This window comes from Lissotriton helveticus, chromosome 9, assembly GCF_964261635.1.
Source record: "Lissotriton helveticus chromosome 9, aLisHel1.1, whole genome shotgun sequence".
Classification (NCBI taxonomy): Eukaryota; Metazoa; Chordata; class Amphibia; order Caudata; family Salamandridae; genus Lissotriton; species Lissotriton helveticus.
Genome location: NC_136070.1, coordinates 774,806,319 through 774,948,497, shown reverse-complemented (window position 1 = coordinate 774,948,497; position 142,179 = coordinate 774,806,319).

Below are 142,179 nucleotides of genomic sequence, written 5' to 3'. Positions count from 1 at the left end.
CCTATCAGCGTGTTGCCTCAAAGCATTGCGGTCCATGAAGTAAGCATCAGCCGGTGTGCCTCTGCCAGGGTCTTGAGCAAAAAATCACTGTCGCGTTGGCCATCCCTGGACACGTGTTTCGAGGTTGTTACCTCTCGTCAGCAGGGAATAGGCATATATGTAGGGGTGCTGCGTAGGCTGCCAAAAAATATCCTCAGGTCTGGTAGTACTCGTGGCACGCAGCTGCGTAACCCGGGCTCGTCAGCCCCACCAGTTCAAGGGAGCTTGAATATAAAAAAAAGTCCAATTGGTCGCACACTGCTTGTCCTATCAGCGTGTTGCCCCAAACCATTGTGGTCCATGAAGTAAGCATCAGTGGGTGTGCCTCTGCCAGGGTCTTGAGCAAAAAATCACTGTCGCGTTGGCCATCCCTGGACACGTGTTTCAAGGTTGTTACCTCACGTCAGCAGGGAATAGGCATATATGAAGGGGTGCTGCGTAGGCTGCCAAAAAATATCCTCAGGTCCGGTACCACTCGTGGCACGCTGGTGCGTAACCCGGGCTCGTCAGCCCCACCAGCTCAAGGGAGCTTGAATATAAAAGAAAGTCCAATTGGTCGCACACTGCTTGTACTATCAGCGTGTTTCCCCAAAGCATTATGGTCCATGAAGTAAGCATCAGCGGATGTGCCTCTGCCAGGGTCTTGAGCAAAAAATCACTGCTACGTTGGCCATCCCTGGACACGTGTTTCGAGGTTGTTACCTCTCGTCAGCAGGGAATAGGCATATATGTAGGGGTGCTGCGTAGGCTGCCAAAAAATATCCTCAGGTCCGGACCACTCGTGGCACGCAGGTGCGTAACCCGGGCTTATCAGCCCCACCAGCTCAAGGGAGCTTGAATATAAAAGAAAGTCCATTTGGTCGCACACTGCTTGTCTTATCAGCGTGTTGCCCCAAAGCATTGTGGTCCATGAAGTAAGCATCAGCGGGTGTGCCTCTGCCAGGGTCTTGAGCAAAAAATCACTGTCGCGTTGGCCATCCCTGGACACGTGTTTCGAGGTTTTACCTCTCGTCAGCAGGGAATAGGCATATATGTAGGGGTGCTGCGTAGGCTGCCAAAAAATATCCTCAAGTCCGCTACCCATCGTGGCACGCAGGTGCGTAACCCGGGCTCGTCAGCCCCACCAGCTCAAGGGAGCTTGAATATAAAAGAAAGTCCAATTGGTCGCACACTGCTTGTCCTATCAGCGTGTTGCCCCAAAGCATTGTGGTCCATGAAGTAAGTATCAGCGGGTGTGCCTCTGCCAGGGTCTTTAGCAAAATATCACTGTCGCGTTGGCTATCCCTGGACACGTGTTTCGAGGTTGTTACCTCTCGTCAGCAGGGAATAGGCATATATGTAGGGGTGCTGCGTAGGCTGCCAAAAAATATCCTCAGGTCCGGTACCACTCGTGGCAAGCAGGTGCGTAACCCGGGCTCGTCAGCCCCACCAGCTCAAGGGAGCCTGAATATAAAAGAAAGTCCAATTGGTCGCACACTGCTTGTCCTATCAGCGTGTTGCCCCAAAGCATTGTGGTCCATGAAGTAAGCATCAGCGGGTGTGCCTCTGCCAGGGTTTTGAGCAAAAAATCACTGTCGCGTTGGCCATCCCTGGACATGTGTTTCGAGGTTGTTACCTCTCGTCAGCAGGGAATAGGCATATATGTAGTGGTGCTCCGTAGGCTGCCAAAAAATATCCTCAGGTCCGGTACCACTCGTGGCACGCAGGAGCGTAACCCGGGCTCATCAGCCCCACCAGCTCAAGGGAGCTTGAATATAAAAGAAAGTCCAATTGGTCGCACACTGCTTGTCCTATCAGCGTGTTGCCTCAAAGCATTGTGGTCCATGAAGTAAGCATCAGCGGGTGTGCCTCTGCCAGGGTCTTGAGCAAAAAATCACTGTCGCGTTGGCCATCCATGGACACGTGTTTCGAGGTTGTTACCTTTCGTCAGCAGGGAATAGGCATATATGTAGGGGTGCTGCGTAGGCTGCCAAAAAATATCCTCAGGTCTGGTACCACTCGTGGCACGCAGGTTCGTAACCCGGGCTCGTCAGCCCCACCAGCTCAAGGGAGCTTGAATATAAAAGAAAGTCCAATTGGTCGCACACTGCTTGTCCTATCAGCGTGTTGCCCCAAACCATTGTGGTCCATGAAGTAAGCATCAGCGGGTTTGCCTCTGCCAGGGTCTTGAGCAAAAAATCACTGTCGCGTTGGCCATCCCTGGACACGTGTTTCGAGGTTGTTACCTCTCGTCAGCAGGGAATAGGCATATATGTAGGGGCGCTGCGTAGGCTGCCAAAAAATATCCTCAGGTCCGGTACCACTCGTGGCACGCAGGTGCGTAACCCGGGCTCGTCAGCCCCACCAGCTCATGGGAGCTTGAATATAAAAGAAAGTCCAATTGGTCGCACACTGCTTGTACTATCAGCGTGTTGCCCCAAAGCATTGTGGTCCATGAAGTAAGCATCAGCGGATGTGCCTCTGCCAGGGTCTTGAGCTAAAAATCACTGTCGCGTTGGCCATCCCTGGAACGTGTTTCGAGGTTGTTACCTCTCGTCAGCAGGGAATAGGCATATATGTAGGGGTGCTGCGTAGGCTGCCAAAAAATATCCTCAGGTCCGGTACCACTCGTGGCACGCAGGTGCGTAACCCGGGCTCGTCAGCCCCACCAGCTCAAGGGAGCTTGAATATAAAAGAAAGTCCAATTGGTTGCACACTGCTTGTCCTATCAGCGTGTTGCCCCAAAGCATTGTTGTCCATGAAGTAAGCATCAGCGGGTGTGCCTCTGCCAGGGTCTTGAGCAAAAAATCACTGTCGCGTTGGCCATCCCTGGACACGTGTTTCGAGGTTGTTACCTCTCGTCAGCAGGGAATAGGCATATATGTAGTGGTGCTGCGTAGGCTGCCAAAAAATATCCTCAGGTCCGGTACCACTCGTGGCACGCAGGTGCGTAACCCAGGCTCATCAGCCCCACCAGCTCAAGGGAGCTTGAATATAAAAGAAAGTCCAATTGGTCGCACACTGCTTGTCCTATCAGCGTGTTGCCTCAAAACATTGTGGTCCATGAAGTAAGCATCAGCCGGTGTGCCTCTGTCAGGGTCTTGAGCAAAAAATCACTGTCGCGTTGGCCATCCCTGGACACGTTTTTCGAGGTTGTTACCTCTCGTCAGCAGGGAATAGGCATATATGTAGGGGTGCTGCGTAGGCTGCCAAAAAATATCCTCAGGTCCGGTACCACTCGTGGCACGCAGGTGCGTAACCCGGGCTTGTCAGCCCCACCAGCTCAAGGGAGCTTGAATATAAAAGAAAGTCCAATTGGTCGCACACTGCTTGTCCTATCAGCGTGTTGCCCCAAAGCATTGTGGTCCATGAAGTAAGCATCAGCGGGTGTGCCTCTGCCAGGGTTTTGAGCAAAAAATCACTGTCGCGTTGGCCATCCCTGAACATGTGTTTCGAGGTTGTTACCTCTCGTCAGCAGGGAATAGGCATATATGTAGTGGTGCTGCGTAGGCTGCCAAAAAATATCTTCAGGTCCGGTACCACACGTGGCACGCAGGTGCGTAACCCGGGCTCATCAGCCCCACCAGCTCAAGGGAGCTTGAATATAAAAGAAAGTTCAATTGGTCGCACACTGCTTGTCCTATCAGCGTGTTGCCTCAAAGCATTGCGGTCCATGAAGTAAGCATCAGCCGGTGTGCCTCTGCCAGGGTCTTGAGCAAAAAATCACTGTCGCGTTGGCCATCCCTGGACACGTGTTTCGAGGTTGTTACCTCTCGTCAGCAGGGAATAGGCATATATGTAGGGGTGCTGCGTAGGCTGCCAAAAAATATCCTCAGGTCTGGTACTACTCGTGGCACGCAGGTGCGTAACCCGGGCTCGTCAGCCCCACCAGTTCAAGGGAGCTTGAATATAAAAAAAAGTCCAATTGGTCGCACACTGCTTGTCCTATCAGCGTGTTGCCCCAAACCATTGTGGTCCATGAAGTAAGCATCAGTGGGTGTGCCTCTGCCAGGGTCTTGAGCAAAAAATCACTGTCGCGTTGGCCATCCCTGGACACGTGTTTCAAGGTTGTTACCTCACGTCAGCAGGGAATAGGCATATATGAAGGGGTGCTGCGTAGGCTGCCAAAAAATATCCTCAGGTCCGGTACCACTCGTGGCACGCTGGTGCGTAACCCGGGCTCGTCAGCCCCACCAGCTCAAGGGAGCTTGAATATAAAAGAAAGTCCAATTGGTCGCACACTGCTTGTACTATCAGCGTGTTTCCCCAAAGCATTATGGTCCATGAAGTAAGCATCAGCGGATGTGCCTCTGCCAGGGTCTTGAGCAAAAAATCACTGCTACGTTGGCCATCCCTGGACACGTGTTTCGAGGTTGTTACCTCTCGTCAGCAGGGAATAGGCATATATGTAGGGGTGCTGCGTAGGCTGCCAAAAAATATCCTCAGGTCCGGACCACTCGTGGCACGCAGGTGCGTAACCCGGGCTTATCAGCCCCACCAGCTCAAGGGAGCTTGAATATAAAAGAAAGTCCATTTGGTCGCACACTGCTTGTCTTATCAGCGTGTTGCCCCAAAGCATTGTGGTCCATGAAGTAAGCATCAGCGGGTGTGCCTCTGCCAGGGTCTTGAGCAAAAAATCACTGTCGCGTTGGCCATCCCTGGACACGTGTTTCGAGGTTTTACCTCTCGTCAGCAGGGAATAGGCATATATGTAGGGGTGCTGCGTAGGCTGCCAAAAAATATCCTCAAGTCCGCTACCCATCGTGGCACGCAGGTGCGTAACCCGGGCTCGTCAGCCCCACCAGCTCAAGGGAGCATGAATATAAAAGAAAGTCCAATTGGTCGCACACTGCTTGTCCTATCAGCGTGTTGCCCCAAAGCATTGTGGTCCATGAAGTAAGTATCAGCGGGTGTGCCTCTGCCAGGGTCTTTAGCAAAATATCACTGTCGCGTTGGCTATCCCTGGACACGTGTTTCGAGGTTGTTACCTCTCGTCAGCAGGGAATAGGCATATATGTAGGGGTGCTGCGTAGGCTGCCAAAAAATATCCTCAGGTCCGGTACCACTCGTGGCACGCAGGTGCGTAACCCGGGCTCGTCAGCCCCACCAGCTCAAGGGAGCTTGAATATAAAAGAAAGTCCATTTGGTCGCACACTGCTTGTCCTATCAGCGTGTTGCCCCAAACCATTGTGGTCCATGAAGCAAGCATCAGCGGGTGTGCCTCTGCCAGGGTCTTGAGCAAAAAATCACTGTCACGTTGGCCATCCCTGGACACGTGTTTCGAGGTTGTTACCTCTCGTCAGCAGGGAATAGGCATATATGTAGGGGTGCTGAGTAGGCTGCCAAAAAATATCCTCAGGTCAGGTACCACTCATGGCACGCAGGTGCGTAACCCGGGCTCGTCAGCCCCACCAGCTCAAGGGAGCTTGAATATAAAAGAAAGTCCAATTGGTTGCACACTGCTTGTCCTATCAGCGTGTTGCCCCAAAGCATTGTGGTCTATGAAGTAAGCATCAGCGGGTGTGCCTCTGCCAGGGTCTTGAGCAAAAAATCACTGTCGCGTTGGCCATCCCTGGACACGTGTTTCGAGGTTTTTACCTCTCGTCAGCAGGGAATAGGCATATATGTAGGGGTGCTGTGTAGGCTGCCAAAAAATATCCTCAGGTCCGGTACCACTCGTGGCTGGCAGGTGCGTAACCCGGGCTCGTCAGCCCCACCAGCTCAAGGGAGCTTGAATATAAAAGAAAGTCCAATTGGTCGCACACTGCTTGTCCTATCAGCGTGTTGCCCCAAAGCATTGTGGTCCATGAAGTAAGCATCAGCGGGTGTGCCTCTGCCAGGGTCTTGAGCAAAAAATCACTGTCGCGTTGGCCATCCCTGGACACGTGTTTCGAAGTTGTTACCTCTCGTCAGCAGGGAATAGGCATATATGTAGGGGTGCTGCGTAGGCTGGCTAAAAATATCCTCAGGTCCGGTACCACTCGTGGCACGCAGGTGCGTAACCCGGGCTCGTCAGCCCCACTAGCTCAAGGGAGCTTGAATATAAAAGAAAGTCCAATTGGTCGCACACTGCTTGTCCTATCAGCGTGTTGCCCCAAAGCATTGTGGTCCATGAAGTAAGCATCAGCGGGTGTGCCTCTGCCAGGGTTTTGAGCAAAAAATCACTGTCGCGTTGGCCATCCCTGAACATGTGTTTCGAGGTTGTTACCTCTCGTCAGCAGGGAATAGGCATATATGTATTGGTGCTGCGTAGGCTGCCAAAAAATATCCTCAGGTCCGGTACCACACGTGGCACGCAGGTGCGTAACCCGGGCTCATCAGCCCCACCAGCTCAAGGGAGCTTGAATATAAAAGAAAGTTCAATTGGTCGCACACTGCTTGTCCTATCAGCGTGTTGCCTCAAAGCATTGCGGTCCATGAAGTAAGCATCAGCCGGTGTGCCTCTGCCAGGGTCTTGAGCAAAAAATCACTGTCGCGTTGGCCATCCCTGGACACGTGTTTCGAGGTTGTTACCTCTCGTCAGCAGGGAATAGGCATATATGTAGGGGTGCTGCGTAGGCTGCCAAAAAATATCCTCAGGTCTGGTACTACTCGTGGCACGCAGGTGCGTAACCCGGGCTCGTCAGCCCCACCAGTTCAAGGGAGCTTGAATATAAAAAAAAGTCCAATTGGTCGCACACTGCTTGTCCTATCAGCGTGTTGCCCCAAACCATTGTGGTCCATGAAGTAAGCATCAGTGGGTGTGCCTCTGCCAGGGTCTTGAGCAAAAAATCACTGTCGCGTTGGCCATCCCTGGACACGTGTTTCAAGGTTGTTACCTCTCGTCAGCAGGGAATAGGCATATATGTAGGGGTGCTGCGTAGGCTGCCAAAAAATATCCTCAGGTCCGGTACCACTCGTGGCACGCTGGTGCGTAACCCGGGCTCGTCAGCCCCACCAGCTCAAGGGAGCTTGAATATAAAAGAAAGTCCAATTGGTCGCACACTGCTTGTACTATCAGCGTGTTTCCCCAAAGCATTGTGGTCCATGAAGTAAGCATCAGCGGATGTGCCTCTGCCAGGGTCTTGAGCAAAAAATCACTGCTACGTTGGCCATCCCTGGACACGTGTTTCGAGGTTGTTACCTCTCGTCAGCAGGGAATAGGCATATATGTAGGGGTGCTGCGTAGGCTGCCAAAAAATATCCTCAGGTCCGGACCACTCGTGGCACGCAGGTGCGTAACCCGGGCTTGTCAGCCCCACCAGCTCAAGGGAGCTTGAATATAAAAGAAAGTCCATTTGGTCGCACACTGCTTGTCTTATCAGCGTGTTGCCCCAAAGCATTGTGGTCCATGAAGTAAGCATCAGCGGGTGTGCCTCTGCCAGGGTCTTGAGCAAAAAATCACTGTCGCGTTGGCCATCCCTGGACACGTGTTTCGAGGTTGTTACCTCTCATCAGCAGGGAATAGGCATATATGTAGGGGTGCTGCGTAGGCTGCCAAAAAATATCCTCAAGTCCGGTACCCATCGTGGCACGCAGGTGCGTAACCCGGGCTCGTCAGCCCCACCAGCTCAAGGGAGCTTGAATATAAAAGAAAGTCCAATTGGTCGCACACTGCTTGTCCTATCAGCGTGTTGCCCCAAAGCATTGTGGTCCATGAAGTAAGTATCAGCGGGTGTGCCTCTGCCAGGGTCTTTAGCAAAATATCACTGTCGCGTTGGCTATCCCTGGACACGTGTTTCGAGGTTGTTACCTCTCGTCAGCAGGGAATAGGCATATATGTAGGGGTGCTGCGTAGGCTGCCAAAAAATATCCTCAGGTCCGGTACCACTCGTGGCACGCAGGTGCGTAACCCGGGCTCGTCAGCCCCACCAGCTCAAGGGAGCTTGAATATAAAAGAAAGTCCATTTGGTCGCACACTGCTTGTCCTATCAGCGTGTTGCCCCAAAGCATTGTGGTCCATGAAGCAAGCATCAGCGGGTGTGCCTCTGCCAGGGTCTTGAGCAAAAAATCACTGTCACGTTGGCCATCCCTGGACACGTGTTTCGAGGTTGTTACCTCTCGTCAGCAGGGAATAGGCATATATGTAGGGGTGCTGAGTAGGCTGCCAAAAAATATCCTCAGGTCAGGTACCACTCATGGCACGCAGGTGCGTAACCCGGGCTCGTCAGCCCCACCAGCTCAAGGGAGCTTGAATATAAAAGAAAGTCCAATTGGTTGCACACTGCTTGTCCTATCAGCGTGTTGCCCCAAAGCATTGTGGTCTATGAAGTAAGCATCAGCGGGTGTGCCTCTGCCAGGGTCTTGAGCAAAAAATCACTGTCGCGTTGGCCATCCCTGGACACGTGTTTCGAGGTTTTTACCTCTCGTCAGCAGGGAATAGGCATATATGTAGGGGTGCTGTGTAGGCTGCCAAAAAATATCCTCAGGTCCGGTACCACTCGTGGCTGGCAGGTGCGTAACCCGGGCTCGTCAGCCCCACCAGCTCAAGGGAGCTTGAATATAAAAGAAAGTCCAATTGGTCGCACACTGCTTGTCCTATCAGCGTGTTGCCCCAAAGCATTGTGGTCCATGAAGTAAGCATCAGCGGGTGTGCCTCTGCCAGGGTCTTGAGCAAAAAATCACTGTCGCGTTGGCCATCCCTGGACACGTGTTTCGAAGTTGTTACCTCTCGTCAGCAGGGAATAGGCATATATGTAGGGGTGCTGCGTAGGCTGGCCAAAAATATCCTCAGGTCCGGTACCACTCGTGGCACACAGGTGCGTAACCTGGGCTCGTCAGCCCCACCAGCTCAAGGGAGCTTGAATATAAAAGAAAGTCCAATTGGTCGCACACTGCTTGTCCTATCAGCTATTGCCCCAAAGCATTGTGGTCTATAAAGTAAGCATCAGCAGGTGTGCCTCTGCCAGGGTCTTGAGCAAAAAATCACTGTTGCGTTGGCCATCCCTGGACACTTGTTTCGAGGTTGTTACCTCTCGTCAGCAGGGAATAGGCATATATTTAGGGGTGATGCGTAGGCTGCCAAAAAATATCCTCAGGTCCGGTACCACTCGTGGCACGCAGGTGCGTAACCCGGGCTTGTTAGCCCCACCAGCTCAAGGGAGCTTGAATATAAAAGAAAGTCCAATTGGTCGCACACTGCTTGTCCTATCAGCGTGTTGCCCCAAAGCATTGTGGTCCATGAAGTAAGCATCAGCGGATGTGCCTCTGCCAGGGTCTTGAGCAAAAAATCACTGTCGCGTTGGCCATCCCTGGACACGTGTTTCGAGGTTGTTACCTCTCGTCATCAGGGAATAGGCATATATGTAGGGGTGCTGCGTAGGCTGCCAAAAAATATCCTCAGGTCCGGTACATCTCATGGCACGCAGTTGCGTAACCCGGGCTCGTCAGCCCCACTAGCTCAAGGAAGCTTGAATATAAAAGAAAGTCCAATTGGTTGCACACTGCTTGTCATATCAACGTGTTGCCCCAAAGCATTGTGGTCCGTGAAGTAAGCATCAGCGTGTGTGCCTCTGCCAGGGTCTTGAGCAAAAAATCATTGTCGCGTTGGAAATCCCTGGACACATGTTTCGAGGTTGTTACCTCTCGTCAGCAGGGAATAGGCATATACGTAGGGGTGCTGAGTAGGCTGCCAAAAAATATCCTCAGGTCCGGTACCACTCGTGGCACGCAGGTGCGTAACCCGGGTCCGTCAGCCCCACCAGCTCAAGGGAGCTTGAATATAAAAGAAAGTCCAATTGGTCACACACTGCTTGTCCTATCAGCGTGTTGCCCCAAAGCATTGTGGTCCATGAAGTAAGCATCAGCGGGTATGCCTCTGCCAGGGTCTTGAGCAAAAAATCACTGTCGCGTTGGCCATCCCTGGACACGTGTTTCGAGGTTGTTACCTCTCGTCAGCAAGGAATAGGCATATATGTAGGGGTGCTGTGTAGGCTGCCAAAAAATATCCTCAGGTCCGGTACCACTAGTGGCACGCAGGTGCGTAACCCGGGCTCGTCAGCCCCACCAGCTCAAGGGAGCTTGAATATAAAAGAAAGTCCAATTGGTCGCACACTGCTTGTCCTATCAGCGTGTTGCCCCAAAGCATTGTGGTCCATGAAGTAAGCATCAGCGGGTGTGCCTCTGCCAGGGTCTTGAGCAAAAAATCACTGTCACGTTGGCCATCCCTGGACACGTGTTTCGAAGTTGTTACCTCTCGTCAGCAGGGAATAGGCATATATGTAGGGGTGCTGCGTAGGCTGGCCAAAAATATCCTCAGGTCCGGTACCACTCGTGGCACGCAGGTGCGTAACCTGGGCTCGTCAGCCCCACCAGCTCAAGGGAGCTTGAATATAAAAGAAAGTCCAATTGGTCGCACACTGCTTGTCCTATCAGCTATTGCCCCAAAGCATTGTGGTCTATAAAGTAAGCATCAGCAGGTGTGCCTCTGCCAGGGTCTTGAGCAAAAAATCACTGTCGCGTTGGCCATCCCTGGACACGTGTTTCGAGGTTGTTACCTCTCGTCAGCAGGGAATAGGCATATATTTAGGGGTGATGCGTAGGCTGCCAAAAAATATCCTCAGGTCCGGTACCACTCGTGGCACGCAGGTGCGTAACCCGGGCTCGTCAGCCCCACCAGCTCAAGGGAGCTTGAATATAAAAGAAAGTCCAATTGGTCGCACACTGCTTGTCCTATCAGCGTGTTGCCTCAAAGCATTGTGGTCCATGAAGTAAGCATCAGCGGGTGTGCCTCTGCCAGGGTCTTGAGCAAAAAATCACTGTCGCGTTGGCCATCCCTGGACACGTGTTTCGAGGTTGTTACCTTTCGTCAGCAGGGAATAGGCATATATGTAGGGGTGCTGCGTAGGCTGCCAAAAAATATCCTCAGGTCTGGTACCACTCGTGGCACGCAGGTTCGTAACCCGGGCTCGTCAGCCCCACCAGCTCAAGGGAGCTTGAATATAAAAGAAAGTCCAATTGGTCGCACACTGCTTGTCCTATCAGCGTGTTGCCCCAAACCATTGTGGTCCATGAAGTAAGCATCAGCGGGTTTGCCTCTGCCAGGGTCTTGAGCAAAAAATCACTGTCGCGTTGGCCATCCCTGGACACGTGTTTCGAGGTTGTTACCTCTCGTCAGCAGGGAATAGGCATATATGTAGGGGTGCTGCGTAGGCTGCCAAAAAATATCCTCAGGTCCGGTACCACTCGTGGCACGCAGGTGCGTAACCCGGGCTCGTCAGCCCCACCAGCTCAAGGGAGCTTGAATATAAAAGAAAGTCCAATTGGTCGCACACTGCTTGTACTATCAGCGTGTTGCCCCAAAGCATTGTGGTCCATGAAGTAAGCATCAGCGGATGTGCCTCTGCCAGGGTCTTGAGCTAAAAATCACTGTCGCGTTGGCCATCCCTGGAACGTGTTTCGAGGTTGTTACCTCTCGTCAGCAGGGAATAGGCATATATGTAGGGGTGCTGCGTAGGCTGCCAAAAAATATCCTCAGGTCCGGTACCACTCGTGGCACGCAGGTGCGTAACCCGGGCTCGTCAGCCCCACCAGCTCAAGGGAGCTTGAATATAAAAGAAAGTCCAATTGGTCGCACACTGCTTGTCCTATCAGCGTGTTGCCCCAAAGCATTGTGGTCCATGAAGTAAGCATCAGCGGGTGTGCCTCTGCCAGGGTCTTGAGCAAAAAATCACTGTCGCGTTGGCCATCCCTGGACACGTGTTTCGAGGTTGTTACCTCTCGTCAGCAGGGAATAGGCATATATGTAGTGGTGCTGCGTAGGCTGCCAAAAAATATCCTCAGGTCCGGTACCACTCGTGGCACGCAGGTGCGTAACCCAGGCTCATCAGCCCCACCAGCTCAAGGGAGCTTGAATATAAAAGAAAGTCCAATTGGTCGCACACTGCTTGTCCTATCAGCGTGTTGCCTCAAAGCATTGTGGTCCATGAAGTAAGCATCAGCCGGTGTGCCTCTGTCAGGGTCTTGAGCAAAAAATCACTGTCGCGTTAGCCATCCCTGGACACGTGTTTCGAGGTTGTTACCTCTCGTCAGCAAGGAATAGGCATATATGTAGGGGTGCTGTGTAGGCTGCCAAAAAATATCCTCAGGTCCGGTACCACTAGTGGCACGCAGGTGCGTAACCCGGGCTCGTCAGCCCCACCAGCTCAAGGGAGCTTGAATATAAAAGAAAGTCCAATTGGTCGCACACTGCTTGTCCTATCAGCGTGTTGCCCCAAAGCATTGTGGTCCATGAAGTAAGCATCAGCGGGTGTGCCTCTGCCAGGGTCTTGAGCAAAAAATCACTGTCACGTTGGCCATCCCTGGACACGTGTTTCGAAGTTGTTACCTCTCGTCAGCAGGGAATAGGCATATATGTAGGGGTGCTGCGTAGACTGGCCAAAAATATCCTCAGGTCCGGTACCACTCGTGGCACGCAGGTGCGTAACCTGGGCTCGTCAGCCCCACCAGCTCAAGGGGGCTTGAATATAAAAGAAAGTCCAATTGGTCGCACACTGCTTGTCCTATCAGCTATTGCCCCAAAGCATTGTGGTCTATAAAGTAAGCATCAGCAGGTGTGCCTCTGCCAGGGTCTTGAGCAAAAAATCACTGTCGCGTTGGCCATCCCTGGACACGTGTTTCGAGGTTGTTACCTCTCATCAGCAGGGAATAGGCATATATTTAGGGGTGATGCGTAGGCTGCCAAAAAATATCCTCAGGTCCGGTACCACTCGTGGCACGCAGGTGCGTAACCCGGGCTCGTCAGCCCCACCAGCTCAAGGGAGCTTGAATATAAAAGAAAGTCCAATTGGTCGCACACTGCTTGTCCTATCAGCGTGTTGCCCCAAAGCATTGTGGTCCATGAAGTAAGCATCAGCGGGTGTGCCTCTGCCAGGGTCTTGAGCAAAAAATCACTGTCGCGTTGGCCATCCCTGGACACGTGTTTCGAGGTTGTTACCTCTCGTCATCAGGGAATAGGCATATATGTAGGGGTGCTGCGTAGGCTGCCAAAAAATATCCTCAGGTCCGGTACCACTCGTGGCAAGCAGGTGCGTAACCCGGGCTCGTCAGCCCCACCAGCTCAAGGGAGCCTGAATATAAAAGAAAGTCCAATTGGTCGCACACTGCTTGTCCTATCAGCGTGTTGCCCCAAAGCATTGTGGTCCATGAAGTAAGCATCAGCGGGGGTGCCTCTGCCAGGGTTTTGAGCAAAAAATCACTGTCGCGTTGGCCATCCCTGGACATGTGTTTCGAGGTTGTTAACTCTCGTCAGCAGGGAATAGGCATATATGTAGTGGTGCTCCGTAGGCTGCCAAAAAATATCCTCAGGTCCGGTACCACTCGTGGCACGCAGGAGCGTAACCCGGGCTCATCAGCCCCACCAGCTCAAGGGAGCTTGAATATAAAAGAAAGTCCAATTGGTCGCACACTGCTTGTCCTATCAGCGTGTTGCCTCAAAGCATTGTGGTCCATGAAGTAAGCATCAGCGGGTGTGCCTCTGCCAGGGTCTTGAGCAAAAAATCACTGTCGCGTTGGCCATCCCTGGACACGTGTTTCGAGGTTGTTACCTTTCGTCAGCAGGGAATAGGCATATATGTAGGGGTGCTGCGTAGGCTGCCAAAAAATATCCTCAGGTCTGGTACCACTCGTGGCACGCAGGTTCGTAACCCGGGCTCGTCAGCCCCACCAGCTCAAGGGAGCTTGAATATAAAAGAAAGTCCAATTGGTCGCACACTGCTTGTCCTATCAGCGTGTTGCCCCAAACCATTGTGGTCCATGAAGTAAGCATCAGCGGGTTTGCCTCTGCCAGGGTCTTGAGCAAAAAATCACTGTCGCGTTGGCCATCCCTGGACACGTGTTTCGAGGTTGTTACCTCTCGTCAGCAGGGAATAGGCATATATGTAGGGGTGCTGCGTAGGCTGCCAAAAAATATCCTCAGGTCCGGTACCACTCGTGGCACGCAGGTGCGTAACCCGGGCTCGTCAGCCCCACCAGCTCAAGGGAGCTTGAATATAAAAGAAAGTCCAATTGGTCGCACACTGCTTGTACTATCAGCGTGTTGCCCCAAAGCATTGTGGTCCATGAAGTAAGCATCAGCGGATGTGCCTCTGCCAGGGTCTTGAGCTAAAAATCACTGTCGCGTTGGCCATCCCTGGAACGTGTTTCGAGGTTGTTACCTCTCGTCAGCAGGGAATAGGCATATATGTAGGGGTGCTGCGTAGGCTGCCAAAAAATATCCTCAGGTCCGGTACCACTCGTGGCACGCAGGTGCGTAACCCGGGCTCCTCAGCCCCACCAGCTCAAGGGAGCTTGAATATAAAAGAAAGTCCAATTGGTCGCACACTGCTTGTCCTATCAGCGTGTTGCCCCAAAGCATTGTGGTCCATGAAGTAAGCATCAGCGGGTGTGCCTCTGCCAGGGTTTTGAGCAAAAAATCACTGTCGCGTTGGCCATCCCTGGACACGTGTTTCGAGGTTGTTACCTCTCGTCAGCAGGGAATAGGCATATATGTAGTGGTGCTGCGTAGGCTGCCAAAAAATATCCTCAGGTCCGGTACCACTCGTGGCACGCAGGTGCGTAACCCAGGCTCATCAGCCCCACCAGCTCAAGGGAGCTTGAATATAAAAGAAAGTCCAATTGGTCGCACACTGCTTGTCCTATCAGCGTGTTGCCTCAAAGCATTGTGGTCCATGAAGTAAGCATCAGCCGGTGTGCCTCTGTCAGGGTCTTGAGCAAAAAATCACTGTCGCGTTAGCCATCCCTGGACACGTGTTTCGAGGTTGTTACCTCTCGTCAGCAGGGAATAGGCATATATGTAGGGGTGCTGCGTAGGCTGCCAAAAAATATCCTCAGGTCCGGTACCACTCGTGGCACGCAGGTGCGTAACCCGGGCTCGTCAGCCCCACCAGCTCAAGGGAGCTTGAATATAAAAGAAAGTCCAATTGGTCGCACACTGCTTGTCCTATCAGCGTGTTGCCCCAAAGCATTGTGGTCCATGAAGTAAGCATCAGCGGGTGTGCCTCTGCCAGGGTTTTGAGCAAAAAATCACTGTCGCGTTGGCCATCCCTGAACATGTGTTTCGAGGTTGTTACCTCTCGTCAGCAGGGAATAGGCATATATGTAGTGGTGCTGCGTAGGCTGCCAAAAAATATCCTCAGGTCCGGTACCACACGTGGCACGCAGGTGCGTAACCCGGGCTCATCAGCCCCACCAGCTCAAGGGAGCTTGAATATAAAAGAAAGTTCAATTGGTCGCACACTGCTTGTCCTATCAGCGTGTTGCCTCAAAGCATTGCGGTCCATGAAGTAAGCATCAGCCGGTGTGCCTCTGCCAGGGTCTTGAGCAAAAAATCACTGTCGCGTTGGCCATCCCTGGACACGTGTTTCGAGGTTGTTACCTCTCGTCAGCAGGGAATAGGCATATATGTAGGGGTGCTGCGTAGGCTGCCAAAAAATATCCTCAGGTCTGGTACTACTCGTGGCACGCAGGTGCGTAACCCGGGCTCGTCAGCCCCACCAGTTCAAGGGAGCTTGAATATAAAAGAAAGTCCATTTGGTCGCACACTGCTTGTCTTATCAGCGTGTTGCCCCAAAGCATTGTGGTCCATGAAGTAAGCATCAGCGGGTGTGCCTCTGCCAGGGTCTTGAGCAAAAAATCACTGTCGCGTTGGCCATCCCTGGACACGTGTTTCGAGGTTGTTACCTCTCGTCAGCAGGGAATAGGCATATATGTAGGGGTGCTGCGTAGGCTGCCAAAAAATATCCTCAAGTCCGGTACCCATCGTGGCACGCAGGTGCGTAACCCGGGCTCGTCAGCCCCACCAGCTCAAGGGAGCTTGAATATAAAAGAAAGTCCAATTGGTCGCACACTGCTTGTCCTATCAGCGTGTTGCCCCAAAGCATTGTGGTCCATGAAGTAAGTATCAGCGGGTGTGCCTCTGCCAGGGTCTTTAGCAAAATATCACTGTCGCGTTGGCTATCCCTGGACACTTGTTTCGAGGTTGTTACCTCTCGTCAGCAGGGAATAGGCATATATGTAGGGGTGCTGCGTAGGCTGCCAAAAAATATCCTCAGGTCCGGTACCACTCGTGGCACGCAGGTGCGTAACCCGGGCTCGTCAGCCCCACCAGCTCAAGGGAGCTTGAATATAAAAGAAAGTCCATTTGGTCGCACACTGCTTGCCCTATCAGCGTGTTGCCCCAAAGCATTGTGGTCCATAAAGTAAGCATCAGCGGGTGTGCCTCTGCCAGGGTCTTGAGCAAAAAATCACTGTCGCGTTGGCCATCCCTGGACACGTGTTTCGAGGTTGTTACCTCTCGTCAGCAGGGAATAGGCATATATGTAGGGGTGCTGCGTAGGCTGCCCAAAAAATATTCTCAGGTCTGGTACCACTCGTGGCACGCAGGTACGTTACCCGGGCTCATCAGCCCCACCAGCTCAAGGGAGCTCTAATATAAAAGAAAGTCCAATTGGTCGCACACTGCTTGTCCTATCAGCGTGTTGCCCCAAAGCATTGTGGTCCATGAAGTAAGCATCAGCGGGTGTGCCTCTGCCAGGGTCTTGAGCAAAAAATCACTGTCGCGTTGGCCATCCCTGTACACGTGTTTCGAGGTTGTTACCTCTCGTAGCAGGGAATAGGCATATATGTAGGGTTGCTGCGTAGGCTGCCAAAAAATATCTTCAGGTCCTGTACCACTCGTGGCACGCAGGTGCGTAACCCGGGCTCGTCAGCCCCACCAGCTCAAGGGAGCTTGAATATAAAAGAAAGTCCAATTGGTCGCACACTGCTTGTCCTATCAGCGTGTTGCCCCAAAGCATTGTGGTCCATGAAGCAAGCATCAGCGGGTGTGCCTCTGCCAGGGTCTTGAGCAAAAAATCACTGTCACGTTGGCCATCCCTGGACACGTGTTTCGAGGTTGTTACCTCTCGTCAGCAGGGAATAGGCATATATGTAGGGGTGCTGAGTAGGCTGCCAAAAAATATCCTCAGGTCAGGTACCATTCATGGCACGCAGGTGCGTAACCCGGGCTCGTCAGCCCCACCAGCTCAAGGGAGCTTGAATATAAAAGAAAGTCCAATTGGTTGCACACTGCTTGTCCTATCAGCGTGTTGCCCCAAAGCATTGTGCTCTATGAAGTAAGCATCAGCGGGTGTGCCTCTGCCAGGGTCTTGAGCAAAAAATCACTGTCGCGTTGGCCATCCCTGGACACGTGTTTCGAGGTTTTTACCTCTCGTCAGCAGGGAATAGGCATATATGTAGGGGTGCTGTGTAGGCTGCCAAAAAATATCCTCAGGTCCGGTACCACTCGTGGCAGGCAGGTGCGTAACCCGGGCTCGTCAGCCCCACCAGCTCAAGGGAGCTTGAATATAAAAGAAAGTCCATTTGGTCGCACACTGCTTGTCTTATCAGCGTGTTGCCCCAAAGCATTGTGGTCCATGAAGTAAGCATCAGCGGGTGTGCCTCTGCCAGGGTCTTGAGCAAAAAATCACTGCTACGTTGGCCATCCCTGGACACGTGTTTCGAGGTTGTTACCTCTCGTCAGCAGGGAATAGGCATATATGTAGGGGTGCTGCGTAGGCTGCCAAAAAATATCCTCAGGTCCGGACCACTCGTGGCACGCAGGTGCGTAACCCGGGCTTGTCAGCCCCACCAGCTCAAGGGAGCTTGAATATAAAAGAAAGTCCATTTGGTCGCACACTGCTTGTCTTATCAGCGTGTTGCCCCAAAGCATTGTGGTCCATGAAGTAAGCATCAGCGGGTGTGCCTCTGCCAGGGTCTTGAGCAAAAAATCACTGTCGCGTTGGCCATCCCTGGACACGTGTTTCGAGGTTGTTACCTCTCGTCAGCAGGGAATAGGCATATATGTAGGGGTGCTGCGTAGGCTGCCAAAAAATATCCTCAAGTCCGGTACCCATCGTGGCACGCAGGTGCGTAACCCGGGCTCGTCAGCCCCACCAGCTCAAGGGAGCTTGAATATAAAAGAAAGTCCAATTGGTCGCACACTGCTTGTCCTATCAGCGTGTTGCCCCAAAGCATTGTGGTCCATGAAGTAAGTATCAGCGGGTGTGCCTCTGCCAGGGTCTTTAGCAAAATATCACTGTCGCGTTGGCTATCCCTGGACACTTGTTTCGAGGTTGTTACCTCTCGTCAGCAGGGAATAGGCATATATGTAGGGGTGCTGCGTAGGCTGCCAAAAAATATCCTCAGGTCCGGTACCACTCGTGGCACGCAGGTGCGTAACCCAGGCTCATCAGCCCCACCAGCTCAAGGGAGCTTGAATATAAAAGAAAGTCCAATTGGTCGCACACTGCTTGTCCTATCAGCGTGTTGCCTCAAAGCATTGTGGTCCATGAAGTAAGCATCAGCCGGTGTGCCTCTGTCAGGGTCTTGAGCAAAAAATCACTGTCGCGTTAGCCATCCCTGGACACGTGTTTCGAGGTTGTTACCTCTCGTCAGCAAGGAATAGGCATATATGTAGGGGTGCTGTGTAGGCTGCCAAAAAATATCCTCAGGTCCGGTACCACTAGTGGCACGCAGGTGCGTAACCCGGGCTCGTCAGCCCCACCAGCTCAAGGGAGCTTGAATATAAAAGAAAGTCCAATTGGTCGCACACTGCTTGTCCTATCAGCGTGTTGCCCCAAAGCATTGTGGTCCATGAAGTAAGCATCAGCGGGTGTGCCTCTGCCAGGGTCTTGAGCAAAAAATCACTGTCACGTTGGCCATCCCTGGACACGTGTTTCGAAGTTGTTACCTCTCGTCAGCAGGGAATAGGCATATATGTAGGGGTGCTGCGTAGACTGGCCAAAAATATCCTCAGGTCCGGTACCACTCGTGGCACGCAGGTGCGTAACCTGGGCTCGTCAGCCCCACCAGCTCAAGGGAGCTTGAATATAAAAGAAAGTCCAATTGGTCGCACACTGCTTGTCCTATCAGCTATTGCCCCAAAGCATTGTGGTCTATAAAGTAAGCATCAGCAGGTGTGCCTCTGCCAGGGTCTTGAGCAAAAAATCACTGTCGCGTTGGCCATCCCTGGACACGTGTTTCGAGGTTGTTACCTCTCGTCAGCAGGGAATAGGCATATATTTAGGGGTGATGCGTAGGCTGCCAAAAAATATCCTCAGGTCCGGTACCACTCGTGGCACGCAGGTGCGTAACCCGGGCTCGTCAGCCCCACCAGCTCAAGGGAGCTTGAATATAAAAGAAAGTCCAATTGGTCGCACACTGCTTGTCCTATCAGCGTGTTGCCCCAAAGCATTGTGGTCCATGAAGTAAGCATCAGCGGGTGTGCCTCTGCCAGGGTCTTGAGCAAAAAATCACTGTCGCGTTGGCCATCCCTGGACACGTGTTTCGAGGTTGTTACCTCTCGTCATCAGGGAATAGGCATATATGTAGGGGTGCTGCGTAGGCTGCCAAAAAATATCCTCAGGTCCGGTACCACTCGTGGCAAGCAGGTGCGTAACCCGGGCTCGTCAGCCCCACCAGCTCAAGGGAGCCTGAATATAAAAGAAAGTCCAATTGGTCGCACACTGCTTGTCCTATCAGCGTGTTGCCCCAAAGCATTGTGGTCCATGAAGTAAGCATCAGCGGGGGTGCCTCTGCCAGGGTTTTGAGCAAAAAATCACTGTCGCGTTGGCCATCCCTGGACATGTGTTTCGAGGTTGTTACCTCTCGTCAGCAGGGAATAGGCATATATGTAGTGGTGCTCCGTAGGCTGCCAAAAAATATCCTCAGGTCCGGTACCACTCGTGGCACGCAGGAGCGTAACCCGGGCTCATCAGCCCCACCAGCTCAAGGGAGCTTGAATATAAAAGAAAGTCCAATTGGTCGCACACTGCTTGTCCTATCAGCGTGTTGCCTCAAAGCATTGTGGTCCATGAAGTAAGCATCAGCGGGTGTGCCTCTGCCAGGGTCTTGAGCAAAAAATCACTGTCGCGTTGGCCATCCCTGGACACGTGTTTCGAGGGTGTTACCTTTCGTCAGCAGGGAATAGGCATATATGTAGGGGTGCTGCGTAGGCTGCCAAAAAATATCCTCAGGTCTGGTACCACTCGTGGCACGCAGGTTCGTAACCCGGGCTCGTCAGCCCCACCAGCTCAAGGGAGCTTGAATATAAAAGAAAGTCCAATTGGTCGCACACTGCTTGTCCTATCAGCGTGTTGCCCCAAACCATTGTGGTCCATGAAGTAAGCATCAGCGGGTTTGCCTCTGCCAGGGTCTTGAGCAAAAAATCACTGTCGCGTTGGCCATCCCTGGACACGTGTTTCGAGGTTGTTACCTCTCGTCAGCAGGGAATAGGCATATATGTAGGGGTGCTGCGTAGGCTGCCAAAAAATATCCTCAGGTCCGGTACCACTCGTGGCACGCAGGTGCGTAACCCGGGCTCGTCAGCCCCACCAGCTCAAGGGAGCTTGAATATATAAGAAAGTCCAATTGGTCGCACACTGCTTGTACTATCAGCGTGTTGCCCCAAAGCATTGTGGTCCATGAAGTAAGCATCAGCGGATGTGCCTCTGCCAGGGTCTTGAGCTAAAAATCACTGTCGCGTTGGCCATCCCTGGAACGTGTTTCGAGGTTGTTACCTCTCGTCAGCAGGGAATAGGCATATATGTAGGGGTGCTACGTAGGCTGCCAAAAAATATCCTCAGGTCCGGTACCACTCGTGGCACACAGGTGCGTAACCCGGGCTCGTCAGCCCCACCAGCTCAAGGGAGCTTGAATATAAAAGAAAGTCCAATTGGTCGCACACTGCTTGTCCTATCAGCGTGTTGCCCCAAAGCATTGTGGTCCATGAAGTAAGCATCAGCGGGTGTGCCTCTGCCAGGGTCTTGAGCAAAAAATCACTGTCGCGTTGGCCATCCCTGGACACGTGTTTCGAGGTTGTTACCTCTCGTCAGCAGGGAATAGGCATATATGTAGTGGTGCTGCGTAGGCTGCCAAAAAATATCCTCAGGTCCGGTACCACTCGTGGCACGCAGGTGCGTAACCCAGGCTCATCAGCCCCACCAGCTCAAGGGAGCTTGAATATAAAAGAAAGTCCAATTGGTCGCACACTGCTTGTCCTATCAGCGTGTTGCCTCAAAGCATTGTGGTCCATGAAGTAAGCATCAGCCGGTGTGCCTCTGTCAGGGTCTTGAGCAAAAAATCACTGTTGCGTTAGCCATCCCTGGACACGTGTTTCGAGGTTGTTACCTCTCGTCAGCAGGGAATAGGCATATATGTAGGGGTGCTGCGTAGGCTGCCAAAAAATATCCTCAGGTCCGGTACCACTCGTGGCACGCAGGTGCGTAACCCGGGCTCATCAGCCCCACCAGCTCAAGGGAGCTTGAATATAAAAGAAAGTTCAATTGGTCGCACACTGCTTGTCCTATCAGCGTGTTGCCTCAAAGCATTGCGGTCCATGAAGTAAGCATCAGCCGGTGTGCCTCTGCCAGGGTCTTGAGCAAAAAATCACTGTCGCGTTGGCCATCCCTGGACACGTGTTTCGAGGTTGTTACCTCTCGTCAGCAGGGAATAGGCATATATGTAGGGGTGCTGCGTAGGCTGCCAAAAAATATCCTCAGGTCTGGTACTACTCGTGGCACGCAGGTGCGTAACCCGGGCTCGTCAGCCCCACCAGTTCAAGGGAGCTTGAATATAAAAAAAAGTCCAATTGGTCGCACACTGCTTGTCCTATCAGCGTGTTGCCCCAAACCATTGTGGTCCATGAAGTAAGCATCAGTGGGTGTGCCTCTGCCAGGGTCTTGAGCAAAAAATCACTGTCGCGTTGGCCATCCCTGGACACGTGTTTCAAGGTTGTTACCTCTCGTCAGCAGGGAATAGGCATATATGAAGGGGTGCTGCGTAGGCTGCCAAAAAATATCCTCAGGTCCGGTACCACTCGTGGCACGCAGGTGCGTAACCCGGGCTCGTCAGCCCCACCAGCTCAAGGGAGCTTGAATATAAAAGAAAGTCCATTTGGTCGCACACTGCTTGCCCTATCAGCGTGTTGCCCCAAAGCATTGTGGTCCATAAAGTAAGCATCAGCGGGTGTGCCTCTGCCAGGGTCTTGAGCAAAAAATCACTGTCGCGTTGGCCATCCCTGGACACGTGTTTCGAGGTTGTTACCTCTCGTCAGCAGGGAATAGGCATATATGTAGTGGTGCTGCGTAGGCTGCCAAAAAATATCCTCAGGTCCGGTACCACTCGTGGCACGCAGGTGCGTAACCCAGGCTCATCAGCCCCACCAGCTCAAGGGAGCTTGAATATAAAAGAAAGTCCAATTGGTCGCACACTGCTTGTCCTATCAGCGTGTTGCCTCAAAGCATTGTGGTCCATGAAGTAAGCATCAGCCGGTGTGCCTCTGTCAGGGTCTTGAGCAAAAAATCACTGTCGCGTTAGCCATCCCTGGACACGTGTTTCGAGGTTGTTACCTCTCGTCAGCAAGGAATAGGCATATATGTAGGGGTGCTGTGTAGGCTGCCAAAAAATATCCTCAGGTCCGGTACCACTAGTGGCACGCAGGTGCGTAACCCGGGCTCGTCAGCCCCACCAGCTCAAGGGAGCTTGAATATAAAAGAAAGTCCAATTGGTCGCACACTGCTTGTCCTATCAGCGTGTTGCCCCAAAGCATTGTGGTCCATGAAGTAAGCATCAGCGGGTGTGCCTCTGCCAGGGTCTTGAGCAAAAAATCACTGTCACATTGGCCATCCCTGGACACGTGTTTCGAAGTTGTTACCTCTCGTCAGCAGGGAATAGGCATATATGTAGGGGTGCTGCGTAGACTGGCCAAAAATATCCTCAGGTCCGGTACCACTCGTGGCACGCAGGTGCGTAACCTGGGCTCGTCAGCCCCACCAGCTCAAGGGAGCTTGAATATAAAAGAAAGTCCAATTGGTCGCACACTGCTTGTCCTATCAGCTATTGCCCCAAAGCATTGTGGTCTATAAAGTAAGCATCAGCAGGTGTGCCTCTGCCAGGGTCTTGAGCAAAAAATCACTGTCGCGTTGGCCATCCCTGGACACGTGTTTCGAGGTTGTTACCTCTCGTCAGCAGGGAATAGGCATATATTTAGGGGTGATGCGTAGGCTGCCAAAAAATATCCTCAGGTCCGGTACCACTCGTGGCACGCAGGTGCGTAACCCGGGCTCGTCAGCCCCACCAGCTCAAGGGAGCTTGAATATAAAAGAAAGTCCAATTGGTCGCACACTGCTTGTCCTATCAGCGTGTTGCCCCAAAGCATTGTGGTCCATGAAGTAAGCATCAGCGGGTGTGCCTCTGCCAGGGTCTTGAGCAAAAAATCACTGTCGCGTTGGCCATCCCTGGACACGTGTTTCGAGGTTGTTACCTCTCGTCATCAGGGAATAGGCATATATGTAGGGGTGCTGCGTAGGCTGCCAAAAAATATCCTCAGGTCCGGTACCACTCGTGGCAAGCAGGTGCGTAACCCGGGCTCGTCAGCCCCACCAGCTCAAGGGAGCCTGAATATAAAAGAAAGTCCAATTGGTCGCACACTGCTTGTCCTATCAGCGTGTTGCCCCAAAGCATTGTGGTCCATGAAGTAAGCATCAGCGGGGGTGCCTCTGCCAGGGTTTTGAGCAAAAAATCACTGTCGCGTTGGCCATCCCTGGACATGTGTTTCGAGGTTGTTACCTCTCGTCAGCAGGGAATAGGCATATATGTAGTGGTGCTCCGTAGGCTGCCAAAAAATATCCTCAGGTCCGGTACCACTCGTGGCACGCAGGAGCGTAACCCGGGCTCATCAGCCCCACCAGCTCAAGGGAGCTTGAATATAAAAGAAAGTCCAATTGGTCGCACACTGCTTGTCCTATCAGCGTGTTGCCTCAAAGCATTGTGGTCCATGAAGTAAGCATCAGCGGGTGTGCCTCTGCCAGGGTCTTGAGCAAAAAATCACTGTCGCGTTGGCCATCCCTGGACACGTGTTTCGAGGGTGTTACCTTTCGTCAGCAGGGAATAGGCATATATGTAGGGGTGCTGCGTAGGCTGCCAAAAAATATCCTCAGGTCTGGTACCACTCGTGGCACGCAGGTTCGTAACCCGGGCTCGTCAGCCCCACCAGCTCAAGGGAGCTTGAATATAAAAGAAAGTCCAATTGGTCGCACACTGCTTGTCCTATCAGCGTGTTGCCCCAAACCATTGTGGTCCATGAAGTAAGCATCAGCGGGTTTGCCTCTGCCAGTGTCTTGAGCAAAAAATCACTGTCGCGTTGGCCATCCCTGGACACGTGTTTCGAGGTTGTTACCTCTCGTCAGCAGGGAATAGGCATATATGTAGGGGTGCTGCGTAGGCTGCCAAAAAATATCCTCAGGTCCGGTACCACTCGTGGCACGCAGGTGCGTAACCCGGGCTCGTCAGCCCCACCAGCTCAAGGGAGCTTGAATATATAAGAAAGTCCAATTGGTCGCACACTGCTTGTACTATCAGCGTGTTGCCCCAAAGCATTGTGGTCCATGAAGTAAGCATCAGCGGATGTGCCTCTGCCAGGGTCTTGAGCTAAAAATCACTGTCGCGTTGGCCATCCCTGGAACGTGTTTCGAGGTTGTTACCTCTCGTCAGCAGGGAATAGGCATATATGTAGGGGTGCTACGTAGGCTGCCAAAAAATATCCTCAGGTCCGGTACCACTCGTGGCACGCAGGTGCGTAACCCGGGCTCGTCAGCCCCACCAGCTCAAGGGAGCTTGAATATAAAAGAAAGTCCAATTGGTCGCACACTGCTTGTCCTATCAGCGTGTTGCCCCAAAGCATTGTGGTCCATGAAGTAAGCATCAGCGGGTGTGCCTCTGCCAGGGTCTTGAGCAAAAAATCACTGTCGCGTTGGCCATCCCTGGACACGTGTTTCGAGGTTGTTACCTCTCGTCAGCAGGGAATAGGCATATATGTAGTGGTGCTGCGTAGGCTGCCAAAAAATATCCTCAGGTCCGGTACCACTCGTGGCACGCAGGTGCGTAACCCAGGCTCATCAGCCCCACCAGCTCAAGGGAGCTTGAATATAAAAGAAAGTCCAATTGGTCGCACACTGCTTGTCCTATCAGCGTGTTGCCTCAAAGCATTGTGGTCCATGAAGTAAGCATCAGCCGGTGTGCCTCTGTCAGGGTCTTGAGCAAAAAATCACTGTCGCGTTAGCCATCCCTGGACACGTGTTTCGAGGTTGTTACCTCTCGTCAGCAGGGAATAGGCATATATGTAGGGGTGCTGCGTAGGCTGCCAAAAAATATCCTCAGGTCCGGTACCACTCGTGGCACGCAGGTGCGTAACCCGGGCTCGTCAGCCCCACCAGCTCAAGGGAGCTTGAATATAAAAGAAAGTCCAATTGGTCGCACACTGCTTGTCCTATCAGCGTGTTGCCCCAAAGCATTGTGGTCCATGAAGTAAGCATCAGCGGGTGTGCCTCTGCCAGGGTTTTGAGCAAAAAATCACTGTCGCGTTGGCCATCCCTGAACATGTGTTTCGAGGTTGTTACCTCTCGTCAGCAGGGAATAGGCATATATGTAGTGGTGCTGCGTAGGCTGCCAAAAAATATCCTCAGGTCCGGTACCACACGTGGCACGCAGGTGCGTAACCCGGGCTCATCAGCCCCACCAGCTCAAGGGAGCTTGAATATAAAAGAAAGTTCAATTGGTCGCACACTGCTTGTCCTATCAGCGTGTTGCCTCAAAGCATTGCGGTCCATGAAGTAAGCATCAGCCGGTGTGCCTCTGCCAGGGTCTTGAGCAAAAAATCACTGTCGCGTTGGCCATCCCTGGACACGTGTTTCGAGGTTGTTACCTCTCGTCAGCAGGGAATAGGCATATATGTAGGGGTGCTGCGTAGGCTGCCAAAAAATATCCTCAGGTCTGGTACTACTCGTGGCACGCAGGTGCGTAACCCGGGCTCGTCAGCCCCACCAGTTCAAGGGAGCTTGAATATAAAAAAAAGTCCAATTGGTCGCACACTGCTTGTCCTATCAGCGTGTTGCCCCAAACCATTGTGGTCCATGAAGTAAGCATCAGTGGGTGTGCCTCTGCCAGGGTCTTGAGCAAAAAATCACTGTCGCGTTGGCCATCCCTGGACACGTGTTTCAAGGTTGTTACCTCTCGTCAGCAGGGAATAGGCATATATGAAGGGGTGCTGCGTAGGCTGCCAAAAAATATCCTCAGGTCCGGTACCACTCGTGGCACGCAGGTGCGTAACCCGGGCTCGTCAGCCCCACCAGCTCAAGGGAGCTTGAATATAAAAGAAAGTCCATTTGGTCGCACACTGCTTGCCCTATCAGCGTGTTGCCCCAAAGCATTGTGGTCCATAAAGTAAGCATCAGCGGGTGTGCCTCTGCCAGGGTCTTGAGCAAAAAATCACTGTCGCGTTGGCCATCCCTGGACACGTGTTTCGAGGTTGTTACCTCTCGTCAGCAGGGAATAGGCATATATGTAGTGGTGCTGCGTAGGCTGCCAAAAAATATCCTCAGGTCCGGTACCACTCGTGGCACGCAGGTGCGTAACCCAGGCTCATCAGCCCCACCAGCTCAAGGGAGCTTGAATATAAAAGAAAGTCCAATTGGTCGCACACTGCTTGTCCTATCAGCGTGTTGCCTCAAAGCATTGTGGTCCATGAAGTAAGCATCAGCCGGTGTGCCTCTGTCAGGGTCTTGAGCAAAAAATCACTGTCGCGTTAGCCATCCCTGGACACGTGTTTCGAGGTTGTTACCTCTCGTCAGCAAGGAATAGGCATATATGTAGGGGTGCTGTGTAGGCTGCCAAAAAATATCCTCAGGTCCGGTACCACTAGTGGCACGCAGGTGCGTAACCCGGGCTCGTCAGCCCCACCAGCTCAAGGGAGCTTGAATATAAAAGAAAGTCCAATTGGTCGCACACTGCTTGTCCTATCAGCGTGTTGCCCCAAAGCATTGTGGTCCATGAAGTAAGCATCAGCGGGTGTGCCTCTGCCAGGGTCTTGAGCAAAAAATCACTGTCACATTGGCCATCCCTGGACACGTGTTTCGAAGTTGTTACCTCTCGTCAGCAGGGAATAGGCATATATGTAGGGGTGCTGCGTAGACTGGCCAAAAATATCCTCAGGTCCGGTACCACTCGTGGCACGCAGGTGCGTAACCTGGGCTCGTCAGCCCCACCAGCTCAAGGGAGCTTGAATATAAAAGAAAGTCCAATTGGTCGCACACTGCTTGTCCTATCAGCTATTGCCCCAAAGCATTGTGGTCTATAAAGTAAGCATCAGCAGGTGTGCCTCTGCCAGGGTCTTGAGCAAAAAATCACTGTCGCGTTGGCCATCCCTGGACACGTGTTTCGAGGTTGTTACCTCTCGTCAGCAGGGAATAGGCATATATTTAGGGGTGATGCGTAGGCTGCCAAAAAATATCCTCAGGTCCGGTACCACTCGTGGCACGCAGGTGCGTAACCCGGGCTCGTCAGCCCCACCAGCTCAAGGGAGCTTGAATATAAAAGAAAGTCCAATTGGTCGCACACTGCTTGTCCTATCAGCGTGTTGCCCCAAAGCATTGTGGTCCATGAAGTAAGCATCAGCGGGTGTGCCTCTGCCAGGGTCTTGAGCAAAAAATCACTGTCGCGTTGGCCATCCCTGGACACGTGTTTCGAGGTTGTTACCTCTCGTCATCAGGGAATAGGCATATATGTAGGGGTGCTGCGTAGGCTGCCAAAAAATATCCTCAGGTCCGGTACCACTCGTGGCAAGCAGGTGCGTAACCCGGGCTCGTCAGCCCCACCAGCTCAAGGGAGCCTGAATATAAAAGAAAGTCCAATTGGTCGCACACTGCTTGTCCTATCAGCGTGTTGCCCCAAAGCATTGTGGTCCATGAAGTAAGCATCAGCGGGGGTGCCTCTGCCAGGGTTTTGAGCAAAAAATCACTGTCGCGTTGGCCATCCCTGGACATGTGTTTCGAGGTTGTTACCTCTCGTCAGCAGGGAATAGGCATATATGTAGTGGTGCTCCGTAGGCTGCCAAAAAATATCCTCAGGTCCGGTACCACTCGTGGCACGCAGGAGCGTAACCCGGGCTCATCAGCCCCACCAGCTCAAGGGAGCTTGAATATAAAAGAAAGTCCAATTGGTCGCACACTGCTTGTCCTATCAGCGTGTTGCCTCAAAGCATTGTGGTCCATGAAGTAAGCATCAGCGGGTGTGCCTCTGCCAGGGTCTTGAGCAAAAAATCACTGTCGCGTTGGCCATCCCTGGACACGTGTTTCGAGGGTGTTACCTTTCGTCAGCAGGGAATAGGCATATATGTAGGGGTGCTGCGTAGGCTGCCAAAAAATATCCTCAGGTCTGGTACCACTCGTGGCACGCAGGTTCGTAACCCGGGCTCGTCAGCCCCACCAGCTCAAGGGAGCTTGAATATAAAAGAAAGTCCAATTGGTCGCACACTGCTTGTCCTATCAGCGTGTTGCCCCAAACCATTGTGGTCCATGAAGTAAGCATCAGCGGGTTTGCCTCTGCCAGTGTCTTGAGCAAAAAATCACTGTCGCGTTGGCCATCCCTGGACACGTGTTTCGAGGTTGTTACCTCTCGTCAGCAGGGAATAGGCATATATGTAGGGGTGCTGCGTAGGCTGCCAAAAAATATCCTCAGGTCCGGTACCACTCGTGGCACGCAGGTGCGTAACCCGGGCTCGTCAGCCCCACCAGCTCAAGGGAGCTTGAATATATAAGAAAGTCCAATTGGTCGCACACTGCTTGTACTATCAGCGTGTTGCCCCAAAGCATTGTGGTCCATTAAGTAAGCATCAGCGGATGTGCCTCTGCCAGGGTCTTGAGCTAAAAATCACTGTCGCGTTGGCCATCCCTGGAACGTGTTTCGAGGTTGTTACCTCTCGTCAGCAGGGAATAGGCATATATGTAGGGGTGCTACGTAGGCTGCCAAAAAATATCCTCAGGTCCGGTACCACTCGTGGCACGCAGGTGCGTAACCCGGGCTCGTCAGCCCCACCAGCTCAAGGGAGCTTGAATATAAAAGAAAGTCCAATTGGTCGCACACTGCTTGTCCTATCAGCGTGTTGCCCCAAAGCATTGTGGTCCATGAAGTAAGCATCAGCGGGTGTGCCTCTGCCAGGGTCTTGAGCAAAAAATCACTGTCGCGTTGGCCATCCCTGGACACGTGTTTCGAGGTTGTTACCTCTCGTCAGCAGGGAATAGGCATATATGTAGTGGTGCTGCGTAGGCTGCCAAAAAATATCCTCAGGTCCGGTACCACTCGTGGCACGCAGGTGCGTAACCCAGGCTCATCAGCCCCACCAGCTCAAGGGAGCTTGAATATAAAAGAAAGTCCAATTGGTCGCACACTGCTTGTCCTATCAGCGTGTTGCCTCAAAGCATTGTGGTCCATGAAGTAAGCATCAGCCGGTGTGCCTCTGTCAGGGTCTTGAGCAAAAAATCACTGTCGCGTTAGCCATCCCTGGACACGTGTTTCGAGGTTGTTACCTCTCGTCAGCAGGGAATAGGCATATATGTAGGGGTGCTGCGTAGGCTGCCAAAAAATATCCTCAGGTCCGGTACCACTCGTGGCACGCAGGTGCGTAACCCGGGCTCGTCAGCCCCACCAGCTCAAGGGAGCTTGAATATAAAAGAAAGTCCAATTGGTCGCACACTGCTTGTCCTATCAGCGTGTTGCCCCAAAGCATTGTGGTCCATGAAGTAAGCATCAGCGGGTGTGCCTCTGCCAGGGTTTTGAGCAAAAAATCACTGTCGCGTTGGCCATCCCTGAACATGTGTTTCGAGGTTGTTACCTCTCGTCAGCAGGGAATAGGCATATATGTAGTGGTGCTGCGTAGGCTGCCAAAAAATATCCTCAGGTCCGGTACCACACGTGGCACGCAGGTGCGTAACCCGGGCTCATCAGCCCCACCAGCTCAAGGGAGCTTGAATATAAAAGAAAGTTCAATTGGTCGCACACTGCTTGTCCTATCAGCGTGTTGCCTCAAAGCATTGCGGTCCATGAAGTAAGCATCAGCCGGTGTGCCTCTGCCAGGGTCTTGAGCAAAAAATCACTGTCGCGTTGGCCATCCCTGGACACGTGTTTCGAGGTTGTTACCTCTCGTCAGCAGGGAATAGGCATATATGTAGGGGTGCTGCGTAGGCTGCCAAAAAATATCCTCAGGTCTGGTACTACTCGTGGCACGCAGGTGCGTAACCCGGGCTCGTCAGCCCCACCAGTTCAAGGGAGCTTGAATATAAAAAAAAGTCCAATTGGTCGCACACTGCTTGTCCTATGAGCGTGTTGCCCCAAACCATTGTGGTCCATGAAGTAAGCATCAGTGGGTGTGCCTCTGCCAGGGTCTTGAGCAAAAAATCACTGTCGCGTTGGCCATCCCTGGACACGTGTTTCAAGGTTGTTACCTCTCGTCAGCAGGGAATAGGCATATATGAAGGGGTGCTGCGTAGGCTGCCAAAAAATATCCTCAGGTCCGGTACCACTCGTGGCACGCTGGTGCGTAACCCGGGCTCGTCAGCCCCACCAGCTCAAGGGAGCTTGAATATAAAAGAAAGTCCAATTGGTCGCACACTGCTTGTACTATCAGCGTGTTTCCCCAAAGCATTGTGGTCCATGAAGTAAGCATCAGCGGATGTGCCTCTGCCAGGGTCTTGAGCAAACAATCACTGCTACGTTGGCCATCCCTGGACACGTGTTTCGAGGTTGTTACCTCTCGTCAGCAGGGAATAGGCATATATGTAGGGGTGCTGCGTAGGCTGCCAAAAAATATCCTCAGGTCCGGACCACTCGTGGCACGCAGGTGCGTAACCCGGGCTTGTCAGCCCCACCAGCTCAAGGGAGCTTGAATATAAAAGAAAGTCCATTTGGTCGCACACTGCTTGTCTTATCAGCGTGTTGCCCCAAAGCATTGTGGTCCATGAAGTAAGCATCAGCGGGTGTGCCTCTGCCAGGGTCTTGAGCAAAAAATCACTGTCGCGTTGGCCATCCCTGGACACGTGTTTCGAGGTTGTTACCTCTCGTCAGCAGGGAATAGGCATATATGTAGGGGTGCTGCGTAGGCTGCCAAAAAATATCCTCAAGTCCGGTACCCATCGTGGCACGCAGGTGCGTAACCCGGGCTCGTCAGCCCCACCAGCTCAAGGGAGCTTGAATATAAAAGAAAGTCCAATTGGTCGCACACTGCTTGTCCTATCAGCGTGTTGCCCCAAAGCATTGTGGTCCATGAAGTAAGTATCAGCGGGTGTGCCTCTGCCAGGGTCTTTAGCAAAATATCACTGTCGCGTTGGCTATCCCTGGACACTTGTTTCGAGGTTGTTACCTCTCGTCAGCAGGGAATAGGCATATATGTAGGGGTGCTGCGTAGGCTGCCAAAAAATATCCTCAGGTCCGGTACCACTCGTGGCACGCAGGTGCGTAACCCGGGCTCGTCAGCCCCACCAGCTCAAGGGAGCTTGAATATAAAAGAAAGTCCATTTGGTCGCACACTGCTTGCCCTATCAGCGTGTTGCCCCAAAGCATTGTGGTCCATAAAGTAAGCATCAGCGGGTGTGCCTCTGCCAGGGTCTTGAGCAAAAAATCACTGTCGCGTTGGCCATCCCTGGACACGTGTTTCGAGGTTGTTACCTCTCGTCAGCAGGGAATAGGCATATATGTAGGGGTGCTGCGTAGGCTGCCCAAAAAATATTCTCAGGTCTGGTACCACTCGTGGCACGCAGGTACGTAACCCGGGCTCATCAGCCCCACCAGCTCAAGGGAGCTCTAATATAAAAGAAAGTCCAATTGGTCGCACACTGCTTGTCCTATCAGCGTGTTGCCCCAAAGCATTGTGGTCCATGAAGTAAGCATCAGCGGGTGTGCCTCTGCCAGGGTCTTGAGCAAAAAATCACTGTCGCGTTGGCCATCCCTGTACACGTGTTTCGAGGTTGTTACCTCTCGTAGCAGGGAATAGGCATATATGTAGGGTTGCTGCGTAGGCTGCCAAAAAATATCTTCAGGTCCTGTACCACTCGTGGCACGCAGGTGCGTAACCCGGGCTCGTCAGCCCCACCAGCTCAAGGGAGCTTGAATATAAAAGAAAGTCCAATTGGTCGCACACTGCTTGTCCTATCAGCGTGTTGACCCAAAGCATTGTGGTCCATGAAGCAAGCATCAGCGGGTGTGCCTCTGCCAGGGTCTTGAGCAAAAAATCACTGTCACGTTGGCCATCCCTGGACACGTGTTTCGAGGTTGTTACCTCTCGTCAGCAGGGAATAGGCATATATGTAGGGGTGCTGAGTAGGCTGCCAAAAAATATCCTCAGGTCAGGTACCATTCATGGCACGCAGGTGCGTAACCCGGGCTCGTCAGCCCCACCAGCTCAAGGGAGCTTGAATATAAAAGAAAGTCCAATTGGTTGCACACTGCTTGTCCTATCAGCGTGTTGCCCCAAAGCATTGTGGTCTATGAAGTAAGCATCAGCGGGTGTGCCTCTGCCAGGGTCTTGAGCAAAAAATCACTGTCGCGTTGGCCATCCCTGGACACGTGTTTCGAGGTTTTTACCTCTCGTCAGCAGGGAATAGGCATATATGTAGGGGTGCTGTGTAGGCTGCCAAAAAATATCCTCAGGTCCGGTACCACTCGTGGCAGGCAGGTGCGTAACCCGGGCTCGTCAGCCCCACCAGCTCAAGGGAGCTTGAATATAAAAGAAAGTCCATTTGGTCGCACACTGCTTGTCTTATCAGCGTGTTGCCCCAAAGCATTGTGGTCCATGAAGTAAGCATCAGCGGGTGTGCCTCTGCCAGGGTCTTGAGCAAAAAATCACTGCTACGTTGGCCATCCCTGGACACGTGTTTCGAGGTTGTTACCTCTCGTCAGCAGGGAATAGGCATATATGTAGGGGTGCTGCGTAGGCTGCCAAAAAATATCCTCAGGTCCGGACCACTCGTGGCACGCAGGTGCGTAACCCGGGCTTGTCAGCCCCACCAGCTCAAGGGAGCTTGAATATAAAAGAAAGTCCATTTGGTCGCACACTGCTTGTCTTATCAGCGTGTTGCCCCAAAGCATTGTGGTCCATGAAGTAAGCATCAGCGGGTGTGCCTCTGCCAGGGTCTTGAGCAAAAAATCACTGTCGCGTTGGCCATCCCTGGACACGTGTTTCGAGGTTGTTACCTCTCGTCAGCAGGGAATAGGCATATATGTAGGGGTGCTGCGTAGGCTGCCAAAAAATATCCTCAAGTCCGGTACCCATCGTGGCACGCAGGTGCGTAACCCGGGCTCGTCAGCCCCACCAGCTCAAGGGAGCTTGAATATCAAAGAAAGTCCAATTGGTCGCACACTGCTTGTCCTATCAGCGTGTTGCCCCAAAGCATTGTGGTCCATGAAGTAAGTATCAGCGGGTGTGCCTCTGCCAGGGTCTTTAGCAAAATATCACTGTCGCGTTGGCTATCCCTGGACACTTGTTTCGAGGTTGTTACCTCTCGTCAGCAGGGAATAGGCATATATGTAGGGGTGCTGCGTAGGCTGCCAAAAAATATCCTCAGGTCCGGTACCACTCGTGGCACGCAGGTGCGTAACCCGGGCTCGTCAGCCCCACCAGCTCAAGGGAGCTTGAATATAAAAGAAAGTCCATTTGGTCGCACACTGCTTGCCCTATCAGCGTGTTGCCCCAAAGCATTGTGGTCCATAAAGTAAGCATCAGCGGGTGTGCCTCTGCCAGGGTCTTGAGCAAAAAATCACTGTCGCGTTGGCCATCCCTGGACACGTGTTTCGAGGTTGTTACCTCTCGTCAGCAGGGAATAGGCATATATGTAGGGGTGCTGCGTAGGCTGCCCAAAAAATATTCTCAGGTCCGGTACCACTCGTGGCACGCAGGTACGTAACCCGGGCTCATCAGCCCCACCAGCTCAAGGGAGCTTGAATATAAAAGAAAGTCCATTTGGTCGCACACTGCTTGCCCTATCAGCGTGTTGCCCCAAAGCATTGTGGTCCATAAAGTAAGCATCAGCGGGTGTGCCTCTGCCAGGGTCTTGAGCAAAAAATCACTGTCGCGTTGGCCATCCCTGTACACATGTTTCGAGGTTGTTACCTCTCGTAGCAGGGAATAGGCATATATGTAGGGTTGCTGCGTAGGCTGCCAAAAAATATCTTCAGGTCCTGTACCACTCGTGGCACGCAGGTGCGTAACCCGGGCTCGTCAGCCCCACCAGCTCAAGGGAGCTTGAATATAAAAGAAAGTCCAATTGGTCGCACACTGCTTGTCCTATCAGCGTGTTGCCCCAAAGCATTGTGGTCCATGAAGCAAGCATCAGCGGGTGTGCCTCTGCCAGGGTCTTGAGCAAAAAATCACTGTCACGTTGGCCATCCCTGGACACGTGTTTCGAGGTTGTTACCTCTCGTCAGCAGGGAATAGGCATATATGTAGGGGTGCTGAGTAGGCTGCCAAAAAATATCCTCAGGTCAGGTACCATTCATGGCACGCAGGTGCGTAACCCGGGCTCGTCAGCCCCACCAGCTCAAGGGAGCTTGAATATAAAAGAAAGTCCAATTGGTTGCACACTGCTTGTCCTATCAGCGTGTTGCCCCAAAGCATTGTGGTCTATGAAGTAAGCATCAGCGGGTGTGCCTCTGCCAGGGTCTTGAGCAAAAAATCACTGTCGCGTTGGCCATCCCTGGACACGTGTTTCGAGGTTTTTACCTCTCGTCAGCAGGGAATAGGCATATATGTAGGGGTGCTGTGTAGGCTGCCAAAAAATATCCTCAGGTCCGGTACCACTCGTGGCAGGCAGGCGCGTAACCCGGGCTCGTCAGCCCCACCAGCTCAAGGGAGCTTGAATATAAAAGAAAGTCCAATTGGTCGCACACTGCTTGTCCTATCAGCGTGTTGCCCCAAAGCATTGTGGTCCATGAAGTAAGCATCAGCGGGTGTGCCTCTGCCAGGGTCTTGAGCAAAAAATCACTGTCGCGTTGGCCATCCCTGGACACGTGTTTCGAAGTTGTTACCTCTCGTCAGCAGGGAATAGGCATATATGTAGGGGTGCTGCGTAGGCTGGCCAAAAATATCCTCAGGTCCGGTACCACTCGTGGCACACAGGTGCGTAACCTGGGCTCGTCAGCCCCACCAGCTCAAGGGAGCTTGAATATAAAAGAAAGTCCAATTGGTCGCACACTGCTTGTCCTATCAGCTATTGCCCCAAAGCATTGTGGTCTATAAAGTAAGCATCAGCAGGTGTGCCTCTGCCAGGGTCTTGAGCAAAAAATCACTGTTGCGTTGGCCATCCCTGGACACGTGTTTCGAGGTTGTTACCTCTCGTCAGCAGGGAATAGGCATATATTTAGGGGTGATGCGTAGGCTGCCAAAAAATATCCTCAGGTCCGGTACCACTCGTGGCACGCAGGTGCGTAACCCGGGCTCGTTAGCCCCACCAGCTCAAGGGAGCTTGAATATAAAAGAAAGTCCAATTGGTCGCACACTGCTTGTCCTATCAGCGTGTTGCCCCAAAGCATTGTGGTCCATGAAGTAAGCATCAGCGGGTGTGCCTCTGCCAGGGTCTTGAGCAAAAAATCACTGTCGCGTTGGCCATCCCTGGACACGTGTTTCGAGGTTGTTACCTCTCGTCATCAGGGAATAGGCATATATGTAGGGGTGCTGCGTAGGCTGCCAAAAAATATCCTCAGGTCCGGTACCACTCGTGGCACGCAGGGGCGTAGCCCGGGCTCGTCAGCCCCACCAGCTCAAGGGAGCTTGAATATAAAAGAAAGTCCATTTGGTCGCACACTGCTTGCCCTATCAGCGTGTTGCCCCAAAGCATTGTGGTCCATAAAGTAAGCATCAGCGGGTGTGCCTCTGCCAGGGTCTTGAGCAAAAAATCACTGTCGCGTTGGCCATCCCTGGACACGTGTTTCGAGGTTGTTACCTCTCGTCAGCAGGGAATAGGCATATATGTAGGGGTGCTGCGTAGGCTGCCCAAAAAATATTCTCAGGTCCGGTACCACTCGTGGCACGCAGGTACGTAACCCGGGCTCATCAGCCCCACCAGCTCAAGGGAGCTTGAATATAAAAGAAAGTCCAATTGGTCGCACACTGCTTGTCCTATCAGCGTGTTGCCCCAAAGCATTGTGGTCCATGAAGTAAGCATCAGCGGGTGTGCCTCTGCCAGGGTCTTGAGCAAAAAATCACTGTCGCGTTGGCCATCCCTGTACACGTGTTTCGAGGTTGTTACCTCTCGTAGCAGGGAATAGGCATATATGTAGGGTTGCTGCGTAGGCTGCCAAAAAATATCTTCAGGTCCTGTACCACTCGTGGCACGCAGGTGCGTAACCCGGGCTCGTCAGCCCCACCAGCTCAAGGGAGCTTGAATATAAAAGAAAGTCCATTTGGTCGCACACTGCTTGCCCTATCAGCGTGTTGCCCCAAAGCATTGTGGTCCATAAAGTAAGCATCAGCGAGTGTGCCTCTGCCAGGGTCTTGAGCAAAAAATCACTGTCGCGTTGGCCATCCCTGGACACGTGTTTCGAGGTTGTTACCTCTCGTCAGCAGGGAATAGGCATATATGTAGGGGTGCTGCGTAGGCTGCCCAAAAAATATTCTCAGGTCCGGTACCACTCGTGGCACGCAGGTACGTAACCCGGGCTCATCAGCCCCACCAGCTCAAGGGAGCTTGAATATAAAAGAAAGTCCAATTGGTCGCACACTGCTTGTCCTATCAGCGTGTTGCCCCAAAGCATTGTGGTCCATGAAGTAAGCATCAGCGGGTGTGCCTCTGCCAGGGTCTTGAGCAAAAAATCACTGTCGCGTTGGCCATCCCTGTACACGTGTTTCGAGGTTGTTACCTCTCGTAGCAGGGAATAGGCATATATGTAGGGTTGCTGCGTAGGCTGCCAAAAAATATCTTCAGGTCCTGTACCACTCGTGGCACGCAGGTGCGTAACCCGGGCTCGTCAGCCCCACCAGCTCAAGGGAGCTTGAATATAAAAGAAAGTCCAATTGGTCGCACACTGCTTGTCCTATCAGCGTGTTGCCCCAAAGCATTGTGGTCCATGAAGCAAGCATCAACGGGTGTGCCTCTGCCAGGGTCTTGAGCAAAAAATCACTGTCACGTTGGCCATCCCTGGACACGTGTTTCGAGGTTGTTACCTCTCGTCAGCAGGGAATAGGCATATATGTAGGGGTGCTGAGTAGGCTGCCAAAAAATATCCTCAGGTCAGGTACCATTCATGGCACGCAGGTGCGTAACCCGGGCTCGTCAGCCCCACCAGCTCAAGGGAGCTTGAATATAAAAGAAAGTCCAATTGGTTGCACACTGCTTGTCCTATCAGCGTGTTGCCCCAAAGCATTGTGGTCTATGAAGTAAGCATCAGCGGGTGTGCCTCTGCCAGGGTCTTGAGCAAAAAATCACTGTCGCGTTGGCCATCCCTGGACACGTGTTTCGAGGTTTTTACCTCTCGTCAGCAGGGAATAGGCATATATGTAGGGGTGCTGTGTAGGCTGCCAAAAAATATCCTCAGGTCCGGTACCACTCGTGGCAGGCAGGTGCGTAACCCGGGCTCGTCAGCCCCACCAGCTCAAGGGAGCTTGAATATAAAAGAAAGTCCAATTGGTCGCACACTGCTTGTCCTATCAGCGTGTTGCGCCAAAGCATTGTGGTCCATGAAGTAAGCATCAGCGGGTATGCCTCTGCCAGGGTCTTGAGCAAAAAATCACTGTCGCGTTGGCCATCCCTGGACACGTGTTTCGAAGTTGTTACCTCTCGTCAGCAGGGAATAGGCATATATGTAGGGGTGCTGCGTAGGCTGGCCAAAAATATCCTCAGGTCCGGTACCACTCGTGGCACGCAGGTGCGTAACCTGGGCTCGTCAGCCCCACCAGCTCAAGGGAGCTTGAATATAAAAGAAAGTCCAATTGGTCGCACACTGCTTGTCCTATCAGCTATTGCCCCAAAGCATTGTGGTCTATAAAGTAAGCATCAGCAGGTGTGCCTCTGCCAGGGTCTTGAGCAAAAAATCACTGTTGCGTTGGCCATCCCTGGACACGTGTTTCGAGGTTGTTACCTCTCGTCAGCAGGGAATAGGCATATATTTAGGGGTGATGCGTAGGCTGCCAAAAAATATCCTCAGGTCCGGTACCACTCGTGGCACGCAGGTGCGTAACCCGGGCTCGTCAGCCCCACCAGCTCAAGGGAGCTTGAATATAAAAGAAAGTCCATTTGGTCGCACACTGCTTGCCCTATCAGCGTGTTGCCCCAAAGCATTGTGGTCCATAAAGTAAGCATCAGCGGGTGTGCCTCTGCCAGGGTCTTGAGCAAAAAATCACTGTCGCGTTGGCCATCCCTGGACACGTGTTTCGAGGTTGTTACCTCTCGTCAGCAGGGAATAGGCATATATGTAGGGGTGCTGCGTAGGCTGCCCAAAAAATATTCTCAGGTCCGGTACCACTCGTGGCACGCAGGTACGTAACCCGGGCTCATCAGCCCCACCAGCTCAAGGGAGCTTGAATATAAAAGAAAGTCCATTTGGTCGCACACTGCTTGCCCTATCAGCGTGTTGCCCCAAAGCATTGTGGTCCATAAAGTAAGCATCAGCGGGTGTGCCTCTGCCAGGGTCTTGAGCAAAAAATCACTGTCGCGTTGGCCATCCCTGTACACATGTTTCGAGGTTGTTACCTCTCGTAGCAGGGAATAGGCATATATGTAGGGTTGCTGCGTAGGCTGCCAAAAAATATCTTCAGGTCCTGTACCACTCGTGGCACGCAGGTGCGTAACCCGGGCTCGTCAGCCCCACCAGCTCAAGGGAGCTTGAATATAAAAGAAAGTCCAATTGGTCGCACACTGCTTGTCCTATCAGCGTGTTGCCCCAAAGCATTGTGGTCCATGAAGCAAGCATCAGCGGGTGTGCCTCTGCCAGGGTCTTGAGCAAAAAATCACTGTCACGTTGGCCATCCCTGGACACGTGTTTCGAGGTTGTTACCTCTCGTCAGCAGGGAATAGGCATATATGTAGGGGTGCTGAGTAGGCTGCCAAAAAATATCCTCAGGTCAGGTACCATTCATGGCACGCAGGTGCGTAACCCGGGCTCGTCAGCCCCACCAGCTCAAGGGAGCTTGAATATAAAAGAAAGTCCAATTGGTTGCACACTGCTTGTCCTATCAGCGTGTTGCCCCAAAGCATTGTGGTCTATGAAGTAAGCATCAGCGGGTGTGCCTCTGCCAGGGTCTTGAGCAAAAAATCACTGTCGCGTTGGCCATCCCTGGACACGTGTTTCGAGGTTTTTACCTCTCGTCAGCAGGGAATAGGCATATATGTAGGGGTGCTGTGTAGGCTGCCAAAAAATATCCTCAGGTCCGGTACCACTCGTGGCAGGCAGGCGCGTAACCCGGGCTCGTCAGCCCCACCAGCTCAAGGGAGCTTGAATATAAAAGAAAGTCCAATTGGTCGCACACTGCTTGTCCTATCAGCGTGTTGCCCCAAAGCATTGTGGTCCATGAAGTAAGCATCAGCGGGTGTGCCTCTGCCAGGGTCTTGAGCAAAAAATCACTGTCGCGTTGGCCATCCCTGGACACGTGTTTCGAAGTTGTTACCTCTCGTCAGCAGGGAATAGGCATATATGTAGGGGTGCTGCGTAGGCTGGCCAAAAATATCCTCAGGTCCGGTACCACTCGTGGCACACAGGTGCGTAACCTGGGCTCGTCAGCCCCACCAGCTCAAGGGAGCTTGAATATAAAAGAAAGTCCAATTGGTCGCACACTGCTTGTCCTATCAGCTATTGCCCCAAAGCATTGTGGTCTATAAAGTAAGCATCAGCAGGTGTGCCTCTGCCAGGGTCTTGAGCAAAAAATCACTGTTGCGTTGGCCATCCCTGGACACGTGTTTCGAGGTTGTTACCTCTCGTCAGCAGGGAATAGGCATATATTTAGGGGTGATGCGTAGGCTGCCAAAAAATATCCTCAGGTCCGGTACCACTCGTGGCACGCAGGTGCGTAACCCGGGCTCGTTAGCCCCACCAGCTCAAGGGAGCTTGAATATAAAAGAAAGTCCAATTGGTCGCACACTGCTTGTCCTATCAGCGTGTTGCCCCAAAGCATTGTGGTCCATGAAGTAAGCATCAGCGGGTGTGCCTCTGCCAGGGTCTTGAGCAAAAAATCACTGTCGCGTTGGCCATCCCTGGACACGTGTTTCGAGGTTGTTACCTCTCGTCATCAGGGAATAGGCATATATGTAGGGGTGCTGCGTAGGCTGCCAAAAAATATCCTCAGGTCCGGTACCACTCGTGGCACGCAGGGGCGTAGCCCGGGCTCGTCAGCCCCACCAGCTCAAGGGAGCTTGAATATAAAAGAAAGTCCATTTGGTCGCACACTGCTTGCCCTATCAGCGTGTTGCCCCAAAGCATTGTGGTCCATAAAGTAAGCATCAGCGGGTGTGCCTCTGCCAGGGTCTTGAGCAAAAAATCACTGTCGCGTTGGCCATCCCTGGACACGTGTTTCGAGGTTGTTACCTCTCGTCAGCAGGGAATAGGCATATATGTAGGGGTGCTGCGTAGGCTGCCCAAAAAATATTCTCAGGTCCGGTACCACTCGTGGCACGCAGGTACGTAACCCGGGCTCATCAGCCCCACCAGCTCAAGGGAGCTTGAATATAAAAGAAAGTCCAATTGGTCGCACACTGCTTGTCCTATCAGCGTGTTGCCCCAAAGCATTGTGGTCCATGAAGTAAGCATCAGCGGGTGTGCCTCTGCCAGGGTCTTGAGCAAAAAATCACTGTCGCGTTGGCCATCCCTGTACACGTGTTTCGAGGTTGTTACCTCTCGTAGCAGGGAATAGGCATATATGTAGGGTTGCTGCGTAGGCTGCCAAAAAATATCTTCAGGTCCTGTACCACTCGTGGCACGCAGGTGCGTAACCCGGGCTCGTCAGCCCCACCAGCTCAAGGGAGCTTGAATATAAAAGAAAGTCCATTTGGTCGCACACTGCTTGCCCTATCAGCGTGTTGCCCCAAAGCATTGTGGTCCATAAAGTAAGCATCAGCGAGTGTGCCTCTGCCAGGGTCTTGAGCAAAAAATCACTGTCGCGTTGGCCATCCCTGGACACGTGTTTCGAGGTTGTTACCTCTCGTCAGCAGGGAATAGGCATATATGTAGGGGTGCTGCGTAGGCTGCCCAAAAAATATTCTCAGGTCCGGTACCACTCGTGGCACGCAGGTACGTAACCCGGGCTCATCAGCCCCACCAGCTCAAGGGAGCTTGAATATAAAAGAAAGTCCAATTGGTCGCACACTGCTTGTCCTATCAGCGTGTTGCCCCAAAGCATTGTGGTCCATGAAGTAAGCATCAGCGGGTGTGCCTCTGCCAGGGTCTTGAGCAAAAAATCACTGTCGCGTTGGCCATCCCTGTACACGTGTTTCGAGGTTGTTACCTCTCGTAGCAGGGAATAGGCATATATGTAGGGTTGCTGCGTAGGCTGCCAAAAAATATCTTCAGGTCCTGTACCACTCGTGGCACGCAGGTGCGTAACCCGGGCTCGTCAGCCCCACCAGCTCAAGGGAGCTTGAATATAAAAGAAAGTCCAATTGGTCGCACACTGCTTGTCCTATCAGCGTGTTGCCCCAAAGCATTGTGGTCCATGAAGCAAGCATCAACGGGTGTGCCTCTGCCAGGGTCTTGAGCAAAAAATCACTGTCACGTTGGCCATCCCTGGACACGTGTTTCGAGGTTGTTACCTCTCGTCAGCAGGGAATAGGCATATATGTAGGGGTGCTGAGTAGGCTGCCAAAAAATATCCTCAGGTCAGGTACCATTCATGGCACGCAGGTGCGTAACCCGGGCTCGTCAGCCCCACCAGCTCAAGGGAGCTTGAATATAAAAGAAAGTCCAATTGGTTGCACACTGCTTGTCCTATCAGCGTGTTGCCCCAAAGCATTGTGGTCTATGAAGTAAGCATCAGCGGGTGTGCCTCTGCCAGGGTCTTGAGCAAAAAATCACTGTCGCGTTGGCCATCCCTGGACACGTGTTTCGAGGTTTTTACCTCTCGTCAGCAGGGAATAGGCATATATGTAGGGGTGCTGTGTAGGCTGCCAAAAAATATCCTCAGGTCCGGTACCACTCGTGGCAGGCAGGTGCGTAACCCGGGCTCGTCAGCCCCACCAGCTCAAGGGAGCTTGAATATAAAAGAAAGTCCAATTGGTCGCACACTGCTTGTCCTATCAGCGTGTTGCGCCAAAGCATTGTGGTCCATGAAGTAAGCATCAGCGGGTATGCCTCTGCCAGGGTCTTGAGCAAAAAATCACTGTCGCGTTGGCCATCCCTGGACACGTGTTTCGAAGTTGTTACCTCTCGTCAGCAGGGAATAGGCATATATGTAGGGGTGCTGCGTAGGCTGGCCAAAAATATCCTCAGGTCCGGTACCACTCGTGGCACGCAGGTGCGTAACCTGGGCTCGTCAGCCCCACCAGCTCAAGGGAGCTTGAATATAAAAGAAAGTCCAATTGGTCGCACACTGCTTGTCCTATCAGCTATTGCCCCAAAGCATTGTGGTCTATAAAGTAAGCATCAGCAGGTGTGCCTCTGCCAGGGTCTTGAGCAAAAAATCACTGTTGCGTTGGCCATCCCTGGACACGTGTTTCGAGGTTGTTACCTCTCGTCAGCAGGGAATAGGCATATATTTAGGGGTGATGCGTAGGCTGCCAAAAAATATCCTCAGGTCCGGTACCACTCGTGGCACGCAGGTGCGTAACCCGGGCTCGTTAGCCCCACCAGCTCAAGGGAGCTTGAATATAAAAGAAAGTCCAATTGGTCGCACACTGCTTGTCCTATCAGCGTGTTGCCCCAAAGCATTGTGGTCCATGAAGTAAGCATCAGCGGGTGTGCCTCTGCCAGGGTCTTGAGCAAAAAATCACTGTCGCGTTGGCCATCCCTGGACACGTGTTTCGAGGTTGTTACCTCTCGTCATCAGGGAATAGGCATATATGTAGGGGTGCTGCGTAGGCTGCCAAAAAATATCCTCAGGTCCGGTACATCTCATGGCACGCAGTTGCGTAACCCGGGCTCGTCAGCCCCACTAGCTCAAGGAAGCTTGAATATAAAAGAAAGTCCAATTGGTTGCACACTGCTTGTCATATCAACGTGTTGCCCCAAAGCATTGTGGTCCGTGAAGTAAGCATCAGCGTGTGTGCCTCTGCCAGGGTCTTGAGCAAAAAATCATTGTCGCGTTGGACATCCCTGGACACATGTTTCGAGGTTGTTACCTCTCGTCAGCAGGGAATAGGCATATACGTAGGGGTGCTGAGTAGGCTGCCAAAAAATATCCTCAGGTCCGGTACCACTCGTGGCACGCAGGTGCGTAACCCGGGTCCGTCAGCCCCACCAGCTCAAGGGAGCTTGAATATAAAAGAAAGTCCAATTGGTCACACACTGCTTGTCCTATCAGCGTGTTGCCCCAAAGCATTGTGGTCCATGAAGTAAGCATCAGCGGGTATGCCTCTGCCAGGGTCTTGAGCAAAAAATCACTGTCGCGTTGGCCATCCCTGGACACGTGTTTCGAGGTTGTTACCTCTCGTCAGCAAGGAATAGGCATATATGTAGGGGTGCTGTGTAGGCTGCCAAAAAATATCCTCAGGTCCGGTACCACTCGTGGCACGCAGGTGCGTAACCCGGGCTCGTCAGCCCCACCAGCTCAAGGGAGCTTGAATATAAAAGAAAGTCCAATTGGTCGCACACTGCTTGTCCTATCAGCGTGTTGCCCCAAAGCATTGTGGTCCATGAAGTAAGCATCAGCGGGTGTGCCTCTGCCAGGGTCTTGAGCAAAAAATCACTGTCGCGTTGGCCATCCCTGGACACGTGTTTCGAAGTTGTTACCTCTCGTCAGCAGGGAATAGGCATATATGTAGGGGTGCTGCGTAGGCTGGCCAAAAATATCCTCAGGTCCGGTACCACTCGTGGCACGCAGGTGCGTAACCTGGGCTCGTCAGCCCCACCAGCTCAAGGGAGCTTGAATATAAAAGAAAGTCCAATTGGTCGCACACTGCTTGTCCTATCAGCTATTGCCCCAAAGCATTGTGGTCTATAAAGTAAGCATCAGCAGGTGTGCCTCTGCCAGGGTCTTGAGCAAAAAATCACTGTCGCGTTGGCCATCCCTGGACACGTGTTTCGAGGTTGTTACCTCTCGTCAGCAGGGAATAGGCATATATTTAGGGGTGATGCGTAGGCTGCCAAAAAATATCCTCAGGTCCGGTACCACTCGTGGCACGCAGGTGCGTAACCCGGGCTCGTCAGCCCCACCAGCTCAAGGGAGCTTGAATATAAAAGAAAGTCCAATTGGTCGCACACTGCTTGTCCTATCAGCGTGTTGCCCCAAAGCATTGTGGTCCATGAAGTAAGCATCAGCGGGTGTGCCTCTGCCAGGGTCTTGAGCAAAAAATCACTGTCGCGTTGGCCATCCCTGGACACGTGTTTCGAGGTTGTTACCTCTCGTCATCAGGGAATAGGCATATATGTAGGGGTGCTGCGTAGGCTGCCAAAAAATATCCTCAGGTCCGGTACATCTCATGGCACGCAGGTGCGTAACCCGGGCTCATCAGCCCCACTAGCTCAAGGAAGCTTGAATATAAAAGAAAGTCCAATTGGTTGCACACTGCTTGTCATATCAACGTGTTGCCCCAAAGCATTGTGGTCCGTGAAGTAAGCATCAGCGTGTGTGCCTCTGCCAGGGTCTTGAGCAAAAAATCATTGTCGCGTTGGACATCCCTGGACACATGTTTCGAGGTTGTTACCTCTCGTCAGCAGGGAATAGGCATATACGTAGGGGTGCTGAGTAGGCTGCCAAAAAATATCCTCAGGTCCGGTACCACTCGTGGCACGCAGGTGCGTAACCCGGGTCCGTCAGCCCCACCAGTTCAAGGGAGCTTGAATATAAAAGAAAGTCCAATTGGTCACACACTGCTTGTCCTATCAGCGTGTTGCCCCAAAGCATTGTGGTCCATGAAGTAAGCATCAGCGGGTGTGCCTCTGCCAGGGTCTTGAGCAAAAAATCACTGTCGCGTTGGCCATCCCTGGACACGTGTTTCGAGGTTGTTACCTCTCGTCAGCAGGGAATAGGCATATACGTAGGGGTGCTGAGTAGGCTGCCAAAAAATATCCTCAGGTCCGGTACCACTCGTGGCACGCAGGTGCGTAACCCGGGCTCGTCAGCCCCACCAGCTCAAGGGAGCTTGAATATAAAAAAAAGTTCAATTGGTCGCACACTGCTTGTCCTATCAGCGTGCTGCCCCAAAGCATTGTGGTCCATGAAGTAAGCATCAGCGGGTGTGCCTCTGCCAGGGTCTTGAGCAAAAAATCTCTGTCGCGTTGGCCATCCCTGGACACGTGTTTCGAGGTTGTTACCTCTCATCAGCAGGGAATAGACATATATGTAGGTGTGCTGCGTAGGCTGACAAAAAATATCCTCAGGTCCGGTACCACTCGTGGCACGCAGGTGCGTAACCCGGGCTCTTCAGCCCCACCAGCTCAAGGGAGCTTGAACATAAAAGAAAGTCCAATTGGTCGCACACTGCTTGTCCTATCAGCGTGTTGCCTTAAAGCATTGTGGTCCATGAAGTAAGCATCAGCGGGTGTGCCTCTGCCAGGGTCTTGAGCAAAAAAGCACTGTCGCGTTGGCCATCCCTGGACACGTGTTTCGAGGTTGTTACCTCTCGTCAGCAGGGAATAGGCATATATGTAGGGGTGCTGAGTAGGCTGCCAAAAAATATCCTCAGGTCAGGTACCACTCATGGCACGCAGGTGCGTAACCCGGGCTCGTCAGCCCCACCAGCTCAAGGGAGCTTGAATATAAAAGAAAGTCCAATTGGTCGCACACTGCTTGTCCTATCAGCGTGTTGCCCCAAAGCATTGTGGTCCATGAAGTAAGCATCAGCGGGTGTGCCTCTGCCAGGGTCTTGAGCAAAAAATCACTGTCGCGTTGACCATCCCTGGGCACGTGTTTCGAAGTTGTTACCTCTCGTCAGCAGGGAATAGGCATATATGTAGGGGTGCTGCGTAGGCTGGCCAAAAATATCCTCAGGTCCGGTACCACTCGTGGCACGCAGGTGCGTAACCTGGGCTCGTCAGCCCCACCAGCTCAAGGGAGCTTGAATATAAAAGAAAGTCCAATTGGTCGCACACTGCTTGTCCTATCAGCTATTGCCCCAAAGCATTGTGGTCTATAAAGTAAGCATCAGCAGGTGTGCCTCTGCCAGGGTCTTGAGCAAAAAATCACTGTCGCGTTGGCCATCCCTGGACACGTGTTTTGAAGTTGTTACCTCTCGTCAGCAGGGAATAGGCATATATTTAGGGGTGATGCGTAGGCTGCCAAAAAATATCCTCAGGTCCGGTACCACTCGTGGCACGCAGGTGCGTAACCCGGGCTCGTCAGCCCCACCAGCTCAAGGGAGCTTGAATATAAAAGAAAGTCCAATTGGTCGCACACTGCTTGTCCTATCAGCGTGTTGCCCCAAATCATTGTGGTCCATGAAGTAAGCATCAGCGGGTGTGCCTCTGCCAGGGTCTTGAGCTAAAAATCACTGTCGCGTTGGCCATCCCTGGACACGTGTTTCGAGGTTGTTACCTCTCGTCATCAGGGAATAGGCATATATGTAGGGGTGCTGCGTAGGCTGCCAAAAAATATCCTCAGGTCCGGTACATCTCATGGCACGCAGGTGCGTAACCCGGGCTCGTCAGCCCCACTAGCTCAAGGAAGCTTGAATATAAAAGAAAGTCCAATTGGTTGCACACTGCTTGTCATATCAACGTGTTGCCCCAAAGCATTGTGGTCCATGAAGTAAGCATCAGCGTGTGTGCCTCTGCCAGGGTCTTGAGCAAAAAATCATTGTCGCGTTGGACATCCCTGGACACATGTTTCGAGGTTGTTACCTCTCGTCAGCAGGGAATAGGCATATATGTAGGGGTGCTGCGTAAGCTGCCAAAAAATATCCTCAGGTCCGGTACCACTCGTGGCACGCAGGTGCGTAACCCGGACTCGTCAGCCCCACCAGCTCAAGGGAGCTTGAATATAAAAGAACGTCCAATTGGTCGCACACTGCTTGTCCTATCAGCGTGTTGCCCCAAAGCATTGTGGTCCATGAAGTAAGCATCAGCGGGTTTGCCTCTGCCAGGGTCTTGAGCAAAAAATCACTGTCGCGTTAGCCATCCCTAGACATGTGTTTCGAGGTTGTTACCTCTCGTCAGCAGGGAATAGGCATATATGTAGGGGTGCTGCGTAAGCTGGCAAAAAATATCCTCAGGTCCGGTATCACTCGTGGCACGCAGGTGCGTAACCCGGACTCGTCAGCCCCACCAGCTCAAGGGAGCTTGAATATAAAAGAAAGTCCAATTGGTCGCACACTGCTTGTCCTATCAGCGTGTTGCCCCAAAGCATTGTGGTCCATGAAGTAAGCATCAGCGGGTTTGCCTCTGCCAGGGTCTTGAGCAAAAAATCACTGTCGCGTTGGCCATCCCTGGACACGTGTTTTAAGGTTGTTACCTCTCATCAGCAAGGAATAGGCATATATGTAGGGGTGCTGCGTAGGCTGCCAAAAAATATCCTCAGGTCCGGTACCACTCGTGGCACGCAGGTGCGTAACCCGGGCTCGTCAGCCCCACCAGCTCAAGGGAGCTTGAATATAAAAGAAAGTCCAATTGGTCGCACACTGCTTGTCCTATCAGCGTGTTGCCCCAAAGCATTGTGGTCCATGAAGTAAGCATCAGCGGGTGTGCCTCTGCCAGGGTCTTGAGCAAAAAATCACTGTCGCGTTAGCCATCCCTGGACACGTGTTTCGAGGTTGTTACCTCTCGTCAGCAGGGAATAGGCATATACGTAGGGGTGCTGAGTAGGCTGCCAAAAAATATCCTCAGGTCCGGTACCACTTGTGGCACGCAGGTGCGTAACCCGGGTCCATCAGCCCCACCAGTTCAAGGGAGCTTGAATATAAAAGAAAGTCCAATTGGTCACACACTGCTTGTCCTATCAGCGTGTTGCCCCAAAGCATTGTGGTCCATGAAGTAAGCATCAGCGGGTGTGCCTCTGCCAGGGTCTTGAGCAAAAAATCACTGTCGCGTTGGCCATCCCTGGACACGTGTTTCGAGGTTGTTACCTCTCGTCAGCAGGGAATATCCATATACGTAGGGGTGCTGAGTAGGCTGCCAAAAAATATCCTCAGGTCCGGTACCACTCGTGGCACGCAGGTGCGTAACCCGGGCTCGTCAGCCCCACCAGCTCAAGGGAGCTTGAATATAAAAAAAAGTTCAATTGGTCGCACAGTGCTTGTCCTATCAGCGTGCTGCCCCAAAGCATTGTGGTCCATGAAGTAAGCATCAGCGGGTGTGCCTCTGCCAGGGTCTTGAGCAAAAAATCACTGTCACGTTGGCCATCCCTGGACACGTGTTTCGAGGTTGTTACCTCTCGTCAGCAGGGAATAGGCATATATGTAGGGGTGCTGCGTAGGCTGCCAAAAGATATCCTCAGGTCCGGTACCACTCGTGGCACGCAGGTGCGTAACCCGGGCTCGTCAGCCCCACCAGCTCAAGGGAGCTTGAATATAAAAGAAACTTCAATTGGTTGCACACTGCTTGTCCTATCAGCGTGTTGCCTTAAAGCATTGTGGTCCATGAAGTAAGCATCAGCGGGTGTGCCTCTGCCAGGGTCTTGAGCAAAAAATCACTGTCGCGTTGGCCATCCCTGGACACGTGTTTCGAGGTTGTTACCTCTCATCAGCAGGGAATAGACATATATGTAGGTGTGCTGCGTAGGCTGCCAAAAAATATCCTCAGGTCCGGTACCACTCGTGGCACGCAGGTGCGTAACCCGGGCTCTTCAGCCCCACCAGCTCAAGGGAGCTTGAACATAAAAGAAAGTCCAATTGGTCGCACACTGCTTGTCCTATCAGCGTGTTGCCTTAAAGCATTGTGGTCCATGAAGTAAGCATCAGCGGGTGTGCCTCTCCCAGGGTCTTGAGCAAAAAAGCACTGTCGCGTTGGCCATCCCTGGACACGTGTTTCGAGGTTGTTACCTCTCGTCAGCAGGGAATAGGCATATATGTAGGGGTGCTGAGTAGGCTGCCAAAAAATATCCTCAGGTCAGGTACCACTCATGGCACGCAGGTGCGTAACCCGGGCTCGTCAGCCCCACCAGCTCAAGGGAGCTTGAATATAAAAGAAAGTCCAATTGGTCGCACACTGCTTGTCCTATCAGTGTGTTGCCCCAAAGCATTGTGGTCCATGACGTAAGCATCAGCGGGTGTGCCTCTGCCAGGGTCTTGAGCAAAAAATCACTGTCGCGTTGACCATCCCTGGGCACGTGTTTCGAAGTTGTTACCTCTCGTCAGCAGGGAATAGGCATATATGTAGGGGTGCTGCGTAGGCTGGCCAAAAATATCCTCAGGTCCGGTACCACTCGTGGCACGCAGGTGCGTAACCTGGGCTCGTCAGCCCCACCAGCTCAAGGGAGCTTGAATATAAAAGAAAGTCCAATTGGTCGCACACTGCTTGTCCTATCAGCTATTGCCCCAAAGCATTGTGGTCTATAAAGTAAGCATCAGCAGGTGTGCCTCTGCCAGGGTCTTGAGCAAAAAATCACTGTCGCGTTGGCCATCCCTGGACACGTGTTTTGAAGTTGTTACCTCTCGTCAGCAGGGAATAGGCATATATTTAGGGGTGATGCGTAGGCTGCCAAAAAATATCCTCAGGTCCGGTACCACTCGTGGCACGCAGGTGCGTAACCCGGGCTCGTCAGCCCCACCAGCTCAAGGGAGCTTGAATATAAAAGAAAGTCCAATTGGTCGCACACTGCTTGTCCTATCAGCGTGTTGCCCCAAATCATTGTGGTCCATGAAGTAAGCATCAGCGGGTGTGCCTCTGCCAGGGTCTTGAGCAAAAAATCACTGTCGCGTTGGCCATCCCTGGACACGTGTTTCGAGGTTGTTACCTCTCGTCATCAGGGAAGAGGCATATATGTAGGGGTGCTGCGTAGGCTGCCAAAAAATATCCTCAGGTCCGGTACATCTCATGGCACGCAGGTGCGTAACCCGGGCTCGTCAGCCCCACTAGCTCAAGGAAGCTTGAATATAAAAGAAAGTCCAATTGGTTGCACACTGCTTGTCATATCAACGTGTTGCCCCAAAGCATTGTGGTCCATGAAGTAAGCATCAGCGTGTGTGCCTCTGCCAGGGTCTTGAGCAAAAAATCATTGTCGCGTTGGACATCCCTGGACACATGTTTCGAGGTTGTTACCTCTCGTCAGCAGGGAATAGGCATATATGTAGGGGTGCTGCGTAAGCTGGCAAAAAATATCCTCAGGTCCGGTACCACTCGTGGCACGCAGGTGCGTAACCCGGACTCGTCAGCCCCACCAGCTCAAGGGAGCTTGAATATAAAAGAACGTCCAATTGGTCGCACACTGCTTGTCCTATCAGCGTGTTGCCCCAAAGCATTGTGGTCCATGAAGTAAGCATCAGCGGGTTTGCCTCTGCCAGGGTCTTGAGCAAAAAATCACTGTCGCGTTGGCCATCCCTGGACACGTGTTTTAAGGTTGTTACCTCTCATCAGCAAGGAATTGGCATATATGTAGGGGTGCTGCGTAGGCTGCCAAAAAATATCCTCAGGTCCGGTACCACTCGTGGCACGCAGGTGCGTAACCCGGGCTCGTCAGCCCCACCAGCTCAAGGGAGCTTGAATATAAAAGAAAGTCCAATTGGTCGCACACTGCTTGTCCTATCAGCGTGTTGCCCCAAAGCATTGTGGTCCATGAAGTAAGCATCAGCGGGTGTGCCTCTGCCAGGGTCTTGAGCAAAAAATCACTGTTGCGTTGGCCATCCCTGGACACGTGTTTCGAGGTTGTTACCTCTCGTCAGCAGGGAATAGGCATATATTTAGGGGTGCTGCGTAGGCTGCCAAAAAATATCCTCAGGTCCGGTACCACTCGTGGCACGCAGGTGCGTAACCCGGGCTCGTCAGCCCCACCAGCTCAAGGGAGCTTGAACATAAAAGAAAGTCCAATTGGTCGCACACTGCTTGTCCTATCAGCGTGTTGCCCCAAAGCATTGTGGTCCATGAAGTAAGCATCAGCGGGTGTGCCTCTGCCAGGGTCTTGAGCAAAAAATCACTGTCGCGTTGGCCATCCCTGGACACGTGTTTCGAGGTTGTTACCTCTCGTCAGCAGGGAATAGACATATATGTAGGGGTGCTGCGTAGGCTGCCAAAAAATATCCTCAGGTCCGGTACCACTCGTGGCACGCAGGTGCGTAACCCGGGCTCGTCAGCCCCACCAGCTCAAGGGAGCTTGAATATAAAAGAAAGTCCAATTGGTTGCACACTGCTTGTCCTATCAGCGTGTTGCCTTAAAGCATTGTGGTCCATGAAGTAAGCATCAGCGGGTGTGCCTCTGCCAGGGTCTTGAGCAAAAATTCACTGTTGCGTTGGCCATCCCTGGACACGTGTTTCGAGGTTGTTACCTCTCGTCAGCAGGGAATAGACATATATGTAGGTGTGCTGCGTAGGCTGCCAAAAAATATCTTCAGGTCCGGTACCACTCGTGGCATGCAGGTGCGTAACCCGGGCTCTTCAGCCCCACCAGCTCAAGGGAGCTTGAACATAAAAGAAATTCCAATTGGTCGCACACTGCTTGTCCTATCAGCGTCTTGCCTTAAAGCATTGTGGTCCATGAAGTAAGCATCAGAGGGTGTGCCTCTGCCAGGGTCTTGAGCAAAAAATCACTGTCGCGTTGGCCATCCCTGGACATGTGTTTCGAGGTTGTTACCTCTCGTCAGCATGGAATAGGCATATATGTAGGGGTGCTGCGTAAGCTGGCAAAAAATATCCTCGGGTCCGGTACCACTCGTGGCACGCAGGTGCGTAACCCGGACTCGTCAGCCCCACCAGCTCAAGGGAGCTTGAATATAAAAGAACGTCCAATTGGTCGCACACTGCTTGTCCTATCAGCGTGTTGCCCCAAAGCATTGTGGTCCATGAAGTAAGCATCAGCGGGTTTGCCTCTGCCAGGGTCTTGAGCAAAAAATCACTGTCGCGTTGGCCATCCCTGGACACGTGTTTCAAGGTTGTTACCTCTCGTCAGCAGGGAATAGGCATATATGTAGGGGTGCTGCGTAGGCTGCCAAAAAATATCCTCAGGTCCGGTACCACTCGTGGCACGCAGGTGCGTAACCCGGGCTCGTCAGCCCCACCAGCTCAAGGGAGCTTGAATATAAAAGAAAGTGCAATTGGTTGCACACTGCTTGTCCTATCAGCGTGTTGCCTTAAAGCATTGTGGTCCATGAAGTAAGCATCAGCGGGTGTGCCTCTGCCAGGGTCTTGAGCAAAAAATCACTGTCGCGTTGGCCATCCCTGGACACGTGTTTCGAGGTTGTTACCTCTCGTCAGCAGGGAATAGACATATATATAGGTGTGCAACGTAGGCTGGCAAAAAATATCCTCAGGTCCGGTACCACTCGTGGCACGCAGGTGCGTAACCTGGACTCGTCAGCCCCACCAGCTCAAGGGAGCTTGAATATAAAAGAACGTCCAATTGGTCGCACACTGCTTGTCCTATCAACGTGTTGCCCCAAACCATTGTGGTCCATGAAGTAAGCATCAGTGGGTGTGCCTCTGCCAGGGTCTTGAGCAAAAAATCACTGTCGCGTTGGCCATCCCTGGACACGTGTTTCAAGGTTGTTACCTCTCGTCAGCAGGGAATAGGCATATATGAAGGGGTGCTGCGTAGGCTGCCAAAAAATATCCTCAGGTCCGGTACCACTCGTGGCACGCTGGTGCGTAACCCGGGCTCGTCAGCCCCACCAGCTCAAGGGAGCTTGAATATAAAAGAAAGTCCAATTGGTCGCACACTGCTTGTACTATCAGCGTGTTTCCCCAAAGCATTGTGGTCCATGAAGTAAGCATCAGCGGATGTGCCTCTGCCAGGGTCTTGAGCAAAAAATCACTGCTACGTTGGCCATCCCTGGACACGTGTTTCGAGGTTGTTACCTCTCGTCAGCAGGGAATAGGCATATATGTAGGGGTGCTGCGTAGGCTGCCAAAAAATATCCTCAAGTCCGGTACCCATCGTGGCACGCAGGTGCGTAACCCGGGCTCGTCAGCCCCACCAGCTCAAGGGAGCTTGAATATAAAAGAAAGTCCAATTGGTCGCACACTGCTTGTCCTATCAGCGTGTTGCCCCAAAGCATTGTGGTCCATGAAGTAAGTATCAGCGGGTGTGCCTCTGCCAGAGTCTTTAGCAAAATATCACTGTTGCGTTGGCTATCCCTGGACACTTGTTTCGAGGTTGTTACCTCTCGTCAGCAGGGAATAGGCATATATGTAGGGGTGCTGCGTAGGCTGCCAAAAAATATCCTCAGGTCCGGTACCACTCGTGGCACGCAGGTGCGTAACCCGGGCTCGTCAGCCCCACCAGCTCAAGGGAGCTTGAATATAAAAGAAAGTCCATTTGGTCGCACACTGCTTGCCCTATCAGCGTGTTGCCCCAAAGCATTGTGGTCCATAAAGTAAGCATCAGCGGGTGTGCCTCTGCCAGGGTCTTGAGCAAAAAATCACTGTCGCGTTGGCCATCCCTGGACACGTGTTTCGAGGTTGTTACCTCTCGTCAGCAGGGAATAGGCATATATGTAGGGGTGCTGCGTAGGCTGCCCAAAAAATATTCTCAGGTCCGGTACCACTCGTGGCACGCAGGTACGTAACCCGGGCTCATCAGCCCCACCAGCTCAAGGGAGCTCTAATATAAAAGAAAGTCCAATTGGTCGCACACTGCTTGTCCTATCAGCGTGTTGCCCCAAAGCATTGTGGTCCATGAAGTAAGCATCAGCGGGTGTGCCTCTGCCAGGGTCTTGAGCAAAAAATCACTGTCGCGTTGGCCATCCCTGTACACGTGTTTCGAGGTTGTTACCTCTCGTAGCAGGCAATAGGCATATATGTAGGGTTGCTGCGTAGGCTGCCAAAAAATATCTTCAGGTCCTGTACCACTCGTGGCACGCAGGAGCATAACCCGGGCTCGTCAGCCCCACCAGCTCAAGGGAGCTTGAATATAAAAGAAAGTCCAATTGGTCACACACTGCTTGTCCTATCAGCGTGTTGCCCCAAAGCATTGTGGTCCATGAAGCAAGCATCAGCGGGTGTGCCTCTGCCAGGGTCTTGAGCAAAAAATCACTGTCACGTTGGCCATCCCTGGACACGTGTTTCGAGGTTGTTACCTCTCGTCAGCAGGGAATAGGCATATATGTAGGGGTGCTGAGTAGGCTGCCAAAAAATATCCTCAGGTCAGGTACCATTCATGGCACGCAGGTGCGTAACCCGGGCTCGTCAGCCCCACCAGCTCAAGGGAGCTTGAATATAAAAGAAAGCCCAATTGGTTGCACACTGCTTGTCCTATCAGCGTGTTGCCCCAAAGCATTGTGGTCCATGAAGTAAGCATCAGCGGGTGTGCCTCTGCCAGGGTCTTGAGCAAAAAATCACTGTCGCGTTGGCCATCCCTGGACACGTGTTTCGAGGTTGTTACCTCTCGTCAGCAGGGAATAGGCATATACGTAGGGGTGCTGAGTAGGCTGCCAAAAAATATCCTCAGGTCCGGTACCACTCGTGGCACGCAGGTGCGTAACCCGGGCTCGTCAGCCCCACCAGCTCAAGGGAGCTTGAATATAAAAAAAAGTTCAATTGGTCGCACACTGCTTGTCCTATCAGCGTGCTGCCCCAAAGCATTGTGGTCCATGAAGTAAGCATCAGCGGGTGTGCCTCTGCCAGGGTCTTGAGCAAAAAATCACTGCTACGTTGGCCATCCCTGGACACGTGTTTCGAGGTTGTTACCTCTCGTCAGCAGGGAATAGGCATATATGTAGGGGTGCTGCGTAGGCTGCCAAAAAATATCCTCAGGTCCGGACCACTCGTGGCACGCAGGTGCGTAACCCGGGCTTGTCAGCCCCACCAGCTCAAGGGAGCTTGAATATAAAAGAAAGTCCATTTGGTCGCACACTGCTTGTCTTATCAGCGTGTTGCCCCAAAGCATTGTGGTCCATGAAGTAAGCATCAGCGGGTGTGCCTCTGCCAGGGTCTTGAGCAAAAAATCACTGTCGCGTTGGCCATCCCTGGACACGTGTTTCGAGGTTGTTACCTCTCGTCAGCAGGGAATAGGCATATATGTAGGGGTGCTGCGTAGGCTGCCAAAAAATATCCTCAAGTCCGGTACCCATCGTGGCACGCAGGTGCGTAACCCGGGCTCGTCAGCCCCACCAGCTCAAGGGAGCTTGAATATAAAAGAAAGTCCAATTGGTCGCACACTGCTTGTCCTATCAGCGTGTTGCCCCAAAGCATTGTGGTCCATGAAGTAAGTATCAGCGGGTGTGCCTCTGCCAGGGTCTTTAGCAAAATATCACTGTCGCGTTGGCTATCCCTGGACACTTGTTTCGAGGTTGTTACCTCTCGTCAGCAGGGAATAGGCATATATGTAGGGGTGCTGCGTAGGCTGCCAAAAAATATCCTCAGGTCCGGTACCACTCGTGGCACGCAGTTGCGTAACCCGGGCTCGTCAGCCCCACCAGCTCAAGGGAGCTTGAATATAAAAGAAAGTCCATTTGGTCGCACACTGCTTGCCCTATCAGCGTGTTGCCCCAAAGCATTGTGGTCCATAAAGCAAGCATCAGCGGGTGTGCCTCTGCCAGGGTCTTGAGCAAAAAATCACTGTCGCGTTGGCCATCCCTGGACACGTGTTTCGAGGTTGTTACCTCTCGTCAGCAGGGAATAGGCATATATGTAGGGGTGCTGCGTAGGCTGCCCAAAAAATATTCTCAGGTCCGGTACCACTCGTGGCACGCAGGTACGTAACCCGGGCTCATCAGCCCCACCAGCTCAAGGGAGCTTGAATATAAAAGAAAGTCCAATTGGTCGCACACTGCTTGTCCTATCAGCGTGTTGCCCCAAAGCATTGTGGTCCATGAAGTAAGCATCAGCGGGTGTGCCTCTGCCAGGGTCTTGAGCAAAAAATCACTGTCGCGTTGGCCATCCCTGTACACGTGTTTCGAGGTTGTTACCTCTCGTAGCAGGGAATAGGCATATATGTAGGGTTGCTGCGTAGGCTGCCAAAAAATATCTTCAGGTCCTGTACCACTCGTGGCACGCAGGTGCGTAACCCGGGCTCGTCAGCCCCACCAGCTCAAGGGAGCTTGAATATAAAAGAAAGTCCAATTGGTCGCACACTGCTTGTCCTATCAGCGTGTTGCCCCAAAGCATTGTGGTCCATGAAGCAAGCATCAGCGGGTGTGCCTCTGCCAGGGTCTTGAGCAAAAAATCACTGTCACGTTGGCCATCCCTGGACACGTGTTTCGAGGTTGTTACCTCTCGTCAGCAGGGAATAGGCATATATGTAGGGGTGCTGAGTAGGCTGCCAAAAAATATCCTCAGGTCAGGTACCATTCATGGCACGCAGGTGCGTAACCCGGGCTCGTCAGCCCCACCAGCTCAAGGGAGCTTGAATATAAAAGAAAGTCCAATTGGTTGCACACTGCTTGTCCTATCAGCGTGTTGCCCCAAAGCATTGTGGTCTATGAAGTAAGCATCAGCGGGTGTGCCTCTGCCAGGGTCTTGAGCAAAAAATCACTGTCGCGTTGGCCATCCCTGGACACGTGTTTCGAGGTTTTTACCTCTCGTCAGCAGGGAATAGGCATATATGTAGGGGTGCTGTGTAGGCTGCCAAAAAATATCCTCAGGTCCGGTACCACTCGTGGCAGGCAGGTGCGTAACCCGGGCTCGTCAGCCCCACCAGCTCAAGGGAGCTTGAATATAAAAGAAAGTCCAAATGGTCGCACACTGCTTGTCCTATCAGCGTGTTGCCCCAAAGCATTGTGGTCCATGAAGTAAGCATCAGCAGGTGTGCCTCTGCCAGGGTCTTGAGCAAAAAATCACTGTCGCGTTGGCCATCCCTGGACACGTGTTTCGAAGTTGTTACCTCTCGTCAGCAGGGAATAGGCATATATGTAGGGGTGCTGCGTAGGCTGGCCAAAAATATCCTCAGGTCCGGTACCACTCGTGGCACGCAGGTGCGTAACCTGGGCTCGTCAGCCCCACCAGCTCAAGGGAGCTTGAATATAAAAGAAAGTCCAATTGGTCGCACACTGCTTGTCCTATCAGCTATTGCCCCAAAGCATTGTGGTCTATAAAGTAAGCATCAGCAGGTGTGCCTCTGCCAGGGTCTTGAGCAAAAAATCACTGTTGCGTTGGCCATCCCTGGACACGTGTTTCGAGGTTGTTACCTCTCGTCAGCAGGGAATAGGCATATATGTAGGGGTGCTGAGTAGGCTGCCAAAAAATATCCTCAGGTCCGGTACCACTCGTGGCACGCAGGTGCGTAACCCGGGCTCGTCAGCCCCACCAGCTCAAGGGAGCTTGAATATAAAAAAAAGTTCAATTGGTCGCACACTGCTTGTCCTATCAGCGTGCTGCCCCAAAGCATTGTGGTCCATGAAGTAAGCATCAGCGGGTGTGCCTCTGCCAGGGTCTTGAGCAAAAAATCACTGCTACGTTGGCCATCCCTGGACACGTGTTTCGAGGTTGTTACCTCTCGTCAGCAGGGAATAGGCATATATGTAGGGGTGCTGCGTAGGCTGCCAAAAAATATCCTCAGGTCCGGACCACTCGTGGCACGCAGGTGCGTAACCCGGGCTTGTCAGCCCCACCAGCTCAAGGGAGCTTGAATATAAAAGAAAGTCCATTTGGTCGCACACTGCTTGTCTTATCAGCGTGTTGCCCCAAAGCATTGTGGTCCATGAAGTAAGCATCAGCGGGTGTGCCTCTGCCAGGGTCTTGAGCAAAAAATCACTGTCGCGTTGGCCATCCCTGGACACGTGTTTCGAGGTTGTTACCTCTCGTCAGCAGGGAATAGGCATATATGTAGGGGTGCTGCGTAGGCTGCCAAAAAATATCCTCAAGTCCGGTACCCATCGTGGCACGCAGGTGCGTAACCCGGGCTCGTCAGCCCCACCAGCTCAAGGGAGCTTGAATATAAAAGAAAGTCCAATTGGTCGCACACTGCTTGTCCTATCAGCGTGTTGCCCCAAAGCATTGTGGTCCATGAAGTAAGTATCAGCGGGTGTGCCTCTGCCAGGGTCTTTAGCAAAATATCACTGTCGCGTTGGCTATCCCTGGACACTTGTTTCGAGGTTGTTACCTCTCGTCAGCAGGGAATAGGCATATATGTAGGGGTGCTGCGTAGGCTGCCAAAAAATATCCTCAGGTCCGGTACCACTCGTGGCACGCAGTTGCGTAACCCGGGCTCGTCAGCCCCACCAGCTCAAGGGAGCTTGAATATAAAAGAAAGTCCATTTGGTCGCACACTGCTTGCCCTATCAGCGTGTTGCCCCAAAGCATTGTGGTCCATAAAGCAAGCATCAGCGGGTGTGCCTCTGCCAGGGTCTTGAGCAAAAAATCACTGTCGCCTTGGCCATCCCTGGACACGTGTTTCGAGGTTGTTACCTCTCGTCAGCAGGGAATAGGCATATATGTAGGGGTGCTGCGTAGGCTGCCCAAAAAATATTCTCAGGTCCGGTACCACTCGTGGCACGCAGGTACGTAACCCGGGCTCATCAGCCCCACCAGCTCAAGGGAGCTTGAATATAAAAGAAAGTCCAATTGGTCGCACACTGCTTGTCCTATCAGCGTGTTGCCCCAAAGCATTGTGGTCCATGAAGTAAGCATCAGCGGGTGTGCCTCTGCCAGGGTCTTGAGCAAAAAATCACTGTCGCGTTGGCCATCCCTGTACACGTGTTTCGAGGTTGTTACCTCTCGTAGCAGGGAATAGGCATATATGTAGGGTTGCTGCGTAGGCTGCCAAAAAATATCTTCAGGTCCTGTACCACTCGTGGCACGCAGGTGCGTAACCCGGGCTCGTCAGCCCCACCAGCTCAAGGGAGCTTGAATATAAAAGAAAGTCCAATTGGTCGCACACTGCTTGTCCTATCAGCGTGTTGCCCCAAAGCATTGTGGTCCATGAAGCAAGCATCAGCGGGTGTGCCTCTGCCAGGGTCTTGAGCAAAAAATCACTGTCACGTTGGCCATCCCTGGACACGTGTTTCGAGGTTGTTACCTCTCGTCAGCAGGGAATAGGCATATATGTAGGGGTGCTGAGTAGGCTGCCAAAAAATATCCTCAGGTCAGGTACCATTCATGGCACGCAGGTGCGTAACCCGGGCTCGTCAGCCCCACCAGCTCAAGGGAGCTTGAATATAAAAGAAAGTCCAATTGGTTGCACACTGCTTGTCCTATCAGCGTGTTGCCCCAAAGCATTGTGGTCTATGAAGTAAGCATCAGCGGGTGTGCCTCTGCCAGGGTCTTGAGCAAAAAATCACTGTCGCGTTGGCCATCCCTGGACACGTGTTTCGAGGTTTTTACCTCTCGTCAGCAGGGAATAGGCATATATGTAGGGGTGCTGTGTAGGCTGCCAAAAAATATCCTCAGGTCCGGTACCACTCGTGGCAGGCAGGTGCGTAACCCGGGCTCGTCAGCCCCACCAGCTCAAGGGAGCTTGAATATAAAAGAAAGTCCAAATGGTCGCACACTGCTTGTCCTATCAGCGTGTTGCCCCAAAGCATTGTGGTCCATGAAGTAAGCATCAGCAGGTGTGCCTCTGCCAGGGTCTTGAGCAAAAAATCACTGTCGCGTTGGCCATCCCTGGACACGTGTTTCGAAGTTGTTACCTCTCGTCAGCAGGGAATAGGCATATATGTAGGGGTGCTGCGTAGGCTGGCCAAAAATATCCTCAGGTCCGGTACCACTCGTGGCACGCAGGTGCGTAACCTGGGCTCGTCAGCCCCACCAGCTCAAGGGAGCTTGAATATAAAAGAAAGTCCAATTGGTCGCACACTGCTTGTCCTATCAGCTATTGCCCCAAAGCATTGTGGTCTATAAAGTAAGCATCAGCAGGTGTGCCTCTGCCAGGGTCTTGAGCAAAAAATCACTGTTGCGTTGGCCATCCCTGGACACGTGTTTCGAGGTTGTTACCTCTCGTCAGCAGGGAATAGGCATATATTTAGGGGTGATGCGTAGGCTGCCAAAAAATATCCTCAGGTCCGGTACCACTAGTGGCACGCAGGTGCGTAACCCGGGCTCGTTAGCCCCACCAGCTCAAGGGAGCTTGAATATAAAAGAAAGTCCAATTGGTCGCACACTGCTTGTCCTATCAGCGTGTTGCCCCAAAGCATTGTGGTCCATGAAGTAAGCATCAGCGGGTGTGCCTCTGCCAGGGTCTTGAGCAAAAAACCACTGTCGCGTTGGCCATCCCTGGACACGTGTTTCGAGGTTGTTACCTCTCGTCATCAGGGAATAGGCATATATGTAGGGGTGCTGCGTAGGCTGCCAAAAAATATCCTCAGGTCCGGTACCACTCGTGGCACGCAGGTGCGTAACCCGGGCTCGTCAGCCCCACCAGCTCAAGGGAGCTTGAATATAAAAGAAAGTCCATTTGGTCGCACACTGCTTGCCCCATCAGCGTGTTGCCCCAAAGCATTGTGGTCCATAAAGTAAGCATCAGCGGGTGTGCCTCTGCCAGGGTCTTGAGCAAAAAATCACTGTCGCGTTGGCCATCCCTGGACACGTGTTTCGAGGTTGTTACCTCTCGTCAGCAGTGAATAGGCATATATGTAGGGGTGCTGCGTAGGCTGCCCAAAAAATATTCTCAGGTCCGGTACCACTCGTGGCACGCAGGTACGTAACCCGGGCTCATCAGCCCCACCAGCTCAAGGGAGCTTGAATATAAAAGAAAGTCCAATTGGTCGCACACTGCTTGTCCTATCAGCGTGTTGCCCCAAAGCATTGTGGTCCATGAAGTAAGCATCAGCGGGTGTGCCTCTGCCAGGGTCTTGAGCAAAAAATCACTGTCGCGTTGGCCATCCCTGTACACGTGTTTCGAGGTTGTTACCTCTCGTAGCAGGGAATAGGCATATATGTAGGGTTGCTGCGTAGGCTGCCAAAAAATATCTTCAGGTCCTGTACCACTCGTGGCACGCAGGTGCGTAACCCGGGCTCGTCAGCCCTACCAGCTCAAGGGAGCTTGAATATAAAAGAAAGTCCAATTGGTCGCACACTGCTTGTCCTATCAGCGTGTTGCCCCAAAGCATTGTGGTCCATGAAGCAAGCATCAGCGGGTGTGCCTCTGCCAGGGTCTTGAGCAAAAAATCACTGTCACGTTGGCCATCCCTGGACACGTGTTTCGAGGTTGTTACCTCTCGTCAGCAGGGAAAAGGCATATATGTAGGGGTGCTGAGTAGGCTGCCAAAAAATATCCTCAGGTCAGGTACCATTCATGGCACGCAGGTGCGTAACCCGGGCTCGTCAGCCCCACCAGCTCAAGGGAGCTTGAATATAAAAGAAAGTCCAATTGGTTGCACACTGCTTGTCCTATCAGCGTGTTGCCCCAAAGCATTGTGGTCTATGAAGTAAGCATCAGCGGGTGTGCCTCTGCCAGGGTCTTGAGCAAAAAATCACTGTCGCGTTGGCCATCCCTGGACACGTGTTTCGAGGTTTTTACCTCTCGTCAGCAGGGAATAGGCATATATGTAGGGGTGCTGTGTAGGCTGCCAAAAAATATCCTCAGGTCCGGTACCACTCGTGGCAGGCAGGTGCGTAACCCGGGCTCGTCAGCCCCACCAGCTCAAGGGAGCTTGAATATAAAAGAAAGTCCAAATGGTCGCACACTGCTTGTCCTATCAGCGTGTTGCCCCAAAGCATTGTGGTCCATGAAGTAAGCATCAGCAGGTGTGCCTCTGCCAGGGTCTTGAGCAAAAAATCACTGTCGCGTTGGCCATCCCTGGACACGTGTTTCGAAGTTGTTACCTCTCGTCAGCAGGGAATAGGCATATATGTAGGGGTGCTGCGTAGGCTGGCCAAAAATATCCTCAGGTCCGTTACCACTCGTGGCACGCAGGTGCGTAACCTGGGCTCGTCAGCCCCACCAGCTCAAGGGAGCTTGAATATAAAAGAAAGTCCAATTGGTCGCACACTGCTTGTCCTACCAGCTATTGCCCCAAAGCATTGTGGTCTATAAAGTAAGCATCAGCAGGTGTGCCTCTGCCAGGGTCTTGAGCAAAAAATCACTGTTGCGTTGGCCATCCCTGGACACGTGTTTCGAGGTTGTTACCTCTCGTCAGCAGGGAATAGGCATATATTTAGGGGTGATGCGTAGGCTGCCAAAAAATATCCTCAGGTCCGGTACCACTCGTGGCACGCAGGTGCGTAACCCGGGCTCGTTAGCCCCACCAGCTCAAGGGAGCTTGAATATAAAAGAAAGTCCAATTGGTCGCACACTGCTTGTCCTATCAGCGTGTTGCCCCAAAGCATTGTGGTCCATGAAGTAAGCATCAGCGGGTGTGCCTCTGCCAGGGTCTTGAGCAAAAAATCACTGTCGCGTTGGCCATCCCTGGACACGTGTTTCGAGGTTGTTACCTCTCGTCATCAGGGAATAGGCATATATGTAGGGGTGCTGCGTAGGCTGCCAAAAAATATCCTCAGGTCCGGTACCACTCGTGGCACGCAGGTGCGTAACCCGGGCTCGTCAGCCCCACCAGCTCAAGGGAGCTTGAATATAAAAGAAAGTCCATTTGGTCGCACACTGCTTGCCCTATCAGCGTGTTGCCCCAAAGCATTGTGGTCCATAAAGTAAGCATCAGCGGGTGTGCCTCTGCCAGGGTCTTGAGCAAAAAATCACTGTCGCGTTGGCCATCCCTGGACACGTGTTTCGAGGTTGTTACCTCTCGTCAGCAGGGAATAGGCATATATGTAGGGGTGCTGCGTAGGCTGCCCAAAAAATATTCTCAGGTCCGGTACCACTCGTGGCACGCAGGTACGTAACCCGGGCTCATCAGCCCCACCAGCTCAAGGGAGCTTGAATATAAAAGAAAGTCCAATTGGTCGCACACTGCTTGTCCTATCAGCGTGTTGCCCCAAAGCATTGTGGTCCATGAAGTAAGCATCAGCGGGTGTGCCTCGGCCAGGGTCTTGAGCAAAAAATCACTGTCGCGTTGGCCATCCCTGTACACGTGTTTCGAGGTTGTTACCTCTCGTAGCAGGGAATAGGCATATATGTAGGGTTGCTGCGTAGGCTGCCAAAAAATATCTTCAGGTCCTGTACCACTCGTGGCACGCAGGTGCGTAACCCGGGCTCGTCAGCCCCACCAGCTCAAGGGAGCTTCAATATAAAAGAAAGTCCAATTGGTCGCACACTGCTTGTCCTATCAGTGTGTTGCCCCAAAGCATTGTGGTCCATGAAGCAAGCATCAGCGGGTGTGCGTCTGCCAGGGTCTTGAACAAAAAATCACTGTCACGTTGGCCATCCCTGGACACGTGTTTCGAGGTTGTTACCTCTCGTCAGCAGGGAATAGGCATATATGTAGGGGTGCTGAGTAGGCTGCCAAAAAATATCCTCAGGTCAGGTACCATTCATGGCACGCAGGTGCGTAACCCGGGCTCGTCAGCCCCACCAGCTCAAGGGAGCTTGAATATAAAAGAAAGTCCAATTGGTTGCACACTGCTTGTCCTATCAACGTGTTGCCCCAAAGCATTGTGGTCTATGAAGTAAGCATCAGCGGGTGTGCCTCTGCCAGGGTCTTGAGCAAAAAATCACTGTCGCGTTGGCCATCCCTGGACACGTGTTTTGAGGTTTTTACCTCTCGTCAGCAGGGAATAGGCATATATGTAGGGGTGCTGTGTAGGCTGCCAAAAAATATCCTCAGGTCCGGTACCACTCGTGGCAGGCAGGTGCGTAACCCGGGCTCGTCAGCCCCACCAGCTCAAGGGAGCTTGAATATAAAAGAAAGTCCAATTGGTCGCACACTGCTTGTCCTATCAGCGTGTTGCCCCAAAGCATTGTGGTCCATGAAGTAAGCATCAGCGGGTGTGCCTCTGCCAGGGTCTTGAGCAAAAAATCACTGTCGCGTTGGCCATCCCTGGACACGTGTTTCGAAGTTGTTACCTCTCGTCAGCAGGGAATAGGCATATATGTAGGGGTGCTGCGTAGGCTGGCCAAAAATATCCTCAGGTCCGGTACCACTCGTGGCACGCAGGTGCGTAACCTGGGCTCGTCAGCCCCACCAGCTCAAGGGAGCTTGAATATAAAAGAAAGTCCAATTGGTCGCACACTGCTTGTCCTATCAGCTATTGCCCCAAAGCATTGTGGTCTATAAAGTAAGCATCAGCAGGTGTGCCTCTGCCAGGGTCTTGAGCAAAAAATCACTGTTGCGTTGGCCATCCCTGGACACGTGTTTCGAGGTTGTTACCTCTCGTCAGCAGGGAATAGGCATATATTTAGGGGTGATGCGTAGGCTGCCAAAAAATATCCTCAGGTCCGGTACCACTCGTGGCACGCAGGTGCGTAACCCGGGCTCGTTAGCCCCACCAGCTCAAGGGAGCTTGAATATAAAAGAAAGTCCAATTGGTCGCACACTGCTTGTCCTATCAGCGTGTTGCCCCAAAGCATTGTGGTCCATGAAGTAAGCATCAGCGGGTGTGCCTCTGCCAGGGTCTTGAGCAAAAAATCACTGTCGCGTTGGCCATCCCTGGACACGTGTTTCGAGGTTGTTACCTCTCGTCATCAGGGAATAGGCATATATGTAGGGGTGCTGCGTAGGCTGCCAAAAAATATCCTCAGGTCCGGTACCACTCGTGGCACGCAGGTGCGTAACCCGGGCTTGTCAGCCCCACCAGCTCAAGGGAGCTTGAATATAAAAGAAAGTCCATTTGGTCGCACACTGCTTGCCCTATCAGCGTGTTGCCCCAAAGCATTGTGATCCATAAAGTAAGCATCAGCCGGTGTGCCTCTGCCAGGGTCTTGAGCAAAAAATCACTGTCGCGTTGGCCATCCCTGGACACGTGTTTCGAGGTTGTTACCTCTCGTCAGCAGGGAATAGGCATATATGTAGGGGTGCTGCGTAGGCTGCCCAAAAAATATTCTCAGGTCCGGTACCACTCGTGGCACGCAGGTACGTAACCCGGGCTCATCAGCCCCACCAGCTCAAGGGAGCTTGAATATAAAAGAAAGTCCAATTGGTCGCACACTGCTTGTCCTATCAGCGTGTTGCCCCAAAGCATTGTGGTCCATGAAGTAAGCATCAGCGGGTGTGCCTCTGCCAGGGTCTTGAGCAAAAAATCACTGTCGCGTTGGCCATCCCTGTACACGTGTTTCGAGGTTGTTACCTCTCGTAGCAGGGAATAGGCATATATGTAGGGTTGCTGCGTAGGCTGCCAAAAAATATCTTCAGGTCCTGTACCACTCGTGGCACGCAGGTGTGTAACCCGGGCTCGTCAGCCCCACCAGCTCAAGGGAGCTTGAATATAAAAGAAAGTCCAATTGGTCGCACACTGCTTGTCCTATCAGCGTGTTGCCCCAAAGCATTGTGGTCCATGAAGCAAGCATCAGCGGGTGTGCCTCTGCCAGGGTCTTAAGCAAAAAATCACTGTCACGTTGGCCATCCCTGGACACGTGTTTCGAGGTTGTTACCTCTCGTCAGCAGGGAATAGGCATATATGTAGGGGTGCTGAGTAAGCTGCCAAAAAATATCCTCAAGTCAGGTACTATTCATGGCACGTAGGTGCGTAACCCGGGCTCGTCAGCCCCACCAGCTCAAGGGAGCTTGAATATAAAAGAAAGTCCAATTGGTTGCACACTGCTTGTCCTATCAGCGTGTTGCCCCAAAGCATTGTGGTCTATGAAGTAAGCATCAGCGGGTGTGCCTCTGCCAGGGTCTTGAGCAAAAAATCACTGTCGCGTTGGCCATCCCTGGACACGTGTTTCGAGGTTTTTACCTCTCGTCAGCAGGGAATAGGCATATCTGTAGGGGTGCTGTGTAGGCTGCCAAAAAATATCCTCAGGTCCGGTACCACTCGTGGCAGGCAGGTGCGTAACCCGGGCTCGTCAGCCCCACCAGCTCAAGGGAGCTTGAATATAAAAGAAAGTCCAATTGGTCGCACACTGCTTGTCCTATCAGCTATTGCCCCAAAGCATTGTGGTCTATAAAGTAAGCATCAGCAGGTGTGCCTCTGCCAGGGTCTTGAGCAAAAAATCACTGTTGCGTTGGCCATCCCTGGACACGTGTTTCGAGGTTGTTACCTCTCGTCAGCAGGGAATAGGCATATATTTAGGGGTGATGCGTAGGCTGCCAAAAAATATCCTCAGGTCCGGTACCACTCGTGGCACGCAGGTGCGTAACCCGGGCTCGTTAGCCCCACCAGCTCAAGGGAGCTTGAATATAAAAGAAAGTCCAATTGGTCGCACACTGCTTGTCCTATCAGCGTGTTGCCCCAAAGCATTGTGGTCCATGAAGTAAGCATCAGCGGGTGTGCCTCTGCCAGGGTCTTGAGCAAAAAATCACTGTCGCGTTGGCCATCCCTGGACACGTGTTTCGAGGTTGTTACCTCTCGTCATCAGGGAATAGGCATATATGTAGGGGTGCTGCGTAGGCTGCCAAAAAATATCCTCAGGTCTGGTACCACTCGTGGCACGCAGGTGCGTAACCCGGGCTTGTCAGCCCCACCAGCTCAAGGGAGCTTGAATATAAAAGAAAGTCCATTTGGTCGCACACTGCTTGCCCTATCAGCGTGTTGCCCCAAAGCATTGTGATCCATAAAGTAAGCATCAGCCGGTGTGCCTCTGCCAGGGTCTTGAGCAAAAAATCACTGTCGCGTTGGCCATCCCTGGACACGTGTTTCGAGGTTGTTACCTCTCGTCAGCAGGGAATAGGCATATATGTAGGGGTGCTGCGTAGGCTGCCCAAAAAATATTCTCAGGTCCGGTACCACTCGTGGCACGCAGGTACGTAACCCGGGCTCATCAGCCCCACCAGCTCAAGGGAGCTTGAATATAAAAGAAAGTCCAATTGGTCGCACACTGCTTGTCCTATCAGCGTGTTGCCCCAAAGCATTGTGGTCCATGAAGTAAGCATCAGCGGGTGTGCCTCTGCCAGGGTCTTGAGCAAAAAATCACTGTCGCGTTGGCCATCCCTGTACACGTGTTTCGAGGTTGTTACCTCTCGTAGCAGGGAATAGGCATATATGTAGGGTTGCTGCGTAGGCTGCCAAAAAATATCTTCAGGTCCTGTACCACTCGTGGCACGCAGGTGTGTAACCCGGGCTCGTCAGCCCCACCAGCTCAAGGGAGCTTGAATATAAAAGAAAGTCCAATTGGTCGCACACTGCTTGTCCTATCAGCGTGTTGCCCCAAAGCATTGTGGTCCATGAAGCAAGCATCAGCGGGTGTGCCTCTGCCAGGGTCTTGAGCAAAAAATCACTGTCACGTTGGCCATCCCTGGACACGTGTTTCGAGGTTGTTACCTCTCGTCAGCAGGGAATAGGCATATATGTAGGGGTGCTGAGTAGGCTGCCAAAAAATATCCTCAAGTCAGGTACTATTCATGGCACGTAGGTGCGTAACCCGGGCTCGTCAGCCCCACCAGCTCAAGGGAGCTTGAATATAAAAGAAAGTCCAATTGGTTGCACACTGCTTGTCCTATCAGCGTGTTGCCCCAAAGCATTGTGGTCTATGAAGTAAGCATCAGCGGGTGTGCCTCTGCCAGGGTCTTGAGCAAAAAATCACTGTCGCGTTGGCCATCCCTGGACACGTGTTTCGAGGTTTTTACCTCTCGTCAGCAGGGAATAGGCATATCTGTAGGGGTGCTGTGTAGGCTGCCAAAAAATATCCTCAGGTCCGGTACCACTCGTGGCAGGCAGGTGCGTAACCCGGGCTCGTCAGCCCCACCAGCTCAAGGGAGCTTGAATATAAAAGAAAGTCCAATTGGTCGCACACTGCTTGTCCTATCAGCGTGTTGCCCCAAAGCATTGTGGTCCATGAAGTAAGCATCAGCGGGTGTGCCTCTGCCAGGGTCTTGAGCAAAAAATCACTGTCGCGTTGGCCATCCCTGGACACGTGTTTCGAAGTTGTTACCTCTCGTCAGCAGGGAATAGGCATATATGTAGGGGTGCTGCGTAGGCTGGCCAAAAATATCCTCAGGTCCGGTACCACTCGTGGCACGCAGGTGCGTAACCTGGGCTCGTCAGCCCCACCAGCTCAAGGGAGCTTGAATATAAAAGAAAGTCCAATTGGTCGCACACTGCTTGTCCTATCAGCTATTGCCCCAAAGCATTGTGGTCTATAAAGTAAGCATCAGCAGGTGTGCCTCTGCCAGGGTCTTGAGCAAAAAATCACTGTTGCGTTGGCCATCCCTGGACACGTGTTTCGAGGTTGTTACCTCTCGTCAGCAGGGAATAGGCATATATTTAGGGGTGATGCGTAGGCTGCCAAAAAATATCCTCAGGTCCGGTACCACTCGTGGCACGCAGGTGCGTAACCCGGGCTCGTTAGCCCCACCAGCTCAAGGGAGCTTGAATATAAAAGAAAGTCCAATTGGTCGCACACTGCTTGTCCTATCAGCGTGTTGCCCCAAAGCATTGTGGTCCATGAAGTAAGCATCAGCGGGTGTGCCTCTGCCAGGGTCTTGAGCAAAAAATCACTGTCGCGTTGGCCATCCCTGGACACGTGTTTCGAGGTTGTTACCTCTCGTCATCAGGGAATAGGCATATATGTAGGGGTGCTGCGTAGGCTGCCAAAAAATATCCTCAGGTCCGGTACATCTCATGGCACGCAGTTGCGTAACCCGGGCTCGTCAGCCCCACTAGCTCAAGGAAGCTTGAATATAAAAGAAAGTCCAATTGGTTGCACACTGCTTGTCATATCAACGTGTTGCCCCAAAGCATTGTGGTCCGTGAAGTAAGCATCAGCGTGTGTGCCTCTGCCAGGGTCTTGAGCAAAAAATCATTGTCGCGTTGGACATCCCTGGACACATGTTTCGAGGTTGTTACCTCTCGTCAGCAGGGAATAGGCATATACGTAGGGGTGCTGAGTAGGCTGCCAAAAAATATCCTCAGGTCCGGTACCTCTCGTGGCACGCAGGTGCGTAACCCGGGTCCGTCAGCCCCACCAGCTCAAGGGAGCTTGAATATAAAAGAAAGTCCAATTGGTCACACACTGCTTGTCCTATCAGCGTGTTGCCCCAAAGCATTGTGGTCCATGAAGTAAGCATCAGCGGGTATGCCTCTGCCAGGGTCTTGAGCAAAAAATCACTGTCGCGTTGGCCATCCCTGGACACGTGTTTCGAGGTTGTTACCTCTCGTCAGCAAGGAATAGGCATATATGTAGGGGTGCTGTGTAGGCTGCCAAAAAATATCCTCAGGTCCGGTACCACTCGTGGCACGCAGGTGCGTAACCCGGGCTCGTCAGCCCCACCAGCTCAAGGGAGCTTGAATATAAAAGAAAGTCCAATTGGTTGCACACTGCTTGTCCTATCAGCGTGTTGCCCCAAAGCATTGTGGTCCATGAAGTAAGCATCAGTGGGTGTGCCTCTGCCAGGGTCTTGAGCAAAAAATCACTGTCGCGTTGGCCATCCCTGGACACGTGTTTCGAAGTTGTTACCTCTCGTCAGCAGGGAATAGGCATATATGTAGGGGTGCTGCGTAGGCTGGCCAAAAATATCCTCAGGTCCGGTACCACTCGTGGCACGCAGGTACGTAACCTGGGCTCGTCAGCCCCACCAGCTCAAGGGAGCTTGAATATAAAAGAAAGTCCAATTGGTCGCACACTGCTTGTCCTATCAGCTATTGCCCCAAAGCATTGTGGTGTATAAAGTAAGCATCAGCAGGTGTGCCTCTGCCAGGGTCTTGAGCAAAAAATCACTGTCGCGTTGGCCATCCCTGGACACGTGTTTCGAGGTTGTTACCTCTCGTCAGCAGGGAATAGGCATATATTTAGGGGTGATGCGTAGGCTGCCAAAAAATATCCTCAGGTCCGGTACCACTCGTGGCAGGCAGGTGCGTAACCCGGGCTCGTCAGCCCCACCAGCTCAAGGGAGCTTGAATATAAAAGAAAGTCCAATTGGTCGCACACTGCTTGTCCTATCAGCGTGTTGCCCCAAAGCATTGTGGTCCATGAAGTAAGCATCAGCGGGTGTGCCTCTGCCAGGGTCTTGACCAAAAAATCACTGTCGCGTTGGCCATCCCTGGACACGTGTTTCGAAGTTGTTACCTCTCGTCAGCAGGGAATAGGCATATATGTAGGGGTGCTGCGTAGGCTGGCCAAAAATATCCTCAGGTCCGGTACCACTCGTGGCACGCAGGTGCGTAACCTGGGCTCGTCAGCCCCACCAGCTCAAGGGAGCTTGAATATAAAAGAAAGTCCAATTGGTCGCACACTGCTTGTCCTATCAGCTATTGCCCCAAAGCATTGTGGTCTATAAAGTAAGCATCAGCAGGTGTGCCTCTGCCAGGGTCTTGAGCAAAAAATCACTGTTGCGTTGGCCATCCCTGGACACGTGTTTCGAGGTTGTTACCTCTCGTCAGCAGGGAATAGGCATATATTTAGGGGTGATGCGTAGGCTGCCAAAAAATATCCTCAGGTCCGGTACCACTCGTGGCACGCAGGTGCGTAACCCGGGCTCGTTAGCCCCACCAGCTCAAGGGAGCTTGAATATAAAAGCAAGTCCAATTGGTCGCACACTGCTTGTCCTATCAGCGTGTTGCCCCAAAGCATTGTGGTCCATGAAGTAAGCATCAGCGGGTGTGCCTCTGCCAGGGTCTTGAGCAAAAAATCACTGTCGCGTTGGCCATCCCTGGACACGTGTTTCGAGGTTGTTACCTCTCGTCATCAGGGAATAGGCATATATGTAGGGGTGCTGCGTAGGCTGCCAAAAAATATCCTCAGGTCCGGTACCACTCGTGGCACGCAGGTGCGTAACCCGGGCTCGTCAGCCCCACCAGCTCAAGGGAGCTTGAATATAAAAGAAAGTCCATTTGGTCGCACACTGCTTGCCCTATCAGCGTGTTGCCCCAAAGCATTGTGGTCCATAAAGTAAGCATCAGCGGGTGTGCCTCTGCCAGGGTCTTGAGCAAAAAATCACTGTCGCGTTGGCCATCCCTGGACAAGTGTTTCGAGGTTGTTACCTCTCGTCAGCAGGGAATAGGCATATATGTAGGGGTGCTGCGTAGGCTGCCCAAAAAATATTCTCAGGTCCGGTACCACTCGTGGCACGCAGGTACGTAACCCGGGCTCATCAGCCCCACCAGCTCAAGGGAGCTTGAATATAAAAGAAAGTCCAATTGGTCGCACACTGCTTGTCCTATCAGCGTGTTGCCCCAAAGCATTGTGGTCCATGAAGTAAGCATCAGCGGGTGTGCCTCGGCCAGGGTCTTGAGCAAAAAATCACTGTCGCGTTGGCCATCCCTGTACACGTGTTTCGAGGTTGTTACCTCTCGTAGCAGGGAATAGGCATATATGTAGGGTTGCTGCGTAGGCTGCCAAAAAATATCTTCAGGTCCTGTACCACTCGTGGCACGCAGGTGCGTAACCCGGGCTCGTCAGCCCCACCAGCTCAAGGGAGCTTCAATATAAAAGAAAGTCCAATTGGTCGCACACTGCTTGTCCTATCAGTGTGTTGCCCCAAAGCATTGTGGTCCATGAAGCAAGCATCAGCGGGTGTGCGTCTGCCAGGGTCTTGAACAAAAAATCACTGTCACGTTGGCCATCCCTGGACACGTGTTTCGAGGTTGTTACCTCTCGTCAGCAGGGAATAGGCATATATGTAGGGGTGCTGAGTAGGCTGCCAAAAAATATCCTCAGGTCAGGTACCATTCATGGCACGCAGGTGCGTAACCCGGGCTCGTCAGCCCCACCAGCTCAAGGGAGCTTGAATATAAAAGAAAGTCCAATTGGTTGCACACTGCTTGTCCTATCAACGTGTTGCCCCAAAGCATTGTGGTCTATGAAGTAAGCATCAGCGGGTGTGCCTCTGCCAGGGTCTTGAGCAAAAAATCACTGTCGCGTTGGCCATCCCTGGACACGTGTTTTGAGGTTTTTACCTCTCGTCAGCAGGGAATAGGCATATATGTAGGGGTGCTGTGTAGGCTGCCAAAAAATATCCTCAGGTCCGGTACCACTCGTGGCAGGCAGGTGCGTAACCCGGGCTCGTCAGCCCCACCAGCTCAAGGGAGCTTGAATATAAAAGAAAGTCCAATTGGTCGCACACTGCTTGTCCTATCAGCGTGTTGCCCCAAAGCATTGTGGTCCATGAAGTAAGCATCAGCGGGTGTGCCTCTGCCAGGGTCTTGAGCAAAAAATCACTGTCGCGTTGGCCATCCCTGGACACGTGTTTCGAAGTTGTTACCTCTCGTCAGCAGGGAATAGGCATATATGTAGGGGTGCTGCGTAGGCTGGCCAAAAATATCCTCAGGTCCGGTACCACTCGTGGCACGCAGGTGCGTAACCTGGGCTCGTCAGCCCCACCAGCTCAAGGGAGCTTGAATATAAAAGAAAGTCCAATTGGTCGCACACTGCTTGTCCTATCAGCTATTGCCCCAAAGCATTGTGGTCTATAAAGTAAGCATCAGCAGGTGTGCCTCTGCCAGGGTCTTGAGCAAAAAATCACTGTTGCGTTGGCCATCCCTGGACACGTGTTTCGAGGTTGTTACCTCTCGTCAGCAGGGAATAGGCATATATTTAGGGGTGATGCGTAGGCTGCCAAAAAATATCCTCAGGTCCGGTACCACTCGTGGCACGCAGGTGCGTAACCCGGGCTCGTTAGCCCCACCAGCTCAAGGGAGCTTGAATATAAAAGAAAGTCCAATTGGTCGCACACTGCTTGTCCTATCAGCGTGTTGCCCCAAAGCATTGTGGTCCATGAAGTAAGCATCAGCGGGTGTGCCTCTGCCAGGGTCTTGAGCAAAAAATCACTGTCGCGTTGGCCATCCCTGGACACGTGTTTCGAGGTTGTTACCTCTCGTCATCAGGGAATAGGCATATATGTAGGGGTGCTGCGTAGGCTGCCAAAAAATATCCTCAGGTCCGGTACCACTCGTGGCACGCAGGTGCGTAACCCGGGCTTGTCAGCCCCACCAGCTCAAGGGAGCTTGAATATAAAAGAAAGTCCATTTGGTCGCACACTGCTTGCCCTATCAGCGTGTTGCCCCAAAGCATTGTGATCCATAAAGTAAGCATCAGCCGGTGTGCCTCTGCCAGGGTCTTGAGCAAAAAATCACTGTCGCGTTGGCCATCCCTGGACACGTGTTTCGAGGTTGTTACCTCTCGTCAGCAGGGAATAGGCATATATGTAGGGGTGCTGCGTAGGCTGCCCAAAAAATATTCTCAGGTCCGGTACCACTCGTGGCACGCAGGTACGTAACCCGGGCTCATCAGCCCCACCAGCTCAAGGGAGCTTGAATATAAAAGAAAGTCCAATTGGTCGCACACTGCTTGTCCTATCAGCGTGTTGCCCCAAAGCATTGTGGTCCATGAAGTAAGCATCAGCGGGTGTGCCTCTGCCAGGGTCTTGAGCAAAAAATCACTGTCGCGTTGGCCATCCCTGTACACGTGTTTCGAGGTTGTTACCTCTCGTAGCAGGGAATAGGCATATATGTAGGGTTGCTGCGTAGGCTGCCAAAAAATATCTTCAGGTCCTGTACCACTCGTGGCACGCAGGTGTGTAACCCGGGCTCGTCAGCCCCACCAGCTCAAGGGAGCTTGAATATAAAAGAAAGTCCAATTGGTCGCACACTGCTTGTCCTATCAGCGTGTTGCCCCAAAGCATTGTGGTCCATGAAGCAAGCATCAGCGGGTGTGCCTCTGCCAGGGTCTTAAGCAAAAAATCACTGTCACGTTGGCCATCCCTGGACACGTGTTTCGAGGTTGTTACCTCTCGTCAGCAGGGAATAGGCATATATGTAGGGGTGCTGAGTAAGCTGCCAAAAAATATCCTCAAGTCAGGTACTATTCATGGCACGTAGGTGCGTAACCCGGGCTCGTCAGCCCCACCAGCTCAAGGGAGCTTGAATATAAAAGAAAGTCCAATTGGTTGCACACTGCTTGTCCTATCAGCGTGTTGCCCCAAAGCATTGTGGTCTATGAAGTAAGCATCAGCGGGTGTGCCTCTGCCAGGGTCTTGAGCAAAAAATCACTGTCGCGTTGGCCATCCCTGGACACGTGTTTCGAGGTTTTTACCTCTCGTCAGCAGGGAATAGGCATATCTGTAGGGGTGCTGTGTAGGCTGCCAAAAAATATCCTCAGGTCCGGTACCACTCGTGGCAGGCAGGTGCGTAACCCGGGCTCGTCAGCCCCACCAGCTCAAGGGAGCTTGAATATAAAAGAAAGTCCAATTGGTCGCACACTGCTTGTCCTATCAGCTATTGCCCCAAAGCATTGTGGTCTATAAAGTAAGCATCAGCAGGTGTGCCTCTGCCAGGGTCTTGAGCAAAAAATCACTGTTGCGTTGGCCATCCCTGGACACGTGTTTCGAGGTTGTTACCTCTCGTCAGCAGGGAATAGGCATATATTTAGGGGTGATGCGTAGGCTGCCAAAAAATATCCTCAGGTCCGGTACCACTCGTGGCACGCAGGTGCGTAACCCGGGCTCGTTAGCCCCACCAGCTCAAGGGAGCTTGAATATAAAAGAAAGTCCAATTGGTCGCACACTGCTTGTCCTATCAGCGTGTTGCCCCAAAGCATTGTGGTCCATGAAGTAAGCATCAGCGGGTGTGCCTCTGCCAGGGTCTTGAGCAAAAAATCACTGTCGCGTTGGCCATCCCTGGACACGTGTTTCGAGGTTGTTACCTCTCGTCATCAGGGAATAGGCATATATGTAGGGGTGCTGCGTAGGCTGCCAAAAAATATCCTCAGGTCTGGTACCACTCGTGGCACGCAGGTGCGTAACCCGGGCTTGTCAGCCCCACCAGCTCAAGGGAGCTTGAATATAAAAGAAAGTCCATTTGGTCGCACACTGCTTGCCCTATCAGCGTGTTGCCCCAAAGCATTGTGATCCATAAAGTAAGCATCAGCCGGTGTGCCTCTGCCAGGGTCTTGAGCAAAAAATCACTGTCGCGTTGGCCATCCCTGGACACGTGTTTCGAGGTTGTTACCTCTCGTCAGCAGGGAATAGGCATATATGTAGGGGTGCTGCGTAGGCTGCCCAAAAAATATTCTCAGGTCCGGTACCACTCGTGGCACGCAGGTACGTAACCCGGGCTCATCAGCCCCACCAGCTCAAGGGAGCTTGAATATAAAAGAAAGTCCAATTGGTCGCACACTGCTTGTCCTATCAGCGTGTTGCCCCAAAGCATTGTGGTCCATGAAGTAAGCATCAGCGGGTGTGCCTCTGCCAGGGTCTTGAGCAAAAAATCACTGTCGCGTTGGCCATCCCTGTACACGTGTTTCGAGGTTGTTACCTCTCGTAGCAGGGAATAGGCATATATGTAGGGTTGCTGCGTAGGCTGCCAAAAAATATCTTCAGGTCCTGTACCACTCGTGGCACGCAGGTGTGTAACCCGGGCTCGTCAGCCCCACCAGCTCAAGGGAGCTTGAATATAAAAGAAAGTCCAATTGGTCGCACACTGCTTGTCCTATCAGCGTGTTGCCCCAAAGCATTGTGGTCCATGAAGCAAGCATCAGCGGGTGTGCCTCTGCCAGGGTCTTGAGCAAAAAATCACTGTCACGTTGGCCATCCCTGGACACGTGTTTCGAGGTTGTTACCTCTCGTCAGCAGGGAATAGGCATATATGTAGGGGTGCTGAGTAGGCTGCCAAAAAATATCCTCAAGTCAGGTACTATTCATGGCACGTAGGTGCGTAACCCGGGCTCGTCAGCCCCACCAGCTCAAGGGAGCTTGAATATAAAAGAAAGTCCAATTGGTTGCACACTGCTTGTCCTATCAGCGTGTTGCCCCAAAGCATTGTGGTCTATGAAGTAAGCATCAGCGGGTGTGCCTCTGCCAGGGTCTTGAGCAAAAAATCACTGTCGCGTTGGCCATCCCTGGACACGTGTTTCGAGGTTTTTACCTCTCGTCAGCAGGGAATAGGCATATCTGTAGGGGTGCTGTGTAGGCTGCCAAAAAATATCCTCAGGTCCGGTACCACTCGTGGCAGGCAGGTGCGTAACCCGGGCTCGTCAGCCCCACCAGCTCAAGGGAGCTTGAATATAAAAGAAAGTCCAATTGGTCGCACACTGCTTGTCCTATCAGCGTGTTGCCCCAAAGCATTGTGGTCCATGAAGTAAGCATCAGCGGGTGTGCCTCTGCCAGGGTCTTGAGCAAAAAATCACTGTCGCGTTGGCCATCCCTGGACACGTGTTTCGAAGTTGTTACCTCTCGTCAGCAGGGAATAGGCATATATGTAGGGGTGCTGCGTAGGCTGGCCAAAAATATCCTCAGGTCCGGTACCACTCGTGGCACGCAGGTGCGTAACCTGGGCTCGTCAGCCCCACCAGCTCAAGGGAGCTTGAATATAAAAGAAAGTCCAATTGGTCGCACACTGCTTGTCCTATCAGCTATTGCCCCAAAGCATTGTGGTCTATAAAGTAAGCATCAGCAGGTGTGCCTCTGCCAGGGTCTTGAGCAAAAAATCACTGTTGCGTTGGCCATCCCTGGACACGTGTTTCGAGGTTGTTACCTCTCGTCAGCAGGGAATAGGCATATATTTAGGGGTGATGCGTAGGCTGCCAAAAAATATCCTCAGGTCCGGTACCACTCGTGGCACGCAGGTGCGTAACCCGGGCTCGTTAGCCCCACCAGCTCAAGGGAGCTTGAATATAAAAGAAAGTCCAATTGGTCGCACACTGCTTGTCCTATCAGCGTGTTGCCCCAAAGCATTGTGGTCCATGAAGTAAGCATCAGCGGGTGTGCCTCTGCCAGGGTCTTGAGCAAAAAATCACTGTCGCGTTGGCCATCCCTGGACACGTGTTTCGAGGTTGTTACCTCTCGTCATCAGGGAATAGGCATATATGTAGGGGTGCTGCGTAGGCTGCCAAAAAATATCCTCAGGTCCGGTACATCTCATGGCACGCAGTTGCGTAACCCGGGCTCGTCAGCCCCACTAGCTCAAGGAAGCTTGAATATAAAAGAAAGTCCAATTGGTTGCACACTGCTTGTCATATCAACGTGTTGCCCCAAAGCATTGTGGTCCGTGAAGTAAGCATCAGCGTGTGTGCCTCTGCCAGGGTCTTGAGCAAAAAATCATTGTCGCGTTGGACATCCCTGGACACATGTTTCGAGGTTGTTACCTCTCGTCAGCAGGGAATAGGCATATACGTAGGGGTGCTGAGTAGGCTGCCAAAAAATATCCTCAGGTCCGGTACCTCTCGTGGCACGCAGGTGCGTAACCCGGGTCCGTCAGCCCCACCAGCTCAAGGGAGCTTGAATATAAAAGAAAGTCCAATTGGTCACACACTGCTTGTCCTATCAGCGTGTTGCCCCAAAGCATTGTGGTCCATGAAGTAAGCATCAGCGGGTATGCCTCTGCCAGGGTCTTGAGCAAAAAATCACTGTCGCGTTGGCCATCCCTGGACACGTGTTTCGAGGTTGTTACCTCTCGTCAGCAAGGAATAGGCATATATGTAGGGGTGCTGTGTAGGCTGCCAAAAAATATCCTCAGGTCCGGTACCACTCGTGGCACGCAGGTGCGTAACCCGGGCTCGTCAGCCCCACCAGCTCAAGGGAGCTTGAATATAAAAGAAAGTCCAATTGGTTGCACACTGCTTGTCCTATCAGCGTGTTGCCCCAAAGCATTGTGGTCCATGAAGTAAGCATCAGTGGGTGTGCCTCTGCCAGGGTCTTGAGCAAAAAATCACTGTCGCGTTGGCCATCCCTGGACACGTGTTTCGAAGTTGTTACCTCTCGTCAGCAGGGAATAGGCATATATGTAGGGGTGCTGCGTAGGCTGGCCAAAAATATCCTCAGGTCCGGTACCACTCGTGGCACGCAGGTACGTAACCTGGGCTCGTCAGCCCCACCAGCTCAAGGGAGCTTGAATATAAAAGAAAGTCCAATTGGTCGCACACTGCTTGTCCTATCAGCTATTGCCCCAAAGCATTGTGGTGTATAAAGTAAGCATCAGCAGGTGTGCCTCTGCCAGGGTCTTGAGCAAAAAATCACTGTCGCGTTGGCCATCCCTGGACACGTGTTTCGAGGTTGTTACCTCTCGTCAGCAGGGAATAGGCATATATTTAGGGGTGATGCGTAGGCTGCCAAAAAATATCCTCAGGTCCGGTACCACTCGTGGCAGGCAGGTGCGTAACCCGGGCTCGTCAGCCCCACCAGCTCAAGGGAGCTTGAATATAAAAGAAAGTCCAATTGGTCGCACACTGCTTGTCCTATCAGCGTGTTGCCCCAAAGCATTGTGGTCCATGAAGTAAGCATCAGCGGGTGTGCCTCTGCCAGGGTCTTGACCAAAAAATCACTGTCGCGTTGGCCATCCCTGGACACGTGTTTCGAAGTTGTTACCTCTCGTCAGCAGGGAATAGGCATATATGTAGGGGTGCTGCGTAGGCTGGCCAAAAATATCCTCAGGTCCGGTACCACTCGTGGCACGCAGGTGCGTAACCTGGGCTCGTCAGCCCCACCAGCTCAAGGGAGCTTGAATATAAAAGAAAGTCCAATTGGTCGCACACTGCTTGTCCTATCAGCTATTGCCCCAAAGCATTGTGGTCTATAAAGTAAGCATCAGCAGGTGTGCCTCTGCCAGGGTCTTGAGCAAAAAATCACTGTTGCGTTGGCCATCCCTGGACACGTGTTTCGAGGTTGTTACCTCTCGTCAGCAGGGAATAGGCATATATTTAGGGGTGATGCGTAGGCTGCCAAAAAATATCCTCAGGTCCGGTACCACTCGTGGCACGCAGGTGCGTAACCCGGGCTCGTTAGCCCCACCAGCTCAAGGGAGCTTGAATATAAAAGCAAGTCCAATTGGTCGCACACTGCTTGTCCTATCAGCGTGTTGCCCCAAAGCATTGTGGTCCATGAAGTAAGCATCAGCGGGTGTGCCTCTGCCAGGGTCTTGAGCAAAAAATCACTGTCGCGTTGGCCATCCCTGGACACGTGTTTCGAGGTTGTTACCTCTCGTCATCAGGGAATAGGCATATATGTAGGGGTGCTGCGTAGGCTGCCAAAAAATATCCTCAGGTCCGGTACCACTCGTGGCACGCAGGTGCGTAACCCGGGCTCGTCAGCCCCACCAGCTCAAGGGAGCTTGAATATAAAAGAAAGTCCATTTGGTCGCACACTGCTTGCCCTATCAGCGTGTTGCCCCAAAGCATTGTGGTCCATAAAGTAAGCATCAGCGCGTGTGCCTCTGCCAGGGTCTTGAGCAAAAAATCACTGTCGCGTTGGCCATCCCTGGACAAGTGTTTCGAGGTTGTTACCTCTCGTCAGCAGGGAATAGGCATATATGTAGGGGTGCTGCGTAGGCTGCCCAAAAAATATTCTCAGGTCCGGTACCACTCGTGGCACGCAGGTACGTAACCCGGGCTCATCAGCCCCACCAGCTCAAGGGAGCTTGAATATAAAAGAAAGTCCAATTGGTCGCACACTGCTTGTCCTATCAGCGTGTTGCCCCAAAGCATTGTGGTCCATGAAGTAAGCATCAGCGGGTGTGCCTCTGCCAGGGTCTTGAGCAAAAAATCACTGTCGCGTTGGCCATCCCTGTACACGTGTTTCGAGGTTGTTACCTCTCGTAGCAGGGAATAGGCATATATGTAGGGTTGCTGCGTAGGCTGCCAAAAAATATCTTCAGGTCCTGTACCACTCGTGGCACGCAGGTGCGTAACCCGGGCTCGTCAGCCCCACCAGCTCAAGGGAGCTTGAATATAAAAGAAAGTCCAATTGGTCGCACACTGCTTGTCCTATCAGCATGTTGCCCCAAAGCATTGTGGTCCATGAAGCAAGCATCAGCGGGTGTGCCTCTGCCAGGGTCTTGAGCAAAAAATCACTGTCACGTTGGCCATCCCTGGACACGTGTTTCGAGGTTGTTACCTCTCGTCAGCAGGGAATAGGCATATATGTAGGGGTGCTGAGTAGGCTGCCAAAAAATATCCTCAGGTCAGGTACCATTCATGGCACGCAGGTGCGTAACCCGGGCTCGTCAGCCCCACCAGCTCAAGGGAGCTTGAATATAAAAGAAAGTCCAATTGGTTGCACACTGCTTGTCCTATCAGCGTGTTGCCCCAAAGCATTGTGGTCTATGAAGTAAGCATCAGCGGGTGTGCCTCTGCCAGGGTCTTGAGCAAAAAATCACTGTCGCGTTGGCCATCCCTGGACACGTGTTTCGAGGTTTTTACCTCTCGTCAGCAGGGAATAGGCATATATGTAGGGGTGCTGTGTAGGCTGCCAAAAAATATCCTCAGGTCCGGTACCACTCGTGGCAGGCAAGTGCGTAACCCGGGCTCGTCAGCCCCACCAGCTTAAGGGAGCTTGAATATAAAAGAAAGTCCAATTGGTCGCACACTGCTTGTCCTATCAGCGTGTTGCCCCAAAGCATTGTGGTCCATGAAGTAAGCATCAGCGGGTGTGCCTCTGCCAGGGTCTTGAGCAAAAAATCACTGTCGCGTTGGCCATCCCTGGACACGTGTTTCGAAGTTGTTACCTCTCGTCAGCAGGGAATAGGCATATATGTAGGGGTGCTGCGTAGGCTGCCAAAAAATATCCTCAGGTCCGGTACCACTCGTGGCACGCAGGTGCGTAACCCGAGCTCGTTAGCCCCACCAGCTCAAGGGAGCTTGAATATAAAAGAAAGTCCAATTGGTCGCACACTGCTTGTCCTATCAGCGTGTTGCCCCAAAGCATTGTGGTCCATGAAGTAAGCATCAGCGGGTGTGCCTCTGCCAGGGTCTTGAGCAAAAAATCACTGTCGCGTTGGCCATCCCTGGACACGTGTTTCGAGGTTGTTACCTCTCGTCATCAGGGAATAGGCATATATGTAGGGGTGCTGCGTAGGCTGCCAAAAAATATCCTCAGGTCCGGTACATCTCATGGCACGCAGTTGCGTAACCCGGGCTCGTCAGCCCCACTAGCTCAAGGAAGCTTGAATATAAAAGAAAGTCCAATTGGTTGCACACTGCTTGTCATATCAACGTGTTGCCCCAAAGCATTGTGGTCCGTGAAGTAAGCATCAGCGTATGTGCCTCTGCCAGGGTCTTGAGCAAAAAATCATTGTCGCGTTGGACATCCCTGGACACATGTTTCGAGGTTGTTACCTCTCGTCAGCAGGGAATAGGCATATACATAGGGGTGCTGAGTAGGCTGCCAAAAAATATCCTCAGGTCCGGTACCACTCGTGGCACGCAGGTGCGTAACCCGGGTCCGTCAGCCCCACCAGCTCAAGGGAGCTTGAATATAAAAGAAAGTCCAATTGGTCACACACTGCTTGTCCTATCAGCGTGTTGCCCCAAAGCATTGTGGTCCATGAAGTAAGCATCAGCGGGTATGCCTCTGCCAGGGTCTTGAGCAAAAAATCACTGTCGCGTTGGCCATCCCTGGACACGTGTTTCGAGGTTGTTACCTCTCGTCAGCAAGGAATAGGCATATATGTAGGGGTGCTGTGTAGGCTGCCAAAAAATATCCTCAGGTCCGGTACCACTCGTGGCACGCAGGTGCGTAACCCGGGCTCGTCAGCCCCACCAGCTCAAGGGAGCTTGAATATAAAAGAAAGTCCAATTGGTCGCACACTGCTTGTCCTATCAGCGTGTTGCCCCAAAGCATTGTGGTCCATGAAGTAAGCATCAGCGGGTGTGCCTCTGCCAGGGTCTTGAGCAAAAAATCACTGTCGCGTTGGCCATCCCTGGACAAGTGTTTCGAAGTTGTTACCTCTCGTCAGCAGGGAATAGGCATATATGTAGGGGTGCTGCGTAGGCTGGCCAAAAATATCCTCAGGTCCGGTACCACTCGTGGCACGCAGGTACGTAACCTGGGCTCGTCAGCCCCACCAGCTCAAGGGAACTTGAATATAAAAGAAAGTCCAATTGGTCGCACACTGCTTGTCCTATCAGCTATTGCCCCAAAGCATTGTGGTGTATAAAGTAAGCATCAGCAGGTGTGCCTCTGCCAGGGTCTTGAGCAAAAAATCACTGTCGCGTTGGCCATCCCTGGACACGTGTTTCGAGGTTGTTACCTCTCGTCAGCAGGGAATAGGCATATATTTAGGGGTGATGCGTAGGCTGCCAAAAAATATCCTCAGGTCCGGTACCACTCGTGGCACGCAGGTGCGTAACCCGGGCTCGTCAGCCCCACCAGCTCAAGGGAGCTTGAATATAAAAGAAAGTCCAATTGGTCGCACACTGCTTGTCCTATCAGCGTGTTGCCCCAAAGCATTGTGGTCCATGAAGTAAGCATCAGCGGGTGTGCCTCTGCCAGGGTCTTGAGCAAAAAATCACTGTCGCGTTGGCCATCCCTGGACACGTGTTTCGAGGTTGTTACCTCTCGTCATCAGGGAATAGGCATATATGTAGGGGTGCTGCGTAGGCTGCCAAAAAATATCCTCAGGTCCGGTACATCTCATGGCACGCAGGTGCGTAACCCGGGCTCGTCAGCCCCACTAGCTCAAGGAAGCTTGAATATAAAAGAAAGTCCAATTGGTTGCACACTGCTTGTCATATCAACGTGTTGCCCCAAAGCATTGTGGTCCGTGAAGTAAGCATCAGCGTGTGTGCCTCTGCCAGGGTCTTGAGCAAAAAATCATTGTCGCGTTGGACATCCCTGGACACATGTTTCGAGGTTGTTACCTCTCGTCAGCAGGGAATAGGCATATACGTAGGGGTGCTGAGTAGGCTGCCAAAAAATATCCTCAGGTCCGGTACCACTCGTGGCACGCAGGTGCGTAACCCGGGTCCGTCAGCCCCACCAGTTCAAGGGAGCTTGAATATAAAAGAAAGTCCAATTGGTCACACACTGCTTGTCCTATCAGCGTGTTGCCCCAAAGCATTGTGGTCCATGAAGTAAGCATCAGCGGGTGTGCCTCTGCCAGGGTCTTGAGCAAAAAATCACTGTCGCGTTGGCCATCCCTGGACACGTGTTTCGAGGTTGTTACCTCTCGTCAGCAGGGAATAGGCATATACGTAGGGGTGCTGAGTAGGCTGCCAAAAAATATCCTCAGGTCCGGTACCACTCGTGGCACGCAGGTGCGTAACCCGGGCTCGTCAGCCCCACCAGCTCAAGGGAGCTTGAATATAAAAAAAAGTTCAATTGGTCGCACACTGCTTGTCCTATCAGCGTGCTGCCCCAAAGCATTGTGGTCCATGAAGTAAGCATCAGCGGGTGTGCCTCTGCCAGGGTCTTGAGCAAAAAATCACTGTCACGTTGGCCATCCCTGGACACGTGCTTCGAGGTTGTTACCTCTCGTCAGCAGGGAATAGGCATATATGTAGGGGTGCTGCGTAGGCTGCCAAAAGATATCCTCAGGTCCGGTACCACTCGTGGCACGCAGGTGCGTAACCCGGGCTCGTCAGCCCCACCAGCTCAAGGGAGCTTGAATATAAAAGAAACTTCAATTGGTTGCACACTGCTTGTCCTATCAGCGTGTTGCCTTAAAGCATTGTGGTCCATGAAGTAAGCATCAGCGGGTGTGCCTCTGCCAGGGTCTTGAGCAAAAAATCACTGTCGCGTTGGCCATCCCTGGACACGTGTTTCGAGGTTGTTACCTCTCATCAGCAGGGAATAGACATATATGTAGGTGTGCTGCGTAGGCTGCCAAAAAATATCCTCAGGTCCGGTACCACTCGTGGCACGCAGGTGCGTAACCCGGGCTCTTCAGCCCCACCAGCTCAAGGGAGCTTGAACATAAAAGAAAGTCCAATTGGTCGCACACTGCTTGTCCTATCAGCGTGTTGCCTTAAAGCATTGTGGTCCATGAAGTAAGCATCAGCGGGTGTGCCTCTGCCAGGGTCTTGAGCAAAAAAGCACTGTCGCGTTGGCCATCCCTGGACACGTGTTTCGAGGTTGTTACCTCTCGTCAGCAGGGAATAGGCATATATGTAGGGGTGCTGAGTAGGCTGCCAAAAAATATCCTCAGGTCAGGTACCACTCATGGCACGCAGGTGCGTAACCCGGGCTCGTCAGCCCCACCAGCTCAAGGGAGCTTGAATATAAAAGAAAGTCCAATTGGTCGCACACTGCTTGTCCTATCAGCGTGTTGCCCCAAAGCATTGTGGTCCATGAAGTAAGCATCAGCGGGTGTGCCTCTGCCAGGGTCTTGAGCAAAAAATCACTGTCGCGTTGACCATCCCTGGGCACGTGTTTCGAAGTTGTTACCTCTCGTCAGCAGGGAATAGGCATATATGTAGGGGTGCTGCGTAGGCTGGCCAAAAATATCCTCAGGTCCGGTACCACTCGTGGCACGCAGGTGCGTAACCTGGGCTCGTCAGCCCCACCAGCTCAAGGGAGCTTGAATATAAAAGAAAGTCCAATTGGTCGCACACTGCTTGTCCTATCAGCTATTGCCCCAAAGCATTGTGGTCTATAAAGTAAGCATCAGCAGGTGTGCCTCTGCCAGGGTCTTGAGCAAAAAATCACTGTCGCGTTGGCCATCCCTGGACACGTGTTTTGAAGTTGTTACCGCTCGTCAGCAGGGAATAGGCATATATTTAGGGGTGATGCGTAGGCTGCCAAAAAATATCCTCAGGTCCGGTACCACTCGTGGCACGCAGGTGCGTAACCGGGCTCGTCAGCCCCACCAGCTCAAGGGAGCTTGAATATAAAAGAAAGTCCAATTGGTCGCACACTGCTTGTCCTATCAGCGTGTTGCCCCAAATCATTGTGGTCCATGAAGTAAGCATCAGCGGGTGTGCCTCTGCCAGGGTCTTGAGCAAAAAATCACTGTCGCGTTGGCCATCCCTGGACACGTGTTTCGAGGTTGTTACCTCTCGTCATCAGGGAATAGGCATATATGTAGGGGTGCTGCGTAGGCTGCCAAAAAATATCCTCAGGTCCGGTACATCTCATGGCACGCAGGTGCGTAACCCGGGCTCGTCAGCCCCACTAGCTCAAGGAAGCTTGAATATAAAAGAAAGTCCAATTGGTTGCACACTGCTTGTCATATCAACGTGTTGCCCCAAAGCATTGTGGTCCATGAAGTAAGCATCAGCGGGTGTGCCTCTGCCAGGGCCTTGAGCAAAAAATCATTGTCGCGTTGGACATCCCTGGACACATGTTTCGAGGTTGTTACCTCTCGTCAGCAGGGAATAGGCATATATGTAGGGGTGCTGCGTAAGCTGCCAAAAAATATCCTCAGGTCCGGTACCACTCGTGGCACGCAGGTGCGTAACCCGGACTCGTCAGCCCCACCAGCTCAAGGGAGCTTGAATATAAAAGAACGTCCAATTGGTCGCACACTGCTTGTCCTATCAGCGTGTTGCCCCAAAGCATTGTGGTCCATGAAGTAAGCATCAGCGGGTTTGCCTCTGCCAGGGTCTTGAGCAAAAAATCACTGTCGCGTTGGCCATCCCTAGACATGTGTTTCGAGGTTGTTACCTCTCGTCAGCAGGGAATAGGCATATATGTAGGGGTGCTGCGTAAGCTGCCAAAAAATATCCTCAGGTCCGGTATCACTCGTGGCACGCAGGTGCGTAACCCGGACTCGTCAGCCCCACCAGCTCAAGGGAGCTTGAATATAAAAGAACGTCCAATTGGTCGCACACTGCTTGTCCTATCAGCGTGTTGCCCCAAAGCATTGTGGTCCATGAAGTAAGCATCAGCGGGTTTGCCTCTGCCAGGGTCTTGAGCAAAAAATCACTGTCGCGTTGGCCATCCCTGGACACGTGTTTTAAGGTTGTTACCTCTCATCAGCAAGGAATAGGCATATATGTAGGGGTGCTGCGTAGGCTGCCAAAAAATATCCTCAGGTCCGGTACCACTCGTGGCACGCAGGTGCGTAACCCGGGCTCGTCAGCCCCACCAGCTCAAGGGAGCTTGAATATAAAAGAAAGTCCAATTGGTCGCACACTGCTTGTCCTATCCGCGTGTTGCCCCAAAGCATTGTGGTCCATGAAGTAAGCATCAGCGGGTGTGCCTCTGCCAGGGTCTTGAGCAAAAAATCACTGTTGCGTTGGCCATCCCTGGACACGTGTTTCGAGGTTGTTACCTCTCGTCAGCAGGGAATAGGCATATATTTAGGGGTGCTGCGTAGGCTGCCAAAAAATATCCTCAGGTCCGGTACCACTCGCGGCACGCAGGTGCGTAACCCGGGCTCGTCAGCCCCACCAGCTCAAGGGAGCTTGAACATAAAAGAAAGTCCAATTGGTCGCACACTGCTTGTCCTATCAGCGTGTTTCCCCAAAGCATTGTGGTCCATGAAGTAAGCATCAGCGGGTTTGCCTCTGCCAGGGTCTTGAGCAAAAAATCACTGTCGCGTTGGCCATCCCTGGACACGTGTTTTAAGGTTGTTACCTCTCATCAGCAAGGAATAGGCATATATGTAGGGGTGCTGCGTAGGCTGCCAAAAAATATCCTCAGGTCCGGTACCACTCGTGGCACGCAGGTGCGTAACCCGGGCTCGTCAGCCCCACCAGCTCAAGGGAGCTTGAATATAAAAGAAAGTCCAATTGGTCGCACACTGCTTGTCCTATCCGCGTGTTGCCCCAAAGCATTGTGGTCCATGAAGTAAGCATCAGCGGGTGTGCCTCTGCCAGGGTCTTGAGCAAAAAATCACTGTTGCGTTGGCCATCCCTGGACACGTGTTTCGAGGTTGTTACCTCTCGTCAGCAGGGAATAGGCATATATTTAGGGGTGCTGCGTAGGCTGCCAAAAAATATCCTCAGGTCCGGTACCACTCGCGGCACGCAGGTGCGTAACCCGGGCTCGTCAGCCCCACCAGCTCAAGGGAGCTTGAACATAAAAGAAAGTCCAATTGGTCGCACACTGCTTGTCCTATCAGCGTGTTTCCCCAAAGCATTGTGGTCCATGAAGTAAGCATCAGCGGGTGTGCCTCTGCCAGGGTCTTGAGCAAAAAATCACTGTCGCGTTGGCCATCCCTGGACACGTGTTTCGAGGTTGTTACCTCTCGTCAGCAGGGAATAGACATATATGTAGGGGTGCTGCGTAGGCTGCCAAAAAATATCCTCAGGTCCGGTACCACTCGTGGCACGCAGGTGCGTAACCCGGGCTCGTCAGCCCCACCAGCTCAAGGGAGCTTGAATATAAAAGAAAGTCCAATTGGTTGCACACTGCTTGTCCTATCAGCGTGTTGCCTTAAAGCATTGTGGTCCATGAAGTAAGCATCAGCGGGTGTGCCTCTGCCAGGGTCTTGAGCAAAAAATCACTGTCGCGTTGGCCATCCCTGGACATGTGTTTCGAGGTTGTTACCTCTCGTCAGCATGGAATAGGCATATATGTAGGGGTGCTGCGTAAGCTGCCAAAAAATATCCTCAGGTCCGGTACCACTCGTGGCACGCAGGTGCGTAACCCGGACTCGTCAGCCCCACCAGCTCAAGGGAGCTTGAATATAAAAGAACGTCCAATTGGTCGCACACTGCTTGTCCTATCAGCGTGTTGCCCCAAAGCATTGTGGTCCATGAAGTAAGCATCAGCGGGTTTGCCTCTGCCAGGGTCTTGAGCAAAAAATCACTGTCGCGTTGGCCATCCCTGGACACGTGTTTCAAGGTTGTTACCTCTCGTCAGCAGGGAATAGGCATATATGTAGGGGTGCTGCGTAGGCTGCCAAAAAATATCCTCAGGTCCGGTACCACTCGTGGCACGCAGGTGCGTAACCCGGGCTCGTCAGCCCCACCAGCTCAAGGAAGCTTGAATATAAAAGAAAGTCCAATTGGTTGCACACTGCTTGTCCTATCAGCGTGTTGCCTTAAAGCATTGTGGTCCATGAAGTAAGCATCAGCGGGTGTGCCTCTGCCAGGGTCTTGAGCAAAAAATCACTGTCGCGTTGGCCATCCCTGGACACGTGTTTCGAGGTTGTTACCTCTCGTCAGCAGGGAATAGACATATATATAGGTGTGCAACGTAGGCTGGCAAAAAATATCCTCAGGTCCGGTACCACTCATGGCACGCAGGTGCGTAACCCGGGCTCTCCAGCCCCACCAGCTCAAGGGAGCTTGAACATACAAGAAAGTCCAATTGGTCGCACACTGCTTGTCCTATCAGCGTGTTGCCTTAAAGCATTGTGGTCCATGAAGTAAGCATCAGCGGGTGTGCCTCTGCCAGGGTCTTGAGCAAAAAATCACTGTCGCGTTGGCCATCCCTGGACATGTGTTTCGAGGTTGTTACCTCTCGTCAGCAGGGAATAGGCATATATGTAGGGGTGCTGCGTAAGCTGCCAAAAAATATCCTCAGGTCCGGTACCACTCGTGGCACGCAGGTGCGTAACCTGGACTCGTCAGCCCCACCAGCTCAAGGGAGCTTGAATATAAAAGAACGTCCAATTGGTCGCACACTGCTTGTCCTATCAACGTGTTGCCCCAAAGCATTGTGGTCCATGAAGTAAGCATCAGCGGGTTTGCCTCTGCCAGGGTCTTGAGCAAAAAATCACTGTCGCGTTCGCCATCCCTGGACACGTGTTTCAAGGTTGTTACCTCTCGTCAGCAAGGAATAGGCATATATGTAGGGGTGCTGCGTAGGCTGCCAAAAAATATCCTCAGGTCCGGTACCACTCGTGGCATGCAGGTGCGTAACCCCGGCTCGTCAGCCCCGCCAGCTCAAGGGAGCTTGAATATAAAAGAAAGTCCAATTGGTCGCACACTGCTTGTCCTATCAGCATGTTGCCCCAAAGCATTGTGGTCCATGAAGTAAGCATCAGCGGGTGTGCCTCTGCCAGGGTCTTGAGCAAAAAATCACTGTTGCGTTGGCCATCCCTGGACACGTGTTTCGAGGTTGTTACCTCTCGTCAGCAGGGAATAGGCATATATTTAGGGGTGCTGCGTAGGCTGCCAAAAAATATCCTCAGGTCCGGTACCACTCGTGGCACGCAGGTGCGTAACCCGGGCTCGTCAGCCCCACCAGCTCAAGGGAGCTTGAATATAAAAGAAAGTCCAATTGGTCGCACACTGCTTGTCCTATCAGAGTGTTGCCCCAAAGCATTGTGGTCCATGAAGTAAGCATCAGCGGGTGTGCCTCTGCCAGTGTCTTGAGCAAAAAATCACTGTCGCGTTGGCCAATCCTGGACACGTGTTTCGAGGTTGTTACCTCTCGTCAGCAGGGAATAGACATATATGTAGGGGTGCTGCGTAGGCTGCCAAAAAATATCCTCAGGTCCGGTACCACTCGTGGCACGCAGGTGCGTAACCCGGGCTCATCAGCCCCACCAGCTCAAGGGAGCTTGAATATAAAAGAAACTTCAATTGGTTGCACACTGCTTGTACTATCAGCGTGTTGCCTTAAAGCATTGTGGTCCATGAAGTAAGCATCAGCGGGTGTGCCTCTGCCAGGGTCTTGAGCAAAAAATCACTGTCGCGTTGGCCATCCCTGGACACGTGTTTCGAGGTTGTTACCTCTCATCAGCAGGGAATAGACATATATGTAGGTGTGCTGCGTAGGCTGCCAAAAAATATCCTCAGGTCCGGTACCACTCGTGGCACGCAGGTGCGTAACCCGGGCTCTTCAGCCCCACCAGCTCAAGGGAGCTTGAACATAAAAGAAAGTCCAATTGGTCGCACACTGCTTGTCCTATCAGCGTGTGCCTTAAAGCATTGTGGTCCATGAAGTAAGCATCAGCGGGTGTGCCTCTGCCAGGGTCTTGAGCAAAAAATCACTGTCGCGTTGGCCATCCCTGGACATGTGTTTCAAGGTTGTTACCTCTCGTCAGCAGGGAATAGGCATATATGTAGGGGTGCTGCGTAAGCTGGCAAAAAATATCCTCAGGTCCGGTACCACTCGTGGAACGCAGGTGCGTAACCCGGACTCGTCAGCCCCACCAGCTCAAGGGAGCTTGAATATAAAAGAACGTCCAATTGGTCGCACACTGCTTGTCCTATCAGCGTGTTGCCCCAAAGCATTGTGGTCCATGAAGTAAGCATCAGCGGGCTTGCCTCTGCCAGGGTCTTGAGCAAAATATCACTGTCGCGTTCGCCATCCCTGGACACGTGTTTCAAGGTTGTTACCTCTCGTCAGCAAGGAATAGGCATATATGTAGGGGTGCTGCGTAGGCTGCCAAAAAATATCCTCAGGTCCGGTACCACTCGTGGCACGCAGGTGCGTAACCCGGGCTCGTCAGCCCCACCAGCTCAAGGGAGCTTGAATATAAAAGAAAGTCCAATTGGTCGCACACTGCTTGTCCTATCAGCGTGTTGCCCCAAAGCATTGTGGTCCATGAAGTAAGCATCAGCGGGTGTGCCTCTGCCAGGGTCTTGAGCAAAAAATCACTGTTGCGTTGGCCATCCCTGGACACGTGTTTCGAGGTTGTTACCTCTCGTCAGCAGGGAATAGGCATATATTTAGGGGTGCTGCGTAGGCTGCCAAAAAATATCCTCAGGTCCGGTACCACTCGTGGCACGCAGGTGCGTAACTCGGGCTCGTCAGCCCCACCAGCTCAAGGGAGCTTGAATATAAAAGAAAGTCCAATTGGTCGCACACTGCTTGTCCTATCAGCGTGTTGCCCCAAAGCATTGTGGTCCATGAAGTAAGCATCAGCGGGTGTGCCTCTGCCAGGGTCTTGAGCAAAAAATCACTGTCGCGTTGGCCAATCCTGGACACGTGTTTCGAGGTTGTTACCTCTCGTCAGCAGGGAATAGACATATATGTAGGGGTGCTGCGTAGGCTGCCAAAAAATATCCTCAGGTCCGGTACCACTCGTGGCACGCAGGTGCGTAACCCGGGCTCGTCAGCCCCACCAGCTCAAGGGAGCTTGAATATAAAAGAAAGTCCAATTGGTTGCACACTGCTTGTCCTATCAGCGTGTTGCCTTAAAGCATTGTGGTCCATGAAGTAAGCATCAGCGGGTGTGCCTCTGCCAGGGTCTTGAGCAAAAAATCACTGTCGCGTTGGCCATCCCTGGACACGTGTTTCGAGGTTGTTACCTCTCATCAGCAGGGAATAGACATATATGTAGGTGTGCTGCGTACGCTGCCAAAAAATATCCTCAGGTCCGGTACCACTCGTGGCGCGCAGGTGCATAACCCGGGCTCTTCAGCCCCACCAGCTCAAGGGAGCTTGAACATAAAAGAAAGTCCAATTGGTCGCACACTGCTTGTCCTATCAGCGTGTTGCCTTAAAGCATTGTGGTCCATGAAGTAAGCATCAGCGGGTGTGCCTCTGCCAGGGTCTTGAGCAAAAAATCACTGTCGCGTTGGCCATCCCTAGACATGTGTTTCGAGGTTGTTACCTCTCGTCAGCAGGGAATAGGCATATATGTAGGGGTGCTGCGTAAGCTGCCAAAAAATATCCTCAGGTCCGGTATCACTCGTGGCACGCAGGTGCGTAACCCGGACTCGTCAGCCCCACCAGCTCAAGGGAGCTTGAATATAAAAGAACGTCCAATTGGTCGCACACTGCTTGTCCTATCAGCGTGTTGCCCCAAAGCATTGTGGTCCATGAAGTAAGCATCAGCGGGTTTGCCTCTGCCAGGGTCTTGAGCAAAAAATCACTGTCGCGTTGGCCATCCCTGGACACGTGTTTCAAGGTTGTTACCTCTCGTCAGCAGGGAATAGGCATATATGTAGGGGTGCTGCGTAGGCTGCCAAAAAATATCCTCAGGTCCGGTACCACTCGTGGCACGCAGGTGCGTAACCCGGGCTCGTCAGCCCCACCAGCTCAAGGAAGCTTGAATATAAAAGAAAGTCCAATTGGTTGCACACTGCTTGTCCTATCAGCGTGTTGCCTTAAAGCATTGTGGTCCATGAAGTAAGCATCAGCGGGTGTGCCTCTGCCAGGGTCTTGAGCAAAAAATCACTGTCGCGTTGGCCATCCCTGGACACGTGTTTCGAGGTTGTTACCTCTCGTCAGCAGGGAATAGACATATATATAGGTGTGCAACGTAGGCTGGCAAAAAATATCCTCAGGTCCGGTACCACTCATGGCACGCAGGTGCGTAACCCGGGCTCTCCAGCCCCACCAGCTCAAGGGAGCTTGAACATACAAGAAAGTCCAATTGGTCGCACACTGCTTGTCCTATCAGCGTGTTGCCTTAAAGCATTGTGGTCCATGAAGTAAGCATCAGCGGGTGTGCCTCTGCCAGGGTCTTGAGCAAAAAATCACTGTCGCGTTGGCCATCCCTGGACATGTGTTTCGAGGTTGTTACCTCTCGTCAGCAGGGAATAGGCATATATGTAGGGGTGCTGCGTAAGCTGCCAAAAAATATCCTCAGGTCCGGTACCACTCGTGGCACGCAGGTGCGTAACCTGGACTCGTCAGCCCCACCAGCTCAAGGGAGCTTGAATATAAAAGAACGTCCAATTGGTCGCACACTGCTTGTCCTATCAACGTGTTGCCCCAAAGCATTGTGGTCCATGAAGTAAGCATCAGCGGGTTTGCCTCTGCCAGGGTCTTGAGCAAAAAATCACTGTCGCGTTCGCCATCCCTGGACACGTGTTTCAAGGTTGTTACCTCTCGTCAGCAAGGAATAGGCATATATGTAGGGGTGCTGCGTAGGCTGCCAAAAAATATCCTCAGGTCCGGTACCACTCGTGGCATGCAGGTGCGTAACCCCGGCTCGTCAGCCCCGCCAGCTCAAGGGAGCTTGAATATAAAAGAAAGTCCAATTGGTCGCACACTGCTTGCATACATGCCAATAGACCCGATTCAGGCGGGAGTCTACCGATTTTTCAAGGCAAAAATGGCTTTATTTGAGATGTCTCCCGCCTGAAATTGCATTATCTATAATAGAAGTCAATGGGGAATTTTCATTCTCCCGATTTTATATTGTAAATCTCCCACGTCCCTGTCCTAAAATGTTGGCATGTATGTGCTTGTCCTATCAGCATGTTGCCCCAAAGCATTGTGGTCCATGAAGTAAGCATCAGCGGGTGTGCCTCTGCCAGGGTCTTGAGCAAAAAATCACTGTTGCGTTGGCCATCCCTGGACACGTGTTTCGAGGTTGTTACCTCTCGTCAGCAGGGAATAGGCATATATTTAGGGGTGCTGCGTAGGCTGCCAAAAAATATCCTCAGGTCCGGTACCACTCGTGGCACGCAGGTGCGTAACCCGGGCTCGTCAGCCCCACCAGCTCAAGGGAGCTTGAATATAAAAGAAAGTCCAATTGGTCGCACACTGCTTGTCCTATCAGAGTGTTGCCCCAAAGCATTGTGGTCCATGAAGTAAGCATCAGCGGGTGTGCCTCTGCCAGTGTCTTGAGCAAAAAATCACTGTCGCGTTGGCCAATCCTGGACACGTGTTTCGAGGTTGTTACCTCTCGTCAGCAGGGAATAGACATATATGTAGGGGTGCTGCGTAGGCTGCCAAAAAATATCCTCAGGTCCGGTACCACTCGTGGCACGCAGGTGCGTAACCCGGGCTCATCAGCCCCACCAGCTCAAGGGAGCTTGAATATAAAAGAAACTTCAATTGGTTGCACACTGCTTGTACTATCAGCGTGTTGCCTTAAAGCATTGTGGTCCATGAAGTAAGCATCAGCGGGTGTGCCTCTGCCAGGGTCTTGAGCAAAAAATCACTGTCGCGTTGGCCATCCCTGGACACGTGTTTCGAGGTTGTTACCTCTCATCAGCAGGGAATAGACATATATGTAGGTGTGCTGCGTAGGCTGCCAAAAAATATCCTCAGGTCCGGTACCACTCGTGGCACGCAGGTGCGTAACCCGGGCTCTTCAGCCCCACCAGCTCAAGGGAGCTTGAACATAAAAGAAAGTCCAATTGGTCGCACACTGCTTGTCCTATCAGCGTGTGCCTTAAAGCATTGTGGTCCATGAAGTAAGCATCAGCGGGTGTGCCTCTGCCAGGGTCTTGAGCAAAAAATCACTGTCGCGTTGGCCATCCCTGGACATGTGTTTCAAGGTTGTTACCTCTCGTCAGCAGGGAATAGGCATATATGTAGGGGTGCTGCGTAAGCTGGCAAAAAATATCCTCAGGTCCGGTACCACTCGTGGAACGCAGGTGCGTAACCCGGACTCGTCAGCCCCACCAGCTCAAGGGAGCTTGAATATAAAAGAACGTCCAATTGGTCGCACACTGCTTGTCCTATCAGCGTGTTGCCCCAAAGCATTGTGGTCCATGAAGTAAGCATCAGCGGGTTTGCCTCTGCCAGGGTCTTGAGCAAAATATCACTGTCGCGTTCGCCATCCCTGGACACGTGTTTCAAGGTTGTTACCTCTCGTCAGCAAGGAATAGGCATATATGTAGGGGTGCTGCGTAGGCTGCCAAAAAATATCCTCAGGTCCGGTACCACTCGTGGCACGCAGGTGCGTAACCCGGGCTCGTCAGCCCCACCAGCTCAAGGGAGCTTGAATATAAAAGAAAGTCCAATTGGTCGCACACTGCTTGTCCTATCAGCGTGTTGCCCCAAAGCATTGTGGTCCATGAAGTAAGCATCAGCGGGTGTGCCTCTGCCAGGGTCTTGAGCAAAAAATCACTGTTGCGTTGGCCATCCCTGGACACGTGTTTCGAGGTTGTTACCTCTCGTCAGCAGGGAATAGGCATATATTTAGGGGTGCTGCGTAGGCTGCCAAAAAATATCCTCAGGTCCGGTACCACTCGTGGCACGCAGGTGCGTAACTCGGGCTCGTCAGCCCCACCAGCTCAAGGGAGCTTGAATATAAAAGAAAGTCCAATTGGTCGCACACTGCTTGTCCTATCAGCGTGTTGCCCCAAAGCATTGTGGTCCATGAAGTAAGCATCAGCGGGTGTGCCTCTGCCAGGGTCTTGAGCAAAAAATCACTGTCGCGTTGGCCAATCCTGGACACGTGTTTCGAGGTTGTTACCTCTCGTCAGCAGGGAATAGACATATATGTAGGGGTGCTGCGTAGGCTGCCAAAAAATATCCTCAGGTCCGGTACCACTCGTGGCACGCAGGTGCGTAACCCGGGCTCGTCAGCCCCACCAGCTCAAGGGAGCTTGAATATAAAAGAAAGTCCAATTGGTTGCACACTGCTTGTCCTATCAGCGTGTTGCCTTAAAGCATTGTGGTCCATGAAGTAAGCATCAGCGGGTGTGCCTCTGCCAGGGTCTTGAGCAAAAAATCACTGTCGCGTTGGCCATCCCTGGACACGTGTTTCGAGGTTGTTACCTCTCATCAGCAGGGAATAGACATATATGTAGGTGTGCTGCGTACGCTGCCAAAAAATATCCTCAGGTCCGGTACCACTCGTGGCGCGCAGGTGCATAACCCGGGCTCTTCAGCCCCACCAGCTCAAGGGAGCTTGAACATAAAAGAAAGTCCAATTGGTCGCACACTGCTTGTCCTATCAGCGTGTTGCCTTAAAGCATTGTGGTCCATGAAGTAAGCATCAGCGGGTGTGCCTCTGCCAGGGTCTTGAGCAAAAAATCACTGTCGCGTTGGCCATCCCTAGACATGTGTTTCGAGGTTGTTACCTCTCGTCAGCAGGGAATAGGCATATATGTAGGGGTGCTGCGTAAGCTGCCAAAAAATATCCTCAGGTCCGGTATCACTCGTGGCACGCAGGTGCGTAACCCGGACTCGTCAGCCCCACCAGCTCAAGGGAGCTTGAATATAAAAGAACGTCCAATTGGTCGCACACTGCTTGTCCTATCAGCGTGTTGCCCCAAAGCATTGTGGTCCATGAAGTAAGCATCAGCGGGTTTGCCTCTGCCAGGGTCTTGAGCAAAAAATCACTGTCGCGTTGGCCATCCCTGGACACGTGTTTTAAGGTTGTTACCTCTCGTCAGCAAGGAATAGGCATATATGTAGGGGTGCTGCGTAGGCTGCCAAAAAATATCCTCAGGTCCGGTACCACTCGTGGCACGCAGGTGCGTAACCCGGGCTCGTCAGCCCCACCAGCTCAAGGAAGCTTGAATATAAAAGAAAGCCCAATTGGTCGCACACTGCTTGTCCTATCAGCGTGTTGCCCCAAAGCATTGTGGTCCATGAAGTAAGCATCAGCGGGTGTGCCTCTGCCAGGGTCTTGAGCAAAAAATCACTGTTGCGTTGGCCATCCCTGGACACGTGTTTCGAGGTTGTTACCTCTCGTCAGCAGGGAATAGGCATATATTTAGGGGTGCTGCGTAGGCTGCCAAAAAATATCCTCAGGTCCGGTACCACTCGTGGCACGCAGGTGCGTAACCCGAGCTCGTCAGCCCACCAGCTCAAGGGAGCTTGAACATAAAAGAAAGTCCAATTGGTCGCACACTGCTTGTCCTATCAGCGTGTTGCCCCAAATCATTGTGGTCCATGAAGTAAGCATCAGCGGGTGTGCCATTGCCAGGGTCTTGAGCAAAAAATCACTGTCGCGTTAGCCATCCCTGGACACGTGTTTCGAGGTTGTTACCTCTCGTCAGCAGGGAATAGACATATATGTAGGGGTGCTGCGTAGGCTGCCAAAAAATATCCTCAGGTCCGGTACCACTCGTGGCAGGCAGGTGCGTAACCCGGGCTCGTCAGCCCCACCAGCTCAAGGGAGCTTGAATATAAAAGAAAGTCCAATTGGTTGCACACTGCTTGTCCTATCAGCGTGTTGCCTTAAAGCATTGTGGTCCATGAAGTAAGCATCAGCGGGTGTGCCTCTGCCAGGGTCTTGAGTTAGCATGGGCGGATTTTGCGGATCCATGATTCACGAATTTGCGGATTCACGGATCGTGGATCCGCAAAATCCGCGGATTTTGCGGATCGGCGGATTTGGGGGCGGGGCTTCCTCGAGTGTGTGGGCGGGGCCAAACGGACGGGGCTTCCATGCGAGCGCACATGCCTCTTGTGTATACAAAAGGTCAGAGACCGATCAGAGCAGCAGATTAAGAGACAGAAGCCCCTGGTCACAGGAAAGGCACGGGGATTGCGCTCGTGAAAGTCAAAGATGCAAATGCCTCTGGCCAGCATCACGATTTTTTTTGGCCTGATGAATGAGTCACTGCATTTGCGCTTAAACTAGTTCCAGCGACCAAGTGTGTGTTGCTATGCAATCGCGCCGAAGTGCGCAGGGGTCCCTTGATTGAAATGTCCATCATAGTGGGTAAATGGCGGGAAGACGGTGCACACCTCGAGTGTGTGGGCGGGGCCAAACGGACGGGGCTTCCATGCGAGCGCACAAGGCACACCTGCCCAGCCTCCACAACGCTCACGATTATTTTTTGGCTGATGAATGAGTCACTGAATTTAAGCTGCAACTAGGGCACATGCGTCGTGCCAGAATGAACCCTGCCCTTCAGACACCATGTAAATAATTTACGATGGCGCCGGCAAGCTGCCAGCGCCATCCTGCAAAAGTTACTTAATTAGCTTCAACAGGAAGCTCCAACTGATAAAATAAAGCAGGCGCTCGAGCCCCTGCTTTATCTTATCTGTTAGAGCTTCCTGTCGAAGCTAATTAAGTAACCATTTGAGGATGGCGCTGGCAGCTTGCCGGCGCCATCGTAAATTATGCAGGCTTGAACTTTTGACCGCAAAATCCGCTCCGATCGCGGATTGCGGATTCTCGGTAAATCCGCGAGAGTTCGCGGATCGCGGATTTACCGAAAATCCGCAAAATCCGCGATCGGAGCGGATTTTGCGCTCATGCTTAGTCTTGAGCAAAAATTCACTGTCGCGTTGGCCATCCCTGGACACGTGTTTCGAGGTTGTTACCTCTCGTCAGCAGGGAATAGACATATATGTAGGTGTGCTGCGTAGGCTGCCAAAAAATATCCTCAGGTCCGGTACCACTCGTGGCACGCAGGTGCGTAACCCGGGCTCTTCAGCCCCACCAGCTCAAGGGAGCTTGAACATAAAAGAAAGTCCAATTGGTCGCACACTGCTTGTCCTATCAGCGTCTTTCCTTAAAGCATTGTGGTCCATGAAGTAAGCATCAGCGGGTGTGCCTCTGCCAGGGTCTTGAGCAAAAAATCACTGTCGCGTTGGCCATCCCTGGACATGTGTTTCGAGGTTGTTACCTCTCGTCAGCATGGAATAGGCATATATGTAGGGGTGCTGCGTAAGCTGCCAAAAAATATCCTCAGGTCCGGTACCACTCGTGGCACGCAGGTGCGTAACCCGGACTCGTCAGCTCCACCAGCTCAAGGGAGCTTGAATATAAAAGAACGTCCAATTGGTCGCACACTGCTTGTCCTATCAGCGTGTTGCCCCAAAGCATTGTGGTCCATGAAGTAAGCATCAGCGGGTTTGCCTCTGCCAGGGTCTTGAGCAAAAAATCACTGTCGCGTTGGCCATCCCTGGACACGTGTTTCAAGGTTGTTACCTCTCGTCAGCAGGGAATAGGCATATATGTAGGGGTGCTGGGTAGGCTGCCAAAAAATATCCTCAGGTCCGGTACCACTCGTGGCACGCAGGTGCATAACGCGGGCTCGTCAGACCCACCAGCTCAAGGGAGCTTGAATATAAAAGAAAGTCCAATTGGTCGCACACTGCTTGTCCTATCAGCGTGTTGCCCCAAAGCATGTGGTCCATGAAGTAAGCATCAGCGGGTGTGCCTCTGCCAGGGTCTCGAGCAAAAAATCACTGTTGCGTTGGCCATCCCTGGACACGTGTTTTGAGGTTGTTACCTCTTGTCAGCAGGGAATAGGCATATATGTAGGGGTGCTGCGTAGGCTGCCAAAAAATATCCTCAGGTCCGGTACCACTCGTGGCACGCAGGTGCGTAACCTGGGCTCGTCAGCCCCACCAGCTCAAGGGAGCTTGAACATAAAAGAATGTCCAATTGGTCGCACACTGCTTGTCCTATCAGCGTGTTGCCCCAAAACATTGTGGTCCATGAAGTAAGCATCAGCGGGTGTGCCTCTGCCAGGGTCTTGAGCAAAAAATCACTGTCGCGTTGGCCATCCCTGGACACGTGTTTCGAGGTTGTTACCTCTCGTCAGCAGGGAATAGGCATATATGTAGGGGTGCTGCGTAGGCTGCCAAACAATATCCTCAGGTCTGGTACCACTCGTGGCAGGCAGGTGCGTAACCCTGGCTCGTCAGCCCCACCAGCTCAAGCAGCTTGAATATAAAAGAAAGTCCAATTGGTCGCACACTGCTTGTCCTATCAGCGTGTTGCCCCAAAGCATTGTGGCCCATGAAGTAAGCATCAGCGGGTGTGCCTCTGCCAGGGTCTTGAGCAAAAAATCACTGTCGCGTTGGCCATCCCATGACACGGGTTTCGAGGTTGTTACCTCTCGTCAGCAGGGAATAGGCATATATGTAGGGGTGCTGCGTAGGCTGTCAAAAAATATCCTCAAGTCCGGTACCACTCGTGGCACGCAAGTGCGTAACCCGGACTCGTCAGCCCCATCAGCTCAAGGGAGGTTGAATATAAAAGAACTTCCAATTCGTCGCACACTGCTTGTCCTATCAGCGTGTTGCCCCAAAGCATTGTGGTCCATGAAGTAAGCATCAGCGGGTTTGCCTCTGCCAGGGTCTTGAGCAAAAAATCACTGTCGTGTTGGCCATCCCTGGACACGTGTTTCAAGGTTGTTACCTCTCGTCAGCAGGGAATAGGCATATATGTAGGGGTGCTGCTTAGGCTGCCAAAAAATATCCTCAGGTCCGGTACCACTTGTGGCACGCAGGTGCGTAACCCGGGCTCGTCAGCCCCACCAGCTCAAGGGAGCTTGAATATAAAAGAAAGTCCGATTGGTCGCACACTGCTTGTCCTATCAGCGTGTTGCCCCAAAGCATTGTGGTCCATGAAGTAAGCATCAGCGGGTGTGCCTCTGCCAGGGTCTCGAGCAAAAAATCACTGTCGCGTTGGCCATCCCTGGACACGTGTTTTGAGGTTGTTACCTCTCGTCAGCAGGGAATAGGCATATATGTAGGGGTGCTGCGTAGGCTGCCAAAAAATATCCTTTAGGTCCGGTACCACTCGTGGAACGCAGGTGCGTAACCCGGGCTCGTCAGCCCCACCAGCTCAAGGGAGCTTGAATATAAAAGAAAGTCCAATAGGTTGCACACTGCTTGTCCTATCAGCGTGCTGCCCCAAAGCATTGTGGTCCATGAAGTAAGCATCAGCGGGTGTGCCTCTGCCAGGGTCTTGAGCGAAAAATCACTGTTGCGTTGGCCATCCCTGGACACGTGTTTCGAGGTTGTTACCTCTCGTCAGCAGGGAATAGGCATATATTTAGGGGTGCTGCGTAGGCTGCCAAAAAATATCCTCAGGTCCGGTACCACTCGTGGCACGCAGGTGCGTAACCCGGGCTCGTCAGCCCCACCAGCTCAAGGGAGCTTGAATATAAAAGAAAGTCCAATTGGTCGCACACTGCTTGTCCTATCAGCGTGTTGCCCCAAAGCATTGTGGTCCATGAAGTAAGCATCAGCGGGTGTGCCTCTGCCAGGGTCTTGAGCAAAAAATCACTGTCGCGTTGGCCATCCCTGGACACGTGTATCGAGGTTGTTACCTCTCGTCAACAGGGAATAGACATATATGTAGGGGTGCTGCGTAGGCTGCCAAAAAATATCCTCAGGTCCGGTACCACTCGTGGCACGCAGGTGCGTAACCCGGGCTCGTCGACCCCACCAGCTCAAAGGAGCTTGAATATAAAAGACAGTCCAATTGGTCGCACACACAAGGCACACCTGCCCAGCCTCCACAACGCTCACGATTATTTTTTGGCTGATGAATGAGTCACTGAATTTAAGCTGCAACTAGGGCACATGCGTCGTGCCAGAATGAACCCTGCCCTTCAGACACCATGTAAATAATTTACGATGGCGCCGGCAAGCTGCCAGCGCCATCCTGCAAAAGTTACTTAATTAGCTTCAACAGGAAGCTCCAACTGATAAAATAAAGCAGGCGCTCGAGCCCCTGCTTTATCTTATCTGTTAGAGCTTCCTGTCGAAGCTAATTAAGTAACCATTTGAGGATGGCGCTGGCAGCTTGCCGGCGCCATCGTAAATTATGCAGGCTTGAACTTTTGACCGCAAAATCCGCTCCGATCGCGGATTGCGGATTCTCGGTAAATCCGCGAGAGTTCGCGGATCGCGGATTTACCGAAAATCCGCAAAATCCGCGATCGGAGCGGATTTTGCGCTCATGCTTAGTCTTGAGCAAAAATTCACTGTCGCGTTGGCCATCCCTGGACACGTGTTTCGAGATTGTTACCTCTCGTCAGCAGGGAATAGACATATATGTAGGTGTGCTGCGTAGGCTGCCAAAAAATATCCTCAGGTCCGGTACCACTCGTGGCACGCAGGTGCGTAACCCGGGCTCTTCAGCCCCACCAGCTCAAGGGAGCTTGAACATAAAAGAAAGTCCAATTGGTCGCACACTGCTTGTCCTATCAGCGTCTTTCCTTAAAGCATTGTGGTCCATGAAGTAAGCATCAGCGGGTGTGCCTCTGCCAGGGTCTTGAGCAAAAAATCACTGTCGCGTTGGCCATCCCTGGACATGTGTTTCGAGGTTGTTACCTCTCGTCAGCATGGAATAGGCATATATGTAGGGGTGCTGCGTAAGCTGCCAAAAAATATCCTCAGGTCCGGTACCACTCGTGGCACGCAGGTGCGTAACCCGGACTCGTCAGCTCCACCAGCTCAAGGGAGCTTGAATATAAAAGAACGTCCAATTGGTCGCACACTGCTTGTCCTATCAGCGTGTTGCCCCAAAACATTGTGGTCCATGAAGTAAGCATCAGCGGGTGTGCCTCTGCCAGGGTCTTGAGCAAAAAATCACTGTCGCGTTGGCCATCCCTGGACACGTGTTTCGAGGTTGTTACCTCTCGTCAGCAGGGAATAGGCATATATGTAGGGGTGCTGCGTAGGCTGCCAAACAATATCCTCAGGTCTGGTACCACTCGTGGCAGGCAGGTGCGTAACCCTGGCTCGTCAGCCCCACCAGCTCAAGGGAGCTTGAATATAAAAGAAAGTCCAATTGGTCGCACACTGCTTGTCCTATCAGCGTGTTGCCCCAAAGCATTGTGGCCCATGAAGTAAGCATCAGCGGGTGTGCCTCTGCCAGGGTCTTGAGCAAAAAATCACTGTCGCGTTGGCCATCCCATGACACGGGTTTCGAGGTTGTTACCTCTCGTCAGCAGGGAATAGGCATATATGTAGGGGTGCTGCGTAGGCTGTCAAAAAATATCCTCAAGTCCGGTACCACTCGTGGCACGCAAGTGCGTAACCCGGACTTGTCAGCCCCATCAGCTCAAGGGAGCTTGAATATAAAAGAACGTCCAATTCGTCGCACACTGCTTGTCCTATCAGCGTGTTGCCCCAAAGCATTGTGGTCCATGAAGTAAGCATCAGCGGGTTTGCCTCTGCCAGGGTCTTGAGCAAAAAATCACTGTCGTGTTGGCCATCCCTGGACACGTGTTTCAAGGTTGTTACCTCTCGTCAGCAGGGAATAGGCATATATGTAGGGGTGCTGCTTAGGCTGCCAAAAAATATCCTCAGGTCCGGTACCACTTGTGGCACGCAGGTGCGTAACCCGGGCTCGTCAGCCCCACCAGCTCAAGGGAGCTTGAATATAAAAGAAAGTCCGATTGGTCGCACACTGCTTGTCCTATCAGCGTGTTGCCCCAAAGCATTGTGGTCCATGAAGTAAGCATCAGCGGGTGTGCCTCTGCCAGGGTCTCGAGCAAAAAATCACTGTCGCGTTGGCCATCCCTGGACACGTGTTTTGAGGTTGTTACCTCTCGTCAGCAGGGAATAGGCATATATGTAGGGGTGCTGCGTAGGCTGCCAAAAAATATCCTTTAGGTCCGGTACCACTCGTGGCACGCAGGTGCGTAACCCGGGCTCGTCAGCCCCACCAGCTCAAGGGAGCTTGAATATAAAAGAAAGTCCAATAGGTTGCACACTGCTTGTCCTATCAGCGTGCTGCCCCAAAGCATTGTGGTCCATGAAGTAAGCATCAGCGGGTGTGCCTCTGCCAGGGTCTTGAGCGAAAAATCACTGTTGCGTTGACCATCCCTGGACACGTGTTTCGAGGTTGTTACCTCTCGTCAGCAGGGAATAGGCATATATTTAGGGGTGCTGCGTAGGCTGCCAAAAAATATCCTCAGGTCCGGTACCACTCGTGGCACGCAGGTGCGTAACCCGGGCTCGTCAGCCCCACCAGCTCAAGGGAGCTTGAATATAAAAGAAAGTCCAATTGGTCGCACACTGCTTGTCCTATCAGCGTGTTGCCCCAAAGCATTGTGGTCCATGAAGTAAGCATCAGCGGGTGTGCCTCTGCCAGGGTCTTGAGCAAAAAATCACTGTCGCGTTGGCCATCCCTGGACACGTGTATCGAGGTTGTTACCTCTCGTCAACAGGGAATAGACATATATGTAGGGGTGCTGCGTAGGCTGCCAAAAAATATCCTCAGGTCCGGTACCACTCGTGGCACGCAGGTGCGTAACCCGGGCTCGTCGACCCCACCAGCTCAAAGGAGCTTGAATATAAAAGAAAGTCCAATTGGTCGCACACACAAGGCACACCTGCCCAGCCTCCACAACGCTCACGATTATTTTTTGGCTGATGAATGAGTCACTGAATTTAAGCTGCAACTAGGGCACATGCGTCGTGCCAGAATGAACCCTGCCCTTCAGACACCATGTAAATAATTTACGATGGCGCCGGCAAGCTGCCAGCGCCATCCTGCAAAAGTTACTTAATTAGCTTCAACAGGAAGCTCCAACTGATAAAATAAAGCAGGCGCTCGAGCCCCTGCTTTATCTTATCTGTTAGAGCTTCCTGTCGAAGCTAATTAAGTAACCATTTGAGGATGGCGCTGGCAGCTTGCCGGCGCCATCGTAAATTATGCAGGCTTGAACTTTTGACCGCAAAATCCGCTCCGATCGCGGATTGCGGATTCTCGGTAAATCCGCGAGAGTTCGCGGATCGCGGATTTACCGAAAATCCGCAAAATCCGCGATCGGAGCGGATTTTGCGCTCATGCTTAGTCTTGAGCAAAAATTCACTGTCGCGTTGGCCATCCCTGGACACGTGTTTCGAGGTTGTTACCTCTCGTCAGCAGGGAATAGACATATATGTAGGTGTGCTGCGTAGGCTGCCAAAAAATATCCTCAGGTCCGGTACCACTCGTGGCACGCAGGTGCGTAACCCGGGCTCTTCAGCCCCACCAGCTCAAGGGAGCTTGAACATAAAAGAAAGTCCAATTGGTCGCACACTGCTTGTCCTATCAGCGTCTTTCCTTAAAGCATTGTGGTCCATGAAGTAAGCATCAGCGGGTGTGCCTCTGCCAGGGTCTTGAGCAAAAAATCACTGTCGCGTTGGCCATCCCTGGACATGTGTTTCGAGGTTGTTACCTCTCGTCAGCATGGAATAGGCATATATGTAGGGGTGCTGGGTAGGCTGCCAAAAAATATCCTCAGGTCCGGTACCACTCGTGGCACGCAGGTGCATAATGCGGGCTCGTCAGACCCACCAGCTCAAGGGAGCTTGAATATAAAAGAAAGTCCAATTGGTCGCACACTGCTTGTCCTATCAGCATGTTGCCCCAAAGCATGTGGTCCATGAAGTAAGCATCAGCGGGTGTGCCTCTGCCAGGGTCTCGAGCAAAAAATCACTGTTGCGTTGGCCATCCCTGGACACGTGTTTTGAGGTTGTTACCTCTTGTCAGCAGGGAATAGGCATATATGTAGGGGTGCTGCGTAGGCTGCCAAAAAATATCCTCAGGTCCGGTACCACTCGTGGCACGCAGGTGCGTAACCTGGGCTCGTCAGCCCCACCAGCTCAAGGGAGCTTGAACATAAAAGAATGTCCAATTGGTCGCACACTGCTTGTCCTATCAGCGTGTTGCCCCAAAACATTGTGGTCCATGAAGTAAGCATCAGCGGGTGTGCCTCTGCCAGGGTCTTGAGCAAAAAATCACTGTCGCGTTGGCCATCCCTGGACACGTGTTTCGAGGTTGTTACCTCTCGTCAGCAGGGAATAGGCATATATGTAGGGGTGCTGCGTAGGCTGCCAAACAATATCCTCAGGTCTGGTACCACTCGTGGCAGGCAGGTGCGTAACCCTGGCTCGTCAGCCCCACCAGCTCAAGGGAGCTTGAATATAAAAGAAAGTCCAATTGGTCGCACACTGCTTGTCCTATCAGCGTGTTGCCCCAAAGCATTGTGGCCCATGAAGTAAGCATCAGCGGGTGTGCCTCTGCCAGGGTCTTGAGCAAAAAATCACTGTCGCGTTGGCCATCCCATGACACGGGTTTCGAGGTTGTTACCTCTCGTCAGCAGGGAATAGGCATATATGTAGGGGTGCTGCGTAGGCTGTCAAAAAATATCCTCAAGTCCGGTACCACTCGTGGCACGCAAGTGCGTAACCCGGACTCGTCAGCCCCATCAGCTCAAGGGAGCTTGAATATAAAAGAACGTCCAATTCGTCGCACACTGCTTGTCCTATCAGCGTGTTGCCCCAAAGCATTGTGGTCCATGAAGTAAGCATCAGCGGGTTTGCCTCTGCCAGGGTCTTGAGCAAAAAATCACTGTCGTGTTGGCCATCCCTGGACACGTGTTTCAAGGTTGTTACCTCTCGTCAGCAGGGAATAGGCATATATGTAGGGGTGCTGCTTAGGCTGCCAAAAAATATCCTCAGGTCCGGTACCACTTGTGGCACGCAGGTGCGTAACCCGGGCTCGTCAGCCCCACCAGCTCAAGGGAGCTTGAATATAAAAGAAAGTCCGATTGGTCGCACACTGCTTGTCCTATCAGCGTGTTGCCCCAAAGCATTGTGGTCCATGAAGTAAGCATCAGCGGGTGTGCCTCTGCCAGGGTCTCGAGCAAAAAATCACTGTCGCGTTGGCCATCCCTGGACACGTGTTTTGAGGTTGTTACCTCTCGTCAGCAGGGAATAGGCATATATGTAGGGGTGCTGCGTAGGCTGCCAAAAAATATCCTTTAGGTCCGGTACCACTCGTGGCACGCAGGTGCGTAACCCGGGCTCGTCAGCCCCACCAGCTCAAGGGAGCTTGAATATAAAAGAAAGTCCAATAGGTTGCACACTGCTTGTCCTATCAGCGTGCTGCCCCAAAGCATTGTGGTCCATGAAGTAAGCATCAGCGGGTGTGCCTCTGCCAGGGTCTTGAGCGAAAAATCACTGTTGCGTTGGCCATCCCTGGACACGTGTTTAGAGGTTGTTACCTCTCGTCAGCAGGGAATAGGCATATATTTAGGGGTGCTGCGTAGGCTGCCAAAAAATATCCTCAGGTCCGGTACCACTCGTGGCACGCAGGTGCGTAACCCGGGCTCGTCAGCCCCACCAGCTCAAGGGAGCTTGAATATAAAAGAAAGTCCAATTGGTCGCACACTGCTTGTCCTATCAGCGTGTTGCCCCAAAGCATTGTGGTCCATGAAGTAAGCATCAGCGGGTGTGCCTCTGCCAGGGTCTTGAGCAAAAAATCACTGTCGCGTTGGCCATCCCTGGACACGTGTATCGAGGTTGTTACCTCTCGTCAACAGGGAATAGACATATATGTAGGGGTGCTGCGTAGGCTGCCAAAAAATATCCTCAGGTCCGGTACCACTCGTGGCACGCAGGTGCGTAACCCGGGCTCGTCGACCCCACCAGCTCAAAGGAGCTTGAATATAAAAGAAAGTCCAATTGGTCGCACACTGCTTGTCCTATCAGCGTGTTGCCTTAAAGCATTGTGGTCAATGAAGTAAGCATCAGCGGGTGTGCCTCTGCCAGGGTCTTGAGCAAAAAATCACTGTCGCGTTGGCCATCCCTGGACACGTGTTTCGAGGTTGTTACCTCTCGTCAGCAGGGAATAGACATATATGTAGGTGTGCTGCGTAGGCTGCCAAAAAATATCCTCAGGTCCGGTACCACTCGTGGCACGCAGGTGAGTAACCCGGGCTCTTCAGCCCCACCAGCTCAAGGGAGCTTGAACATAAAAGAAAGTACAATTGGTCGCACACTGCTTGTCCTATCAGCGTGTTGCCTTAAAGCATTGTGGTCCATGAAGTAAGCATCAGCGGGTGTGCCTCTGCCAGGGTCTTGAGCAAAAAATCACTGTCGCGTTGGCCATCCCTGGACACGTGTTTCGGGTTTGTTACCTCTTGTCAGCAGGGAATAGGCATATATGTAGGGGTGCTGCGTAAGCTGCCAAAAAATATCCTCAGGTCCGGTACCACTCGTGGCAGGCAGGTGCGTAACCCTAGCTCGTCAGCCCCACCAGCTCAAGGGAGCTTGAATATAAAAGAAAGTCCAATTGGTCGCACACTGCTTGTCCTATCAGCGTGTTGCCCCAAAGCATTGTGGCCCATGAAGTAAGCATCAGCGGGTGTGCCTCTGCCAGGGTCTTGAGCAAAAAATCACTGTCGCGTTGGCCATCCCATGACACGGGTTTCGAGGTTGTTACCTCTCGTCAGCAGGGAATAGGCATATATGTAGGGGTGCTGCGTAGGCTGCCAAAAAATATCCTCAAGTCCGGTACCACTCGTGGCACGCAAGTGCGTAACCCGGACTCGTCAGCCCCATCAGCTCAAGGGAGCTTGAATATAAAAGAACGTCCAATTCGTCGCACACTGCTTGTCCTATCAGCGTGTTGCCCCAAAGCATTGTGGTCCGTGAAGTAAGCATCAGCGGGTTTGCCTCTGCCAGGGTCTTGAGCAAAAAATCACTGTCGTGTTGGCCATCCCTGGACACGTGTTTCAAGGTTGTTACCTCTCGTCAGCAGGGAATAGGCATATATGTAGGGGTGCTGCGTAGGCTGCCAAAAAATATCCTCAGGTCCGGTACCACTTGTGGCACGCAGGTGCGTAACCCGGGCTTGTCAGCCCCACCAGCTCAAGGGAGCTTGAATATAAAAGAAAGTCCAATTGGTCGCACACTGCTTGTCCTATCAGCGTGTTGCCCCAAAGCATTGTGGTCCATGAAGTAAGCATCAGCGGGTGTGCCTCTGCCAGGGTCTCGAGCAAAAAATCACTGTCGCGTTGGCCATCCCTGGACACGTGTTTTGAGGTTGTTACCTCTCGTCAGCAGGGAATAGGCATATATGTAGGGGTGCTGCGTAGGCTGCCAAAAAATATCCTTTAGGTCCGGTACCACTCGTGGCACGCAGGTGCGTAACCCGGGCTCATCAGCCCCACCAGCTCAAGGGAGCTTGAACATAAAAGAAAGTCCAATTGGTCGCACACTGCTTGTCCTATCAGCGTGTTGCCCCAAAGCATTGTGGTCCATGGAGTAAGCATCAGCGGGTGTGCCTCTGCCAGGGTCTTGAGCAAAAAATCACTGTCGCGTTGGCCATCCCTGGACACGTGTTTCGAGGTTGTTACCTCTCGTCAGCAGGGAATAGGCATATATGTAGGGGTGCTGCGTAGGCTGCCAAAAAATATCCTCAGGTTCGGTACCACTCGTGGCAGGCAGGTGCGTAACCCTGGCTCGTCAGCCCCACCAGCTCAAGGGAGCTTGAATATAAAAGAAAGTCCAATTGGTAGCACACTGCTTGTCCTATCAGCGTGTTGCCCCAAAGCATTGTGGCCCATGAAGTAAGCATCAGCAGGTGTGCCTCTGCCAGGGTCTTGAGCAAAAAATCACTGTCGCGTTGGCCATCCCTGGACACGTGTTTCGAGGTTGTTACCTCTCGTCAGCAGGGAATAGGCATATATTTAGGGGTGCTGCGTAGGCTGCTAAAAAATATCCTCAGGTCCGGTACCACTCGTGGCACGCAGGTGCGTAACCCGGGCTCGTCAGCCCCACCAGCTCAAGGGAGCTTGAATATAAAAGAAAGTCCAATTGGTCGCACACTGCTTGTCCTATCAGCGTGTTGCCCCAAAGCATTGTGGTCCATGAAGTAAGCATCAGCGGGTGTGCCTCTGCCAGGGTCTTGAGCAAAAAATCACTGGTGCGTTGGCCATCCCTGGACACGTGTATCGAGGTTGTTACCTCTCGTCAACAGGGAATAGACATATATGTAGGGGTGCTGCGTAGGCTGCCAAAAAATATCCTCAGGTCCGGTACCACTCATGGCACGCAGGTGCGTAACCCGGGCTCGTCGACCCCACCAGCTCAAAGGAGCTTGAATATAAAAGAAAGTCCAATTGGTCGCACACTGCTTGTCCTATCAGCTTGTTGCCTTAAAGCATTGTGGTCAATGAAGTAAGCATCAGCGGGTGTGCCTCTGCCAGGGTCTTGAGCAAAAAATCACTGGCGCGTTGGCCATCATTGGACACGTGTTTCGAGGTTGTTACCTCTCGTCAGCAGGCAATAGACATATATGTAGGTGTGCTGCGTAGGCTGCCAAAAAATATCCTCAGGTCCGGTACCACTCGTGGCACGCAGGTGCGTAACCCGGGCTCTTCAGCCCCACCAGCTCAAGGGAGCTTGAATATAAAAGAACGTCCAATTGGTCGCACACTGCTTGTCCTATCAGCGTGTTGCCCCAAAGCATTGTGGTCCATGAAGTAAGCATCAGCGGGTTTGCCTCTGCCAGGATCTTGAGCAAAAAATCACTGTTGCGTTGGCCATCCCTGGACACGTGTTTCAAGGTTGTTACCTCTCGTCAGCAGGGAATAGGCATATATTTAGGGGTGCTGCGTAGGCTGCCAAAAAATATCCTCAGGTCCGGTACCACTCGTGGCACGCAGGTGCGTAACCCGGACTCGTCAGCCCCACCAGCTCAAGGGAGCTTGAATATAAAAGAAAGTCCAATTGGTCGCACACTGCTTGTCCTATCAGCGTGTTGCCCCAAAGCATTGTGGTCCGTGAAGTAAGCATCAGCGGGTTTGCCTCTGCCAGGGTCTTGAGCAAAAAATCACTGTCGTGTTGGCCATCCCTGGACACGTGTTTCAAGGTTGTTACCTCTCGTCAGCAGGGAATAGGCATATATGTAGGGGTGCTGCGTAGGCTGCCAAAAAATATCCTCAGGTCCGGTACCACTTGTGGCACGCAGGTGCGTAACCCGGGCTTGTCAGCCCCACCAGCTCAAGGGAGCTTGAATATAAAAGAAAGTCCAATTGGTCGCACACTGCTTGTCCTATCAGCGTGTTGCCCCAAAGCATTGTGGTCCATGAAGTAAGCATCAGCGGGTGTGCCTCTGCCAGGGTCTCGAGCAAAAAATCACTGTCGCGTTGGCCATCCCTGGACACGTGTTTTGAGGTTGTTACCTCTCGTCAGCAGGGAATAGGCATATATGTAGGGGTGCTGCGTAGGCTGCCAAAAAATATCCTTTAGGTCCGGTACCACTCGTGGCACGCAGGTGCGTAACCCGGGCTCATCAGCCCCACCAGCTCAAGGGAGCTTGAACATAAAAGAAAGTCCAATTGGTCGCACACTGCTTGTCCTATCAGCGTGTTGCCCCAAAGCATTGTGGTCCATGGAGTAAGCATCAGCGGGTGTGCCTCTGCCAGGGTCTTGAGCAAAAAATCACTGTCGCGTTGGCCATCCCTGGACACGTGTTTCGAGGTTGTTACCTCTCGTCAGCAGGGAATAGGCATATATGTAGGGGTGCTGCGTAGGCTGCCAAAAAATATCCTCAGGTTCGGTACCACTCGTGGCAGGCAGGTGCGTAACCCTGGCTCGTCAGCCCCACCAGCTCAAGGGAGCTTGAATATAAAAGAAAGTCCAATTGGTAGCACACTGCTTGTCCTATCAGCGTGTTGCCCCAAAGCATTGTGGCCCATGAAGTAAGCATCAGCGGGTGTGCCTCTGCCAGGGTCTTGAGCAAAAAATCACTGTCGCGTTGGCCATCCCTGGACACGTGTTTCGAGGTTGTTACCTCTCGTCAGCAGGGAATAGGCATATATTTAGGGGTGCTGCGTAGGCTGCTAAAAAATATCCTCAGGTCCGGTACCACTCGTGGCACGCAGGTGCGTAACCCGGGCTCGTCAGCCCCACCAGCTCAAGGGAGCTTGAATATAAAAGAAAGTCCAATTGGTCGCACACTGCTTGTCCTATCAGCTTGTTGCCCCAAAGCATTGTGGTCCATGAAGTAAGCATCAGCGGGTGTGCCTCTGCCAGGGTCTTGAGCAAAAAATCACTGGTGCGTTGGCCATCCCTGGACACGTGTATCGAGCTTGTTACCTCTCGTCAACAGGGAATAGACATATATGTAGGGGTGCTGCGTAGGCTGCCAAAAAATATCCTCAGGTCCGGTACCACTCGTGGCACGCAGGTGCGTAACCCGGGCTCGTCGACCCCACCAGCTCAAAGGAGCTTGAATATAAAAGAAAGTCCAATTGGTCGCACACTGCTTGTCCTATCAGCGTGTTGCCTTAAAGCATTGTGGTCAATGAAGTAAGCATCAGCGGGTGTGCCTCTGCCAGGGTCTTGAGCAAAAAATCACTGGCGCGTTGGCCATCATTGGACACGTGTTTCGAGGTTGTTACCTCTCGTCAGCAGGCAATAGACATATATGTAGGTGTGCTGCGTAGGCTGCCAAAAAATATCCTCAGGTCCGGTACCACTCGTGGCACGCAGGTGCGTAACCCGGGCTCTTCAGCCCCACCAGCTCAAGGGAGCTTGAACATAAAAGAAAGTCCAATTGTTCGCACACTGCTTGTCCTATTAGCGTGTTGCCTTAAAGCATTGTGGTCCATGAAGTAAGCATCAGCGGGTGTGCCTCTGCCAGGGTCTTGAGCAAAAAATCACTGTCGCATTGGCCATCCCTGGACACGTGTTTCGGGGTTGTTACCTCTCGTCAGCAGGGAATAGGCATATATGTAGGGGTGCTGCGTAAGCTGGCAAAAAATATCCTCAGGTCCGGTACCACTCGTGGCACGCAGGTGCGTAACCCGGACTCGTCAGCCCCACCAGCTCAAGGGAGCTTGAATATAAAAGAACGTCCAATTGGTCGCACACTGCTTGTCCTATCAGCGTGTTGCCCCAAAGCATTGTGGTCCATGAAGTAAGCATCAGCGGGTTTGCCTCTGCCAGGATCTTGAGCAAAAAATCACTGTTGCGTTGGCCATCCCTGGACACGTGTTTCAAGGTTGTTACCTCTCGTCAGCAGGGAATAGGCATATATTTAGGGGTGCTGCGTAGGCTGCCAAAAAATATCCTCAGGTCCGGTACCACTCGTGGCACGCAGGTGCGTAACCCGGACTCGTCAGCCCCACCAGCTCAAGGGAGCTTGAATATAAAAGAAAGTCCAATTGGTCGCACACTGCTTGTCCTATCAGCGTGTTGCCCCAAAGCATTGTGGTCCATGAAGTAAGCATCAGCGGGTGTGCCTCTGCCAGGGTCTTGAGCAAAAAATCACTGTCGCGTTGGCCAATCCTGGACACGTGTTTCGAGGTTGTTACCTCTCATCAGCAGGGAATAGACATATATGTAGGTGTGCTGCGTAGGCTGCCAAAAAATATCCTCAGGTCCGGTACCACTCGTGGCACGCAGGTGCGTAACCCGGGCTCTTCAGCCCCACCAGCTCAAGGGAGCTTGAACATAAAAGAAAGTCCAATTGGTCGCACACTGCTTGTCCTATCAGCGTGTTGCCTTAAAGCATTGTGGTCCATGAAGTAAGCATCTGTCAGGTTGTAGAAGCCGCGCCTGCCAAGAACTACAGCTCCCAGCAACACTGGGGTTTGAACTACGTTTCCCAGCATCCTTGGCGCAGTGCAAGATATCAGGGGGCGGAGATGGGCGCTCGTTGCTAGCGATTTTGATGGTGAGGAGGACGCGGCTGCTTCTCCTCGATTCCTGCTATGTGAAGCTGATTATGGATTTGGTTAATGCCTTTTCCTGAGGTTTGAAACTGTGTTGGATTGCCGAGTGAGCTTTCACGCTGCTTAGCGTGTTTGTTTGTATACCTGTTTCCCGTGTCTGCTAAACGGGGAGCAGGCTGCTGATTTACTGCCTATCTCGCAGCGTAGGTCGAGCAAGTTTTCACGCTGCCTAACGTGCTTGTTTATAAACCTTTTTCCTGTGTCTTCTTAATGGGGAGCAGGCTGCTGATGTACTGCTGATTTCGCAGCTACCCGGAGTGCAACAAGTATGGTGTGAGGACTGTTATTAGACTGGCTGTTGGCTTTCTTGCTTGATAGGGCAGAAGTCTTCACGCTCCTTTGTATTGTGCAAGTGGCGGAGTGCAGGGGGGGATGAGGACCTCCGCACTGCCGGCATGAAGTACCATGGTTGGCCACTCGACATATGAAAGGGAGTTTAATTACCAAAGCGGATGTCAGTAGTTAATCCTACGTCATTCCGTGTTTGGACCGTGCGACGCAGGTGAGTGTGTCCTAGTCCCAGGACGCTCCCGCGCCGCACGGCCACCAGCTGCTGCGTGTGCTTCCCCTTCCATTGTGCCTGCTGCCCGACTGCCGCCTCGTGACCACGCCCCCTCCTTCGAGCGGCGTGGTCCGTGATCAGCGCTCTTCTCCCTGTGCCCCTGGTGTATTTACTGTATTTACTGAGTAGAATTGTATTTGTTATAATTGTTGTTTCTCCCGCTGTATTTCCTGTTTCTTTCCTGCCTGTTGTCTCCCTCCGTCGTCCCTCCCCGCTCCCCGCTTCCCGCCACCACTGCTGTCCCCACCCCTTTTTTCCTTTTGTTCCCTCCCCGCTCCCGCCTCCCAGCTGCTCCGCCCACCCGCGCACTTCGCCATATATGGCGACCGTGCGAACGCGCAGCGTTGACGCGCAGCGGGCGCGCCGATTGTGCGCCGAAGGCGCGCCAAAGGTAAGCCCGTCTGCGCCCGTCCGCGCCTGGACCGCGCCCAGTGCCAGGACCCCTGGCCCCCACCGACGGAAGCCGACCCGACGAACCTACAACGCCGCCGACCTCCTCGCACTCAACACCGGCGGCATCCCGGGATGTCACCGAGCCACCCCGAAGCACACCCACGGACCCTTCAGCTGCCACGCCTGCAAGTTCACCTGCATCCGGACCTACCCTGCACCACCACCCGCCAAGCCGAACACCAGCAGCAACCACCTCAAGTGCATCCTGCTCAACACCCGCTCCGTCCACAGACACGCCATCGAACTCTGGAACCTCCTCGACACCACAGCCCCTGACGTCGCCTTCCTCACTGAGACCTGGATGAACGCCTCCTCAGCGCCCGACATCGCCATCGCCATCCCAGAGGGCTACAAGATCACACGGAGGGACCGCACCGCCAACCAGACGGGAGGAGGCATCGCCATCATCCACAGAGACACCATCCGCATCACGACCAACACCGACGACACCCTAACCACCGCCGAACACCTGCACTTCCAGATCCACACGGACCCCAGAACAACCCTCAGAGGCACCCTGATCTACCGACCCCCAGGACCACGCACACGATTCAGCGAAGACATCGCCGACTTCATCAGCCCGCATGCCCTCCCCTCCGCCGACTACATCCTCCTGGGGGACCTCAACTTCCACCTGGAGAACAACAGCGACCGCAGCACCAGCACCCTGCTCGACAACCTCGCCAACCTCGGACTCAAGCAGCTGGTGACCACCCCCACCCACCTCGCCGGACACACACTCGACGCCGTCTTCTCATCCAGCAAAGACATCGCCTTCAGCCACGCCACAGGACTCCACTGGACGGACCACAGCTGCGTCCACTTCACCTTCAAAAGAACGACGATCCACCACCACCAGCAACAGGTTGCCCGAAGAAGCTGGAACAAGATCACAGCCGACCAGCTCACCACCTCCCTGAGCCAGCACCCTCCCGCCGGCTCAACGAACCCCAGCCAGGCCGCCGACAACCTCACTAAGTGGATCAGCAACTGCGCGGGCGAACTCGCCCCTCTGAGGACCCCGCCCAGCAGACCCGGCAGCAGAAAAGCCCCATGGTTCACCGACGAACTCAAGAGCTCCAAGAAGAACTGCCGAGCCCTCGAGAAAGTGTGGAGAAGGGAACCAACAATGGACAACATGACCAACCTCAAGCTCGCCACCCGGAAACACCACCAACTGATCCGCGCCACCAAGAAAAATGCCTACAAGGACCGGCTAGACAACAACGCACACAACTGCAAGGAACTCTTCAACATCGTAAAGGAGCTCTCCAACCCCAACGCCGGAAACAACGACATCACCCCGTCGCAAGACCTCTGCAACTCCCTCGCCTCATTCTTCCACAACAAGATCGCGGACATACACAACAGTTTCAGCATCCAACCAACGCACGCCACGACCACAGCAACGCCTCCCACCACCACCCTCCGCGCCTGGACTCCGATCAGCACCGAAGACACCATCCGCACTATGAACTCCATCCACTCCGGATCTCCAACCGACCCCTGCCCTCACCACGTCTTCAACAAGGCCGACACTGTCATCGCACCCCACCTGCGGGACATCATCAACACCTCCTTCGACACCGCCACCTTCCCGGAGAGCTGGAAGCACGCGGAACTCAGCGCTCTACTGAAGAAACCTACAGCGGACCCCACCGAACTCAAGAACTACCGTCCCATCTCGCTCCTCCCGTTCCCGGCCAAAGTCATCGAGAAGACCGTCAACAAACAGCTGGCCGCCTTCCTCGAGACGAATGGATCCCTCGACCCCTCACAGTCTGGCTTCCGAGCCAACCACAGCACCGAGACCGCCCTCATCGCTGCCACCGATGACATCCGAACCCTGATGGACAACGGAGAAACAGCGGCCCTCATCCTCCTAGACCTGTCCGCGGCGTTCGACACTGTCTGCCACCGCACCCTAGTACAGCGCCTCGGCAACATCAGAATCCAGGAGAAGGCACTGGAATGGATCACCTCCTTCCTCGAAGGAAGAACACAGAGAGTCCGCCTACCACCGTACAAGTCAGAGGCCACCGAAGTCATCTGCGGCGTCCCCCAAGGATCCTCGCTGAGCCCCACCCTCTTCAACGTCTACATGAGCCCCCTCGCGGCCATCGCACGCAAACACAACCTCAACATAATCTCCTACGCCGACGACACCCAGCTGATCCTCTCCCTGACCAACGACCCCGCCGCCGCCAGAACCAACCTGCACGAAGGGATGAGAGATGTAGCCGAGTGGATGACGACCAGCCGCCTGAAACTGAACTCAGACAAGACGGAGGTCCTCATCCTAGGCTCCTCGCCCTCCGCCTGGGACGACTCCTGGTGGCCCCCCGCCCTGGGCACCGCACCCAAACCAACGGACCACGCACGCAACCTGGGCTTCATCCTGGACTCCTCCCTCTCCATGACCAGACAAGTCAACGCCGTCTCCTCATCATGCTTCAACATCCTACGCATGCTACGGAAGATCTTCTGGTGGATCCCCACCGAGACCAGGAAGACGGTCACCCAGGCCCTCGTCACCAGCCGCCTGGACTACGGCAACGCCCTCTACGCCAGAACCACCGCCAAGCTCCAGAAGAGACTCCAGCGGATACAGAACGCCTCAGCCAGACTCATCCTCGACCTCCCACGAAACAGCCACATCTCCGGACACCTGAGAGACCTGCACTGGCTCCCCGTCAAGAAAAGAATCACCTTCCGTCTCCTCACCCACGCACACAAAGCCCTACACGACCAAGGCCCGAGCTACCTCAACAACCGAATCAACTTCTACGCTCCCAAGCGCCACCTCAGATCAACCAGCCACGCCCTCGCCGATGTCCCACGCATCCGAAGAGCGACAACAGGAGGAAGGTCCTTCTCCTACCTGGCCGCCAAGACCTGGAACTCCCTCCCGACCGACCTGCGCCTGACCCAAGACCACCTCGCCTTCAGGAAGAAGCTCAAGACCTGGCTGTTCGAGCAGTAACGGCACCCCCCCTCCTAGCGCCTTGAGACCCTACGGGTGAGTAGTGCGCTATATAAATGTCTTGATTGATTGATTGATTGATTGGATTTGTTACGGACATTTGGACCTGTACTTACGTACTGTGTAAAGAAGTCATTTACACTAGTGGATCTAAGGAACTTCTTGTGTTTTCAACAAAGAAGCTTTGGGCTTTATTTTCTTTCTTTGAGTTACTGAAACCTAGTTACCTACTCGTTGTGGATATCACAGGAATTTTGGAACCTACTTCTAAAGTAGTAAAGGAGGCTATAGGGTATGTTAACCATAGGTGTCATCTATTAGGTTGTTGCATATAGTAGGCACACGTTTAATATGTTCTCTTGTGTTGAACAGGTATGAAGGATGATTGGAGAAACTGCGGTATAGTGCCGGTGTACAAAGCTTACAGGTGATTGCTAGGAGGCTGTATAGTGAGAATTACATGAGCGTAGCTATTGATGTATTACTAATCGTTCCATTTTGTTTTCCAGTTTCTTTTTCCCTGCTGCCCTTCCCTTCTTCTCTTTTCTTTTGGGTTTTTCCCCTTTTGGGGTTTTCCCTCACCGTATCGTCTGACCACCCTGTGTATACTTACTTCAGGGTGGTCGGAGGGTCCGGAGGTGGAGCATTGTCGCTGCATGCTGATCCTGCGGAACGCTAACCTGACAGAATCAGCGGGTGTGCCTCTGCCAGGGTCTTGAGCAAAAAAATCACTGTCGCGTTGGCCATCCCTGGACATGTGTTTCGAGGTTGTTACCTCTCGTCAGCAGGGAATAGGCATATATGTAGGGGTGCTGCGTAAGCTGCCAAAAAATATCCTCAGGTCCGGTACCACTCGTGGCACGCAGGTGCGTAACCCGGACTCGTCAGCCCCACCAGCTCAAGGGAGCTTGAATATAAAAGAACGTCCAATTGGTCGCACACTGCTTGTCCTATCAGCGTGTTGCCCCAAAGCATTGTGGTCCATGAAGTAAGCATCAGCGGGTTTGCCTCTGCCAGGGTCTTGAGCAAAAAATCACTGTCGCGTTGGCCATCCCTGGACACGTGTTTCAAGGTTGTTACCTCTCGTCAGCAAGGAATAGGCATATATGTAGGGGTGCTGCGTAGGCTGCCAAAAAATATCCTCATGTCCGGTACCACTCGTGGCACGCAGGTGCGTAACCCGGACTCGTCAGCCCCACCAGCTCAAGGGAGCTTGAATATAAAGGAAAGTCCAATTGGTCGCACACTGCTTGTCCTATCAGCGTGTTGCCCCAAAGCATTGTGGTCTATGAAGTAAGCATCAGCGGGTTTGCCTCTGCCAGGGTCTTGAGCAAAAAATCACTGTTGTGTTGGCCATCCCTGGACACGTGTTTCAAGTTTGTTACCTCTCGTCAGCAGGGAATAGGCATATATGTAGGGGTGCTGCGTAGGCTGCCAAAAAATATCCTCAGGTCCGGTACCACTCATGGCACGCAGGTGCGTAACCCGGACTCGTCAGCCCCACCAGCTCAAGGGAGCTTGAATATAAAAGAAAGTCCAATTGGTCGCACACTGCTTGTCCTATCAGCGTGTTGCCCCAAAGCATTGTGGTCTATGAAGTAAGCATCAGCGGGTTTGCCTCTGCCAGGGTCTTGAGCAAAAAATCACTGTCGCGTTGGCCATCCCTGGACACGTGTTTCGAGGTTGTTACCTCTCATCAGCAGGGAATAGACATATATGTAGGTGTGCTGCGTAGGCTGCCAAAAAATATCCTCAGGTCCGGTACCACTTGTGGCACGCAGGTGCGTAACCCGGGCTCTTCAGCCCCACCAGCTCAAGGGAGCTTGAACATAAAAGAAAGTCCAATTGGTCGCACACTGCTTGTCCTATCAGCGTGTTGCCTTAAAGCATTGTGGTCCATGAAGTAAGCATCAGCTGGTGTGCCTCTGCCAGGGTCTTGAGCAAAAAATCACTGTCGCGTTGGCCATCCCTGGACATGTGTTTCGAGGTTGTTACCTCTCGTCAGCAGGGAATAGGCATATATGTGGGGGTGCTGCGTAAGCTGCCAAAAAATATCCTCAGGTCCGGTACCACTCGTGGCACGCAGGTGCGTAACCCGGACTCGTCAGCCCCACCAGCTCAAGGGAGCTTGCATATAAAAGAACGTCCAATTGGTCGCACACTGCTTGTCCTATCAGCGTGTTGCCCCAAAGCATTGTGGTCCATGAAGTAAGCATCAGCGGGTTTGCCTCTGCCAGGGTCTTGAGCAAAAAATCACTGTCGCGTTGGCCATCCCTGGACACGCGTTTCAAGGTTTTTACCTCTCGTCAGCAAGGAATAGGCATATATGTAGGGTTGCTGCGTAGGCTGCCAAAAAATATCCTCATGTCCGGTACCACTCGTGGCACGCAGGTGCGTAACCCGGACTCATCAGCCCCACCAGCTCAAGGGAGCTTGAATATAAAAGAAAGTCCAATTGGTTGCACACTGCTTGTCCTATCAGCGTGTTGCCCCAAAGCATTGTGGTCTATGAAGTAAGCATCAGCGGGTTTGCCTCTGCCAGGGTCTTGAGCAAAAAATCACTGTTGTGTTGGCCATCCCTGGACACGTGTTTCAAGGTCGTTACCTCTCGTCAGCAGGGAATAGGCATATATGTAGGGGTGCTGCGTAGGCTGCCAAAAAATATCCTCAGGTCCGGTACCACGCATGGCACGCAGGTGCGTAACCCGGGCTCGTCAGCCCCACCAGCTCAAGGGAGCTTGAATATAAAAGAAATTTCAATTGGTCGCACACGCTTGTCCTATCAGCGTGTTGCCCCAAAGCATTGTGGTCCATGAAGTAAGCATCAGCGGGTGTGCCTCTGCCAGGGTCTTGAGCAAAAAATCACTGTCGCGTTGGCCATCCCTGGACACGTGTTTCGAGGTTGTTACCTCTCGTCAGCAGGGAATAGGCATATATGTAGGGGTGCTGCGTCGGGTGCCAAAAAATATCCTCAGGTCCGGTACCACTCGTGGCACGCAGGTGCGTAACCCGGGCTCGTCAGCCCCACCAGCTCAAGGGAGCTTGAATATAAAAGAAAGTCCAATTGGTTGCACACTGCTTGTCCTATCAGCGTGCTGCCCCAAAGCATTGTGGTCCATGAAGTAAGCATCAGCGGGTGTGCCTCTGCCAGGGTCTTGAGCGAAAAATCACTGTTGCGTTGGCCATCCCTGGACACGTGTTTCAAGGTTGTTACCTCTCGTCAGCAGGGAATAGGCATATATTTAGGGGTGCTGCGTAGGCTGCCAAAAAATATCCTCAGGTCCGGTACTACTCGTGGCACACAGGTGCGTAACCCGGGCTCGTCAGCCCCACCAGCTCAAGGGAGCTTGAATATAAAAGAAAGTCCAAATGGTCGCACACTGCTTGTCCTATCAGCGTGTTGCCCCAAAGCATTGTGGTCCATGAAGTAAGCATCAGCGGGTGTGCCTCTGCCAGGGTCTTGAGCAAAAAATCACTGTTGCGTTGGCCATTCCTGGACACGTGTTTCGAGGTTGTTACCTCTCGTCAACAGGGAATAGACATATATGTAGGGGTGCTGCGTAGGCTGCCAAAAAATATCCTCAGGTCCGGTACCACTCGTGGCACGCAGGTGAGTAACCCGGGCTCGTCGACCCCACCAGCTCAAAGGAGCTTGAATATAAAAGAAAGTCCAATTGGTCGCACACTGCTTATCCTATCAGTGTGTTGCCTTAAAGCATTGTGGTCAATAAAGTAAGCATCAGCGGGTGTGCCTCTGCCAGGGTCTTGAGCAAAAAATCACTGTCGCGTTGGCCATCCCTGGACACGTGTTTCGAGGTTGTTACCTCTCGTCAGCAGGGAATAGACATATGTGTAGGTGTGCTGCGTAGGCTGCCAAAAAATATCCTCAGGTCCGGTACCACTCGTGGCACGCAGGTGCGTAACCCGGGCTCTTCAGCCCCACCAGCTCAAGGGAGCTTGTACATAAAAGAAAGTCCAATTGGTCGCACACTGCTTGTCCTATCAGCGTGTTGCCCCAAAGCATTGTGGTCCATGAAGTAAGCATCAGCGGGTTTGCCTCTGCCAGGGTCTTGAGCAAAAATCACTGTCGCGTTGGCCATCCCTGGACACGTGTTTCAAGGTTGTTACCTCTCGTCAGCAAGGAATAGGCATATATGTAGGGGTGCTGCGTAGGCTGCCAAAAAATATCCTCATGTCCGGTACCACTCGTGGCACGCAGGTGCGTAACCCGGACTCGTCAGCCCCACCAGCTCAAGGGAGCTTGAATATAAAAGAAAGTCCAATTGGTCGCACACTGCTTGTCCTATCAGCGTGTTGCCCCAAAGCATTGTGGTCTATGAAGTAAGCATCAGCGGGTTTGACTCTGCCAGGGTCTTGAGCAAAAAATCACTGTCGTGTTGGCCATCCCTGGACACGTGTTTCAAGGTTGTTACCTCTCGTCAGCAGGGAATAGGCATATATGTAGGGGTGCTGCGTAGGCTGCCAAAAAATATCCTCAGGTCCGGTACCACTCATGGCACGCAGGTGCGTAACCCGAGCTCGTCAGCCCCACCAGCTCAAGGGAGCTTGAATGTAAAAGAAATTTCAATTGGTCGCACACGCTTGTCCTATCAGCGTGTTGCCCCAAAGCATTGTGGTCCATGAAGTAAGCATCAGCGGGTGTGCCTCTGCCAGGGTCTTGAGCAAAAAATCACTGTCGCGTTGGCCATCCCTGGACACGTGTTTCGTGGTTGTTACCTCTCGTCAGCAGGGAATAGGCATATATGTAGGGGTGCTGCGTCGGCTGCCAAAAAATATCCTCAGGTCCGGTACCACTCGTGGCACGCAGGTGCGTAACCCGGGCTCGTCAGCCCCACCAGCTCAAGGGAGCTTGAATATAAAAGAAAGTCCAATTGGTTGCACACTGCTTGTCATATCAGCGTGCTGCCCCAAAGCATTGTGGTCCATGAAGTAAGCATCAGCGGGTGTGCCTCTGCCAGCGTCTTGAGCGAAAAATCACTGTTGCGTTGGCCATCCCTGGACACGTGTTTCGAGGTTGTTACCTCTCGTCAGCAGGGAATAGGCATATATTTAGGGGTGCTGCGTAGGCTGCCAAAAAATATCCTCAGGTCCGGTACCACTCGTGGCACGCAGGTGCGTAACCCGGGCTCGTCAGCCCCACCAGCTCAAGGGAGCTTGAATATAACAGAAAGTCCAATTGGTCGCACACTGCTTGTCCTATCAGCGTGTTGCCCCAAAGCATTGTGGTCCATGAAGTAAGCATCAGCGGGTGTGCCTCTGCCAGGGTCTTGAGCAAAAAATCACTGTCGCGTTGGCCATCCCTGGACACGTGTTTCGAGGTTGTTACCTCTCGTCAACAGGGAATAGACATATATGTAGGGGTGCTGCGCAGGCTGCCAAAAAATATCCTCAGGTCCGGTACCACTCGTGGCACGCAGGTGCGTAACCCGGGCTCGTCGACCCCACCAGCTCAAAGGAGCTTGAATATAAAAGAAAGTCCAATTGGTCGCACACTGCTTGTCCTATCAGCGTGTTGCCTTAAAGCATTGTGGTCAATGAAGTAAGCATCAGCGGGTGTGCCTCTGCCAGGGTCTTGAGCAAGAAATCACTGTCGCGTTGGCCATCCCTGGACACGTGTTTCGAGGTTGTTACCTCTCGTCAGCAGGGAATAGACATATATGTAGGGTTGCTGCGTAGGCTGCCAAAAAATATCCTCAGGTCCGGTACCACTCGTGGCACGCAGGTGCGTAACCCGGGCTCTTCAGCCCCACCAGCTCAAGGGAGCTTGTACATAAAAGAAAGTCCAATTGGTCGCACACTGCTTGTCCTATCAGCGTGTTGCCTTAAAGCATTGTGGTCCATGAAGTAAGCATCAGCGGGTGTGCCTCTGCCAGGGTCTTGAGCAAAAAATCACTGTCGCATTGGCCATCCCTGGACACGTGTTTCGAGGTTGTTACCTCTCGTCAGCAGGGAATAGGCATATATGTAGGGGTGCTGCGTAAGCTGGCAAAAAATATCCTCAGGTCCGGTACCACTCGTGGCACGCAGGTGCGTAACCCGGACTCGTCAGCCCCACCAGCTCAAGGGAGCTTGAATATAAAAGAACGTCCAATTGGTCGCACACTGCTTGACCTATCAGCGTGTTGCCCCAAAGCATTGTGGTCCATGAAGTAAGCATCAGCGGGTTTGCCTCTGCCAGGATCTTGAGCAAAAAATCACTGTTGCGTTGGCCATCCCTGGACATGTGTTTCAAGGTTGTTACCTCTCGTCAGCAGGGAATAGGCATATATTTAGGGGTGCTGCGTAGGCTGCCAAAAAATATCCTCATGTCCGGTACCACTCGTGGCACGCAGGTGCGTAACCCGGGCTCGTCAGCCCCACCAGCTCAAGGGAGCTTGAATATAAAAGAAAGTCCAATTGGTTGCACACTGCTTGTCCTATCAGCGTGCTGCCCCAAAGCATTGTGGTCCATGAAGTAAGCATCAGCGGGTGTGCCTCTGCCAGGGTCTTGAGCGAAAAATCACTGTTGCGTTGGCCATCCCTGGACACTTGTTTCGAGGTTGTTACCTCTCGTCAGCAGGGAATAGGCATATATTTAGGGGTGCTGCGTAGGCTGCCAAAAAATATCCTCAGGTCCGGTACCACTCTTGGCACGCAGGTGCGTAACCCGGGCTCGTCAGCCCCACCAGCTCAAGGGAGCTTGAATATAAAAGAAAGTCCAATTGGTCGCACACTGCTTGTCCTATCAGCGTGTTGCCCCAAAGCATTGTGGTCCATGAAGTGAGCATCAGCGGGTGTGCCTCTGCTAGGGTCTTGAGCAAAAAATCACTGTCGCGTTGGCCATCCCTGGACACGTGTTTCGAGGTTGTTACCTCTCGTCAACAGGGAATAGACATATATGTAGGGGTGCTGCGTAGGCTGCCAAAAAATATCCTCAGGTCCGGTACCACTCGTGGCACGCAGGTGCGTAACCCGGGCTTGTCGACCCCACCAGCTCAAAGGAGCTTGAATATAAAAGAAAGTCCAATTGGTCGCACACTGCTTGTCCTATCAGCGTGTTGCCTTAAAGCATTGTGGTCAATGAAGTAAGCATCAGCAGGTGTGCCTCTGCCAGGGTCTTGAGCAAAAAATCACTGTCGCGTTGGCCATCCCTGGACACGTGTTTCGAGGTTGTTACCTCTCGTCAGCAGGGAATAGACATATATGTAGGTGTGCTGCGTAGGCTGCCAAAAAATATCCTCAGGTCCGGTACCACTCGTGGCACGCAGGTGCGTAACCCGGGGGCTTCAGCCCCACCATCTCAAGGGAGCTTGAACATAAAAGAAAGTCCAATTGGTCGCACACTGCTTGTCCTATCAGCGTGTTGCCTTAAAGCATTGTGGTCCATGAAGTAAGCATCAGCGGGTGTGCCTCTGCCAGGGTCTTGAGCAAAAAATCACTGTCGCGTTGGCCATCCCTGGACACGTGTTTCGGGGTTGTTACCTCTCGTCAGCAGGGAATAGGCATATATGTAGGGGTGCTGCGTAAGCTGCCAAAAAATATCCTCAGGTCCGGTACCACTCGTGGCACGCAGGTGCGTAACCCGGACTCGTCAGCCCCACCAGCTCAAGGGAGCTTGAATATAAAAGAACGTCCAATTGGTCGCACACTGCTTGTCCTATCAGCGTGTTGCCCCAAAGCATTGTGGTCCATGAAGTAAGCATCAGCGGGTTTGCCTCTGCCAGGATCTTGAGCAAAAAATCAGTGTTGCGTTGGCCATCCCTGGACACGTGTTTCAAGGTTGTTACCTCTCGTCAGCAGGGAATAGGCATATATTTAGGGGTGCTGCGTAGGCTGCCAAAAAATATCCTCAGGTCCGGTACCACTCGTGGCACGCAGGTGCGTAACCCGGGCTCGTCAGCCCCACCAGCTCAAGGGAGCTTGAATATAAAAGAAAGTCCAATTGGTCGCACACTGCTTGTCCTATCAGCGTGTTGCCCCAAAGCATTGTGGTCCATGAAGTAAGCATCAGCGGGTGTGCCTCTGCCAGGGTCTTGAGCAAAAAATCACTGTCGCGTTGGCCAATCCTGGACACGTGTTTCGAGGTTGTTACCTCTCGTCAGCAGGGAATAGACATATATGTAGGGGTGCTGCGTAGGCTGCCAAAAAATATCCTCAGGTCCGGTACCACTCGTGGCACGCAGGTGCGTAACCCGGGCTCATCAGCCCCACCAGCTCAAGGGAGCTTGAATATAAAAGAAAGTCCAATTGGTTGCACACTGCTTGTCCTATCAGCGTGTTGCCTTAAAGCATTGTGGTCCATGAAGTAAGCATCAGCGGGTGTGCCTCTGCCAGGGTCTTGAGCAAAAAATCACTGTCGCGTTGGCCATCCCTGGACACGTGTTTCGAGGTTGTTACCTCTCATCAGCAGGGAATAGACATATATGTAGGTGTGCTGCGTAGGCTGCCAAAAAATATCCTCAGGTCAGGTACCACTCGTGGCACGCAGGTGCGTAACCCGGGCTCTTCAGCCCCACCAGCTCAAGGGAGCTTGAACATAAAAGAAAGTCCAATTGGTCGCACACTGCTTGTCCTATCAGCGTGTTGCCTTAAAGCATTGTGGTCCATGAAGTAAGCATCAGCGGGTGTGCCTCTGCCAGGGTCTTGAGCAAAAAATCACTGTCGCGTTGGCCATCCCTGGACATGTGTTTCGAGGTTGTTACCTCTCGTCAGCAGGGAATAGGCATATATGTAGGGGTGCTGCGTAAGCTGCCAAAAAATATCCTCAGGTGCGGTACCACTCGTGGCACGCAGGTGCGTAACCTTGACTCGTCAGCCCCACCAGCTCAAGGGAGCTTGAATATTAAAGAACGTCCAATTGGTCGCACACTGTTTGTCCTATCAGCGTGTTGCCCCAAAGCATTGTGGTCCATGAAGTAAGCATCAGCGGGTTTGCCTCTGCCAGGGTCTTGAGCAAAAAATCACTGTCGCGTTGGCCATCCCTGGACACGTGTTTCAAGGTTGTTACCTCTCGTCAGCAAGGAATAGGCATATATGTAGGGGTGCTGCGTAGGCTGCCAAAAAATATCCTCATGTCCGGTACCACTCTTGGCACGCAGGTGCGTAACCCGGACTCGTCAGCCCCACCAGCTCAAGGGAGCTTGAATATAAAAGAAAGTCCAATTGGTCACACACTGCTTGTCCTATCAGCGTGTTGCCCCAAAGCATTGTGCTCTATGAAGGAAGCATCAGCGGGTTTGCCTCTGCCAGGGTCTTGAGCAAAAAATCACTGTCGTGTTGGCCATCCCTGGACACGTGTTTCAAGGTTGTTACCTCTCGTCAGCAGGGAATAGGCATATATGTAGGGGTGCTGCGTAGGCTGCCAAAAAATATCCTCAGGTCCGGTACCACTCGTGGCACGCAGGTGCGTAACCCGGGCTCGTCAGCCCCACCAGCTCAAGGGAGCTTGAATATAAAAGAAAGTCCAATTGGTCGCACACTGCTTGTCCTATCAGCGTGTTGCCCCAAAGCATTGTGGTCCATGAAGTAAGCATCAGCGGGTGTGCCTCTGCCAGGGTCTTGAGCAAAAAATCACTGTCGCGTTGGCCATCCCTGGACACGTGTTTCGAGGTTGTTACCTCTCGTCAACAGGGAATAGATATATATGTAGGGGTGCTGCGTAGGCTGCCAAAAAATATCCTCAGGTCCGGTACCACTCGTGGCACGCAGGTGCGTAACCCGGGCTCGTCAGCCCCACCAGCTCAAGGGAGCTTGAATATAAAAGAAAGTCCAATTGGTTGCACACTGCTTGTCCTATCAGCGTGCTGCCCCAAAGCATTGTGGTCCATGAAGTAAGCATCAGCGGGTGTGCCTCTGCCAGGGTCTTGAGCGAAAAATCACTGTTGCGTTGGCCATCCCTGGACACTTGTTTCGAGGTTGTTACCTCTCGTCAGCAGGGAATAGGCATATATTTAGGGGTGCTGCGTAGGCTGCCAAAAAATATCCTCAGGTCCGGTACCACTCTTGGCACGCAGGTGCGTAACCCGGGCTCGTCAGCCCCACCAGCTCAAGGGAGCTTGAATATAAAAGAAAGTCCAATTGGTCGCACACTGCTTGTCCTATCAGCGTGTTGCCCCAAAGCATTGTGGTCCATGAAGTGAGCATCAGCGGGTGTGCCTCTGCTAGGGTCTTGAGCAAAAAATCACTGTCGCGTTGGCCATCCCTGGACACGTGTTTCGAGGTTGTTACCTCTCGTCAACAGGGAATAGACATATATGTAGGGGTGCTGCGTAGGCTGCCAAAAAATATCCTCAGGTCCGGTACCACTCGTGGCACGCAGGTGCGTAACCCGGGCTTGTCGACCCCACCAGCTCAAAGGAGCTTGAATATAAAAGAAAGTCCAATTGGTCGCACACTGCTTGTCCTATCAGCGTGTTGCCTTAAAGCATTGTGGTCAATGAAGTAAGCATCAGCAGGTGTGCCTCTGCCAGGGTCTTGAGCAAAAAATCACTGTCGCGTTGGCCATCCCTGGACACGTGTTTCGAGGTTGTTACCTCTCGTCAGCAGGGAATAGACATATATGTAGGTGTGCTGCGTAGGCTGCCAAAAAATATCCTCAGGTCCGGTACCACTCGTGGCACGCAGGTGCGTAACCCGGGGGCTTCAGCCCCACCATCTCAAGGGAGCTTGAACATAAAAGAAAGTCCAATTGGTCGCACACTGCTTGTCCTATCAGCGTGTTGCCTTAAAGCATTGTGGTCCATGAAGTAAGCATCAGCGGGTGTGCCTCTGCCAGGGTCTTGAGCAAAAAATCACTGTCGCGTTGGCCATCCCTGGACACGTGTTTCGGGGTTGTTACCTCTCGTCAGCAGGGAATAGGCATATATGTAGGGGTGCTGCGTAAGCTGCCAAAAAATATCCTCAGGTCCGGTACCACTCGTGGCACGCAGGTGCGTAACCCGGACTCGTCAGCCCCACCAGCTCAAGGGAGCTTGAATATAAAAGAACGTCCAATTGGTCGCACACTGCTTGTCCTATCAGCGTGTTGCCCCAAAGCATTGTGGTCCATGAAGTAAGCATCAGCGGGTTTGCCTCTGCCAGGATCTTGAGCAAAAAATCAGTGTTGCGTTGGCCATCCCTGGACACGTGTTTCAAGGTTGTTACCTCTCGTCAGCAGGGAATAGGCATATATTTAGGGGTGCTGCGTAGGCTGCCAAAAAATATCCTCAGGTCCGGTACCACTCGTGGCACGCAGGTGCGTAACCCGGGCTCGTCAGCCCCACCAGCTCAAGGGAGCTTGAATATAAAAGAAAGTCCAATTGGTCGCACACTGCTTGTCCTATCAGCGTGTTGCCCCAAAGCATTGTGGTCCATGAAGTAAGCATCAGCGGGTGTGCCTCTGCCAGGGTCTTGAGCAAAAAATCACTGTCGCGTTGGCCAATCCTGGACACGTGTTTCGAGGTTGTTACCTCTCGTCAGCAGGGAATAGACATATATGTAGGGGTGCTGCGTAGGCTGCCAAAAAATATCCTCAGGTCCGGTACCACTCGTGGCACGCAGGTGCGTAACCCGGGCTCATCAGCCCCACCAGCTCAAGGGAGCTTGAATATAAAAGAAAGTCCAATTGGTTGCACACTGCTTGTCCTATCAGCGTGTTGCCTTAAAGCATTGTGGTCCATGAAGTAAGCATCAGCGGGTGTGCCTCTGCCAGGGTCTTGAGCAAAAAATCACTGTCGCGTTGGCCATCCCTGGACACGTGTTTCGAGGTTGTTACCTCTCATCAGCAGGGAATAGACATATATGTAGGTGTGCTGCGTAGGCTGCCAAAAAATATCCTCAGGTCAGGTACCACTCGTGGCACGCAGGTGCGTAACCCGGGCTCTTCAGCCCCACCAGCTCAAGGGAGCTTGAACATAAAAGAAAGTCCAATTGGTCGCACACTGCTTGTCCTATCAGCGTGTTGCCTTAAAGCATTGTGGTCCATGAAGTAAGCATCAGCGGGTGTGCCTCTGCCAGGGTCTTGAGCAAAAAATCACTGTCGCGTTGGCCATCCCTGGACATGTGTTTCGAGGTTGTTACCTCTCGTCAGCAGGGAATAGGCATATATGTAGGGGTGCTGCGTAAGCTGCCAAAAAATATCCTCAGGTGCGGTACCACTCGTGGCACGCAGGTGCGTAACCTTGACTCGTCAGCCCCACCAGCTCAAGGGAGCTTGAATATTAAAGAACGTCCAATTGGTCGCACACTGTTTGTCCTATCAGCGTGTTGCCCCAAAGCATTGTGGTCCATGAAGTAAGCATCAGCGGGTTTGCCTCTGCCAGGGTCTTGAGCAAAAAATCACTGTCGCGTTGGCCATCCCTGGACACGTGTTTCAAGGTTGTTACCTCTCGTCAGCAAGGAATAGGCATATATGTAGGGGTGCTGCGTAGGCTGCCAAAAAATATCCTCATGTCCGGTACCACTCGTGGCACGCAGGTGCGTAACCCGGACTCGTCAGCCCCACCAGCTCAAGGGAGCTTGAATATAAAAGAAAGTCCAATTGGTCACACACTGCTTGTCCTATCAGCGTGTTGCCCCAAAGCATTGTGCTCTATGAAGGAAGCATCAGCGGGTTTGCCTCTGCCAGGGTCTTGAGCAAAAAATCACTGTCGTGTTGGCCATCCCTGGACACGTGTTTCAAGGTTGTTACCTCTCGTCAGCAGGGAATAGGCATATATGTAGGGGTGCTGCGTAGGCTGCCAAAAAATATCCTCAGGTCCGGTACCACTCGTGGCACGCAGGTGCGTAACCCGGGCTCGTCAGCCCCACCAGCTCAAGGGAGCTTGAATATAAAAGAAAGTCCAATTGGTCGCACACTGCTTGTCCTATCAGCGTGTTGCCCCAAAGCATTGTGGTCCATGAAGTAAGCATCAGCGGGTGTGCCTCTGCCAGGGTCTTGAGCAAAAAATCACTGTCGCGTTGGCCATCCCTGGACACGTGTTTCGAGGTTGTTACCTCTCGTCAACAGGGAATAGATATATATGTAGGGGTGCTGCGTAGGCTGCCAAAAAATATCCTCAGGTCCGGTACCACTCGTGGCACGCAGGTGCGTAACCCGGGCTCGTCAGCCCCACCAGCTCAAAGGAGCTTGAATATAAAAGAAAGTCCAATTGGTCGCACACTGCTTGTCCTATCAGAGTATTGCCTTAAAGCATTGTGGTCAATGAAGTAAGCATCAGCGGGTGTGCCTCTGCCAGGGTCTTGAGCAAAAAATCACTGTCGCGTTGGCCATCCCTGGACACGTGTTTCGAGGTTGTTACCTCTCGTCAGCAGGGAATAGACATATATGTAGGTGTGCTGCGTAGGCTGCCAAAAAATATCCTCAGGTCCGGTACCACTCGTGGCACGCAGGTGCGTAACCCGGGCTCTTCAGCCCCACCAGCTCAAGGGAGCTTGAACATAAAAGAAAGTCCAATTGGTCGCACACTGCTTGTCCTATCAGCGTGCTGCCCCAAAGCATTGTGGTCCATGAAGTAAGCATCAGCGGGTGTGCCTCTGCCAGGGTCTTGAGCGAAAAATCACTGTTGCGTTGGCCATCCCTGGACACGTGTTTCGAGGTTGTTACCTCTCGTCAGCAGGGAATAGGCATATATGTAGGGGTGCTGCGTAAGCTGGCAAAAAATATACTCAGGTCCGGTACCACTCGTGGCACGCAGGTGCGTAACCCGGACTCGTCAGCCCCACCAGCTCAAGGGAGCTTGAATATAAAAGAACGTCCAATTGGTCGCACACTGCTTGTCCTATCAGCGTGTTGCCCCAAAGCATTGTGGTCCATGAAGTAAGCATCAGCGGGTTTGCCTCTGCCAGGATCTTGAGCAAAAAATCACTGTTGCGTTGGCCATCCCTGGACACGTGTTTCAAGGTTGTTACCTCTCGTCAGCAGGGAATAGGCATATATTTAGGGGTGCTGCGTAGGCTGCCAAAAAATATCCTAAGGTCCGGTACCACTCGTGGCACGCAGGTGCGTAACCCGGGCTCGTCAGCCCCACCAGCTCAAGGGAGCTTGAATATAAAAGAAAGTCCAATTGGTTGCACACTGCTTGTCCTATCAGCGTGTTGCCTCAAAGCATTGTGGTCCATGAAGTAGGCATCTGCGGGTGTGCCTCTGCCAGGGTCTTGAGCAAAAAATCACTGTCGCGTTGGCCATCCCTGGACACGTGTTTCGAGGTTGTTACCTCTCATCAGCAGGGAATAGACATATATGTAGGTGTGCTGCGTAGGCTGCCAAAAAATATCCTCAGGTCCGGTACCACTCGTGGCATGCAGGTGCGTAACCCGGGCTCTTCAGCCCCACCAGCTCAAGGGAGCTTGAACATAAAAGAAAGTCCAATTGGTCGCACACTGCTTGTCCTATCAGCGTGTTGCCTTAAAGCATTGTGGTCCATGAAGTAAGCATCAGCGGGTGTGCCTCTGCCAGGGTCTTGAGCAAAAAATCACTGTCGCGTTGGCCATCCCTGGACATGTGTTTCGAGGTTGTTACCTCTCGTCAGCAGGGAATAGGCATATATGTAGGGGTGCTGCGTAAGCTGCCAAAAAATATCCTCAGGTCCGGTACCACTCGTGGCACGCAGGTGCGTAACCCGGACTCGTCAGCCCCACCAGCTCAAGGGAGCTTGAATATAAAAGAACGTCCAATTGGTCGCACACTGCTTGTCCTATCAGCGTGTTGCCCCAAAGCATTGTGGTCCATGAAGTAAGCATCAGCGGGTTTGCCTCTGCCAGGGTCTTGAGCAAAAAATCACTGTCGCGTTGGCCATCCCTGGACACGTGTTTCAAGGTTGTTACCTCTCGTCAGCAGGGAATAGGCATATATGTAGGGGTGCTGCGTAGGCAGGCAAAAAATATCCTCAGGTCCGGTACAACTCGTGGCACGCAGGTGCGTAACCCGGGCTCGTAAGCCCCACCAGCTCAAGGGAGCTTGAATATAAAAGAAAGTCCAATTGGTCGCACACTGCTTGTCCTATCAGCGTGTTGCCCCAAAGCATTGTGGTCCATGAAGTAAGCATCAGCGGGTGTGCCTCTGCCAGGATCTCGAGCAAAAAATCACTGTCGCGTTGGCCATCCCTGGACACGTGTTTTGAGGTTGTTTCCTCTCGTCAGCAGGGAATAGGCATATATGTAGGGGTGCTGCGTAGGCTGCCAAAAAATATCCTCAGGTCCGGTACCACTCGTGGCACGCAGGTGCGTAACCCGGGCTCGTCAGCCCCACCAGCTCAAGGGAGCTTGAACATAAAAGAAAGTCCAATTGGTCGCACACTGCTTGTCCTATCAGCGTGTTGCCCCAAAGCATTGTGGTCCATGAAGTAAGCATCAGCGGGTGTGCCTCTGCCAGGGTCTTGAGCAAAAAATCACTGTCGCGTTGGCCATCCCTGGACACGTGTTTCGAGGTTGTTACCTCTCGTCAGCAGGGAATAGGCATATATGTAGGGGTGATGCGTAGGCTGCCAAAAAATATCCTCAGGTCCGGTACCACTCGTGGCAGGCAGGTGCGTAACCCTGGCTCGTCAGCCCCACCAGCTCAAGGGAGCTTGAATATAAAAGAAAGTCCAATTGGTCGCACACTGCTTTTCCTATCAGCGTGTTGCCCCAAAGCATTGTGGCCCATGAAGTAAGCATCAGCGGGTGTGCCTCTGCCAGAGTCTTGAGCAAAAAATCACTGTCGCGTTGGCCATCCCAGGACACGGGTTTCGAGGTTGTTACCTCTCGTCAGCAGGGAATAGGCATATATGTAGGGGTGCTGCGTAGGCTGCCAAAAAATATCCTCAAGTCCGGTACCAATCGTGGCACGCAAGTGCGTAACCCGGACTCGTCAGCCCCATAAGCTCAAGGGAGCTTGAATATAAAAGAACGTCCAATTCGTCGCACACTGCTTGTCCTATCAGCGTGTTGCCCCAAAGCATTGTGGTCCATGAAGTAAGCATCAGCGGGTTTGCCTCTGCCAGGGTCTTGAGCAAAAAATCACTGTTGTGTTGGCCATCCCTGGACACGTGTTTCAAGGTTCTTACCTCTCGTCAGCAGGGAATAGGCATATATGTAGGGGTGCTGCGTAGGCTGCCAAAAAATATCCTCAGGTCCGGTACCACTCGTGGCACGCAGGTGCGTAACCCGGGCTCGTCAGCCCCACCAGCTCAAGGGAGCTTGAATATAAAAGAAAGTCCAATTGGTCGCACACTGCTTGTCCTATCAGCGTGTTGCCCCAAAGCATTGTGGTCCATGAAGTAAGCATCAGCGGGTGTGTCTCTGCCAGGGTCTTGAGCAAAAAATCACTGTCGCGTTGGCCATCCCTGGACAGGGTTTTCGAGGTTGTTACCTCTCGTCAGCAGGGAATATGCATATATGTAGGGGTGCTGCGTAGGCTGCCAAAAAATATCCTCAGGTTCGGTACCACTCATGGCACGCAGGTGCGTAACCCGGGCTCGTCAGCCCCACCAGCTCAAGGGAGCTTGAATATAAAAGAAAGTTCAATTGGTCGCACACACTTGTCCTATCAGCGTGTTGCCCCAAAGCATTGTGGTCCATGAAGTAAGCATCAGCGGGTGTGCCTCTGCCAGGGTCTTGAGCAAAAAATCACTGTCGCGTTGGCCATCCCTGGACACGTGTTTCGAGGTTGTTACCTCTCGTCAGCAGGGAATAGGCATATATGTAGGGGTGCTGCGTCGGCTGCCAAAAAATATCCTCAGGTCCGGTACCACTCGTGGCACGCCGGTGCGTAACCCGGGCTCGTCAGCCCCACCAGCTCAAGGGAGCTTGAATATAAAAGAAAGTCCAATTGGTTGCACACTGCTTGTCCTATCTGCGTGTTGCCCCAAAGCATTGTGGTCCATGAAGTAAGCATCAGCGGGTGTGCCTCTGCCAGGGTCTTTAGCGAAAAATCACTGTTGCGTTGGCCATCCCTGGACACGTGTTTCGAGGTTGTGACCTCTCATCAGCAGGGAATAGGCATATATTTAGGGGTGCAGCGTAGGCTGCCAAAAAATATCCTCAGGTCCGGTACCACTCGTGGCACGCAGGTGCGTAACCCGGGCTCGTCAGCCCCACCAGCTCAAGGGAGCTTGAATATAAAAGAAAGTCCAATTGGTCGCACACTGCTTGTCCTATCAGCGTGTTGCCCCAAAGCATTGTGGTCCATGAAGTAAGCATCAGCAGGTGTGCCTCTGCCAGGGTCTTGAGCAAAAAATCACTGTCGCGTTGGCCATCCCTGGACACGTGTTTCGAGGTTGTTACCTCTCGTCAACAGGGAATAGACATATATGTAGGGGTGCTGCGTAGGCTGCCAAAAAATATCCTCAGGTCCGGTACCACTCGTGGCACGCAGGTGCGTAACCCGGGCTCGTCGACCCCACCAGCTCAAAGGAGCTTGAATATAAAAGAAAGTCCAATTGGTCGCACACTGCTTGTCCTATCAGCGTGTTGCCTTAAAGCATTGTGGTCAATGAAGTAAGCATCAGCGGGTGTGCCTCTGCCAGGGTCTTGAGCAAAAAATCACTGTCGCGTTGGCCATCCCTGGACACGTGTTTCGAGGTTGTTACCTCTCGTCAGCAGGGAATAGACATATATGTAGGTGTGCTGCGTAGGCTGCCAAAAAATATCCTCAGGTCCGGAACCACTCGTGGCACGCAGGTGCGTAACCCGGGCTCTTCAGCCCCACCAGCTCAAGGGAGCTTGAACATAAAAGAACGTCCAATTGGTCGCACACTGCTTGTCCTATCAGCGTGTTGCCTTAAAGCATCGTGGTCCATGAAGTAAGCATTAGCGGGTGTGCCTCTGCCAGGGTCTTGAGCAAAAAATCACTGTCGCGTTGGCCATCCCTGGACACGTGTTTCGAGGTTGTTACCTCTCGTCAGCAGGGAATAGGCATATATGTAGGGGTGCTGCGTAAGCTGCCAAAAAATATCCTCAGGTCCGGTACCACTCGTGGCACGCAGGTGCGTAACCCGGACTCGTCAGCCCCACCAGCTCAAGGGAGCTTGAATATAAAAGAAAGTCCAATTGGTTGCACACTGCTTGTCCTATCAGCGTGTTGCCCCAAAGCATTGTGGTCCATGAAGTAAGCATCAGCGGGTGTGCCTCTGCCAGGGTCTTGAGCGAAAAATCACTGTTGCGTTGGCCATCCCTGGACACGTGTTTCGAGGTTGTTACCTCTCGTCAGCAGGGAATAGGCATATATTTAGGGGTGCAGCGTAGGCTGCCAAAAAATATCCTCAGGTCCGGTACCACTCGTGGCACGCAGGTGCGTAACCCGGGCTCGTCGACCCCACCAGCTCAAAGGAGCTTGAATATAAAAGAAAGTCCAATTGGTCGCACACTGCTTGTCCTATCAGCGTGTTGCCTTAAAGCATTGTGGTCAATGAAGTAAGCATCAGCGGGTGTGCCTCTGCCAGGGTCTTGAGCAAAAAATCACTGTCGCGTTGGCCATCCCTGGACACGTGTTTCGAGGTTGTTACCTCTCGTCAGCAGGGAATAGACATATATGTAGGTGTGCTGCGTAGGCTGCCAACAAATATCCTCAGGTCCGGAACCACTCGTGGCACGCAGGTGCGTAACCCGGGCTCTTCAGCCCCACCAGCTCAAGGGAGCTTGAACATAAAAGAACGTCCAATTGGTCGCACACTGCTTGTCCTCTCAGCGTGTTGCCTTAAAGCATCGTGGTCCATGAAGTAAGCATTAGCGGGTGTGCCTCTGCCAGGGTCTTGAGCAAAAAATCACTGTCGCGTTGGCCATCCCTGGACACGTGTTTCGAGGTTGTTACCTCTCGTCAGCAGGGAATAGGCATATATGTAGGGGTGCTGCGTAAGCTGCCAAAAAATATCCTCAGGTCCGGTACCACTCGTGGCACGCAGGTGCGTAACCCGGACTCGTCAGCCCCACCAGCTCAAGGGAGCTTGAATATAAAAGAACGTCCAATTGGTCGCACACTGCTTGTCCTATCAGCGTGTTGCCCCAAAGCATTGTGGTCCATGAAGTAAGCATCAGCGGGTTTGCCTCTGCCAGGATCTTGAGCAAAAAATCACTGTCGCGTTGGCCATCCCTGGACACGTGTTTCAAGGTTGTTACCTCTCGTCAGCAGGGAATAGGCATATATGTAGGGGTGCTGCGTAGGCTGCCAAAAAATATCCTCAGGTCCGGTACCACTCGTGGCACGCAGGTGCGTAACCCGGGCTCGTCAGCCCCACCAGCTCAAGGGAGCTTGAATATAAAAGAAAGTCCAATTGGTCGCACACTGCTTGTCCTATCAGCGTGTTGCCCCAAAGCATTGTGGTCCATGAAGTAAGCATCAGCGGGTGTGCCTTTGCCAGGGTCTTGAGCAAAAAATCACTGTCGCATTGGCCATCCCTGGACATGTGTTTTGAGGTTGTTACCTCTCGTCAGCAGGGAATAGGCATATATGTAGGGGTGCTGCGTAGGCTGCCAAAAAATATCCTCAGGTCCGATACCACTCGTGGCACGCAGGTGCGTAACCCGGGCTCGTCAGCCCCACCAGCTCAAGGGAGCTTGAACATAAAAGAAAGTCCAATCGGTCGCACACTGCTTGTCCTATCAGCGTGTTGCCCCAAAGCATTGTGGTCCATGAAGTAAGCATCAGCGGGTGTGCCTCTGCCAGGGTCTTGAGCAAAAAATCACTGTCGCTTTGGCCATCCCTGGACACGTGTTTCGAGGTTGTTACCTCTCGTCAGCAGGGAATAGGCATATATGTAGGGGTGCTGCGTAGGCTGCCAAAAAATATCCCCAGGTCCGGTACCACTCGTGGCAGGCAGGTGCGTAACCCTGGCTCGTCAGCCCCACCAGCTCAAGGGAGCTTGAATATAAAAGAAAGTCCAATTGGTCGCACACTGCTTGTCCTATCAGCGTGTTGCCCCAAAGCATTGTGGCCCATGAAGTAAGCATCAGCGGGTGTGCCTCTGCCAGGGTCTTGAGCAAAAAATCACTGTCGAGTTGGCCATCCCTGGACACGGGTTTCGAGGTTGTTACCTCTCGTCAGCAGGGAATAGGCATATATGTAGGGGTGCTGCGTAGGCTGCCAAAAAATATCCTCAAGTGCGGTACCACTCGTGGCACGCAGGTGCGTAACCCGGACTCGTCAGCCCCACCAGCTCAAGGGAGCTTGAATATAAAAGAACGTCCAATTGGTCGCACACTGCTTGTCCTATCAGCGTGTTGCCCCAAAGCATTGTGGTCCATGAAGTAAGCATCAGCGGGTTTCCCTCTGCCAGGGTCTTGAGCAAAAAATCACTGTCGCGTTGGCCATCCCTGGACACGTGTTTCAAAGTTGTTACCTCTCGTCAGCAGGGAATAGGCATATATGTAGGGGTGCTGCGTAGGCTGCCAAAAAATATCCTCAGGTCCGGTACCACTCGTGGCACGCAGGTGCGTAACCCGGGCTCGTCAGCCCCACCAGCTCAAGGGAGCTTGAATATAAAAGAAAGTTCAATTGGTCGCACACTGCTTGTCCTATCAGCGTGTTGCCCCAAAGCATTGTGGTCCATGAAGTAAGCATCAGCGGGTGTGCCTCTGCCAGGGTCTTGAGCAAAAAATCACTGTCGCGTTGGCCATCCCTGGACACGTTTTTCGAGGTTGTTACTTCTGGTCAGCAGGGAATAGGCATATATGTAGGGATGCTGCATAGGCTGCCAAAAAATATCCTCATGTCCGGTACCACTCGTGGCACGCAGGTGCGTAACCCGGGCTCGTCAGCCCCACCAGCTCAAGGGAGCTTGAATATAAAAGAAAGTCCAATTGGTCGCACACTGCTTGTCCTATCAGCGTGTTGCCCCAAAGCATTGTGGTCCATGAAGTAAGCATCAGCGGGTGTGCCTCTGCCAGGGTCTTGAGCAAAAAATCACTGTCGCGTTGGCCATCCCTGGACACGTGTTTCGAGGTTCTTACCTCTTGTCAGCAGGGAATAGGCATATATTTAGGGGTGCTGCGTAGGCTGCCAAAAAATATCCTCAGGTCTGGTACCACTCGTGGCATGCAGGTGCGTAACCCGGGCTCGTCAGCCCCACCAGCTCAAGGGAGCTTGAATATAAAAGAAAGTCCAATTAGTTGCACACTGCTTGTCCTATCAGCGTATTGCCCCAAAGCATTGTGGTCCATGAAGTAAGCATCAGCGGGTGTGCCTCTGCCAGGGTCTTGAGCAAAAAATCAGTGTCGCGTTGGCCATCCCTGGACACGTGTTTCGAGGTTGTTACCTCTCGTCAGCAGGGAATAGGCATATATGTAGGGGTGCTGCGTAGGCTGCCAAAAAATATCCTCTGGTCCGGTACCACTCGTGGCACGCAGGTGCGTAACCCGGGCTCGTCAGCCCCACCAGCTCAAGGGAGCTTGAATATAAAAGAAAGTCCAATTGGTCGCACACTGCTTGTCTTATCAGCGTGTTGCCCCAAAGCATTGTGGCCCATGAAGTAAGCATCAGCGGGTGTGCCTCTGCCAGGGTCTTGAGCAAAAAATCACTGTCGCGTTGGCCATCCCTGGACACGGGTTTCGAGGTTGTTACCTCTCGTCAGCAGGGAATAGGCATATATGTAGGGGTGCTGCGTAGGCTGCCAAAAAATATCCTCAGGTCCGTTACCACTCGTGGCACGCAGGTGCGTAACCCAGGCTCGTCAGCCTCACCAGCTCAAGGGAGCTTGAATATAAAAGAAAGTCCAATCTGTCGCACACTGCTTGTCCTATCAGCGTGTTGCCCCAAAGCATTGTGGTCCATGAAGTAAGCATCAGCGGGTGTGCCTCTGCCAGGGTCTTGAGCAAAAAATCACTGTAGCGTTGGCCATCCCTGGACACGTGTTTCGAGGTTGTTACCTCTCGTCAGCAGGGAATAGGCATATATGTAGGGGTGCTGCGTCGGCTGCCAAAAAATATCCTCAGGTCCGGTACCACTCGTGGCACGCAGGTGCGTAACCCGTGCTCGTCAGCCCCACTAGCTCAAGGGAGCTTGAATATAAAAGAAAGTCCAATTGGTCGCACACTGCTTGTCCTATCAGCGTGTTGCCCCGAAGCATTGTGGTCCATGAAGTAAGCATCAGCGGGTGTGCCTCTGCCAGGGTCTTGAGCAAAAAATCACTGTCGCGTTGGCCATCCCTGGACACGTGTTTCGAGGTTGTTACCTCTCGTCAGCAGGGAATAGGCATATATGTAGGGGTGCTGCGTAGGCTGGCAAAAAATATCCTCAGGTCCGGTGCCACTCGTGGCACGCAGGTGCGTAACCCGGGCTCGTCAGCCCCACCAGCTCAAGGGAGCTTGAATATAAAAGAAAATCCAATTGGTCGCACACTGCTTGTCCTATCAGCGTGTTGCCCCAAAGCATTGTGGTCCATGAAGTAAGCATCAGCGGGTGTGCCTCTGCCAGGGTCTTGAGCAAAAAATCACTGTCGCGTTGGCCATCCCTGGACACGTGTTTTGAGGTTGTTACCTCTCGTCAGCAGGGAATAGGCATATATGTAGGAGTGCAGCGTAGGCTGCCAAAAAATATCCTCAGGTCCGGTACCACTCGTGGCACGCAGGTGCGTAACCCGGGCTCGTCAGCCCCACCAGCTCAAGGGAGCTTGAATATAAAAGAAAGTCCAATTGGTCGCACACTGCTCGTCCTATCAGCGTGTTGCCCCAAAACATTGTGGTACATGAAGTAAGCATCAGCGGGTGTGCCTCTGCCAGGGTCTTGAGCAAAAAATCACTGTCGCGTTGGCCATCCCTGGACACGTGTTTCGAGGTTGTTACCTCTCGTCAGCAGGGAATAGGCATATATGTAAGGGTGCTGCGTAGGCTGCCAAAAAATATCCTCAGGTCCGGTACCACTCGTGGCACGCAGGTGCGTAACCCGGGCTCGTCAGCCCCACCAGCTCAAGGGAGCTTGAATATAAAAGAAAGTCCAATTGGTTGCACACTGCTTGTCCTATCAGCGTGTTGCCCCAAAGCATTGTGGTCCATGAAGTAAGCATCAGCGGGTGTTCCTCTGCCAGGGTCTTGAGCAAAAAATCACTGTCGCGTTGGCCATCCCTGGACACGTGTTTCGAGGTTGTTACCTCTTGTCAGCAGGGAAAAGGCATATATGTATGGGTGCTGCGTAGGCTGCCAAAAAATATCCTCAGGTCCGGTACCACTCGTGGCACGCAGGTGCGTAACCCGGGCTCTTCAGCCCCACCAGCTCAAGGGAGCTTGAATATAAAAGAAAATCCAATTGGTCGCACACTGCTTGTCCTATCAGCGTGTTGCCCCAAAGCATTGTGGTCCATGAAGTAAGCATCATCGGGTGTGCCTCTGCCAGGGTCTTGAGCAAAAAATCACTGTCGCGTAGGCCATCCCTGGACACGTGTTTCGAGGTTGTTACCTCTCGTCAGCAGGGAATAGGCATATATGTAGGGGTGCTGTGTAGGCTGCCAAAAAATATCCTCAGGTCCGGTACCACTCGTGGCACGCAGGTGCGTAACCCGGGCTCGTCAGCCCCACCAGCTCAAGGGAGCTTGAATATAAAAGAAAGTCCAATTGGTCGCACACTGCTTGTCCTATCAGCGTGTTGCCCCAAAGCATTGTGGTCCATGAAGTAAGCATCAGCGGGTGTGCCTCTGCCAGGGTCTTGAGCAAAAAATCACTGTTGCGTTGGCCATCCCTGGACACGTGTTTCGAGGTTGTTACCTCTCGTCAGCAGGGAATAGGCATATATGTAGGGGTGCTGCGTAGGCTGCAAAAAATATCCTCAGGTCCGGTACCACTCGTGGCACGCAGGTGCGTAACCCGGGCTCGTCAGCCCCACCAGCTCAAGGGAGCTTGAATATAAAAGAAAGTTCAATTGGTCGCACACTGCTTGTCCTATCAGCGTGTTGCCCCAAAGCATTGTGGTCCATGAAGTAAGCATCAGCGGATGTGCCTCTGCCAGGGTCTTGAGCAAAAAATCACTGTCGCGTTGGCCATCCCTGGACACGTGTTTCGAGGTTGTTACCTCTCGTCAGCAGGGAATAGGCATATATGTAGGGGAGCTGCGTAGGCTGCAAAAAATATCCTCAGGTCCGGTACCACTCGTGGCACGCAGGTGCGTAACCCGGGCTCGTCAGCCCCACCAGCTCAAGGAAGCTTGAATATAAAAGAAAGTCCAATTGGTCGCACACTGCTTGTCCTATCAGCGTGTTGCCCCAAAGCATTGTGGTCCATGAAGTAAGCATCAGCGGGTGTGCCACTGCCAGGGTCTTGAGCAAAAAATCACTGTCGCGTTGGCCATCCCTGGACACGTGTTTCGAGGTTGTTACCTCTCGTCAGCAGGGAATAGGCATATATGTAGGGGTGCTGCGTAGGCTGCCAAAAAATATCCTCAAGTCCGGTACCACTCGTGGCACGCAGGTGCGTAACCCGGGCTCGTCAGCCCCACCAGCTCAAGGGAGCTTGAATATAAAAGAAAGTTCAATTGGACGCACACTGCTTGTCCTATCAGCGTGTTGCCCCAAAGCATTGTGGTCCATGAAGTAAGCATCAGCGGATGTGCCTCTGCCAGGGTCTTGAGCAAAAAATCACTGTCGCGTTGGCCATCCCTGGACACGTGTTTCGAGGTTGTTACCTCTCGTCAGCAGGGAATAGGCATATATGTAGGGGTGCTGCGTAGGCTGCCAAAAAATATCCTCAGGTCCGGGACCACTCGTGGCTCGCTGGTGCGTAACCCGGGCTCGTCAGACCCACCAGCTTAAGGGAGCTTGAATATAAAAGAAAGTCCAATTGGTCGCACACTGCTTGTCCTATCAGCGTATTGCCCCAAAGCATTGTGGTCCATGAAGTAAGCATCAGCGGGTGTGCCTTTGCCAGGGTCTTGAGCAAAAAATCACAGTCGCGTTGGCCATCCCTGGACACATGTTTCGAGGTTGTTACCTCTCGTCAGAAGGGAATAGGCATATATGTAGGGGTGCTGCTTCGGCTGCCAAAAAATATCCTCAGGTCCGGTACCACTCGTGGCACGCAGGTGCGTAACCCGGGCTCGTCAGCCCCACTAGCTCAAGGGAGCTTGAATATAAAAGAAAGTTCAATTGGTCGCACACTGCTTGTCCTATCAGCGTGTTGCCCCGAAGCATTGTGGTCCATGAAGTAAGCATCAGCGGGTGTGCCTCTGCCAGGGTCTTGAGCAAAAAATCACTGTCGCGTTGGCCATCCCTGGACACGTGTTTCGAGGTTGTTACCTCTCGTCAGCAGGGAATAGGCATATATGTAGGGGTGCTGCGTAGGCTGCCAAAAAATATCCTCAGGTCCCGTACCACTCGTGGCACGCAGGTGCGTAACCTGGGCTCGTCAGCCCCACCAGCTCAAGGGAGCTTGAATATAAAAGAAAGTCCAATTGGTCGCACACTGCTTGTCCTATCAGCGTGTTGCCCCAAAGCATTGTGCTACATGAAGTAAGCATCAGCGGGTGTGCCTCTGCCAGGGTCTTGAGCAAAAAATCACTGTCGCATTGGCCATCCCTGGACACGTGTTTCGAGGTTGTTACCTCTCGTCAGCAGGGAATAGGCATATATGTAGGGGTGCTGCGTAGGCTGCCAAAAAATATCCTCAGGTCCGGTACCACTCGTGGCACGCAGGTGCGTAACCCGGGCTCGTCAGCCCCACTAGCTCAAGGGAGCTTGAATATAAAACAAAATGCAATTGGTCGCGCACTGCTTGTCCTATCAGCGTGTTGCCCCAAAGCATTGTGGTCTATGAAGTAAGCATCAGCGGGTGTGCCTCTGCCAGGGTCTTGAGCAAAAAATCACTGTCGCGTTGGCCATCCCTGGACACGTGTTTCGAGGTTGTTACCTCTCATCAGCAGGGAATAGGCATATATGTAGGGGTGCTGCGTAGGCTGCCAAAAAAATCCTCAGGTCCGGTACCACTCGTGCCACGTAGGTGCGTAACCCGGGCTTGTCAGCCCCACCAGCT